We start from the raw sequence: 144,179 nt of genomic DNA on the forward strand, positions 1-144,179 counted from the left end.
ACCTACTAATCCAGATTTACCATGTTCCAGGTACTTCTTTAAGTACTGGGGGCACAGCACTAAATAAAAAGCAAGAAATCCCTAGTTTGTCATGAAGTGTAGTCCTTTGAGGAGAGACAGACTGCAAAGAAGAAAACACATAAATAGAATATGATATAGCAAAAATACTAGGAAGAGAACATGGTAGTGTGGTAGATCTTAGGGGCTATATACTGGCTCATCAGATTGGGCTTTAGTGAGGAATTGACACTTAACAGAGACCCAAATAGTCCGTAAAACATCTGGATTAAGAGCCTTTTAGGCAGAAGGAACATCTAGTAGAAAGGTAAGGGTTATTGGTTTGGTACTACCTCAGGCAAATGCTAGAGAGAGACAGTGTATGTGAGCATGTGTGTATATGTGTGTATTACATAAAGAAACTATCAGAATATATGTGGGGCCCTTACAGATTTCTTATTCCTATTTGAAAGCCAGTTGATTTTTTGTGCTTTTCTTAGTGTTTGGAGAAAGTACTGTAGAATTAGGATGTTTTTCTTTCCATAAGTAGTTACCTTCTGCAGGTTTTCTGATTGGAGCTCATGGATAATACTGAGATAGTTTGGCTTGGAAAACAGAGAGGAAAGAAGGAAATCCTATCACAGAACCTATAGGCCTCATTCCTTATGATAGGTGTAACTGTTAGCTTTTGCTGTGTAACAAACCACTCCAAAATAGATGGGTGAAAAATACCATAGACATTTATTTAGCCTGTGAATCTGCAGATGGGCTCATATGAGTACTTCTTTTTATCTTGATCAGGTGCATTTGTACATCTATGGTCAGCTAGTTTAGCAGGGCAACTCCCTCTGGAGATTGGCTAATTTTTAGCTGAGGCAATGGGGTAAACTGGCCTATGTGTGTTTCTTGCCATCCCGAGGTTTATTCACAAGGTTGGGATCCAAAAGAGCAAGCAAAAGTGTGCAAGGGCTCTTGAAGCCTAGGCTTAGAATGGGTACAGTATCCCTTCTCCAGCATTCTGTGAGTTAAAACAACTCGCAAAACCAGCCCAGACTTAGTGAGTAGTGAAATGGGTTCCAGTCTCATCACAGAAAGCTGCAGCACATTGAACAGGAGATAGAGTTAGGGAGGGCTTAAGAACTGGCCATATTTTTACAATGCAGCCACTCTGGAAAACTGTGTGGAGGTTCCTCAAAGAGTTAAAAATAGACCTGCTCTGCGACCCAGCAATTGCACTTCTGGGGATTTACCCCAAAGATACAGATGCAATGAAACGCCGGGACACCTGCACCCCGATGTTTATAGCAGCAATGTCCACAATAGCCAAACTGTGGAAGGATCTCGGTGTCCATCGAAAGATGAATGGATAAAGAAGATGTGGTCTATGTATACAATGGAATATTCCTCAGCTATTAGAAACGACAAATACCCACCATTTGCTTCAACATGGATGGAACGGGAGGGTATGATGCTGAGTGAAATAAGTCAATCGGAGAAGGACAAACATTATATGTTCTCATTCATTTGGGGAATATAAATAATAGTGAAAGGGAATAGAAGGGAAGGGAGAAGAAATGGGTAGGAAATATCAGAAAGGGAGACAGAACATGAAGACTCCTAACTCTGGGAAATGAACTAGGGGTGGTGGAAGGGGAGGTGGGTGGGGGTGGGGGTGACTGGGTGACGGGCACTGAGGGGGGCACTTGATGGGATGAGCACTGGGTGTTATTCTGTATGTTGGCAAATTGAACACCAATAAAAAATAAATTTATTATTAAATAAAATAAAATAAAATAAAATAAAATCCATTCACCACAGTAGGCAAATGCTAACACAAGAGCCTAGAAATGTCTGTATTACCTGGGTTGGCAAACATTTGTAAAGGACCAGATAGTAAACATCATCTCATTTTAGGTCGTACAGTTTCTGACACAACTATTCTGTCGTGCAGCACAAAAGTAAATGAATGAGCACAGCTGTGTTCAGTGAAACTTGGCCCATGGATGTGTAGTTTGCTGACCCCTTGTCTATAAATTTTGCTACAAAAGCCTTACCTTTCAAACAAATAGGCTGGAATATAATGTGGCCTCTAATGGCTTTCATTAGACACTAACTCTGGGAGTCAAACAAAGTTGACTCACACATTAGACCACAGGCCAATATGTGGATGAGTTTTCATTCTCATAGTGGGGGGAGGGTGTTCCATCAGCTTTTAATACAGCACTTATTTACGGAACCACTTACATAAACTAAGATATTTATCATTGGTAGTAGTTGGTTGCTCCCTGGATGTAATAATTGCTTATTTCCTTTTGTTTATTGTGGTTAGTTCACTTTCAAGGAAGAAAGACAAAAATTTCTAAGTAGAGCAAATGCTAAGAGGCAGGAGAAGGGAAATAGTAAAGCAATTAGAGAGCTCCTCAAGGGCAGGGATGGGGCCTGGTCCAGGAAGCCAAATTCTCCAGTTGGAAGTGATCCCAGGCCTCCACATGCTTATTCTCACCCTTGAGTGCACCTTAGAGTCACCTGGAGAGGTTTGCAAAATCCTGATGCCCAGGCCACACCCTAAGGCAATTAAATCAGACTCACTAGGGGCAGGAGCTAAGCATCATACTTTCTAAGCCTTTGCATATAGTCCAGTATGCAGCCAGGTTTGAGACCTGAGAGTCAGGGTTATAATCTTGGCACCTCTCAGTGACTCTTTCTGTGGTTAAGATGATCCCGCGCATGCACGTCCCCCGCTCACCTGAACTAACCACCTGAGAATTCCTCGGCTCCAGGCCTATCCTTTCGAGGAGCTCAATAATATGTAATTATGTGATAATCTCTATGAATTGTGTCATATTCCTGTCCTGGAACTTCAATATTTGTCAACTTTAAAGTTCATTTCCTCTTTTCAAAACCTCATTTCTGTTTTCAGCATTTAGCTCTCTGTTTATCATCTCTGCTTAGAGTACTCTACTTTGGAAAATCAATACTGTTTTCAACTGAAGTATTCCTTCTGTTCAGGATAAAAAAATGAATAGCCAGAACTATCTTAAGGGAGACTTCACAATATATTCAATTCTCTAATAGATAGAATAACTTATAATTAAATATCCTCTGGATATGCTACTAGAGTCAGAATTTTATTTCTACTTTATATTGCTTACAGCAGCATGGTAGACAGACTTAGAAACTCTAATGGGTCAGTCATGTTCTGCTGTTACTTTGCTCAGGTGATGGGTAGAGATTTAAGCTACAAAGAAGTCTAGAGATCATCTGGTCTGATGCCACCTTCCCCTTTCATAAGTATACTAATGGCCCCAAAGTGACTTTCTCAGTGAAGGAGGAAAAATATTTCTCATGATGTGCAGTTTAGAGAGGCAGGCAGCCTCTCAGATGGAAGGCTCTGCAGTGCTCCCAGGAAACAGTTTGCAGACTGTACAAGTGATGTCCTCTGTTCTGTCCTCATAGCACCCTTCCTTTTGCTGTGCCCACTTCAGGGACTGTGACTCCTCTTCAGAAGTGACTCACTCCAGGCATCTCCTCAAATCCATCCTCATGGAATCCTACTTTTCCAGTTTAGTCCCTACCTGTCTCCTTTGCCCAGCTCATTATTGACTCTCATCTGCTTGTCTTGGGACACAGAATGTCCAGACCTTAACTTTCTCCTGGAGCTAGCACACTGGGGAGAAGGCAACCAAGAGATCTCTTACGTAGCAGGAAGCCCTGCTGCTGGAAACGAGGAGCTGTTTCTTACTAAATTTTCCGTGGCCAAGTCTTCTCCCTCTCCCATGATATTCCTCTAAAGCCCTTCAAGTAAAGTCATCAGTATCTGAGGGACCAGCATTGAGACAGTAAAGCTACCCATCTGTCCTGAGGCTGATCCTACACCTAGAAAGGTGTCAGCACCCAGATTTTTACAGCCACTTGGAGTTTAGAGACAGAAAACTTTGAGCTGGAACCTCTCCATTCTTGCTGCTCCTGAAGGATAAGAAACCACAACTTCTGGAATGCTGGCTGCAAATAACACCTTTTTTGAGAAAGGAACTTTGAGGGTTTGTTTCTAGCATTTGCCACTTTCATGCTACAAATGAACTCTGCTCGTCCCATACTCGGGGAAAAGAGCAGCTGTAAAGCAAGCCCATCCAGATTGTAATCAAAGGTATGCAGTACCTCCGAGAGAGAGAGAGAGAGAGCGAGAGAGAGAGCGCAGAGACTAACTATTAAGCCTAGGCTAGTTAACAAGTTCAGAATCACATTAACCAGTAGTCTTATAACCAACAATAAATAGTGACTTTAATACATAATTATTTTAATGAGTATTTAAAAATAGGACTAGATCATCAAATCCATGTTTAGTAGACTATTGCTCTTCTTATTTGCTATTTAATTTTGAAACATTTTAAGTATACAGAAAAGTAAAGAGGATAATATAGTGAGAACTTAAGCACTCATCACCTTGATTTAATACTTTTTAATATTTTGTCATCTTTTTTTCTATAGTAAGAGAAATTCACAGATATGTTTCCCACCCATCCCCCAAACTCAGTATGCATCTCTAAAATAAGTACATTTTTCTGCATATACTCAATAAAAGTAATAATTTCTTAGCACTATCTCATATACCAGTCCATTTCTCTAGTTGTTCTCATAATATTTTGGGGACTTGTTCGTTCAAATCCAGATTCAGTCAAGGAAAGCATGTCTTGGATTGGGATGTTACAAATGGATGAGTATCCAATCCTTTGTTGGTCTGTGGGGGGAAGAAGTTGTGAGGCACCACATCGGTCAAGGAAGACTGTATAGAAGACACATATCTGGAAGGGAAATAAAGGACAGTATTTAGGCAAGGTAGGAAGCATAGATAATTAGGGAAAACTTTTCAGGAAGAGATAGCAAGAAGGATAATATATGGGCAAGGAGAATGCAGTGAATCAGTGTCTAGAAATACTGATATCAATTATTTACTCATGCATGCTGGGCAGAGAAAGTGGTCACCTAGCCAGCTCCTGGATAATTCATGGTTTGGTAAGGAAAGGACACAGAAAGAAAGGAAGAGTATTAGAAACCAGGCTGGAAAATTACAACACAATAGTTCTAGAAAGCCCAGGGAATACTGAGCCCCAGTGTGTCTCTGAGTTGAAAGCTGCAGAGAGAAGGAGACCAGAAGTCTGCCCAAACTGTGTTGCTTATTAGAAGTGCAGATCTTGAGCCAGCCCTAGACCAACTATATCAGAATCCCCAGGAATGAGGGCCTGGGAGTCTATATTTTAATGTGTTTCCCAGAGATTCTTTATATACATTCAAATTTAAGAAGAACTGGTTTAGATCTTGTCAATCTCTGGCCTTAGCACATGCCCTGCTTCTGCAAAAGCACATTCAGTCTTTACTCTTACTTTCTGTCTATAGCACATATTTTCCCTATTCTTAAAAAGAAAGGAAAGCAAGGAAGAAAGACACACGTATCAATCAAACTAGGGGTAAAACGTGCCTCATGTTTTCTGCCTTAATAGTTTTTCCTTTAATGTCTGAAGTTATGTGTAACCTACAGCCTACCCTCCATTGACTCACAAAATGTACTATATAAGAATCTGAAGTCCATCTTGTGCAGAACCCTACTCCACAGCCTCAAGCAGCAGCATACTCTAAAATGACCAAATGCCCTACTAATCCATAATTCTCCATCCTTATTCATGACCATTGGCAGCATTGAGATTTAATTCTTCGAGCTTCTTAGTAAAACAATGTGATACCATTTAAGTTCTCAAGTCCTACTCGTAGAGGTTCCCATTCCACCCCCACCCCTAAACAAGTGCATTTCCCCAGATTCAATCCCCAGCATTTTCTCTCTCTTTTTCTATTCTCTCTCCAATAGAGACAACATCAGTGTTTCTATTTCAGTACCTGGTAAATGAGCATGGTTATGCAGGGACTGCCAGGCTCTAGTCACACCTGTCAGCTCACCAGTTGGACAGTACAGGTTAGATGTGCTTCTGTCACCTGATATCCATGTATTTTCTCCAAATCCTCAGTCTTCCCAACTAGTTCTTTTCCAATTTCCTTTTGTCTGTCAATAGAATCCCACAACTCAAACCTCAAACCTCATATTACCTCAGCCTACATTGCTCTATCATATTTCCTGATTTACCAAACCATGGATCTTTTATCTATACATCTGTTTCTTTCCTAGCTTGCTTCTGTGGTTCTTGCCCCAGTCCCATTATACACATTAAACATCTAGTTATGATAATACTTTTCAATGGACTTGAAGAAAATATATAAGAAAAGTTCTAATCAGTCTACCTCTCCAAGGCACAGTTTCCTGGCCTGTAAAATTATGGTTTTGAGAACTGCTTACTTTATGGGCTGCTGTGAAGAATACAGACTTAATATAGCACATTCAGCTTACAGTTATTATTATTCTCTATCTTCTCCCTTCCCTAAATGACTTTTTTTAAAGATTTTATTTATTTACTATGAAAGACACACAGAGGCAGAAACATAGGCAGAGGGAGAAGCAGGATCCCTGTGGGGAGCCTGATGTGGGACTCGATCCCAGGACCCTGGCATCATGCCCTGAGCCAAAGGCAGATGCTCAACCACTGAGTCACCCAGGCGTCCCCCTAAATGACTCTTGATTCTCCTTTCACATCAAGATAAGAAAAATCAGGGTTGACGTCTAAGTAGGAGTATAAAATAAATGAAGTCAAGTTCCCCATCTTATTGATCTCATTGGAGTATCCCTGTCAAACCCATGGTTTCATGAAGGTCTTAATACTGGCTGTCTAAATGGTCGTAGCAACATAGGATTTTAAACATAGGTTTTGTGTGTGCGTGCACACACACGGGAGTATCCCTCTGGAGAGTAGCTTTGGGGAACAATCACCTTTCACAGTATCTTTGTAGTCTCTCTCCCACTTCTAATGAGGTAGCCTCAAAGGACTTGAGAACAAGAACAGAGCAAGTCGGAGTCAGGATTTCCTACCGCCTCACGCCACCCACAGGCACTATCCCTCTCTTCTGGAATGAACAGTCAGAAGCCAGAACAGGCTGTTCTTGCATGATTCACCATTTATGCCTCAGGATCATTTTGAAGCTGAATGGCTCAAGTCCTTAGATTGGACAGAGTAAGGTTTTATACTACCTATTCATTAATCGTTTTAATGCTATCAGATCCCTTAAGAAACTCATTATTCCAAATGTGTTAATAATCCTTTAGAATTTAGATATGTTGTAACAGCAAAAGGGAAAAACCAAAAGGGAAAAACAAGCACCTTGAATGGTAGTACAATGACATATGAAGTTTTAACCCATTTAAGGTATAACACCTAGAACTGGGAATATTCACACATTAAAAATGAAATAGGGAGAATTCAGAAGCTCATGCTCCCTCTCGCTTGCTCGCTCTCTTTTTGATTTGGTTTTTGTGGAAGCAAAAATGAGAATGTGATTTTGTGTAGTAGTGTAATGGAAAAATTGTGCTTTGTTTATCTGGGACAGTAAAGTTTATCTTTTCACAGCAGGTGGGAAGAGGATCTAACACTTATTGGGCCACAGAGAGCTTTATACAAATTTTAAAATTTAATCCCCATAAAGATCATGATAATATTGAATTATCACCATTGTGCACATGAAGAAATTGGGACTCAGAAAAATAAAGAATGTTGTTCAAATCCAAACAGTAGAACTGGGTTTGAACTCAGATTTTAGAGTTCTATCTCCTTTTCTTAAAACCCTTTTACTGAAGCATAATACACCAAAAAATATGCAAGTCCTACCTGTAAAGAGCTGAAATCTTCATAAACACTTTTTGTGTAAGCAGCTCCCAGATGAAGAAACTGAGCATTACCAGTACCCCAAAAGCCCCTTGTGTTCCCTCCGATTCCCCCCCCCATACATAGATAATCACTGTATTTACTTCCAGTGCCAGAGATTACTTTTGCCTGATTTTGAACTTACAAATAAGTGGAATCACATAGCAAGTACTCTTTTGACTTCTTTTGCCCAATCTTAGATTTGTGGAATTTATTTTATCATTATAAATAGTTGTAAACCATTGATTCTCACTGCTGTGTAATAATCCATCATAAGAACAGACAATGATATGTTTACCCATTTTATGCTGACTGGGACATGAGAGATATTTCCTCTTTGGTGGTACTACAAATACTCCTGCTGTGAATATTCTTGGTGAACTTATTTAACATTTATGTTTGTATCTAGGACTGGAATCACTGGGTCATGGAATATGTGTATCATCAGCTTTACTGAAAAATGCCAGTTACCCAAAGTCATTGTACCATTATGCCTTTTCATCAATTATTCTCCATCTTTGCCAACATTTGTAATTGTCTTTTTTTTAATTTTAAGATTTTATTTATTTATTCATGAGAGACACACACAGAGAGAGAGAGGCAGAGACACAGGCAGAGGGAGAAGCAGGCTCCATGCAGGGAGCCCGATGTAGGACTCGATCCAGGACTCTGGGATCACACCCTGAGCCAAAGGCAGACGCTCAACAGCTGAGCTACCCAGACATCCCAAGTAATTGTCTTTTTCATTCAGCACATTTTAGCAGTGTATTGGTATCTCATTGAGATTTTAATTCATATCAAAATTCAGTACTTTCTTCACTTTCTTCTTCCACCCGTCTCCATTGTACTTGATGTCTTGCATTTTGGAGGTAGCCAACCAGAGGCCCTAAATGCATGCTGTGGATCCCAGATATATCTAGCCAGGAAAAGAAGTAAGCCCATGAACAACAAAATGGACTCTTTAGGTGAGAACAAATATACTGATAATTGTTTCAAAAAAGAACAGATAAGAACCAGTTAGTAGGAGTGTGACAGATTACAGAATAACCCCCAATCTCCACCCTATATCCATGCCCTTTTGGCAAGGTGCCCTTGCTGCTCCTCCAATCAAGAGGTAGAGTGTGTTCCCCCAGCCTTTAAATATAGACTGGCCTTTCAGTTTGATCAGTACAATGCAACAGAACTAACAGGATGCCAGGTTGGCTTAGGTCTCAAGATGTTTTGAGTCTTTCATTTATTTTCTTGGAATTCCACTAAACCACCAAGGCTAACCTGCAGGAGGATGAGGGACACATGGCCCAGATCAGAGTTGCCCAGCTGAAACCATTCTGGTGGCCTGGAAGAAGACTCATGAGAAATTTCCTTGAGAATCAACTAAGCCTGGGCCAGGTGAGCAGACCACTGGTCAGCTGCACATGGCTGCTGTTTTGATCCCTAAATACTGACAGGTTGACAAAGTGTCCTGTGTTACACATTTCTCCAAACATAGGCCCCTGCTTCAGTCTGATACTGAATTTTTTCTGCCCCATATCATCTCATCTTCCTGGGAAAGAAACTAGTTTTGAATTGGTTGTGTTCCCTACAAGCCAAGTGATAGTTGCTCCTTCTCTTCCTTAGTTTAACTACTAGTTTGAAGACCCTTTTGAAGATTTTTTGGAGGAATCCTTCAATAAAAACAGGCTGCAAGGAGAGAAGGCCCTGCTGTATAATCTAATTGACTTCTGGCGATGGTTGCACATCAGCTCCCAAGTGCAGCCCAGAAAAGCCAGGACTGCCTGTGTCAGCACATGTAGCTCCCCTGAACTCTGATGTGCTGCCAAGTAGTCCTACTCCCAGAGCAATCAAACCATCCCTTTGCCAGTGATGAAAATGACTGCCTTTGATGTCTCACCAGGTCTGTGCTGAAGCATTTCCAATAAAGAAAATGACTCTGCAAAAAAATCCTTCCTTGGTAGAGAGGCAGTGTATGGCAGAGAGGGCCCAAACCGTGCACTAAGAGGCACAGGAATCACCTGGCATTTTGTTAAAATTAAGACTCTTGTCAAATAGGTCAGCAGTGGGGCTTCAGATGCAGCATATTTTAGTAGCTTCTAAGTGATGCAGATGCTTCTGGTCCATGGGCCATGCTTTCAGTAGCAAGGATCTGGAGCACAGGTTTTGGACAAATAGGTCTGTGATCCAGTGGCTTATCATCTCTGCTTTCTCATCTGCTAATTGGGTTGGTATAACATTTATATGAGACTGCATGTAAAGGACTAATCCCAGCCCCTAGCACATAGGACATGTGGAGGATATAGAATTTGTTTTATGCAGAGAATGGAGAGTTGTCCAGTATTTAATATGAAGTCTCTTACAAAATGGATCTTGACCATTCTCAGAATTTTCATGGGCCTAGTGCCAGGCAGCTGTCAGTGTTTTTGAGCCCCATGTTCATGTTTTGGCAGCCTTGGAGGCAGTCCTAAAGAGGAGGTAAAGTACAGGTTATGGAACTTAGGTATTGCTGAGGGAGTCTTATTTATGATGGAAAAGGTAGGGAGTCTTATTTATGATGAAAAAGGTTCAAGTGGGGATCATAGAGGGGTTACAGTGAGTCAGTATCCCCTGATTTAAAACCTATGCTGTCTACCCTCTTCTGTAGTTTTCGTTCATGTCCAGGACCTATGCAGCTTTTAGTTCTGTGCATTTACCCTAATATTGTAAGGTTAAGTTGAAAGCAGAATGAATCTGCCCCTAGTAAAAATTCTCAGCAGTTTTCCAAACTCATTAACCCATGCAAATAAAGTAGCAAAAAAAAAAAAAGTCCATTTTTTTTTTTAATGAGACTTTTCCATTAGATATGCTCACTAAACCCTCACTGCTCAAAAGTACGTTTCAGGGACCAACAGCACTGACATCATATGGGAATTCAGTACAAATAGAGAATCACAAGTGCCCCACCAGACCTTACTACATCAAGATCTCTGGGATGGGGCCCAGGGATCTGTGTTTTAACAATCTTTCCAGGGGATTCAGAGGCATGTTAAAGTTTGCATGGCTTTAGGGTCTTGGACCAATAGCATCAATTTATTCGTTTTTCTTTGTTAGAATATAAGATCCCAGGCCTTAACCAACAAGCTACACTTAAAATTTGTATTTTAACAAGATTTTCAGAATATTAGTATGCTCACTAAAGTTTGGGAAACAATTCTTAAGCCTAGAGCATACCTGAGGCCCAGTCTGCCCTCTGGGGAAGTGATTAGATAGGTTGTAGAATCAGACAAAATACAAATAAATTATTGGAAAAATAGAAAAGTCCAAATAGTGCTGTCTTTGCATTATATTGAAACAAAGAAAAAAGAATAAAAGCTTCAGGCTTTAATGTTCTGCCATTTACAGGGTTGCTTAACCAAGATCTGGGATGTACTGGACTGAAGTGTGTTACAGACTGTGTTCCTGCTGGAAGACAATTAGAACAATTACCATATTGGCAATAGGGAAGAAAAGAAAAAAAGAGTCCTGGATTTCCTGCTCCCTTTCTGTTCAACTCAGATCATAAGCCAGCAGAAGGGAGGAAGTGGTTTTGTTCTTTGGGTGTTGGTGAGGCATTCTTTCCCCAATTTTTATTCAGTGCCCTAGGTTTAAAAATGACTGCCTCCCATAGTTCTGATTTCCTTGAGTCCCTAGGTATAGAAAGAAACTTCAATGGTGATGATGATGATGATGATGATGATGATAATGATAAAACCTTCTGGACACGATATTTCAGTGGAACACATCACTGTTTATCTTGCCCATTATTTGTACTGCAAAGGGCTGTCCCATCAGTCCAGGCCAGCCACCATGCCTAGGCTCATCTTAGATTTTTTAGGAATAAATATGGGGAAAGCTGGTATCTGACCAAGATCTAGTACTGGAACAATTATCAGAGGGTCTAACAATTTTAAAATTCATTTTTGGTTTCAATGTTATTTACAAACACATATATAGCAGCTGCTGACTTAAGCATCTAAAACCCTTTGCTTCCTTGTCCAAGTCCTCGCATACTTGGATACCAAGATGCAATTAACTATGTAAAGATATTAAAGGAAATGCCTGAGAGAAAATGAGGAGTGAGCCAGGGAAGGCTGGAGAGTTGTCTGACCATGATGCAGGTCTTCCTTATATGGAGAAGAAGAGGGAGAAAGGAAGATTGGGAGGAAGCATCCAAGACCACTTTGCAGTCTAGGGAAGGGGGGTCAGTAAGGTTATCACAGGAGCCTCATTTTCCCCAAAAGTGGCCTATCTTAATATTCATACCATGTTCAGTCACTGACTAGGAGCAGCTTTGATGCCAAGAAGGCAGCGAGTGTCTGTAGTAGGTGAGAGCCTCCATCAAGGTCTCAAAGCCATATCTTTTCTTCTTTCACCTCATCAAAAATGCTCAGTGGTGCCTAGTATTTAGCCATATGCCAGTCCATTCAGCATCTCATGGAGGGTTTTATAAATATGAAATACAGCCAATCTGCATCCTCAGTTCAGACTTTCCATGCTATTAGAACAGTCTCAACTCTGTATTTGCATGAAGGTTTTATGCTCTCTTTGGAGAATAAGAATTTTGTAAAACTTGAGCAATGGAATTGTCATTCTTGACTAAAGTGTTGAGTGTTGTTGGATAGCCTTCAGGAAGGCAAGAAGACCAATGTGATAGAGACAATGTGAAGCGTTGTCATGTCAACAGACTGTTGGCAGTTAGGATTTTTTGAGCAGCTCTCTGAGGTTTCTTTCAGTAAACTCTGACATAGTCCTAGAGGAGATTGTTGCACATTTTTCAATAAAAGGTATTTTAAAAGACATGCTGTGTATATATTACTAAAGATGTCCAATTTCAATTTTGAGAAAACCCTAAAGATCCTAGGACTGGGAAGCAGAAGAACTGAGTTTAAATTTTGTAACCTTGCTGTATGACCTTAAACCAGTCACTTAACCTTCCTTCAAGGCTGTAATTTTCTCTCTTGTGAAATGGTGATAATAGTAGTTGATTGCAGTTCACTTGATAGACTACTTTTACTTGTTGAAGACATTGAAAAATTTGAAATGTCATTCAAAGTAAAGGTGATTGTATGAATCGGATTTAAGCTCTGTAGGGAAAATAATTTAAGGGCACAAATGGATTAGATTTAAAAACAGAAAGACACTCCCACACCCCAAAACAGAGTAGAACCAGAGGTTGGCTATTATGTCTCTTCCAGTTTTACCTTTCACGGTCTTCAGATTGACAGAACTCTGTCTTTTCATACCTCCCAGTTTAAATTCTGGCCCATTGTGGAAGATCACCCCTTACAGAAGACACGTCTGTCAAGAGGAGCCCAGAGCTGTTTCCTTTGGAAGTAGTTTTGGACCAGGGCATTTTGGTAAGAAAGGAGAAATTGGGCATGATTGGCCCCTAGACAAATCCAACAGATGTAGCAACCCAGGTGGCTCAGCGGTTTAATGCCGCCTTCAGCCCAGGGTGTGATCCTGGAGTCCCGGGTTCGAGTCCCACGTCAGGCTCCCTGCATGGAGCCTGCTTCTCCCTCTGCCTATGTCTCTGCCTCTCTCTGTATGTCTCTCATGAATAAATAAATAAAACCTTAAAAAAAATCCAACGGATGCAGATATATAAACTGGGAAGGTGACATCATTGAAATCAGACTGTTGAACAAAAATCTCAAAGCATGACCTAATCCTTTTCTCTGTGGTCCACATGACCTGGTAAAAATCATAAAACTGCTATAAGCCCCAGTTTTCTTCCTGGGGATAAAAAATGGGTTAATAGGGGAGTGCCTGAGTGGCTCAGTGGGTTCAGTGTCCTACCTAAGCTCAGGTCTTGATTTCAGGGTTGTGAATTCAAGCACTGCATTGAGCTTTATGCCAAGAGTGGAGTCTACTTAAAAAAAAAAAAAAAAAAGGAAATCCAAATCAGATAATTAACATGAAAATATGTTACGAACTCAGAGATGGAAAGAATGATCACTGGACCTTAAAAAGAAGTAAGCAAGCAAACTTAGTCACTAATATGCTAGGGAAGTAATAACACTCTTGTGAAGAAGTTCACTCAGTGAGTAGAAAACATGCCGCATTCAAGAAGGCTTTTTTTATTATAGCATGTGAAATTTTTGACAAATTATAAAGTTATAATAATGATTGAATAAGCAGCCCTATGAGTGAACTGAAAGCCTATCCACTAATCATTTCATAAAAGGTTAGTGACAAAATTGGGATTCCTTTTAACAAAAGAGTGAGCCTTTAAAAATAAAAATAAATAAAAAAAACATAAATTCAGAAGCACTGGTCTCTGTAAATGTAATCTCCTTTTTAAAAGCTGTGTTCTCAACATCTTGCTGGTTGGCAGACAAGCAAAACTCAGAGCACATTCATGAAAGAACAGACTGAGCACTTGAAGACCAGAGGCCTGTGTCCTGTGTTGCTCCTCTCTGGCTGCCTGATGCAAAGTTATTTATTTCCTTCGGCTAGGCCTCCAGTTCCCCAACTGTAATACTGTCTGTAGCTCAGGACTAGTGCTAACATCCTTTCCTTCTCTAGCATACGCATTCCAAGGAACTTAATGTGATCATGGCCTCAAAAGCTATTTCTCTCTTCAGAAATGGTAAGTAACATTAAAAAATGTTAAACATGATAACGTTGGTATAGCATGATCTGTTGTCATGACACTGTTGTAATAAATCGCCCCCCAAACTTGGTGCTTAAAACAACCACTGTTTATTTTTCTTCTACAAGTCTGTAAGTGGCCTGGGTCACTTGGCTGACATGGCCTGGGCTTGGTTCATTGCACCTGTTCTCACTCACATTTCTGAAGTGTGCTGGTGTATATAGCTGGTGGTGGCTGGTCTGTGTTGCCAACAGCTAGGACGGGTAGAAGGGCCCAGGGCTTCTCTCCGGTGGGCTGGGGTCTCTGATCTTCCTTAGTCCAGGCTTATTCACATGGCAGTGGAAGTTCCCAAGAAAGACAATGGGAGCAGGTAAGACTTCTTGACTCTTGGCTCAGAACTGACACATTGTCACTTCCATGGCATTTTTCTGACTAACATAAACCATAAGGTTAGTGCACATTTACAGGTGAGGAAGTAGACTTCACTTCTTGATGTGAAGAGCTACAAAATATTGCAGAATCCATGGAAACAGGTAATAATGCGGAATTGGGGAAATTTTGGCCACTAAATGGTAGCTAGATAGGCCGATATGATTCTTTCTGAAACATTTTGCAACATATATTTTCAAGTTAGGCAGTTTAAAGTTTCTTAAAGTCAGGAGAGTCATAGTAGTAGACTGTTCATCTTTCTAGAAAATCCTCAGAACAAACATAACAGAGACATGCCATTTGCCTAAGGAATAGCAGATTATTGGCTTATTTATATCTTTTCAAAAGAAGTGTTAGCTTCCCTGGTGACCCTAAAGGCTCTTTGCTTCTTTCCACAGTTTATAAATGACAACCAGAGCTTTTTTTCTAACGCTGTCTTCCCTGGAAACTGCGACAGATGCAACTAACTATATCAGAACAGGAGCTGCAAAACTGCCACTATGCCAGCTATCCAAACAAAAGCCCTGAAGCTCCTGTTTCATGTTAAACCTTAGTGGTCAGTATCCCCTAGTGTTGAAGGCCTCTCTCTTCTCTACTTGCCCTCTTCCAGCTAGTAATACTAACCCCATTCCAGGGCTCAGTGGGCATGAGTGCCCATTGAACAGTGGAGATATAGAACACCTCTGCTGTTGGAGAAGGTTAGGTCTAAAGCTACCTGACCTGGAGAGAGAGGGCCAGTTCAGGTGGGACGCTGGCCAACTCCAGACACCTGAGAGAAAGATGATTGTCCAGAATGGACATTGTGACTCATGTAGTGTGGCCCTCTTCTCCCAAGTACAAATTCACTCAGTGACATTAGGCAACTTATTTCTTTGAGCACTAGTTGATTCTTGAGGAGAATGAGAGTTAGATCAGGCCCCTGAAACTCTTGTGCATGAATCATCTGGAGATCTTGTGAAAATATAAATTCTGGTACAGTAGATGGTTGAGGCCTGAGATGCTACATATGTAACCAGCTCTCAGGTGATGCCAATGATACTGATGCTTCTGGTCCATGGACCTCTCTGACTAGGAAAGAATTCAGGCACAGAGTCATTGAATACTGCCTGCCACGGAAAGGACCCTTCCAAATTCCTTATTGCAATCTTGTCTCTAAGGTCTTGTCTAAGAGCTCCTAGAATCCCTGAGGTTGGAGAAAAGCCCCATTCCCATTAGCAAAGGGGCCCTAGTGCCCAAGGCTCTATAAAAATTTAATAGTCTTTTGAATTGTTGTATAAAACAACAAAATGACTTAAGAGTAACTTCACAGTTTCCTTGTAAGGAAAGGTTTGCTTCTTGTCTAATGGCCTATATGAAGTGAAGAGCTCTTACAGTTCCTATATTCCACTCAGTAGAGACTGACTAATCTTTACATTTACTTTAAATGACCTCCCAAGGCCACTCTCTTCAAATGTTAATTGTACAGTAAAATATGGGTACTCCTAATACCATGGCTATTCTTTTTTTTTAATTTTAATTTTTATTATTTTTTAATAATAAATTTATTTTTTATTGGTGTTCAATTTGCCAACATACAGAATAACACCCATGGCTATTCTTACTTAAAATTGGCAAGTGAACAGAGAAGCAGCACAAAATCATATACCAGTGAGACTGCCCCAGTAGCTGGATGACTCTAGATTTCTCCATGTAGTTAAGAACAGTGGCTAGTAGGAAAGTACACTACATATGTATACTGTATATGTATGTGTGTGTGTATAACATATACTGTAATACCAATGTAGTGTACTTCCACCAAGTCTCACAGTGTGCTCTCTAGTCCATAGATCATTAGTCTTGAATCTAAGACCTGCTGCTTTCTCATGAACCAAGTGATGGGTGCTTTTAGTGAGCAGTACTACCAGATGTGGTGCTATCGCCTCTTTAATGTGGGCCATTCATTTTGTCCTAAATGGGTGGGCAGGTTTTCTGCATTTGCAACTTGGATTTCAAGGCTGGGAATAGTAATGCTAAGGAAGCCAGAGTACAAAAGAAAAGAATAAAAGGGCAAAGGACTAAAACCAACAGGGAAAGGCAATTTACAAGGTGTATTAATGTATACTACCCAGAAGGAGGGATTTATTACACTTTCAAGGTTGTGTTTTGTTTTTGTGTTTTCTTTTTTTTTTTCAAGAAAGGTAAGGGGGAAAGAACTGATATTTGTCAGTCTGAATTGGATAAGTTCAATTGCAAAGAATAAAGGGAGCTTTTAGAAAGTGGGCAGCTGCGGCAGAGCCTGAAGCCATGGTACTTGATACTGCAATATACTCTCAGTGATTCTGGGCAGCTTTTGAGAACAGCAGGCGAGGCATTCAGGGCAGAGAACAATGGCAAATGTCAAGAATGAGAAAGAATACAGAGTTTAAAAAGACTGTTGATTGACAAGTAGGACAGATCAAAGAGAGAAATTCATATCAAGTATTTATAATTCTAATTCTAATAGAACTCAGCAACCATAAAAGAAGGAAACTAACAACAAGAAAGCTGATGGCTTTCAATCTTAAAAACAGGAGAAACTGGTCTGTGACTCAAACTTCATCATTTCATCCATTCTGATTTTTTCCCACTGTCTATTTTGTTATTCAACTAATCATTGAAAAGGAAGCTTAAATGTGCTTGAATGTCTGCCTTAAAAATTATATTTCTTTGCCTTAAAAAAGTGGAAGTATTTTTGGGGAAGCACAAGATGGGGTTCATGTACAATCCACTACAAATCAGGCATCAGAGACCATGTCTAAGCATGAGCTTTTATGATCTGCGGAGTGTGTTTTGGGAGAAGTGGTGTTCTGAAAATGCATCACCTGTGCCCACTGGGCTTGCTTTCACTTCCTTCCATTCTCTTCTCCACAGAGGTATTGATATGCAGAACTTCCTCATGGTAGATTGGAAGGTAGGACTGAAGGAAGAACCCTGTTTTTGGAAACTTGCTCGGGCTTGCTCAGGACCAGGGTGGTTTAGAAGCCCAGAGAGAAATGTTGAAATCAGTCATTGCAAAAGAGCTGTTGCAATAAGTAATGAATAAAAACTGAAAGAAAATCTCTTTCCTCCCCAAAGTAAAAACCTACCATAGAACTTGTCTAAACAGCTCCTTATAACAGAACTTTTGAAAGACAGCATAAACTCAAGTGCTTCCCACAGCCAAGGCCAGAACCTCTGGCCATTATCAATTGATTCATTCATTCAGGAAGTATCTATCAAGACACAGTATGTGGCAAGCACAGCCATGGACAGGTCTAAGGAACAAGAACATGATGACTCCCTTCAGAGTCCTCAGACATCAATTCACATGTCACCTCCTCAGAGAGTCATTGTCTGACAGTTCAGACTTACCTCTTCCTACCTCTGTCATTCTCTGTCCTGGTTATTTCCATCATAGCCCTTGATAGACTTGAATTGTGTCATTTTCTTAATAATACCCATTACTGTGAAAGACCGTCTGAATTATTCACTGTTGTATCCCCAGTCTTTAGAACAATGCCCGTATATAATAGCATCTCAAGAAAATGTTTATTAAGGAAATGAAGATAGGACAAACCATCCTACTGCCTTCCTGTTCAGATACAATATCATAAACAAAAAGAAAACTGTAAAACAGTAAGTGAAAGATGTGTAAGAAAAATCATTAGATTACTATAGGAATTAAATTTTTAAAAGATCACTTTAGAATAAGACCATTGGAGAATACTCTCCCCAATTCCTAAAACTTTCCAGTATTTTTTTGGATTCAAATCAATGTTTTGTGAAAGAACTCAAATAATTGTGAAAGCAATAGCTAACTCTTTAATCAAAATGATATTCTGGCAATAACATGTTGTAGTCAATAGAAAATGATAGAGTCTAGAAATTATCCAAAATACATGTGAGAATTGAATATGTCTCAAAGGAGGCATTTTAAGGCAGTGAAGAAGTGTTAGACTATTTAATAAAAAGTAATAAAAAGTACCATGAAAATTTTATCTTTCTTAAAATAAAGTTTATCTCTTTCTTACTCTTTATCCCAATTCAAGTTACACATTATATTACTTTTAATTAAAATTAAATTCTACAAGAGAACATTGGTAATTTATAATGTAATTTGTGCTGGGATACTTACAGTATTTTCTTAACAAGATTTCAATATCTAAAGAACAAAGTCAGAAGAGATAATCAGCAGGGAAAATATTTGTAATATGTATTATAGAGAGATAAATTCCTCAGTATATAAAGAAGTTTTATTAATAAGAAACATAAATGAATAGAAAAGTGAAGCAAGGAGCTAAACAGGGAAAGAAATACAAAGAGTTTACAATAAATGAAGTTCAATATTATATGTAAGTAATTGAAAAATGCAAAATAGCAATACGATCTCTTACCTTAAAAATGACAGGAAAAAATTGGAGGTTTTCATTATGTGATGTTTGATGAGGCTATGGGAAAAATATACATTCAAGCATTAAGTATAAAAATGAATTTCTATGATTTTTTTGGGGTAATTTGGCAACATCTATGAAAATCAAAGCAGGTTTCCTTAGTCCCACTAAACTGCTGTACAGTATCTCTTATGTATACTTCCATGTATACAAAAGCATGATAATGGTGAGACAGAGAGAGGAAGAGAAGAAAGGGTGAAAGAGGAGGAGGAGAAAGGACATAAAGGAGAAGAGGAAGCAGCAGCAGCTTCTAACTGTTCATTTATAGAGACTGTTTATCTACACAGTTGAATGATACACAACAGTCAAAGGAAGTAGCTTTGTGGATGTTGACATAGAAAGATATCTGGAATATCAGAAAAAGGTAAGATAGGAACTGTGTTAAAAACCGTATTAAAAAGAAAATATCCACATATTCTGGACAAATAGATAAGAAATTTTACTGGTTATTATTTGATTGTCATTTAGCTAGAAACCCATCCTGCTATACTCTGCTCTGATCATGGAGCTGGGATACTTCAAAACATACAAAACGGCTCTCCTTTGCCGTTTGGCTCCCTGTTAAATTCTGGTGATAGATCACTCATCATGGTTCTCTTTGGGAAATAAGACTGGAGCCTATGATGGTAGAGATAATGCTTCCTTTAAAACAGAAGTCACACCAGCAGAAGTTCAGAATGCTGGACTTCTAATAGATGTGTGTGCAACAATCATCTTCCCAGTTCCCAAACCCAGGAAGTATCCATGGCATCGTCTTTTTAGGGACATTCCTTAACTTTCTCCAGATTTGATATCAGCATAGGCAGGCATACCAGTTGGATAAAGTTATAAATAGGCTGGACTAGTGAAAGAACAAACTTCCAGTTACAAAAAGGAGTTAATTTAAGAATACCAGTCAAATATTTTAGCCATTAAAAGACAAATAACAGGTATTAAGGCAGTGCTTTTCAAATATTTTTAACCCACAGGGAAAATACATATTTTTCGTTATAACTATGAACATACAAAGAGAAACAAAAGTTTTATCAAACAACACCTTAACCTTATTACATAAATTCACTTTGATATATTCCATTCCATTATAATTGGAAAAATAACCCCCTAACTTTATTTCACAGTCTATAATGGCATGAAACCTACAATTTGAACAACACTAGCATAAAATAATACATATAGACTCTCTTATCAGATTGACCTCAGTCCTAAATGCAGGCTGACCCACTTAAGATTGAGTTAATTCTCTAAATTTTGCCTCATCTGTAAAATGGGCCATTTAAACCTTAAATGATTGAAGAATGAACTTGTACAATGTGTGTAAAGTGTGTAATGTGCTTGGCCCATGGTTGACATCAGTGGTTGACTTTTTTATTTATTAAAGATTCGCTGAAGGAAGTAGATGTAGTTCTACTTGCCTGCTACACTCATGTAGCTTGCCTTCATGTAGCTTCTCACTGTGCATTCAGTAAGCTGAAAACTGACTTGTTCATGCCATCAGGCCATAGAGAGGGGCAAATTCACCATTGCTTCTAACAGTTTGTCAAAGAGACTGAGGAGCCTGTTAGCACAAAGGCAGTAGAGAGGAAGGTATGTAAACACGAGAACCCATTTGTTACGGAGCCTGATTCTCTTATGGCAGTGGTTCTCAACCACGGATGATTGTGTCCTCTAGGGAATAGTTTTGGTTAGGGATGCTACTAGCACCTAGTGGGTAGAGGCCAGGGATGCCACTAAACATCCTACAATGCACAGGATAGACCCCTACAACCAAAAATTATCTGTCCCTAAGTTTCTTATAGAGCCCAGTTTGAGAAATCCTGTGTTATGGGAACTGAACCACTTTGATTACTGGTGATTTGAGGTGTCTTAAGAGTCTTGATGAGGGAGTCATTCTCACATGCTTGGGCAAGTCTCCAAAGCTCCCAGTTTCAGTTTTCTCATTTGCAAAATGGGTATAATAATATCTGCCCACCTCTATAATTGGTCGAGACGTGCAAATCAATCCAAAGATGAAAAGCTTCAAGAATTAGAACTAGGTGGCTAATTTCAATAGGTACTTTGTTATTATTATTATTATTAGCCTTTTCACAAAATAAAAATTGCCAGCAAACATCAAAGATTTTGTTACTTAAAAGAGATATATCAAAAATACAACATTGGTATAATTATGGCACCAGCACCCAATTTTCATTACTGAGAATATATGGCTCATTTGGAGGGTTTGCATTATAACATCACGGTTTCAGAAGGGAATCAAAATTAAATTAGTGTCTTAATAGTGCCAACATTCCAAATACCTGATGTAAAAATAAACAAAGAATATATTATGGTTACACATTATTCATTCTGTTTATAGATACTTCCCTTTTCAATACTGTCCTGGACCCAGGGAGCCAATAAAGCAAACCATGCCAAGAATTACAAATTGTGTCTTGCTCAGTACTTGACAATTTCTCTGAAATTATCAGGGTTAATTTAAAACCCAACTTGCCAGTAGCTGTTACAGAACATTGTGAGCATAAGTTGTTGGTTTCTTTTTCTTCTGTATGCTCACACCTTGGTCTTGGTGCCTCTTTTAGAGAACAATTTGTTTTGTAGCTTCATGAATTATGAACTATTCATAATGAATTCATTATGTTCATTCATTCATCATGAACTGTTCATAATTCAGAATATTCAGCTATTCTGTTCATCTCCTGTGTAAGCCCAGCACATACTCTGATTGTGAGTCCAGAGAGAAGAAGATCTTGCCTTAAAGCTCCAAGTTGTAGCTTTGCAAAGAGCGTGCCATGTAACCAGGTGAACTAAATTCTGTGAGCATTTCTCAAGAGAGCTCTCCTCATCACTTTCAGTCTTTCCTTGCTTTCTGCCATCTGTGCAGAGATAATTGGTGAACACTTCTGGAAGGAAATGAATATGGCCCCTGCCCTTATGTAACTTATACTCTCAGTGCCACCAGTAATTTGAAAACTGCTGCTGGATTATGCCATCAGGTCATAATCAAAGCCACATTTACCATAGATCTCTGTACTTTTTTGAAGTCTGAGGACCCCATTAGCCTTTTCAGTGGAATGTCACAGGATCAGAGCAAACCTCACAGTGCAGAGTAAAAAGTAAGAGTGATTTCCTCAGTCTCTGCTGTGGGAGGAAAAAGGCTGTGTGTTAGGGAGTGTGGAGCTTGAACAATCAATGTGGGTGAGGATGGCAGTAGGACCAAATTTAAGAGCTGATAGATTATTGACCTTTAGAATTTATTTAAGCCAAAGGACTTTCTTTGAGCTAAGCCATTCTTTGAGACTCTTTCCAAAAATCTGATTATAACATAAACAAGGACAATCTTGATAAGTACAACCAAGACTTAAGTCAGTGTTTAATTAAGCACTAAATCCAGTAATCTAGTGGATTCTGGGATTATAGGGATGAAAAAACTTGGCTTCTATCCTCAAAAAAAATTCATGAGGATTCAAGGATGTCTATAGATAATGACCTAAAGTGGGATAAGTGCTAGTACAGGGAAATGAGAGCATGGACTGTGTCTGGAAGTATCATAGAATTGATGATGTTTGAAAGTAGATTTAGGACAAGGAATAACCAGCACAAGGGCACGTGGTCATGAATTGCAGAAACAGAGAAGCATGACTCCTATCAGGGGTTGATGATGGAGATGTTGGCAGGGTTAGAGCTTGAAGAACCATATATTCCGGGGTATGACATTTTGCTTTCATAGAATGTGTCAGTAGTTCCAAACTTTGACATTTTATGTGCTGATATATTGTCCCAAATTAAGTGGGGTGCTCACATAGGGTGTCTTTTCTTTCTTTTGTCATTTCATGGATTAGGAAATTAATTTGCCATCCACCATGATAATATGTAATAAAAATTCCTACTGAATATCTCATATCTTGTTCTTAATTACCTGAACACACTTAAAACTACACTTGCAGCCTCCTTTAATTTAGATCAGGCTGTGTATCTTATTCTGGCCAATAATCTGGATTACAGGCCACTTCACGGCTGAGACAGAAAATAGTTCTAGTGTATCTTGCAACTCTCTCCACAGTGACCCTGACTGGCCACATGTTTTAGGTGGCATTGCTACAATATTTAAGTAAGTACAAGTGTATCTTGGAGATATTGTGAGTTTGATTCCAGGGTGTCACAATAAAACAAACATTGCAGTAAAGTAAATCAAATGATTTTTTTGGGTTTCCCAGTGCATATAAAAGGTATGTGTAGTCAAATGTGTTAATACCATTTTATATAAAAAAGTGTACATACCTCAATTAAAAAATACTTTATTGCTGAAAAAAATGCTAACCATCATCTAGAGGTTAGTGAATTGTAATCTTTTTGCTGGTGGAGGGTCTTGCCTTGTTATTGATGGCTGCTGACTGACCAAGGTGATGGTTGTTGAAGGCTGAGGTGGCTGTGGCAATTCCTTAAATAAGACATTGGTGAAGTTTGCCACATTGACTGACTCTTCCTTTTATAAAGGATTTCTCTGTAGCATCTGGTGCTGTTTGGTAGCATTTTATCCATGGCACAACTTCTTTCAAAATTGGAGTCCGTTCTCTCAAACTCTGCTGCTTTATCAACTAAGTTTATGTAAGATTCTAAACCCGTTGTCATTTCAGCAATTTTCATGGTGTCTTCACCAGGAGTAGGTTCCATCTCAAAATCATTTTCTTTGTTCATCTTAAGGAGTGACTCCTCATCCATTAAAGTTTTATTGTGAGATTGTAACAATTTAGTCATCTTTAGGCTCCACTTCTAGTTCTCTTGCTATTTCCACGTCTGCAGTTACTTTCTCCACTGAAGTCTTGAACCCCTCAAAGTCATCCATGAGGGCTGGAATCAGCTTCTTCCAGACTTCTGCTCATGTTGATATTTTGATCTCTTCCCATGAATCACAAATATTCTTGATGGAATTTAGGGTGAATCCCCTCCAGAAGGTTTTCAATTTATGTTGCCTAGATCCAGCAGAGGAATCACTGTCTATGGAAGCTATAGCCTTACAAAATATGTTTCCAAACAATAAGACTTGAAAGTTAGAATTACTGCTTGATCCATGGGCTGCAGAAGGATATTGTGTTAGTAGGCATGAAAACAACAATAATCTTCTTGAACATTGCCATCAGAGCTCTTGGATGACCAGCTGCATTGTCAATAAGCAGTAATGTTTTGAAAGGAATCTTTTTCTCGGCAGTAGATCGCAACAGTGGGCTTCAGGTATTCAGTAAACCATGTTGTATACAGATAGGCTGTCATCCAGGCTTTGTTGTTCCATTTATAGAGCACAGAGTAGACTTAGCATAATTTTTAAAGGCCCTAGGATTTTCTTAATGGTAAATGATCAGTGGCTTAACTTCAAGTCCCCCCTGCACTGGTCCCTAACAAGAGGGTCAGCCTGGTCTTTTGAAGCTTTGAAGCCAGGCATTGACTTCTCATCTCTAGCTATGAAAGTCCTAGATGGCATCTTCTTCTAATATAAGGCTATTTCATCTACACTGAAAATCTCTTGCTTAGTGTAGTCACCTTTATTAATTAACTAACTAGATCTTCTGGACGACTTGCTGCAGCTTCTCTGACAGCTCTCACTGTTTTACTTGAACTTTTATGTTATGGAGATGCTTTTTTACTTAAACCTCATGCACCAATCTTTGCTAGCTTCAGTCTTTTCTTCTGCAGCCTTCGTAGAATTAAAGAGAGTTAGAGCCTTCCTTTGGTTTACGCTTTTGCTTGAGGGAATGTTGTGGCTGGTTTGATCTTCTCTCCAGACTACTCAATTTCTCTGTATCAGCAATAAGGCTATTTTGCTTTTTTATTATTCATATGTTTACTGGAGTAGCACTTTTAATATCCTCCATGAATTTTTTTCTTTGCATTCACAACTTGGAAAACTGACATAGAGCCTTGCTTCCAGCCTATCTCTACTTATGACATGGCTTCCTCATTAAGCTTAATAATTTCTAGCTTTTGATTTTAATTGAAATATATATGACTTTTGCCTTTACTTGAACACTTAGAGGCATTGTAGGGTGATTAACTGACTTCATTTCCATATCATTGTGTCTCAGAGAATAGGCCTGAGGAGAGGGAGAGACACAAGGAAAATGCCAGTTGGTGGAGCAGTCCGAACATGTACATTTATCAATTAAGTTTGCCATCTTATATAGGTGTGGTTCATGGTATTCCTGAATGATTACAATAATAGCATCAAAGATCACTGATCACAGAGAACCATAACAAATATAATAATAATGGGAAAGTTTCAAATACTTTAAGATTTATCGAAATGTAATACAGAGACAAAAAATGAGCAAATGCTATTAGAAAAATGACACCAATAGACATGTTGGATGCAAGATACCACAAACTTTCAATATGTAAAAAAGAAAAAAAATGTAAAAAAGATAGTATCGATGAAGTACAACAAAACAATGTATGCCAATAATCTAAAGTCCTACATCACTGCTTGGAAATATGGATCTTGGGAATGCCCACTAGGTCAGCAGCAAACTTTTTGTAAGAGATCAACTTTCATGTTAAGCCTTTACAATTTGGGAGTTTGTTACTACACCTGAGCAAGCCTCTCCCGACTAATACACAGTAGTTTTATAAAGAGAAATTGCAAATTTTTTAAACCAGAAAAAAATAATCCTATAATAATGGGTAATCCTTTGAATTCAATAAGTTTAATACAATAAAGAAGTCCATATGTCTTATATTTTTTCATTTGATTTCAAATTAAGCTAAGGTCAACATTATTCATTAAACTAGAATATAGATGGAAATAGGGGCAATGAAGGGCTTCTAGTGGGAGTTGATTGTACCACGATTAGTTTTATATTTAGAAAGACCAATCTACTGCTTGTCAAGAGTGAGTTGAAGATACCACTGAGAAAAGATGATGTCAAAGTTGTTTTAGAGGAGCCATGGATGCGATCAACGTAGTGTGTAGAAAGAGAAAACGTGACTTACTGCCAGGAAGGATTGGCTCCAAATCTAGCCATAATGGCATCTCTCCAGAAGATGCCATTTTTTTTTAAAAAAATGCCAGTTTTTGTGTGCTGCCACTACTGTCTATTCTCATTGGACATCTACTTAACTCATTACATCAGTTGGACCCTCTGTCATCCTAAGCTCCAGTGCTATCAAGAGAACTACCTAACTTGCTATACAGCATGAATTATTCTAAATCAAAAAGCTTAATGTGGAAGTATTCTAAGAGGAATGTCTAGTCTGTGTTTTATCTGTTGATTACAAATGTTGGCTCTCCTATCTAGACAGTGTAGTTTTGAAAAATGTTTTGAAAACATACATATAAACATACAGGATTGTAATCACAGAGTTTTATTTTAATAAAATACAAATATTATTCTCCAAGTAGCAAAGGACTTGTAATTTAGTGTCTTAGGAGAGTAGTGCTTTCCAGTGGATATCAAATAGCAACTGTGTTACTGGATATGGGCTCTGGATTCTTAACTCTAGATTTTGAAGCGTTTGGGCGAAAAGGTGTGAATACCAATAGGAAACCATATTTAATTGGCCATAAACAGATTGCCTTCTACCCATAGTACTCTTACCTTTCTAGCTGAGTCCAGGAGAGAAGCAAAATGCCTTCTGGACATTTTGAACTGTACGTTTTCTCTTGCCACCTTGACAGCCAAAATTCTGTATAGGTTGGGGATGTGGATGGGAAATCCTAACTGTCATACCAGTTCTAGTTTTATTATTTCATTTGAAGGAAGCATGGCCAGTATTGTGTCAGCACTGACAAGAGATCTTAATTCTTAATCTCATTGTGAAAATAGGAAACTGTTTTCAGTTGGAAATTTTATCAGTTGGAAATGATAAAAGAGCAAAATGGTTTGTTTTGTTTTTTTGTGGTTTGTGTGTGTGTGTGTGTGTGTGTGTGTGTGTGTGTGTTGTTTTGTTTTGAGAGAGAGAACATGCACGGGAGTGGGGAGGAGAGAGAATCTTAAACGGGCTCCATGCTCAGCACAGAGCCTAATGTGGGGGCTTGATCTCTCAACCCTGAGATTATGACCTGTGCCATAATCAAGAGTTGGATGCTAATCAACTGAGCCACCCAGGCACCTTGGAAATTTGGTTTTAATGCATCCTTATCACCTAATTTCTCTTGCATCCTTTCATATATACTTTGCTCTTGCTAAATGGTCATTCTCTCAGCTTAGAAGGTCTTTTCCATCTGTGTATCTTTGTGTGTATGTTTGTACACATACACACTAAATATGGCACTCCACCCCACTATCCTTGCTATTTCACACTCATTGGTTCATCTTCCAACTGTTTGCACCTACCTCTGTTTGTCTGAGGGATTTCTCTGGCCAGAAGCCTGTTCTAACTTTTCACAAGCAGGCAGAAAGTGCCAGAGAATTCATACTATCTCCCTCAGGGGCAAGCTAAGCCTATTGGCATGAATGGGGTACAAAAAACAACAGCTTTTTCATCCTTTGGGGAGAATTTGTCTAAGGCACTTTTTCAGCATGCTTTCCAGGGCTTCTCACTGGGATATAAGTTGCCCCAGGTGCTCTTATTATTTATCCTTTATTGACTAACTTCCCTTCCTATCTTCTGTACTTTTCTACTGGTGTTTCCTCTACCTCCTAAATAAATTACTTGCACTTGACTACTTATATGTATCAAGGTTACTTCTGGAGGAACCCAAACTAACATACATGCACAGTTTAATTAGAGCTTCTGAGAGGAAGCTTCTTCTGATGACTCCTGAAGAAAAAAATTTCTTCACCATTTTAATTCCCAGAGCACACAGTGTGTGCTAGGGCTCCCTACTTGGAATCAGCCAGTGGGTTTAAATCTTTCGCTCTGGCCATGATTTAGATGCCTCACCTTGGTCAAGTCAATTTAACTTTCAAAGTCTCAACTCCCTTATCTGTGAAATGGTGATACCAATACCCACTTCAGAGATAGTGAATGAATTTTCGTGAAGAGTAAATAAGATTATACATAGAACGTATGTAGTATAGCACTGGGCATATACTATAATATCAATGGATGTCACTGCTATTATTAGAATAATTTCTATTATGTGTCACTAGATTATGTACATATACACAGAAGAGTCATGCCAACCTAAAAATAATCCACATCTAAAAATACTTACCTTTAGGATGATGTCTATACCACCAACCTGGGAGTCTTTGCTGGCAGATATTTAGGCTGTGTATTTAAAGTCAGTATCATGGAAACAATGAGCAGTTCTACATAAGTCATGTGAACCAAATGTAAATGACAATGTTTAGCTTGAAATATATAGCTTATTTTGCTTCCTGGAGCCATTTTTATTTACCATGTGAGGGAAGGATAGAAACAAGATGGGAAAAAAAAAACTCTACTTCTCTCCACCAAGTAGAATTTAACTTATTCCTTGAGTCTAGTGATCAAAGTAATTGGAAAACTGGAATAGTAAATTTGTGAAGCAATATTAAGTATAAAAATATTTTTGAATAAAGCATTTAAAAAGTCATAATAATTTTTTATAAATTTATTTTTTATTGGTGTTCAATTTGCCAACAAGTCATAATAATTTTATTAAAACCATGTTGCTTAGAGAAAAAAGAATCTCTGATATTATGAAAATACCATCACTCTGTTGTGTCTGTTGGTTATTACATCTCTGACATATTGTCTTTGGAGCCATCTAAGAAGCAATGACAAGGTGGTAAGAACCTTCTATTAAATGCACTTTTTTGCAGATCAGGATGCAAATCCAGGCCGACTAAGTTATCTCTGGTTCTTAGGAAATATCAGAGGCAGAATTAAGAAAAAGCCCCCAATTCATTGTCTAGTGCTCTTCTCCCTAAAACTTAAGCCTACTCTTTTTCCTCAGTCATGGTCCATCTGGCAAAGATGTTAAATTATCTGTAGCATTCTTAAATTCTGCAGTGAAGACCATCCCCCCCAATATCGCTAATGGATTAAAAAATTGGTCTAATTATTTTTATTTTTTAATTATTTAAACTATTTTTGTTCTGATATCTTTGTTCTATATCCTGTTAGTGAGTCCAGTGATCATGCCACTTAAATGTCAAGCAATACTAGATTTCTTAAGCTTGCTTTCAGTTCCCACATTTATCTCACATAGTCCAATAGAAGTTGTGTGTGTGTGTGTGTATTTTTTTAAGTTAGTGAATGTCTAAAAGTTGGATATCATTCTAATACAAGTATAGTGTGTTCTACAGTGGTTTTCTTCTTCAAATATCTATAAGTATATCTGATTTATTGTGTTTGGAGATAGTCATAAGAATCTCCTTAGAAAATGTTTTTAATCTCCTATATAGTGAATAGCACCTAAGATGTCCCCTGATGACTCTCAACTACTGACATTCAGGCCCTGTACAAATCCTCTCTTCAAGAGTGTGGGTTGGACTTATTAACTCACTTCTAAGGGTTAGAATACATTAGAAACCATGAGATATCATTTATTAGATTGCTATAAATTAAGTTTGATTTTACTTTTCTCTCTCTTTCTCTTACCTTCCTCTTTACTTCCTTCCTTCAGATCGTTGTGCTTTTGGGGCAGTAGTTGACAGTAGTCCTACTGTCAGGTACTGAGTAGTTGAGTAGTCCTACATATAGACCCACATGACAAGCAACTGATTGATATATCTGACCAACAGCCAGTGAGGAATTCTTACCTGCTCTCATGAGAGTGAGGTTGGTAGCAAATCCTTTTTTTTTTTTTTTTTTAAGATTTTTATTTGTTTCTTCATGAGAAACACAGAGAGAGAGAGAGAGGCAGAGACACAGGCAGATGGAGAAGCAGGCTCCATGCAGGGAGCTCGATGTGGGACTCGATCCTGGGTCTCTAGGATCACGCCCTGGGCTGAAGGCAGGCGCTGAACTGCTGAGCCACCCAGGCTACCCAGCAAATCCTTATCCAGTAGAGCCTTGAGGTGACAGCGGTCCTAGTCAACACCCTGATTTTGGCCTTATGAGAGACTGTGAGTCAGGGGCATCTAGCTTAAGCCATGCCTGGTCCTCTGACTTAGAGAAACTGTGAGATAATAAAGGCTTCTTGTTTTATGCCACTGAATTTCAAGGTTATTTGTTACATAGCAATAGATAACTAATAGACTCTGCTATGAGCATAGCCAGGCAAAGCTCTAATCAGCATCAACAATTAGTGTAAATACATGTACTTTCTTTTTAGCTGCATAGGTGAAATTCAGTAGAACAAATATGAAGTCTTATTCACATAGAAAGTGCATAGTGGATACTCTTCAAGAGTAATGTACCCATACCCGAGATGTTGAGAACTAATACATACTGGTGGCTCATAGCTTTCCTCCTCGTAAGAATTTCCCTCAGGGAACAAACTACCCTTGCCGAGAGCATGACAAATTAATTCAGGAACACAAAAGTCTGGCTCCCTTGCCTCAATTAAGACATTTTAGAAGACCATGCCAGTCCCAGAGCTACTCATGGGGTCAGCTGAGGCCTCTGTTGTTCACTGTATTAAGGGATCATATTTCCTCTCTGCCCAATCTTCCTTACTTTCTTACACATATATCTCCCATTGTGTTTCTGGTTGAATTCTTTGTGCAGGGTATCATGTGCTAAAATCTTTCTAAGTAAGTAGATATATTTATCACAGAAAGCTCAATGGGTTTATTATTTCTTCAGGATAAAACCCAACTCAACCTTCTTTATTACTGTCAGCACGACCCTCACCCCTACCAACATGCTTATATCTTCAGCTTGTCACTCACACTGGTTAACTTTACCCAGAACTGGGGAAATGAAGTAGACTGGTAGATTTGGTGGCTGAGAATCACTGAGCCACTGGCTGCTTTATCAGTCTTTAGAGTGGTTCTCACAGTTCTCGCCATGTCTGGAAGAGAATATAAAGCCATTCCTGACTCCATGTTTGGCTGGCCAAAGAAGCCCCCCCACCAAACTGAACATTATAGACAGGACTTATGTTGGACCCCCCCCCAAAAAAAAAGTTGTAGACAAGCTGTCACTCGCTCCTGAGCCTCTTGCTGTTTAAGTCAGCTGGCCTCTACCTCCATCTTAAGCAAATGGCCTTGTTTTCTCAGATTTTGTGAGAAACAATGTGAGATCATCTCTCACTTTTTTGACTAAGAATAAAGCAGAGGTTGGAAGGGATAAATACCTTAGAATACTAACCCACTAAATGCTTATAATACTCTAAGGATTTCTAAAAATGACCCCATTCAACAAATGAGGAAATTAAACTGAGAAAACGAGTAACTTGGATAAGTCCTACAAACTAGTCATGATCTAAGAGAAAGTATCCCAAACTTGGAGATAATACAAAAGATCGCTATGTATCCTTTCAAAGTCCTGTGAGACTATTCTCTAAGAGGCCCACCCAGGATTATTTAATTCTTTAAGACAGGGGTTGATAAACTATGGCCTGCCAGCCAAATCTGACCCATAGCATGTTTTTATAGATAAAGTTTTATTGGAACATACCCTGTTCATTTGTTTATATGTTGTTTATGATTACTTTTGTGCTACAGTGGTATAGAGATGAGTAGTTGCAACAGATACCTATGTGGCCCACAAAGTCTCAAGTATTTACTAACTGGCAGTTTAGAGAAAAGGTTTATTGACCTCTGAATTACTATGTGCTCCTAATTAGGGATCAGACTTGAAGTTACTTGTTAACTCATAGTTTTATCTGATAGAGATATAAATGACTTGTGTGGTTAAAAAGATAATAATAACCCCACAGGTTTCAGTCTTTATACTTGGGGAACAATAGCTGGTTTTGCACCTAACCTAGCAATTTTATTTCTAGTGTCTTTATTTCTTTCAGTGTCTGTATACATTTGGTCTCTCAAGTTATCTTTGAACCAGCTTTATTATCTTGATGATTTCTTCATTACTGAATCAAATAAATTTCTGACTCATGCTCACTATATATTTGTATCAGATTAGTGTTCTTAAGTTTGTGAAAATTATACTTTGACACAAGCAGAACTGTGATTTGAAAAAAAGGTATCTTATTTTAAAATCCATTTTTTCTGCTACCTCCTCATCTATGAAAATTAAAAAATATACATGTTGATGAACCCTCTGATTATGATGTTAAAATGGTAGGGCCAGAGATTGTCAAGATTGTTTCCCCTTCACTTCAGTTTGAGTTCTTTGGGCAAGAGCTCTTATGTAAGTCTAATAAACACATCTTAACAAATAGCTTCATTCAGTGATGATGAAAAAATAAGCAAGTTTCCTTTCAAGCCTCAGCAAGCAGAAATTGATTTGGAAGACAAATCGAATAGCTCAGCTTTTTGTTGTTTTACTTTCCTTTTTTTTTTTTTTTGTTTTACTTTCCATACTCAACATTACTATGTTCTACAATCCTTCCAATCTCCAGGATTTACCTCATGAGGAAAAGAAAAAAAATAAGATCCTCTTGAAAAAGCCTTTTGCTAGAAGATGGCTTTTGTGCAAGCCACTTGTCATTGAACAATGTAAGGAGTTTGGGGAGGAGCAGATCAGACAGTCTCATAGCCAAGGTTCTTCTTTAATCTACCTTTGGCATCAAGTGAGATAGAAATATTCTCTTCAATAAGATCAGGATTATAATCCTTACATTGCAGACTTGTGAGGAATTGAACAATATATTCAAATTTCCCACAGTAGGTATTCAATAAATGTAATTACTACAGATTCTTCTCCCATTTAATTGGGTACTGTCATGTACATACATATATACCACCTTGATATATACCATCAGGGTGGGAGAGCAAACATAAGTTTTGTAGGACTCCTAAAATATCCTGGAACAGAGGGGCCTTTGGTGCAGCCAGTGGTGCCTCCTATTCTTCTAGGAAGGTCTCTTAGGCTGTTGTAGTCTTATTCTATTTTAAGAGATTATTCATGCCTTAGCGTTACTGATGCCGAGCATCATCATTTCTGTATCTGTGTTCCTGGCAGACTGAAGTCTTAAGATGGATCTTGAAAACTCTTCCATTGTCCCTTTTTATCTGTGAAGTTTTATGTCCTCCGTTGGCAAGTATACAACTGTCAGATTCCTTGTTCCCAAATGATCCATGTAATAAGAATGATCCCAGATCACCCACAGACTCTCAGCACAGGCTCATTTGTCTATTCCTGAAATGAGAAAGTCTCCTAGAAAACTTCATTTCTTCTTCCTGGTATATTTTCCCTGTGTATCTACTTGACTCTTCAGTTACTGAAAGGACTCCTAGTTTTTGCTTTACAGAAACCTGGCAGCCAGCACAACAGGCAGCTATTTATTTGTGGTTCCAATCATCTATTTCAGCTTCTCTGTTAAATGCCCTATATGGGTGTGCAGCTCACCCTAGAGAATGGTCTCTGCCCCACTCAGCCGGAGACCACCAGTCTCAGAGATGTCTTCCTTGGTGTACACTGTGAGAGGCAGTGCTGCCTATGATGCCCAGAATGCATATTCTCATTGAGTGGGTGGTTTTTACCTTCCAGAGGCTCTTGACCTTTGTATCCCTAGGATTTATAAAATCCATATTCCAGAAAGAATGCTTCTTAAGTCCTGCTTGAAATTGCTCCTCAGTGAGGAAAGGCAGTAAACTTTTCTTGGTTATATGCCAGTTGTTGTTCTCTCATTATGTCCATACCCAACCCTGTGAGATAAGTTACTATTATCTCCACTTTGTGGGTGAAAAACAACCTCAGAGGGCTTAAAGAACTTAGCCTGGGTCCTGGCTAGTATGAGGCAGAGCTGGTGTTCAAATCTAGATTGGAGTCCACAGTCCACATTTTTACTGCATTTTAGGACATCACTTTGCAAATTTTAGCATAAAAATCACCCTTGAGAGCTTGTTAGAATTCATATTACTGGGTCTCAACCCCAGAGTTTCTGCTTCAGCAGGTCTAGAGTGAGCCCCAAGTATTTGCTCCCCAGTATGTTGATGTTACTGGTCTGTGGATCACATTTTGGGAAGCACTGAACTAAATCATGTTGCTTTATTTAACAAATACACTTTCAACAGTCTGATAGCTGGCTTCCAGACCTCTTCAGAGCTGAATCCTTTTTAAACTTTTATACTTGATTATAAACTCAGTAGGGTGAATGTCCATTAAGGGATATGAATGATGTCTAGTCCCTTGATGTAATTTTAATAACAGTATTCTAGAGTTTGAAGGGACCTTAGAGATTATCTCATTCAACCTCTTCATATTACAAAAGAGCAAGCTTGTTTTGCCCAAATTTATGGGAGAAATAAATTTTCTGAGTCAATAAACTTGTCAGAAACACAATTCATAGTTGCTCAGCGTATCTATTTCTGGCCAACTTTATTCTTTCAAGACCAGAGCAGGTTGATTTGGGCCAGTTTGTGATTAGAGCTCACCTTCCTATAGTTTCAGCAAACAGATGTTTAAGAATCCAGCCTTTTTATTCATATACCAATCAGACAATGTATATGGCCTGGGATGGTGGTTCTTCGAGAAATTGGTCATGGAATCCCTCTGATTGGTATGTGTGGGAAGAGGTATGTGCATCCATACAAGTTATGAGGAGTTTTATTTTGTTTTTCCTGAACCTGATCCAGAGATTCTGACTCAGAAAGAATTTCCCAGCCCTGGTTGCTTTTAAAGTAAATCTGCCCTAGACCTAATTTTTCACTCCTCCTTAGTTGTTCTGTACTTTCTCTCACCTGGACTTTGTAAATTATATCCAGTCAGCTCAAGAAAACCTCATATCAATGGTTTATTTTATCTTATTGTCAGACACTCCAGAATATGCATATTATTATCTTTATTTTACAGTTCAGTAATGTATCCCAGAGAAGTAAAAAATAATGCCCAAAGTCACAGAGCCATTAAGTCTTAGCCCCAGGATTCAAGCCCAGCAGTTTGGTTCCAGAACATGTAATCTTTCAAAAGGTAACAGTCCTCTTAACGTAGGCCAGAACACAAATGACCTCAGCACTTCATAAAGGACACTTATAAATGAACTCAGGAGTCAGAGAATATGGCCTTCCCCTATTCAGATAATTTGACTTTCCAGGCTGAAACTTGTTTGGGGGTGGCGGTGGTGTGTGTATATGCATGCATGCACACGTGTGTGTGTGTGACTTTGTTCTGCTTTTGGTCACAGTGTAGAAAGGCAGGATATCCCATTACTTTGTTATCATCAAATATGTCTTCTTTTCTCAAAATTGACTTTGCCAGCTCTTTTTACAAAAATAAATCAGTGTACATAGGGCATTCACATATTTCTTTTCTGAGTTAGTGCTATTTTATGCTTGGATTTCTATTTAACTTTGGATGTCTGTTGAACTCATGGGTTAGTATCAGGGAAAAATCTTTTATTTTATTTTATTTTATTTTATTTTATTTTATTTTATTTTATTTTATTTTATTTTATTTTTTTGGAAAAATCTTTAAAACTCAATTGTAATGCAAGTGATAGGATTTATGCAGAATAAAGTGTGGACTACTTTTGTTACATATGCTTTCAAACCCATGTACTGCCACTCTAAAAAGAAAAAAAAATTGGTTTATTTAGCAACTGGAGATCCATTATGTGAAAGCTCTTAACATCTCAAGAAGTGTCTTCATTATGAACCAAGACCAAACAATGGACAATGGACCATAGACAAAAGTTGTTTTTGAGACTAAAGAATCCCCCTTGATTTTACTTTTCTTGTTGTGTTTTCATTTGAGAAAATATTGTTGTCAGATCAATGGGATAAAGTTATTCAGTAACTTCTGTGGAAACATGTTCAAAGGAAGCTAACTTAGTAACCAGTTTTCCAGACTTAGGGGAAGGGGAGGTCATAATACAGCTGAGGGAGGGATTTGTCTCAGGAGAGAAAATATTTGAGATTTAGAGTCTGATACTCTCTTAGGCCAAACAGAGGAAGGATTTTTAGAGACCCCAGAGTTGTCACTTGTTTGGAAGGATTTTGTAATTATGGAAAAGAGGCTCATCTATCAGGCTCGTTGAACTTGACAAGCTTCTATATTTAATACATATTTTACATGACATAATTCGCCATTGCTCATAAACTGTTGATGTTCCCTGGAGTGTCCACTCTTTTATATAACCTGATTCCCAGAGTCTTTTCCATTAGGCTTAATGATCTATAGGGACATATTAATTGACCCTGTTGACAGGTCTAAGTCATCCAGTGGTTCCAGTATTGTTGACACCATTAAGTAAAGTCCCTGTTTCTACTAATACACTGATCTTTGCCTTTATAATTTTGGTGCTCTACTTGCTTTCTTAAAAGTTGGTTAGTTTTCAGCTCATTTGGAATAGCACTGAAAGATAGCAAGGTATACCTTATGTCTCATTTATGGTTATGCCTGATGAAAATAAAGAGACTAACCAAATTTTTGAACATGCTGTCATTTTTTAAAGGACTTCCATGGAATTTGGCTTTGAAATTGAAGTTGTAGAACCAAATGGCCATGTTGCACATAATATTTACATGCAGTTACCTTGGTAACCTATGGCCTATGTTGCTGGGTGTGATATTTGAGGGAAAAAGCCTCATGTCCCAGGGATTCTTGGTCTAACACTATTAACCTGCTCTTATAGACTTTAGTAAGCACAGATCTTTCTTGGATGTGGTGATGGTGGCCAGAAATAGCTCTTCTCAGCCATAGACTGTGCCTCTGTCTCTTCCTCATTCTACTCAACTGCCAAACAACACTGGAGATTTCCATGACTTTCCTGACATGCAGATTGAGTCAAGGAACACTTCCTCCATTTCTCCCATGGCATCTATCTTTTTGTTCCAGATTCTACCCTAAATGGACAAACACAGACTCATGTACATATACTTGTAGGCACATGTTCCATCACCCATTAATAGGTAATGATTTTTTTTAAAGATTTTATTTATTTATTTATTTATTTATTTATTTATTTATTTATAGGGCTTTTTATTTTTTAAAAATATTTATTTATTTATTTATGAGAGAGCGAGAGAGAGAGAGAGAGAGAGAGAGGCAGAGACACAGGCAGAGGGAGAAGCAGGCTCCTTACAGGGAGCCCGATGTGGGACTCGATCCTGGATTCCAGGATCATGACCTGAGCTGAAGGCAGGCACCCAACCGCTGAGCCACCCAGGCATCCCGGTAATGATTTTTTTAAATCACATTCTGTTGTTTGACATTTACTATTTTTAGGGTCAACAACATTTTAATACTTTCTTAGCCATTGTTTAACAGCAACAACAACATTCATCATTTTTTTAGAGATACCATGAGGTAGGCCTGGAAACACATGCTTTAGATAAAATATCTTATTTAATTTTTATGCAGACATTGAACATTAGCTGTTATGCAGACATTGAACATTAGCTCTGTTTTATGTAAGTAGTTCAGAGAGGACTTTGTCTCAGAGGACATAGCTAAACTGACAGAACCAGGACTGCCCACTTCCAAATCCTTGATCACTTGTACTTAATAACAATTTAGCTTCTCTCCACACTGGTCTTTAAACTTTGAAAACTGAATTCCCAAAGTGATCAGAAGTTGTCCAGAAGGAATGGAGGCCCAGATACTTCTGATCATTGGTAACCTCTATCAGACTCTCCATCATTAGATCCACTGTTCCCTTAGACCTTTCTCCATCAGCCCTACTTTCCCACCTCCACATCTCCCTCTATTTTTCTTCCCTGCCCCCAAACATCTGTAATTTTTCCATCAATCTCCTTCCTTCCATCACCCCCTTTTTTTTCTCTTTCCCTTTTCTCCATCTTCTCTCATCCCCCCTCCCTCCATTGCTCCTCCTTCCTTGAGGACCCCCATATCCTTAATTCTTCATCCAACACTATCCTCATGCTGCATATTTGATTTAAAGAGGATTTGAAATGTGACAAGTAGCCTTCTATGTTTACTATGTGGATAAATTTATTTCATTGTCACAGCACATTTTGCTATATTATGTGTGTGAAAATGTACTTTCAAAGAGATTAGCTAACAAACTCAAAGCAGTACCATGTGTAAGTGCTGGAATTTGAACCTCAGCAGTTTGATTCTTGATCTCTCATCTGACACTGTGATACCTTCATTTTACTAGGTCGAAATAAAATAAATGCAGATTAAAGCAATCCGATATTACCCAAATTATAGTACTTGACACTAATGAACGTGCAGTGATGCAGAGATCCTTATATTATGGGGAGTACAGCTTGCATAGTCACTTTGGAAAACAATTTCATATTCTGTCAAAAACACTTTAAAACTCCATATGGTCTGACCATGTCCCCCTTCTTCCAGGAATTTATTCTAACCAGTAAAAAATGCCTACACAAATATTTGTCTCTTGAAACCCTATTTTGGGCAGGAAAAACAGAAGGCAATAGAAATGTTTAGCAATGCAGTAAATCATTAAATACAATAAATCCAACTCTTAAAATGTAGTATATCCATTAAAATAGTTCTAACCTTTTTGTCATGATATGTAGCTACTTTTATAGAAGAGTCTACAATAAAGTACAATTTAATGAATAGACTGTAAAGAAAATATCTGTGTATCTATTTTGTAGATTTCAAAATGGACCAACATTCTTTCTAGACTTCTGTCACCTACATTCCTGATTTCTGTTTCTTTCCTGACCTTTTTTTTTTTTTTCCCCCATCATCCCCTTGCTGTCTGACTGGGGAAGATAGTTTATTTTTTCTTGTTTTTGAGCTCTAATAAATGGAATTTAACTTGTAGGTATTCTATTGTATCTGGTGTTTTTTGTTTTGTTTTCAGTCACTATCCATTCTACTGATGATGCAATTTGGGTTATTTCAAAGTTTCAGGCTACTAAAAACAAAATAATTCTTCTATAAAATTCATGAACTTCTGTCCTGGTGCACATGAGCACACAATTTTGTTATCTGCATAGCTGCCTCTGTCTAAGGCATTACTTGGTCATAGGGTCCATAGATCTTCAGCTAGGCTCTGTCCTGACAGGCTGCTTTCCAAAGTGACTGCAATAATTTATTCTACTACTAGCAGGTTTGAAAGTTCCTGCTGCTTAATACTTTCACCAGATATGCATACCATTATTAAGGATCTATTTAAATCTTTCAGTTTCTTGGGTTGGCTTTCTTTTATTAATTTATAGATATTCTTTATATATTCTCAAGGCAAGTCATTTTGGCTGTGTGTGCTTACACATCCTCTCCCAGGTATGATTTGCCTTTCCACTCTTTTAATGGTGACATTTGATTAAACATAGTTGTTTAGTTGACATTTGATTAAACATAGTTGTTCATAGTACAATATATCTTTTTTATGTTAAAAAATCTTTCTCTTCCCCATTTTCCTTTATTGTCCTCTAAAATCCTATTTATTTACCTATTTATGAATGACTATACTGTAGTTTAAATTGATCTTTAAGAATAATATGAAGTAGGGCTTCCAAATTATTTTTTCCCATGTACCTATCCACTTGTCCCATGACTTCTATTGAAAAAATACTTCCTTACTATTCTTTAGTATCACCCTTTATAAAAACCAGTTACATTTCCAATTTTGCATCATTGATCTATTCATCTATCCTAATCTTAATCCAAATCCTATCTTTAATTTTACTGTAAACTCAGTGTGATGCCAAACATTAAACCTAGTCCTAACTGTAGCTCTACCCCTAACCCAACACTAATCCTCTACTCCTAACCCTAAAGCCAACACTAACCCCAAAGCTAGCAAACTAATAAAGTCTAACACTAATCCTAAACCAAATTCGAACTTTACATCTAAAGCTAGCCTTCAACTTAAAGATAAGCATAAAGCATTCCAGCCTAAATCTTTTACCTTAACCCCAAATGTAAGCAATAAACTTAACCGTACCTTTCTGAAATAACTGAAACTTTCTTTGTGGTACTGTAGAAGGTAAATTTTTATAAATTCTCCATGTAGATTGAGAAGAATGTGTACTCTGCAATTATTGGGTACTGTATTCTACATATGGTCAAGTTTGTTCAATTGTTCACTTCTCTTTTAATTTTATTCGTGTTTTTTTCTATCTGAGAATGTTTTTTCTATCTATCTGAGGTGTTTTTTCTATCTGAGATGTAGTAAAATTGTCTATGCATGAGTTTTAGCATATCAGTATCATTTAACTTATTTTTGGTAAAATTTTCCATATTCAACCCTCTCTAATTTTCAATCCATGTGTGAGGATGGAGATCAGGTTGGCGGGAAGGCACTTCAGTAAAGGAAGGAAGAGTTATTTTCTTGAAATCATCAGCCACCTTGTGAACAAGTGTGGCTTGCCAAATTAATGATGAGATGTAGTGGAAGAAAACTTTGCTATACATGACCACCCAGCCACTAGCCAACCACCAAATAGAAGAGAGGCCAACTGATATCAGCAGAATTCTTTGTGACGTATAGTTGACTGCACATGTATGAGGAAGCCCAGGTGAAGTCAGCCCAAATTGATAATTCAATTATGAACAATGATGAAAGCTTGTTTTTAGCCACAGAATTTTAGAATGGTTTGTGATGCAGGAGTAGTTAAACAATATTCATATCTCAACAGGATTTTATAGTATTTTAACATAGAATTCACAAATTTCATGAATGGGTGGGATCCTCACAAATGTATTTAGATGTTCACATCTTCCTGCCTAACAGTGTGTGCATCAAAGTTTGGACTTACACTAATTTCACCCTGAAAATTTAAAGCCACTTGACCACCCACTGTAGAAAACAACCACCCAATAAGTTAGGTCACTCTGAAAATACTAACCTATCTGAAGGTGGAGGAATTGAAGGATACTTCCCACAGATTTCAAAATTCTTGAACACAATTTCAAAAATCAGATTTCACCTGTGTCATATTTTGATATTGCATGTTTTTTGGAGACTGATTTCCTTCCTTTAATAAAATACTCCCACAAATCAGGAGCCATATGTGTTATTGTGGTAGTAACATTTTAAAATATATGTTAATAAAAAAACACTAAGAAAAAAAGAAACTCAGTTAAATATTTAATGTCATTTCTTACAGTTGTTTCCATTTCTTGGAAGAACTCCTAGTATAATAAATGAAGCAAACATTTCCATCATAAATACATTTATTATTTCCACATGGCGTATATATGTGTAGTATGTGCAATTAAGTTTGCTTTCAAATTAGAAATGCTTTAAATCTCACACAAAGAGTCATTTCTATTTCATCAAGGGGGCCTGCCAGCCTGAATTTTCTCATGGAAACTGGAGAGACCCAAAGCAACTCTACATTTGTGCTCCTTGGAGAATTAAAGTCATGTCTTTGGTACTTTCATAGCTTCTTTTATTTCTTTAAACCATAAAGGAATATATGTGTCTGATTCAATGGGTCTTTGCTCATCCATCTTTTTTTCTATTTCACATGTTGCCTTAATCCTTCAGCACTTTTCTTGGTCCTATGGTGCTTACTCACCTAGACCCTATTTGTGCCTTACACAGAGCATTGGTGGGCCTTACCAGGATAAATGGCATTGTCTCATGTCCCTACCTGTCAGTGAGTATGTATATCTAAGGATTATTACTCTGTAACCACACTCTTGAGTTCAGAAACACTAGTTTTGAATTACTTAAGATGTTCAGATACTTGCTTGTGATCATGGAGTTTAGTTCCTCAATTTCCTTATCTGTCAAGGGAGATGATAATGCCTGCATGGCAAAAGCAGTGAGAGGATGAAAAATAATATTTTTAAACTAATGGTAGAGCTTAATAAAAGGTCATTGTTTTTATTAGCATTTGTAGTGTTAATGTAGGGAAAACTCTTTTACGTAAAATTTCAAAAATACATAAATTGCCTAGGCTACACGTTGAAATCTATTGCTTTACTCGGTTATCTAATACTGCAGCTAGGGAAAAAACGTGCACTGTAATGATGACAGTACACCTGGGGTTCTGGAAAAAAATTTACCATTCTGGAGACTCTCTCTTTAACTTCTTTGCAAGACTTTTACAAGAGATGCCTGTCCTCCCCACTAGTGCTCTTTTTGCTGTTTATTTATTCTACAGTCACATGCTTCCATTGCTCTACCTAACTTGCCAATATCATGAAAGTTATCCTAATTGCCAAGCCCACTGGATATGTTCTATTTTCATACCTAAGCTTGCCATAATGAACAGTTATAGTACTTGTTACAGGTTTGGTTTTTGTTTGTTTGTTTGTTTGTTTTATTTAAAGTCTGTTTAATTTGTTAAAAGTATAGCTACTCCTGTTCTTCTTTGGTTTGCATGGAATATTCTTTTCCATCTCTTTACTTTTAGCCAATGCAATAAAGTTGAATGAGTCTCCTGTGGATAGCATATAGTGATCTTGTTCTTATCCATTTAGCCACTCTGTCTCTTGGTTGGAGAATGTAGTCCATTCACATTTAATTTGCCAGTGCTATCTTACTGTTTTCTGGCTGTTTTGTACTTCATTTGTTCCTTCCTCTTTTACTGTCTTGCTTTGTGAATTGATGATTTTCTGTAGTGGTATGCTTTGATTCTCTTTATCTTTTAGGTATATGTTGTAAGTTTTTGCTTTGTGGTTACCATAAGGCTTATATAAGACATAGTTACACACTTGTCTTTTAACTTTTGCACTAGAGTTAATTCACTAATAAACCGCATTCTAATATATAGTATTCTGAATTTGACTATATACTTACCTTTAGCAACGCATTTTGTATTGTCACATGGCTTTATATTTATGTTTCACTTCAGCTTGAAGAACTCCCTTTTAGCATTTCTTTTAAGGCAAGACTAGAGGTAGTGAAATTCCTCAGCTTTTGTTTATCTTTTAAAATCTTTATCTCTCTCATTTCTGAAGGACACAGTTTTTCAAATAAAGTATTCTTATTTGGCAGTTTTTGTTCTTTGAGTTCTTTAAATATATAATCCCACTTTCCCCTGTACTGCAAGATTGTTACTGAGAAATCTACTGATAGACTTATGGCAGTTTCCTTTTATGTGAGGATTTTTTTTCTCTTTCTGCTTTTGAGATTCTCTCTATGCTTTTGATTTTAGACAGTTTTATTAGAATGTATATCGGAAAAATCTTTTTGGATTAAATCCTTTGGGGGACTTCTGAGCTTTGTGAACTTAGATTTCCAAATCTTTCTTCAAATTTGGGAAATTTGTAGCCATTATTTCCTTAAATAGGCTTTCTGTTGCTTTCTCTCTTTCTGGGACTCCAGTAATGCATAACTTGTTTTCTGAATAGTATCCTATAATTAAAATAGGCTTTCTTTACTCTGTTTCATTCTTTTTCTTTTCTGGATTGGAAAATGGCAGGCCAAATAAAATGAGTTTAATGTGACCTGTTCAATGGTTGGCCTCATCATTTATTAAGGAATCTGCTCAAATTTGAGACATTGGAGTCACTCTTGATTCCTTTCTTTCTCATACTCAACATTTAATATCAAGTAAGCCTACTGGATTTATCTCAAATACAGATTAAAAACATAGTCACTTTTCACCTTGGCCTTTTCTACCACTCTGATTCAAGGCCCTGTCATCTCTCATCTAGGTTACTAAGACAATATCTTAGATGGTTGATTTGCTTCTATTATTGTCTACTCTCAATACAGTAGCCAGAGTAGACCTTTTAAAACATGATGTTACTCTGTTCAAAACCCTCTAATAGATATATGTTTTTTATGTGGACCAAAAGTCAAAGGCCTTAACTTGCTTTGTCCACTATCACACTATAATTATCCCTCTGACCGTATCTGTTACTGCGTTCTCTCACTCTTTCTATCCTTGTCACACTGGCCTTTCTGTTATTGGAAAAAAGAGACATGTCCCCTGCCTTAGGGTTTTGGTACTAAATGTTCATTCCACTAGAAGTGCTTTTCCCCATATATCTTCACGGCTAACTCCCTCCCCTCCTTCATGCTTCTGCTTCAAATTAGCTGCTCAATGAGATCTACTATTTAAAGTTGTAGTCTGCGCCTTCCCAGATGTCCTCTCCAACTCTTAGTCATTGTTTTCTTCCATAATACCACATTCTGACATCTTATGCTGGAACTACCCAATATGTGGTCTTCTGACCAACATCAGCATCACCTAAGAACCTGTTAGAAACTCCAATTTTCAGGGTCCTCTTTACACTTGCTGAATTACTAGGGCAGGGTGCAGGGATATATGTTTTCATAAACTCTCTAGATTCTTATGTATGGTAAAGTCTAAAAAGCATTGTTTTGTTTTATATTCCTAACTTACTTGCCACACTTAGTATTAAACTACATCTCCTGATAGAATATAAGTTCCAAAAAGCCAAAGTTTTCTGTTTATTTTTGTTCACTATTTCAGCATTTAGAATATGTCTGGCACATTGTAGGCATTCAGTAAACAGTTTTTAAATAAATAAATTAGTACTTCAGAGAAAATAATTCACTGTTAGTATTTTTAAGGTTAAGTTTTGAGTATAATTTACATAAGTAAAATTCATGATTTTAGAGAATAGTTCTGTGAGTTTTTATAAATGCTTGAAGTTGTATAACTACTAACACAATTAAGACATGGGAGAGCCTATTATCACCAAAATTCCTTTGGAGCCCTTTGGAGCCACATACTGCTCACACACATGCAGTTCCTGGGAATCACTGATGTTTCCTGTTTCTATACTTTTACCTTTTTCAAAATGTTATATAGATGGAATCATATAGTATAGCTCTTTGGGTCTGGCTTTCTTAACTTACCATATGGCACCTTTGATTCTCCATGTTGTTGTAGATATTAATAGTTCCTTCCTGTTGTGTAGTATTCCATTGTAGAGATATAATACAACTTGTTTAAACCTTCACCACTTGAAAAACATTTTGTTATTCTAGTTTTAGTGACTGAATGGAGGCACTATAAACGTTTACATACAGACATTTGCATGAAAACTTTTATTTCTCGGTAAATACCTAGGGGTCAGATTGTTGGTCATATGATAAATACATGTTGAACATTAAAAAAAACAATACCAGAGTACTTTCCATTTTGCATCCCCACAAACAGTTTATAAGAATCCCAATTGTTCTGGATTCTTGCCAGCATCTTTCATTCTCAATTGATGATGATGACGTGATGGTAATGATGATAACAAAGACAGTGATATTAGCTATTCTAACAGTTGTGTTGTGGTCTCTTTTTATAGTTTTAATTTACATCTCTATAATAGCTAATGAAGCTGACAGTCTTTTTGTGGTTTAAGGAATATCTTTTTATTGAGATTTATGTTCAGATCTTTTGTCCATTTTTTAAAACTATGTTTTTTCAGTTGTTAAGTTCTGAGAGTTCATTTTCCATTCTGGCTACAAGTACTGTATCAGATACATGATTTGCAAATGTTTTCTCCAAGTCTGTGGCCTATTTTTATATTTCCTTAAAAGCATTTTTCAAAGAGCAGAAGTTTTAAATTTTTATTAAGTCTAATTTATTATTTATTCTTTTCTGGATTGTGCTTTTGTGAGACATTTAAAATCTTTGCCTAAATCAAGGTCACAAAGAATGTTTTCTAATTTTTCTTTTTTTTTCCTTCATCATGATAATGTACTCTTAAATACCCTTTATCTATTTCACCCATCCCTCTCCCACCTCCCTTCTGGTAACCATCAGTTTGTTCCTTGTGTAGTTAAGAGTCTGTTTCTTGGCTTCTCTCTCTCTCTTTTTTTCTTTGCTCATTTGTTTTGTTTCTTAACATCTACTTACAAGTGAAATTATATAGTATTTGTCTTTTCTGACTGACTTGTTTCACTTAACATTATATTCTCTAGCTCCATCCATGTTGTTGGACATAGCAAGATTTCATGCCATTTTATGGCTGGATAATATTCTTTTATATATATTTACCACATCTTCTTTATATATTCATCAGTCAGTGGATACTTGGGCTGCTTCTTTATCTTGGCTATTGTAAATTATGCTGTTATAAACATAAGGGTGCACGTAACCCTTTGATTCGTGCTTTTGTGTGTGGGTAAACATCCAATAGTGCAATTGCTGAACTGTAGGGTAGTTCTACAGTTCTATTTTTGACTTTTTGAGGACTCTCCATACTGTTTTCCAGAGTGGCTACACCAGTTTGCATTCCCACTGACAGTGCATGAGTGTTCCTTTTTCTCCACATCCTCCACCAACACTTGTTTCTTGTGTTGTTGATTTTAATCATTCTGACAGGTGTGAGGTGATATCTCATTGTAGTTTTGATTTTGCATTTCCCTGATGATAAGGGATGATGAACATCTTTTCATGTGTCTGGTGGCCATCTCTATGTCTTCTTTGGAGAAATTCCTGTTCATGTCTTCTACCCATTTTTAATATGATTATTTGTTTTTTTGGGGTATTGAGTTTCCTAAGTTCTTTATATATTTTTGATACTAACCCTTTATCAGACATATTATTTGCAAAAATCTTATCCCATTCAGTAGATTGCCTTTTAGTTTTGTTGATTGCTTCCTTTGCTGTGTGGAAGTTGTTTATTTTTATTTTATTTTATTTTATTTTTTTTATGATAGTCACACACACACACACACAGAGGCAGAGACACAGGCAGAGGGAGAAACAGGCTCCACGCACCGGGAGCCCAACGTGGGACTCGATCCCGGGTCTCCAGGACCGCGCCCTGGGCCAAAAGCAGGCGCTAAACCACTGTGCCACCCAGGGATCCCCAAAGTTTTTTATTTTGATGTAATCCCAGTAGTTTATTTTTACTTTTGTTTCTCTTGCCTCAGGAGACATCTAGAAAAATGTGCCATGGCTGATATAAAAGAAATTACTGCCTCTATTCTCCTCTAAGATTTTTTATGGTTTTAGTTCTCCCGTTTATGTCTTTAATCCATTATGAATCTATTTTTGTTTATGTTGTAAGAAAGTGGTCCAGTTTCTTTCTTTTTTACGTTGCTGTCAAGTTTTCCCATCACCATTTGTTGAAGAGGCTCTCTCATTGGATATACTTTCCTGCTTTGTCAAAGATTAATTAACCATACATTCTGAGTGTTCTATTCCATTGGTATATGTGTCTGCTTTTGTGCCAATACTATACTATTTTGATTACTACCACTTTGTAATACAACTTAAAGTCTGGAATTGTTATACCTCCAGTTTTGTTTTTCTTTTTCAAGATTTCTTTGGTTATTTGAGGTCTTTTGTGGTTCCATACAAATTTGAGAATTGTTTGTTCTGGTTCTGTGAAAAATTCTTTTGGTATTTTGATAGGGGTTGCATTAAATCTGTAGATTGCTCTGGGCGGTACAGACATTTTGACAATTTTTGTTCCTCCAACTCATGAGCATGGAATGTCATTCCATTTTTTTTTTTTTTTGCATTGTCTTGAATTTCTTTCATCAGTGTTTTATAGTTCTCAGAGTACAGGTCTTTCACGTCTTTGGTTAAGTTTATTCTTTGATATTTTCTTGGTTTTGGTGCAATAGTAAATAGGATTGTTTTCCGAATTTCACTTTCTGTTGCTTCATTATTAGTGTATAGAAGTGCAATAGATTTCTGGATATTGATTTTGTATCATGTGACTTTACTGAATTCTTTGATCAGTTCTAGTAGTTTTTTGATGGAGTCTTGAGGGATTTTTATAAATAGTATCATGTCATCTGCACATAGTGAGTTTTATTTCCTACCAATTTGGATGCCTTTTATTTTTTATGTTTCCTAATTGCTGTAGCTAAGATTTTGAATACTGTGTTGAATAAAAGTGTTGAGAGTGGACATCCTTGTCTTGTTTGTGACTTTAGGGGAAAAGCTCTCAGGTTTTCACCATTGAGTATGATGTTTGCTATAGGTTTTTCATACAAGGCCTTTATTAAGTTGAGGTATGTTTTCTCTAGATCTGTTTTGCAGAGGGCTTTTATCATGACAGGATATTATACTTTGTCAAATGCTTTTTCTGCATCTATTGAAATGATCATACAGTTTTTAATCTTATTGTTGTGAGAAATCATGTTGAATGTTTTGTGAATATTGAACTACCTTTGCATTCTGGGAGTAAATGCTACTCGATCATGGTGTGTGTGTGTGTTTTTAATGCATTGTTGGATTCAGTTTGCTAATATTTTGTTTAGGTTTTTTACATCTATATTCATGAAAGATGTTGGCCTGTAGTTCTCTTTTTGTATGGTGTCTTTATCAGGTTTTGGTGTCAGAGTGATACTGACCTCATAGAATGAATTTGGAAGTTTTCCTTCCTTTTGTAAGTTTTGGAATAGTTGGAGAATAGGTATTAACTCTTCCTTGAATGTTTGGTAGAATTCATCTTTGAAGCCACCTGGTCCTGGACTTGTTTTTGGGGATTTTTTTTCATTACTGGTTCAATTTCATTGCTGGTAGTTGGTCTTCTCAAATTTTCTATTCTTGATTTAGTTTTGGTAGATCATGTGTTTCTTGGAATTTATCTCTTTCTTCTAGTTTGTATAGTTTGTTGGCATATCATTTTTCACAATATTGTTATAATTGTATTTTTCTGGTTTTGATTTTTATTTCTTCTCTTTCATTAGTTATTTTGTTTATTTGGGTTCTCTCTTTTTATTGAGTCTGACTAGAAGTTTATCAATTTTGTTGAACTTTTCAAAGAACTTGTTCCTGGTTTCATTGATCTGTCTTATTCTGTTTTTTAAATTTCTGTATTCTTTATTTCTACTCTAATCTTTATTGTTTCCTTCCTTTTGCTGGGTGCAGGTTTTGTTTTTTTTTTTTTTTTTTTCTATCGCCTTTAGGTGTAAGGTTAGGTGGTTCATTTGAGATGATTTTTCCCTTGAGGTAGGTCTCTATTACTCAAAACTTCCCTCTTAGAACCACTTTGCTGCATCCCAAAAGTTTTAGACTGTTGTGTTTTCATTTTTATTTGTTTCTATATAATTTTTAAATTTCTTCTTTGATTTCTTGGTTGACCCATTATTGTTTAGCAGCGTGCTATTTAATCTCCATATATTCATGTTCTCTTCAGATTTTTTTCTTGTAGCTGATTTCTAGTTCCATAGCATTGTGGTCAGAAAAGATGCATGATATGACTTCAATCTTGAATTTGTTGAGGCTCATTTTGTGGGCTAATATGTGATATGTTCTGGAGAATGTTCCATTGTATGCTTGAAAAGAGTGTGTATTCTGCTCTTTTAGGATTTTAGGATAGAATGTTCTGAATATATTAAATCCATCTGTTCTAGTGTGTCATTCAAAGCATTGTTTCCTTGTTGGTTTTCTATTTAGTTGATATGTCCATTGATATAAGTGGAGGTGTTAAAGTCCCCTATTATTATTGTATTGCTATCAGTTATTTCCTTTCTGTTCACTGTTAGCTGTTTTATGTATTTGGTGCTCCCATGTTATATCCTCTTGTTGGAATGTCCTCTTTAGGGTTATATATTATCCTTTGTCTATTGTTACAGTCTTTGTTTTAAAATCTATTTTGTCTAAGTATTTTTACCTTGGCTTTCTTTTGATATCCATTTGTATGATATATGTTTCTTCATCCCCCCACTTCCAATCTACAGGTGTTTTTCAGTATTAAGTTAGTCTCTTATAGGCAGCATACAGTTGTGTTTTTTTTTTTTTGTATCCACTCTGTCACCCTGTGTCTTTTGATTAGATCATTTAGTCCAATTACCATTTAATTTTTTATAGATATGTATTTAATGTCATTTTGTTACCTTTTTGTGGTTGTTTATATAGATTTTCTGTTTTCTTCTCTCTTTCATGGTTTGTTAGCTTTCTTTAGATATACTTGGATTCCTTTCCCTTTATTCTAAGCACATCTATTACTGGCTTTGACTTATGGTTATCATTAGGTTTGTATGTAACATCTATATTAGCAGTTTGTATTAAGTTGATGGCTTTTTAAGTTTGAACCCATTCTTTACTCCTCCCTGCCCCTTCCCCCCGTTTTGGATATATAGTGTCATATTTTACATCCTTTTATCTTATGAATCCCTTGAGTAATTTTTATAGAAATATTTATTTTTACTGTTTTTGTGATTTTTTACTTTTCATACTCTCACTAATGATCTATCCATTCAAAGTATTTCTTGTAGGGCTGGTTTAGTGGTCGTGAACTCCTCTAGTTTTTGTTTGTCTGAGAAACACTTTATTACTTCTATTCTGAATGGTAGTCTTGCTGGATAGAATATCTTGGCTGCAGATTTTTCCCTTGGATTATATCATGCTATTCTCTTCTGGCCTGCAAATTTTCTTCTGAAAAATATGCTGATAACCTGATGGGATTTCCCTTATATGTAACTGTTTTCTTTTCTCTTCTTTCTTTTGAAAGTTTTTCTTCATACTGATTTTTGCCATTTTAATTTTTATATATCTTGCTGTGGACCTCCTTGGGTTGAATATTGTTGGGGTGGTGGAAATCTCTGTGTCTCCTGGATCTGGATATCTCTTTCCTTCCCCAGATTAGGGAATTTTTCAGCTATTATTCCTTCAAAGAACTTTTCTGCCCCACTTTCTCTCTCTTTTTTCCTCTGAGATCCCTATAATGACAGTGTTATTACACTTGACAAGTCACTGAGTTCCCTAGGACTATTCTTAGTTTGCATATTGTCTTTCCTCACCTTTACTCATCTTGGTTACTTTCTGTTACTCTGTCTTCCAGGTTGTTAGTTCATTCCTCTGCTTCATCTAGCCTGCTATTTATTCCATCAAGGGTATTTTTAATTTCATTTATTGTGTTCTTCATCTCTGATTTGTTTTCGTCTCTGTGTTAATTGTCTCAATGATGTCCTCCAATTTTTTCTCACATCCAGTGAATACATTTATGATCATTACTTTAAATTCTCTATCATTTATATCCTTTTTGCTTAGCTCTCTTGCTGTAGTTTGGTTCTGTTCTTTAATTTGGGTCATATTTTTCTGTCTCCTCATTTTGTCTGACTCTCTGTTTTGTTTTGTTTTTTTCCTGTGTTGAGAAAGTCAGCTACTTCTCTTGCTCTTAATGATAATAGCCTTATGAAGAAGAGGTCCTGTAGTGCCCTGCAGTGCAGTGTTCCCTGTTCCCTGGGGCCTGGTGTTTCAGGGTATATCTTCTGTGTAAGTTGCATGTGTTCTGCTATTAGTCTCAGCCTCTTTTTCCTTTAGTCCAATTGTCTGCAAAGACTCTTTTTGCCTATTGTAGGCACTATTTGGTCTCCAGCAAGAATGGGGCATATTTTAACATGGTGTGCAGTGGTCTGCTTGCAAAATGAGACCTTCCCCCGCTGCTGCTAGAACTGAGGTCTCATAAAACATGCAGGTCAGGAAATGTGGTTTTGGCAGGTTTTGAGCTGGTCTTCAGGGGAAGCAGGCCCATAGTACCAGGACTAAGGTGATGGTGCCTGGGAAGGGTGACCACCAAAGTGTGGTGAGCAGGGTTTGGTTCAGGCAAGTTAGTAAGGAGTATTGGTGCTGTGCTCATTCCCACAGGTGGCCATTTATGCTGAGGGACATGGGAGGGAACTAGTACCTGCCAGCTCCTTTATTCCTGGAGGGGTTTCCCTGTGATCCCTGTCTCCCATGCCATGCTCTAAGATGAGCAAATCACTCGTCCTCCTTTCTGCCCCTGGCATTTTTCAAACTGCTAGTTATACGCTTTATCTGCATGAGCTGTTTGTCATGCTGTCTCTTTAAGGGCATGACTCTAATTCCAAATGCCCTCTCAGCCACTGATTTTTTAAATTCCAGACTAAGTCCTCCTGGTTCTAAGAACTCATGAAATTTGTCTCCTCTTACTTTCAGAGGCAAGTCTTATGAGGATTCATCCTCCCTGTTTTGAGGCTCCCGAGTGTGAAAGGCTATTTTCACCCTCCTCTGGGCCACCAGCTACCCCACTGTGGAAGTCAGGATCCATTTCACTCCCAGACCATGTTTTAATTCTTTCTACCTTCTTCAGTATAGCTTCCTCTCTATCTTTAGTTATGGAGTTTGTTCTGCCAGTCTTTGGATCATTTTCTGGGTTATTTTTGATGATGTGAGTGCTATCTATTTGTATTTGTAGGATGAGTCAAGCTTAGGGTCCTCCTACTCCACCATCTTTCCTCTGACCTCTTCTGTTTTCTTCTAGAATTTCATAGTTTTAGGTTCTAAATTTTAAGTTAATTTCTGAATATGGTGAAATTCTTTTTTTGTTGTATGTAGATAGATGTTCAATTATTCCAGCATAATTTTCTGAAAATACTATTAGTAATTTGAAACTCAGATGCTATGTATTATTTCAAAAAGTTTATATGAACTTCTTTAATAGACCCATAAAACAAAATTTAATTTCTTTGATGACATATCAAGTAAAGTATATGTATGACTTAATGTCTCAATCCTGAATGAAGGACCTGACAAGACTTATAATTATGAGTAAGAAGCTTTTAAGAAAAGAACAAATTCTGGAGAATAATTCATGAAGAATTATAAAACTAAAATTCTTAAAAGTTAATCCTGAGAATTTTAGAAATAAAGCATTTTATTGGACCAAAGGCTCTTGGTGGCAAGCAAAAGAATGTTACTTTTTTAACTCAAGTAGGAAAAAAATATAATGTATTCTCAGAAAAGACAGGAATTCTGGAAAGTAGACTTATTTAGCCATCAAGAGGAGCAAAGCCTAGCCAAGACCCAACTCCAGGAAAGGCAACTTTTATCATGGCTGCCTTGTACTTCACCTCTGGATAGCACACCCGCACCTGCCCCACTGCTCTGTCACTGCTGCTCTATATACTTGCTTCTGTGCTGCAAAGCCCACTGACCCCTTGCTATGTCCTTAAACTTGCTACATCACATCCCCGTTGCCACGGTGGCCATAATGGCTTTGTGAGCCTGTACCTTTCCATCACATTCTGAAGATTCACAGTCCCCACTGGAAGTCAGTCTCCTGTTTACCACATTTTAATCCCCAAGCACAATCCCTAGAAGACATAAAGTGATGAAAAGGAATATGCATATACCCTTGGCATATGTATTAGTGATATTCCTTCTGAACATGAAAGGTTTATGGGTGAGGAGTTACCTTTTTTGTGTTTGTGAACTCTCATATGTATATCATTAAAATCTGGCTTTTCTCTGAAGGGAGGGAAAGAAATTGGGATGGTGGGGGAGGAAGAGGGAGATGTGAAACCAAAGCCAGAAATGTCCACCATGATAATTTTGGCAAATACTTTAATTTTACAAGTATGGAAATTACATTAAAAACTAGTTTCATTGGGGTGCTACCAGAAGAGAAGCTTTACCTAAAGTAACCTTACTTGAACTAAAGTATAGGCACCGGGCCCAATTCCCATTAAGCATAATTCTGGAAAGAGACTGGATTGGTGTTTAACCAAAGTATTTCCAGTTGATCAAATTGGCACCCAGACAGATCTATCTTGTATGGCAACCTGTGAGGTATTAGAAGGACCAGAGGCCAGATTTTTCAAGAAGAGTTATATGAAAACATCCCTTGAAGTGTAATAGTCTTGTGTCTATAAAAATTTGTTCTAGCATTGGCTGCAGGGAGCATGCGCAGATGTCTTATGGTGAATACAACTACCCTGCTTCGTAGGAGGTAATTGTAGTCTTTGGCCAAAGTCTGATAGAAAAAAAAAATTCCCAAATATAAATATTTTCTTTCCAATTGAATATGCCTATAAAAGGAGAAAACTAAAACCATGTCTGGTGTTATGTCAGTTGTTGTATGATTTAGTTTTTGTTTAAGACCGTAGCTCAAGGCCATGTGTCTCATTAATTCTGATCCGCCTGTCCCCGCCCCTCCCTCTCCCCTGCCCTGCAATCTTTGGATATGGTGGTTGATGGTGAAACCTTCCCTGTTTCTACAGGCAAGATTAGGCAGTTGTAACTTATTAGATAGTGACTCTGCTATGATAAAGACTATGTTTGCCAATGGAGGTGATTTTTCTTTCTTGGAAGTAATCCTGAACCAGGGTAGCTTTCAGCTTCATTTAACAAAGAAGGAATACACTTCAAGAGAGCCAGATTTTTTTTAGTAAAGCAAAATTTGTTCCCATTTTGCAGATGAGGTGACTGAGGTTTAGAAAATTGAGCTATCTTGGCCAGTGTCCCTAATCAAATAAGTGATAGAAGATGATTCTTTAAAGCTAGAAATACACACCACCACCACCACCACACACACACACACACACACCCCATTCACATGGCTTTTATCAGTCAGAGGAAGCTAAGTTATATTGTAGTAATAACCCCAAATCTTAGTCACTTACATCAATAAAGGTTTTCTGTTTCTTATCCATGCTACCTCATTTCTTCTGCAGACTGTAGATTTGTTCCACGTGTCTTTATTCCCACATGCAGGCTGACTGAGACACATCTGCCTAGATCATTGCTGATCTTATTGTAGAAGGAAAAAAAGTCATGGACGCTCATATATTACCTCTTAAAGCCTCTACTAGAAAAAAACATATCATTTTTGCCCATTTAATGACCAAAACATATATGGCCAAGCCTGACATCAAAGAGGTGGGGAAAGTATCAACCATCTCAGAGTTAAGCAACACAGTTTGGGTAATAATAGAATTTTCCACTTTTTTTGAAGTGTGGTCTGTAGATCAATCAGTATCACTCTAGAACCTTATGTGAAATGCATGCTCTCAGACCTTACCCAAACCTAATCAGAATCTGCATTTTAACAGGATGCTTAGGTGATTCATATGCTGTTAGAGAAGCACTGGCTTAACACACTACTCAAATGTTAGTTACTTATCCTGAAACTTTGATACTTCTTTTGCTAATTTCTTACTTTTATTCCTTCTCTAATATTTTTTTTTCATGAATTGAAAGGAAGACTGAGATACAGGACAGGATCCCCAGCTTCATCTATAAACTTATGTTAAGCCCTTGATTTAAAGTTTAGGACAAAGTATAAATGTTCTTTTCCTTAAGTATTAACCAAAAGGTGAATACTAATTCACCTTTTGGTTAATACTAATGTAGCCACACAGATCTACCAGGCATCTAATGTAGCCACACAGATCTACCACCTGAGTGGTAAATTCGAAGCTTTACAAACCCCATAGGGCATGCCTAGGGTAGTTTTTGCTAGAGATATTTTGTTAGGTCTCTGTTTTGTTCAGCAAAAATGTATAGACTTCAAGGTGACTGCTGCTCTAACACCAGTGACCTGCAAAGAAAAAAAAAAAAAAAGGACATTCTACGTCACAAATCTCTAAACCTACATTCCATCCTTTTGCTACACCAAAATACTTGGCAAAAGCAAAGGCCAAAAATCTACAGCTTTGGAGAATTCTCTGAAAACATACATAAAACTATGAGCTGGAACTGTTGAATGAAATAACATGCCATATTGAACAAAAAGTCTTGGAGAAGAGAAAGAACTCTTACAAACATTAATTCATAGTGTTTATAGGCTCAAAGAAGACAAGCAGAAAAACTCAGGACATCCCTCAGCCTATCGTTTTATTTGAGTTGATGGTGGAGAGGCTGTAGGAAAAGAAGGAAGAGTATGGCTTAAAAAGAAGAGTATGGTTTTGGTATCCAGAAAAGAATTCTGGCCTTGAATCTACCTTGGCTAGCCATATGACCATGAACAAACAACTCACTTTTCTGTTGACCTGAAGCCTGTGTGTTCCACAAGGTTAAGTTACTGATATAAACCTAGTGAATTTCAAGAATTCCTCATTTTCTATCCGTTTTATCAGTTTGGCTTGTGTTTAAGAATTCCTTAAAAAAAATATTCTGCAGCTTGACAAAAACAGGATCTCCATGGTACCTTCTTACTGTAACATGCTTTGCTATCAGCACAAAGGACACTGTGGTGGTAATGGTTGAGATGAAGAAGTTTTCATCTGCTATACCAAATGGGAGAAAATGTAAATTAGCCTAATAATCAAAGGTATTGTTTATTTCCAAAAGTGTAAAGATTCACTTTTTACAGATACTTAGCTTCCACAGAGGGTGAGAACAGCAAAGAATCAAGCCCTTATATATAAGGTTATATATATACATATATATATATAACCACATATATAAACACCATATAACATGAATGGTATTTAATGTGTGGGCTTTAGGCTATCTTAGCCCTGGTTCATACTGAATAGTGACCCTAGCTAATCCCATCATATTTGTATTAGCAATTTAATTTCAAATATGATATGAATATATTTGTGCCTAACTTTGTAAGACTGTTGTGAAGACCAAATGAGGCGCTGCACACAAATCATTTAATAAAGTTCCTGGAACATAGTATATTGTCAATAAATGCTGTTGTGATTATTATTGTCACAATAATAATTAAATTATAACCTTGCTACAAGTTTAGTTACTATATTTTGTAGATTGAATTCTGTCCCTAACTTCTACTACATGTATAAATGAAGAAAAATGCCATTTTCCAATGAAAGAAGGTTTATAAAGAGGGCTTTGGAAAACACAAAATACTATAGAGATTAAAATATTTATCTGATTATCAATATTTAGTCTGTAATAGTCACCCATGAATAGCTTACATAGAAGAAGAAGGAAGAAGAATGGATTTAATTAGACTCTAAGAAAACCTGACTAGGCCTTGAAATGATTATGGATTTCATGATTGTGGTAGACTGTTACAGTAGCAACCCCCAGTGAATCATGCCTCCCTGAGTCTACACCCTTATGTAGTCTCTTTCCATTTTGATCCTGGGATTGCTCAGGCGACTAGTTTTGGCCGAGGGAAGACAGCAAACATGATGCAGGGAGAAGTTTGCTCCTGGGGCTTACAGTCTTAGAATGCTGCCGTCATGTGAAGAAGCCCAAATTGACTACTAATGATGGATAGCCCAACCAGCAGCCAGTCCCAAGCACCAGACCTGTGAGTTGAGGCCATTTTAGTCTCTGTAGCCCAGGTGATCTGTCAGGCAACTGCAGCCATTAATAGTGACTTCAGCGGAGACTGGCAAAAGAAGTGCCCAGCAGAGCCAAGCCCTAATTGCTGACCTGCAGAATCCTATGCAAATAAAATGGTGGTGGTTTTAAGCCACTGTTTTTGGTATGGTCTGTTATGCAGCAATTGATAAATGATACACAGGGAGGAAAAAAAGGAAATAAAATTCACCTATGTATCCTTCAACCTTCTGAGCACTATTAAATTTATGACTGAGTGTCAAGGGATATTCTTCTGTTTCTAGTGGATGAGGGACCTAAGCTAAGTTGAAGCAGCTCTACATCTAGAGTAGCACAAAGTGGGCATCAGTGCCAAATTTAGTGACTCTCATCTCACCTTCCTTATTTTTGCAACGGGTTAATAAAATATTTGTGTTTATAAAATATTTACATGTACTGTTTTATTTAATACCCCAAATCTCCCAATAAACTTAAATATCCATTTTCTTCCTTATGATGAAAATAAAAAAAAAAAAAAGACTGTAGAGAAATCTGGTGACTTGCCCAAAAGATTAGGGTTAATAAGGTTGAAAGAAATCCAGATCATTTCCCCCAATACTCTGTTTCATGGCTACCCAGTTAACCTATTTGGTGAATCCCTACTGAGGTTGAAAAAGGAAAAAAATAAAAATAAATTGATCTGCTGATGGGGTACAAGTGTGAAGGCCAACCTCAAACAGTAACATGAATGTTATATACTTTATTCAACCGTTAATAATTTGAATATTTTCCAATTATTTCTACAAATTATGTCCTTGATTTTCCCCATAGTTTAAAGTCAAACAATGTGGAAAGTTGCTAAAAATGGGAACTGATGTTTGCTTACATAATTACATCATTTGCTACTTGATGATCTCAGCTTTGAAATCCAATTTTATAGAAAAAAGGAGCAGTTAGAAAATGAAGTCATGTCCTCATTTTCAGAGAGGTTTTAAAGTCCCTTTTGAGGCTCTAAAATATGATGAGCTTTAAACCCTGAATGGTCAAACTGGTATTTGGATATCTCTGAATAATGTCCTTCTTAGTATGTATACTACAACTTTCCTCATTTTGCAGCATAAAATGCTCAAGTGGGTGTCAGTAGGTGTAACTTGTCACCATTTTTAAGCCTTAGTGACTTCATATATAAAGTAAATGTTTTTTTAAAAGATTTTATTTATTTATTCATGAGAAACAGAGAGAGGCAGAGACAGAAGTAGAGGGAGAAGCAGGCTCCATGCAGGGAGCCTGATGCAGTACTCGATCCTGGGACCGCGGGATCATGCCCAGAACGGAAGGCAGATGCTCAAACCACTGCGCCACCCAGGCATCCTAAAGTAAATATTAACTACTATCCTGTCATGGAATAGCCACATGTGTAATGTATCCAGTAGAGTACCTGTCTTATAGAAAGCTCCCAATAAACAGTGATTGCTTTCATTATTACCACCCACCTTGTAAGGTAGGTGCAGCAGATATTAAATTTCTCATCTGTCCATAATGGGCAATAAAGCTGAGCAGAGTTAATACATCTGATTTAGTCTTGCACAGGAAATTAGTGTCTATGAGTCAGAGCTAGAGCTATAGTCTCATCTTCTGTCTGTACCATATTCCTGCCAGATCACATGGTTATAGTCATGTAATGATAAAACACAAAACTCTCTCAATTAATACAGCATTTACATATCTAATATTTATGGAGTGCCTCTATTTTGAAAAGTATCATGCTAGGAACTGTGAAAGCTGTACAAATGGTATTGCATAATGGACAGATGCATGGCATTTAGAGACAGTAAGACTGGGCTCTAACTCTTCACTCTCATTAATTCTCTGAATTTGAAAAAATTAACTTTCTCAAGACTGGATTTCCTCATATTTAAAATAATAATAATTAGATTTATTTCTCATCACAACTCTGTGCAGAAGATTAATACAAAGGGTGTAAAGTCCTAGCAAGACTCATAAATCATATCTGTTAATTGTATGTTATGCTTGCCATTTATCCTGATCTTAAAGAGCTTATAATCTGGTAGGGGATATAGGACATTAACATTAAATATATAGTAAGGAAAAAAATAAGTGAATGCCTGCGGACAGAATAGATTAAGTATCGTGGGATGTGAAGGGGAGGACATCTTACTTCTAGCTGTGGAATCTGACAAGGTTTTTTTGGAAGAAATATTATTTGAACTGGGCCCTAAAATACAGATGGATTTGGTGCATGTAAAGACTTTTAATAGGCTCCGTTTTCTTTCTTTCTTTTTTTTTTTTTTTAAGGTTTTACTTATTTATTCATGAGAGACACAGGCAGAGGGAGAAAGCAGGCTTTATGCAGGAAACCTGACATGTGACTCGATCCTGGGTCTCCAGGATCAGACCCTGGGCCAAAGGCAGCGCTAAACCACTGAGCCATCCAGGCTGCCCATTAGACTCCGTTTTCATAAAGAGTTATATTTCATACTGGGCATGGGTATTGTATATAATATTTTTGGTAAAGAAATGTTTGCATATTATTGAACTGAACCATCAGGAAGCAAGGAAATTGTTTGTGGTTATAGAGAAGAAATCTCAGTTGTCCTTTTGTGTCCTGTTTTCTGACCCACTTTCTTTACGAAGCATTGATCCCAAAGAAGTATCTGTTGACAGAAGGAGTAATTCAATACTACTTTTCCCTATTAGAGTATAATCCCTATCAAGATTATAATCTTGAAAGATTATAAAATCCTACATGCTTAGAATCAGGTTCTGCCATCTACTGTTGTGGAATCAAACATGCTGTATAAGTAAAGAGTGATATTTTCCTGAGTGGCCAATGTAATTACTTTTGTTCCAGAAGCCAGCAGGGTGGGACCTGGATCACCCTTCACATTCCAGCAAAACCCCTACTAACAAGTGAAACTAAATTGCTTCTCTCCCCTCTATGCATCTGGGTCCATTTGTGCAGGCCAAATAGATTAGCCTCTGATATCTTGAAACAGATGTTTGCTATTGGAATTGTCATATGTGTGCAACATGTTCCACAAGTTGGTGGGGATATTCTGGGCTTCAGGGTGTGTAGAGACATCATTCTGGGTGGGGTTTTCCAAACAATCAGTGTGGGTGAGAGTGTTGCTGGCAAGGTTTTGCTCTCCTTAGCTCTTTCCTCAGTAGGAGAGCTGCATGGAGGAAAGTGCCAGGTGTTTATGAGAAGGATGAATGTGTTTGGACCCTAATGTGTACATTAGTTAAGACCTGGTCAAGAAAACCAAAGACACACCAGCTGTTTTAACACAAAGTATTTAACGTAGGAGATATAGTGAGTAGGAAAAGGCAAAACTGGAAAACTAATATAACAAGTAATTGCAGGAAGAACTATGACCCTGGGATTTGAGGAGAAAAGAGAAGACATTGGGCATTACTAAAATGGAGAAAGCTTGCAAAAAAAAAAAAAAAAAAAGTCTTGCAGTGGTGACCCTGACTTCTAAGATGAGGAAGCTTCCAAACTGAGGCTGATATCCCAGAAACACAAGAGAGTGACCCTGCAGAGCTGGTAATTAGAACCATGACTGGCTGGCTGTTACTGGAGGCTGGAAGAGTTTGCAGTGAGCTATTGCTGGGAATTCAAGGAAACTGGAAACTGGAACCAACTGACTGTCTTGAGTTTGCATGCCTATGCCCCATTCTTTACCCACTGACTCAAAATCTTAGAGTAGGCATGGGCATGTATAATTTTTAACAATCTTTCCAACTGCTAGTTGACATTGTCAACACATGTGGGACTACTCTACCTTTGCCCTCTTTGCCAAAGTGTTCTAAGATGTTCTCAACTGATTTAATATGTCTATGGATTGTCTTTGGCTGTCCTGTCCTTTCCAGCAATGGGTGGTATGGATACATGAGCTGTCACCAGCCATAACTTTCTAATTGGGTATCAGATAGTCAGTTACTAGATCTGTCTAGGTCATATTGCCAATACTTTATTCCCAGTGCTTGCATCAACCTGGCGAATTAGCCACAGGGCAACTAATTATTCATTCACTTAGTGCTTATTATATGCCAAAAAATACGTGAGGAGCAAACATCCAACTTAAGTAAAAACCAACATAGTCTTGGCCCCTATGTAGCTTTCATCTACTAGAAGTGAGGCATTTACAAATAAACACATTAATCAGTATGTGGTTGCAAATCTAGGTAAATTTTCTAAAGAAGCAGAAGAATAGAATATTACAAAAGAGTATTATGGTAGATTGGTTGCAAAAATGGCCCTAATTAATCTACTTACTCTACCTGTACAATCTGCAACATGACCCTGGAGTTCTTCCCAGTAAGAGGTAAAGTCTGTTTCCTTACCTCTTTGAATCTGAGCTGGCCTCTGTGACTTGCTTTAGCCAATAGAATGTTGTGGTAGTGACACTATGTCTTTTCCAAGACTGAGTAATACCTGATAGTGTCATGTGAACAATATCAAGCTATTGTGCTAAAGGATAACTGACCATGTGATCTGGGATGACTTGTCTCATGTGAGTTAGACCTCACAGAGCAGAGATGGATTATCCCAGCTAAAACCATTCCAACCAAGATCCCTGAGCAGCTGACACTGGATGAGCTGTGCAGTTGAGCTCAAATCACCTACCTGAGACATCCAGAGCAAAAAAAAGTGTTTGATTTTAAACCATTGGGTTTTAAGTGTTTTTTTATGCAACAAAAGAAATTGATAGTTGTAATCAAAGTAGGGAAAAATCTGTACTTTAGAATTAAGTATCCTTCTGAGTTTTCTGATTCTGATTCTGCATGGGGACATTCTGGGTCTCTCATTGCTTTAAGCTGTTTTTAATTCTCTATGCTGTACAGAACTGATGTCAGTGCAAATGATTCCTATCTGTAGATATGCAAATGAATTGTATTTATGGAGGAACAACCCTCTTCCCTGTGGAAAAGCCAGTTTTGAACCCATTGCAACTTCATTCCAATATTCTTTTTTAAATTATTTTAAAATTTTTATTTATTTGAGAGAGAGAGCACAAGCATGGAGAAAAAGAAGAAGCAGGGTCCCAGCTGAACAAGGAGCCTGATGTGGGACTCGATTCTAAGACCTTAGGATCATGACCTGAGCTGAAGGCAGACACTTAATCAGCGGGGCCACCCAGGCACACCTCAATATTCTTGATCTATAAAGGTGTTAGTTTCAATTTGCATACTCTTTATTACAACTTTATTATATTTATACAGCATATATGTTTATAACTTATATTGCATAAAGTTCATCCATTTTCAACTCAGTGAATATACAGCTCAGTTTTTAATATGTTTATGGAGTTGTGTAGTCATCAGCAAAATCTAATTTTAGAACATTTTCATTACCTTAAAAAGAATCCTTGTATCAATTAGCAGTCATTTGCTGACCACCCTCTTGTCCTCCCACCCTCCAAGGGCAATTGGTCAGTGTTAATCTGTTTTCTGTTTCTACAGATATACTTATTCTAGACAATTTATATAAAGGAAGTCATACAGTATATATTTTTTTCTGATTGTCTTCCTGAATTTAGGATAATATTTTTGAGATTTATACATGTTGTATCATGTGCCAATACTCAGTTACTTTATAATATTATACTTTATACTATTATAAATAATATTCCATCATATGGATAAACTACAATTTGTTTATCCATTCATCAGTTAATGGTCATGTGGGTTATTTCCACTTTTTGGCTATTATGAATAATGGCATTGTGAACAGAAGTGTACAAAATTTTGTGTGGATATATGTTCTCATTTCTCTTGGGTATATACTTAGGAATAGAATAGCTAGGCCAAATGGTAAATGTATATTTGGCATTTGAAGGAACTTACAATGACTGTCTTTTCATTTCTTGATAATGTAGTTTAAAGCACAAAAGTTTTAAATTTTGATGAAACCCAATTTATTTTTTCTTTTATCAGTTACACTTTTGGTATAATGTTAGAAATAATTGCCTAACATAAGCTCACAAAGATGTGTTATTCTAATAGTTTTAGCTTACATTTAAGTTTACAATCGTTTGAGATATTTTTGTGTATGATGTAAAATAAAGGTTCCAATTCTTTCTTTTGTATGTAAATATCCATTTATCTCAGCACTTTGTTGAGAAAACTGTTCTTTCTTCATTGAACTATCTGTGTTTTGTTGAAAATTGACTATAAATGTTAGAGTTTACATTGACAATGGGATTCTCAATCCCATCCCTTTGATCCTTGTGTCTATCCTCATGCTAGTCTTGATTCCACATCGTCTTGATTGCTATAGCTTTGTACTAAGATTTGAAATTACAAAATATGTCTTTCAATTTTTTTTTCTTTTTCAAGATTGTTTTGACTCTTCTAGACCTCTTACATTTCTTTTCTTTTCTTTTTTCTTTCTTTTTTTGTTTTTGCCTCTTGCATTTTGATATGAATTTAGGATTAGCTTGTCAATTTTAGCAACAGCACCAGCTGAGATTGTGACAGGGATTGTATTGAATCTGTAAATCAAAATGAGGATTGAACCAAGTTGTCAGATCTGTCTGTTTCAATAATTCAAAATTAATTAAGAAGTCTTTAAATATGCACATTTTAAATGTTTATGACAGTGATGCTTTATATTTTCATAAAAATTATTTTTAACAGCAGATACTAAATTGTGGAGTATCACATGTCTCAGCCTTAGCCTTTCAGCATTCCTTACTCTACACTCTTTTTCCTAAGCAATGTCATTCACACCCACAGCCTCAATTAGCCTCAGTCAGTGCCTCCCAGAGTTTTTTTTTTTTTTCTCTCTCTCTCTAAAACCTCATTGTCTAAGCTCCAGACATAGGCTCTTAATTCTATCTGCCTACTCAATATCTCCACTTACATATCTCAAAGATACTTCAAACTCAATAGGATTGAGCTTGAATTCATTTCTTTACCTCCCTGGCCTATGTTCTGTTCAACCATTGATCTCTATGTCATTAAATGAGAAAATCTGCTATTAGGTTGTACAAGCCAGATACCTGAGAATCAGTTTACCTTCCCTCTTCTCTGCTTCCTTTCCTACCAGATTCTCCTTAGAAGTATTCATGAACCTAGGGAGGGAAGGAAAGGGAGGAGAGGAGAGGAAGAAAGAAAGAAATGACATCTTTTGGAGTAATGTAATTGAAAAATTTAGAGGTTCATGTCCAAGTTCCAAGTAAGTCAGGAGTCAGGCACACGACTGGTGTTTTCTCCTCATCTCTTGGCTCAGCTTTCTTCAAGTACTTCATCTTCAGTGAATTTCCTGCCATGTTTCAGAAAGATGGCTTGAAAAATTCTAGGCTTAAGTTCTACCACCTGCTCTAACCAAAGATGTTTCTCTTTGCTAATTGTTCCAGGGAAAGCCCCCAGTCTGATTCTCAATGACACATATTGGATCACATCCACTCCTCAACAGACTACCGGGGCCAGGGATGCTTGATTGCTTCCAGAGCCAAATGATGGGATCAGGCTTACTCAAGCCATATGAGCAGGAATTTAGGAAAAGGCACTCCCCAAAGGAAGAAGAGGAAGAAGAAGGGAAATAAATGCTGAATAGAAAAAGCATCAGAAATTCTTCAGTACCTAGCACATAACTAGCATATAACTCTTGCCCAGTGAATACTAGTAGAACAAATGAAGTAAATCAGGACAGTTGATGTCAGGAGAGGGAGTGATGAAATAGGATGGTTGGAGTAGGTTGGATGAATGAATAAATCTGGCCTTGAATCCTATTTCCATCAGTTACTACCTTGGTAACCATAGGCAAATTACTGAAACACCTTTATCTTCAGTTTTTTCATCTGTTGAACTATGATGATAATCCCTAATAACCAGGGGTTTTGTAAGACAGATGTACTAGTAAACATAAAGTGCTTATCAGTGTCATCTTTTCCCTCTTTGTTCTTTGTTTTTTGGTTTTTTATTTTAAATTTTATTTCATTTAAATTTTTTATAATAAATTTATTTTTTATTGGTGTTCAATTTGCCAACTTACAGAATAATACCCAGTGCACATCCCGTCAAGTGCCCCCCTCAGTGCCCGTCACCCATTCACCCACACCCCGTGCCCTCCTCCCTTTCCACCACCCCTAGTTCGTTGTTTCTCTTTGTTCTTTGAAGTGGAGGCCACAGTCTGGATCTGGAGTACTATTTTCCCATTTTTTTTCTTTTTTTCTAATGAATACAAAGCATCTGCCAGTCATGCAGGAAAAAAAGAGAAAGGAGAGAGGACTAAACTTAAGAAAAAATTGAAATGATGGTTGAGTCAGATGAAGTTGACAGATACACCACAAGCCCTCTTTTCTACACCAACCAATAGAACCTTGAGCCGATAATATCCTTTCTATTCAATTCACATCTGGTTCTCAGGGAGCTGTAGCTCCGAATTAGCACAATGAACTTGGCTGTATTGTTCTGTGCTATTTCCTCCTGTCCGTGCCTGAAACCACACTTCAATCAGTTGCTAATGTCAGCGTGGGAGTTATAATCCTGCTTTAGCACTGCTGCAAGTTACCACATCTCCATGGGTCAGGCAAGGGAGTTTGTCTAAGGGAGTATACCTGAAAGCCAGACAAAGCTTTCTGTTTTCTCCCAGACAGTGAACAATATAGTGAGATCCAAACCAGTCAATCTCATAAAATATCTTCCTTCTTGCCAGGGAAGCAGTTAACTCTACAGGTAGAACTCCAGCAAGGTTGTGAACCTCTGGAAATTAATGTACCCCCAGTTCTGTCTAACTTGTCTTTACAGACTAGAGGAATATTGCCTAATATCCACAGCCTATAGGGAGACATAGCTAAAATTGAATGACTTTTTTTGTGCGAGTCTTCAGGTGTGCCAAGCATAAAACACTTCTACACCATGTTATCAGATACATCACCATGAGAATAGTGGTATAATAAAGAGCTCAGAGAAGAGACATCCACAGTGTTTGGAGGTGGGACAAGCAATGACCTGATTCCCCAGTGACATGGGATTACCATCCCTCTGAGATATGTCATAGTGCCTCAGCCTAGTCAGTGTAGCATCATGTGTTTGTCAGTTAGCTTCAGCTTTAACTCAAGTGTCAGTCCTCTTCATCAAAAATGCACAATCTGGGCAGCCAATTGGTATTACTTAGAGAATGCCATAGTATAGGAACACCTATCATGAACTCATCTCTTATTCCTCCCTTGATCATGGTTTTTCTAGTTAGTATACTCAATGTGACAAATTTCACAAATGGTGAAACTGAGTGGCTTGTTGAGAAGTGTAATGAATATCAGAAATGGGCAAAATTAAAGGCTACAATTTTTTTAGAGATATTCCCAATGAAACATAAAAAGGGAATTAGGATTCAATTAGTGCAAATACGTCTTAACCAGTTCCTAAGTGATGCTGTCTAGTTTTTTATTTTAGGGGATAGATGATTACCTGAGCCCAACTCCAAAAGGAATGCTGTGTCCACCTTAAGTGAACTATCATGCAAGGAGTAGTCAAGGCACTTATATAGACTGCTATACCATCATTAAATTTACAGTCAGGTTTTTTGCTAAATTAACGTCCATATATGTGGTGGACTTTGGCTTGAGACTTGAATTTGTTAACCTTGTAGTGAAGTTGGGGGAAACTAACTCACTTACCTCAAACTCTTTAGTGGCTGTGCCATGATCTACCAAAAGAACCTAAAGTAGAGCATAATTAGTTTAGTTTGGTTAAGAACACATAATTTTTAAGAATGTTTATCTTTTGTCACTCTTCATCAGATTGTATCAGCCATTCCTGAGTTTAAAATATTATTCCAGTTTATTCCAGTAATATATGGATGGCCTGGACATGGTAATTATTAGGATGATAATTATAATTTGATAGGCAATTGACATTTGTACAAAGCTTTGTAGATCACATATATACTTTGTCACAAGAAAGGTGATGTCATTTAATAATGGACATATTTATTCCCCCACAGCACATAGTGTTCAAGTGTTAAAACAGCGGGATGTGGGTATCAGATGGGAGAGGTGCGAGGATGAGCAAGGCCAAGTGTGTGGTGTTTTTTCAAGCCTCTGCTGGTGTCACATTTTCTAACATCTCATTGGCCAGAGTAAGTCACATGGTTGAATCAAGAGTCAGAGTGAGAAAGTTCTACAAAGTCCTATTTGCTGGATTGGGGGATGCCAAGGTAACCTCACAATCATAGAAGGTATGGCCCCAACATGGAAAGTCTGGACCCTGAGTTAGCAGGGTGAGGAAAGGCAGCCAGGGATATCCCCCCTAAACTTCATCAGGTTATGAAGCAAGCAAGAAGTTACCTGTTATTGTAGTAAGCCTCTGAAAGTTCTTTTTTAGGATTGTGGTTGGATATTTATAAACCTCGCCTAGCCAGACTGATTCTGACATATAGAGAAATCCTAACATTTCTCCCTTTAATATCTCTTTTAGATGGCTTCATGGTATACACTCTGGTCTTTAATTCTGTGTATTTGTTTAGAGTTACACTTTTGCTCAATCCACATCTTATAGGAAAATTGTAAGACTAATAATCAGAAAATGTGTGCTAGAGTTGTAGGTCTACTACTTAAATAAGCTATATAATATAAGCTATTTGGCTTTTCTAAGAAATTTCTTCTTCTAGAAGTTTGAGGCAGTAGCATCTACTTTGTGTGGTTGCTGTGAGGCCATGAGAAGCATATGTGATAAATACCTATGAATTTTTCTCTTAGACTATGAAGTATGCAAATACTGATTGAATTAGTATTTATTTTGGAACTTGCCAAATCAAATGAAAAATAAATACTGTGTTGTTATAATTCTGGAGACACATCCCTTATAATTTTCCTAATTCAAACTTACTGGACTTGAATAACAGTTTTGTGTCCAAGATTCTGGGTTCTTTAGGTTCATAGACAGAGAGAAATTCCTACATTAAGTGATCATCCCCTACAGGCAAAGTCCAAAGATCTCCTTCATGGGGTTTATAGGTTCTTTCATATGGAGGTTGCTTTTCTACCTTGTCCCCAACCACCCTATCACCGGCTTCCTCTGTATTCCTGCCATCCTGAACTTCCCAGGGTTTACAGGTCTGTGTCTCTGCACAGCTTCCCCTAGGACTTGAATCTTCCCATTTCCTTGCCAGGCCACCTGCACTTCCCAATGCCAGGGAGGCAAGCCACTCCCCAACACCAAAGTCTAGCTTCCAACTTTGTGTTTTTGGGAAAGCCTCTGTTGCCTCTCCTACCCTCCAGGCAGAGTTAGTCATTCTCTTCCTGAGCTGGAACAGGGCCTCATACATTCTTCTTATAATACTTCATTTATTTTGTTTACATGTCTGTCTCTCCAACAAGGTGGTGCTGAGTTCTTGGGAACAGGTCTGTGTTATTCATCTCTACCCCTAGTACCTAGCCTAGTGCCTGGAACATTAACAAGGGCATTTGGGTCCCCAGAGAGAGTCCTCTGAATTTTCTATGCTGTATTCAGAGAATTGGTAGATTAGATTTACTGAATATAACCTCTTTCTTCCTTGAGGGTTTTGGTGAACATTTGAAAATCTAGGATAACAGTAATACAAAGGACATATATTTCCCCTAAATAGTTTCCCCTTCCAGATTGGTGGTAATTCCCAACATTGAGCCAATGGTTATTAAACTGTAGGCGCATCTAGAAGGTGAAACCCAGATACTGTATTTCCAGAAACTTCCCCAAGTGATTCTGATGCATATCAATTTTTAGAACCAGTGCACTAGGCTGATCTGACTTACAAATCGCTGGTTCCAATTGCTTCAAATGTTTCCTGTTGTCAAAAGGAACAGAAACAAAAACGCCCATTCAGAGGGTTTGATGCTGTCTCCCCTGCTGGCCACAGGTGCCCAGGCTTTCCCTGGAGAAGCACTGTCGCCTTTCTTATCGTTTAGCCGCCTTTGATCAGGAGCTTCTTCATTCTGGCTCATTCTTTACTTCAAAGCTGGAAACCTGATCGGCTCTACTTTCTTCCCTTCACCCAGGGCCCAGGCAGCCCCACAGGTGAGCTGGTCACTTGGGAAGTCTAAGTCACAGCCAGCCTTCAGCATTCTGTTAGAGGCCAGAGGCCAGTCTTTTGTGTAGCACTCCTCTCTGCTTCTCCCCCTACACAACTGGTGCCAAAGAGAAACCAGGAGAGGAAATGTGACCTTGTTCTAAGTTTACCTCTCTCAGTGTGGAAAAACCACATATAGGGCACAGTTTTAGGAATAGTTTTGCAGTGTTCCATCTCCTAATCCCTGAGTTAAGTCTTCCTAAGTTAAAGAGCAAAAGTTCTTTTAGAAAAGAATCTCTTGGAGCCTCCAGAATAAATCTCCTTTTATCTAAGCAATGAAAATTAGCTCCTAAGTGAAACTTTATATAGGGAAAGATGATAGATGATTTGGCTTTGGGAGTTTAGAGGAGGAGCAGTGTTAGTTCAGTTTCCTTGGTAAATTCCTTAATATTAGAAGAGTTGCATGTACTAGTTAGTGTAAGATTCTGTTTTCAACCCAGACTTTCAATCCATGGCCCCCAAAATCCCCCCTTTTCCAAGTACCCAAAGAACAAAACAAACCTTACTTTTAAATAAGTACACATAAATCATAAGGTCATTTAACAAAAACAGTTTTGTTGAGATACATTTCACATATCATAAAATCTATCTATCTATCTATCTATCTATTTATTTATTTATTTATTTAATATTTTATTTATTTATTCATAGAGACGGAGAGAGAGAGGCAGAGACACAGGCAGAGGGAGAAGCAGGCATCATACAGAGAGCCTGACAGTGGGACTCGATTCAGGGTCTCCAGGATCACGCCCTGGGCTGTAGGCGGCGCTAAACCGCTGCACCACCAGGGCTTCCCAAAATCTATTTATTTAAAGTATGCCTCAAAAGTTTTTAGTGTATTCACTGAGTTATGTAATGATCACTACAATCTAAGTTTAGAACATTCTCATCACCTAAAAATCTTATACCCACCAGCAGTCATTCCACATCTTCCTCTTCCAGCATAGCCCTGGGCAGCTCTATTATAATTTCTGCCTCAGTGGATTTGCCTATTTGGGACATTTTTTATAAATGGAATCATACAAAATGTGGTCTTTGGTTATTGGCTTCTTAGGATAATGTTTTCAAGGCTCACCTATGTTGGAGCATTTATCAGTGCTTCATTCCTTTTGAAAGCTGAATGATACTCTATTGAATGGATATTCCACACTTGTTGATCCTTCATTCATTGAGGAATATTTGCATTGTTTCTACTTTTTTACTATTATGAATGATGCTATTTTAAATTTTCATGTCCAACTCTTCATGTGTACCAAAGGTTAAATTTCATTTCTAGGAATGGAATTACTATGTCATATAGTAATCCTATTATTAATATCTTGAGAAACCCTATAATTAATATTTCTCCAAATTTTCCAAAGTGGCTGTACTGTTTTGTATTCTCACCAGCATTGTATAGAGGGTTCCATTTTCTTTGTATCCACACTAAAAGTTATTGTTGTCTTTTTTATTATAACCCTCCTAATGGATGTACATCGGTATTGCATGGTAGTTTTGACTTGTATTTCACTAATAACTAATGATGTTGAGTATCCTTTCATGTCTTTATTATTTGTAGATCTGTGAAGAAATGTCTATTCAAATCTTTTGCCCATTTTTAAGTTGGATTACTTGCCCTTTCACTATTGTTAGGTTTTTTAAAAATATTTTTTATATATAAAACCCTTATCAAAGATATCATTTTCAAATATTTTCTCCAAGACTGTGGATTCCTTTCCTTTCTTGATGGTATCATTTGAGCACAAAAGTTTTTAGTTTTAATAAAGTCCAGTTTATCTATTTTTGCTTTTGCATTTTTGCTGTTGTATTTCAGAAACCATTTCCTATTCAAGGTCACAGAAATTTATTTTTATATTTTCTTCTAGGAGTGTAAAAAATTTTAACCCTGAAATTTAAATCTATGATCCATTTTAAGGTTTTTTATTTATTTATTTTTTGGTATGGTGTGAGGTAGGAGTCCAAATTAACTCTTTTCCATGTTATCCCAACTGTATTTGCTTGAAAATTGCTCCTTCCTCATTTTCTTGACACCCTTTTCAAAAATCAATTGACCATAAGCTTTTGGACTGTTAAGTCTATTTTATTTATCTATAAGTTTATACCTGTGCTAGTACTCTTTGGTCCTTATTATTCAACTGTGTACTAAGATTTGAAATTGGAAAGTGTGAGTCTTACTTGTTTTTCTTTCAAGATTATTATTGCTATTCCAGATACTTTACATTCCTATATGAAATTTATGTTCAGTTTGGCAAAAATCTTTTTCATTAAAATACCAGTTGGGATACTGATAGAATTTGCATTAAATTTGTAACAAATTTGAGGACCATTGTCATTTGAATAATATTAAGTCTTCCAGTCCTTGAACAGCGAATATCTTTCCATTTATTTAGATATTCCTTAATTTCTTTCAACAGTGTTTTATGATTTTCAGTGTACAAGTCATGCACTTTTGCTTAATTCTAGGTATTTTGTGCTATTTTAAATGGAATTATTTTATTTTTGTAATTTAATTTTTAAATTGTTCATTGGTATTCCATAGAGTTATAGTTTTTTTAAAAAATATTAATCCTGTATCATAAAGCCTTGCTAAACTCAGTTAGCAATCACAATAATTTTTGGTAGATTCCTTAGAATTTTCTCTATATAAGATCATGTAATATGAAAGTAGAGTTAATTTTACTTCCTTTCCAATTTGGATGTCTTTTTATTTCCTTGCCTAGTTGCCCTGGCTAGATATCCAGTAAAATGTTGAATAGAAGTGGTGAGAGCAGGGTCACCTGGGCGACTCAGTCAAACATCTGCCTTTGGCTCAAGTCATGATCCCAGGGATTGAGTGCCACATTGGGCTCCTTGCTCAGAGGGATGTTTGCTTCTCTACTCCTCTCCCTACTTGTGATCTTTCTCTTTCTCAAATAAATAAAGTCTTAAAAAAAAAATAATGAGAGCAGACATCCTTATCTTATTCCTGATCTTAAGGAGAAAGCATTAAATCTTTTGCAATTTAACATCATGTTAGCTGTGTGTTGTTCAGAGATGCCTTTTTATCAGATTGAGAAAGTTCCCTTCTATTCCTAATTTGTTGAGTCTTTTTATCATGACAGAGTGGTAGATATCATCACATGTTTTTTTCTCCATCTACTGAAATGATCATGTGGTTTTTTGCTCTTTATTTTATAAAATTGTGTCAAATTGTTTGATTTTTAAAAATATTAAATCAGACATATTCCTGGCATAAATCTAGTTTGTCATGATACAATTCTTTTTATTTGTTGCTGGTTTTAGCTTGCTCCTAAGTTGATGGAAGTTTTTATGTCTATCTTCATAAGAGATGTTGGTCTGTAGTAGTCTTGTATTGTTTTTGTCTGGTTTGGGTATATGGGTAATGGTGATGTTAAAGAATGAGCTGGGAACTGTTACCCTCTTCTACTTTTTGCAAGAGTTTGTGTAGGATTAGTGTTAATTCTTTAAGTTTGATAGAATTCACCAGTGAAGTTATCTATATCTAAGCTTTTCTTTGTGAGAAGTTTTAGATTACTATTTTAGGCTTGTTACTTGTGGGTATATACAGATTATTGATTTCTTCTGAAGTAAATTATTGTAGTGTGTGTCTTTCTAGGGAACTGTTCATTTCATCTGCATACAATTTGTTGGCATACAATTGTTCATAGTATTTTCTTATAATCCTTATTATTTCTGTAAGGTCTGTAGTGATGTCCCCTCTTCTATTCTGATTTTGGTAATTTGAGTCTTCTTTCTTTACTTCTTGGTCAGCCTAGCTAAAGTATTATGAATTTTGTTGACTTTTAAAAAGCAAAAGAACTTTTGCTTCTATTGATTTTTTTCTATATTTTTTCTATTTTATTTAGCTCTCTATCTTTATTATTTTCTTCCTTCTGCCAACCTTGAATAAGTTTGCCCTCCCTTCTTTTTTCAGTTTTAAGGCAGAAGTTTACATTGATTTGAGATATTCTATTAATTAATTAATTAATTAAAGATTTTATTTATTTATTCATGAGAGACACACAGAGAGAGGCAGAGACATAGACAGAGGAAGATGCAGGCTCCCTGCAGGGAGCCCAGTGTGAGACTCAATCCCAGGACCCCAGGATCACAACCTGAGCCAAAGGCAGAGACGCTCAACCACTGAGCAGCCCAGGTGCTCCAAGATATTTTGTTTTAAATGTAGATTTTTACAGTTATAAATTTTCCTCTCTGTACTACTTTAGTTGTATCTTACATATTTCAGTATGTTTTTTAAAATTTCATTCATCTCAGAGTATTTTCTAATTTTGCTTATGATTTCTTTTTTGAAACATTGATTATTTAGGACTATTTTGTTTAATTTCTACATATTTGTGAACTTCTCAAATTTCTTTTGTTACTGATTTCTAATTTCATTCCATTTTAGTCAGGAAACATACTTTGTGTGATTTCAATTCTTTTAAATATATTGATATTGTTTTATGGCCTAATATATGGTCTGTTCTGGTGAGTGTTCATGTACACTTAAAAGGAATGTGTATTGTTGCTCCATTCTAGACATAATGAATCAGAATATCTGGGAGTTGCAGGAATCTTTGTTTAACAATCCCTCTAGGTTATTCTGATTCATGCTCCAATTTGAGAACCACTGATTTTGACTCAGTGATTGTCTGCCTTGCTCATCTTTTTCTGAGATGTAATCGATCAGAAGATTCCCATGTAGATTTTCTGGAATTCATTGCAATTTTCTGACTCTGGTGTCAAATGAGTCCTCCAACTGCATATTCCTGGTTCTGTGGTGTTGGCTCAATTTGGATCCTTAAGCTTGAACTTTATTTGCCACCTAGCACTCTGTACCCCTGCTGGTCCAGGAGGCCTGTCAGCTACGTTCCTTGGGCAGGGTTCTGATGCAATGCTTAGTTTCTTTTTAAGCCCTTCCTTACAGCCCTGGGATCTACTCCTTTTATTCCCACATAATAGCTGGGCCTAGATCTGAATAGAGTAATTGCTTGGAATCTTGGCACTGGTTCCCTTTACCCTTTCTTGAATCACTCACTACCTTCAGACTTTAATAAACTATTCCCATTTCCCGGGACTTCTGCTCTGTTGGTTTAACCTGACTCATAATAATAATGGATCTTAGTTTTTGTCACTCATCCAAATCAATCTCCATTGCACTGTGCCTCTCTTTTCACAGTTCTTCAAACTGTTTATCTAGGACTATGGTCAGACTCAGCAGATGCCCTCCATATCTGCATCCATATCCTCCTGCAGAGTCCCTATCTGATCTTGGGTTCTGTTCCTTATGACTCAACAAGAGAGGTCAAGTTTCAGTGTCACCTTATTCTGTCATATTGTATTTTAATAAGAACTGCGCCAGTGGAGACTTTAAGGACACTAAGACACATTGCAATCAGGTGATTTAACCAATACTTCAGTGAGGGGACTGGAAAAGCATATAAAGAATATAGAAATTTAGAGTTTGCTTCTTTTCTGACCATCCATAGACTCACTTAGTCCAGCTTATTTTGTATTTTTTTATCTTGACATTTCCACACATAAACCCACAGTTACCCATTAGAAGAACCAATAGTATCATCAATAGGAGAACCCATTATCTTAAGGAAATACAGTACTCAAACATATTTTTCTGAGGGAGAAATAGGGAAAGTGTCCCTTAGTAGATTATTTTAGAACCCCATTTAATGAAAACCAGAGTTTGTTCTGTGAGCCTCTAAGACATAGGGAATTTCTTTACTCTTATGGTGACCCTGGTTAATTGCTATGTTCTCTAAATCCTTCTGTTTTCCAGGTGCTGGTCAGGACAAAGAGATATCTTTTCCACCATAAGGAGAGATAAAACAGGACAGACAATAATAGAAGGTGGCTTTTGTGTTGAGCTAGATTTTGCCTGTGAACTATGATGCATGACAGATGCAGTTTCATGATGAAAACTGGGTTGAATGCTCCAAGCTCAGTTATCCATCTGAATACCTATAATTATAGAACTTTAGGTACTTAATGTCCTGGGAATTGGTGAGTTTACAAAATTCAATTGAGTATATTTAAAAATAATTCAGTAGTATTAAGAAATGATTTCACAGTTATTCAAAATAATTCACTACTTCATATTGACATTATAGTTCTTAACTTTTCAATTTAAATAACAAAATTTCTTGAAATTTGGAATTTCCAGATATTTCCAAAGGGCTGATAGACAGTGTTCTTCCTATTAGGCTAGGCATTAGCCATCCACATTGTCAGAGACAAACCTATTCTGTATATCCAAACATTAGAAAATTTTATAAAGCATAATTTTTTCTTTGAAATAACAAAACACTTCCAAAATCGAATTAAATTTAGTTCCAGGACTGTTTTCTAGCACTCCAGCTTTATAATTAACACATTTTGAATAATCATTAAAGATAGGCATGAAATCACAAAAATATAGTAAGATTGAAAGATGTGATTTAGGTAGTAGTGAAACTCTAGAAAGTGGTTGAGGTAGAATTACAGAATGAATCTTTGGAGATCTAAAGTGCTTATTACTCCACATAATGCCAGATATTCTGTAATCTAATTCCAAGTTGAGTCTAGAGACTCCCAGAATTTGATGGAGCTTAGCTTAACCAAATTCAGTTAAAGATGCTTTGGTGAAGGCAACTCTGCCCCTCTCTTCTTTCTGAAATCAACATCAAAGTGATAATGATGATGATTATTTTTATTGTTATCATTATTATTAAACTACATTTACAAAGAAATTAGAAGGCAAGAAAATTCCAGACCACAACCTATGAAAAGGGTTGAATGCAAGGAAAAATGCAAGGTAAAGGAAATCTAGCTGAGGGATAAAGCCAAGAGTTGACAAACAACTCTGACAAACATGTTTACCCAAAAGTAGTGCTTATAAACAGAAAGACCAGAGATATCTCCACTGTAAGGACATTTGAGTACATCCTGAGCCACATCTATTACTGTGAATAGGCAGAAAAGGTGTATAGGAGTGAAGAGACATACCATACAGATACAAATTACAATTATTCTACCAATAGTAACTAGGCAGTTGCATGACAAGATGAAGAGAAAGAGTGGGTGACCAAGAGCTCTGAAAATGATATTGAAAAAGATATTTCTTAAGGCATACCCCCTTCCATACACACAAAGAATTATAATTTAAAGTGGTTATGAGTACTTAATGTACCCAGGCACTGGACAAGTAAATATAAATATTTCCTCAAAGAATTTCCACAGAAAAATTTCCAACACTTACTGGTTCTCTTTCTTTTTTCTCACACACACCCTCATAATGTACCAGCAGAAACAAGATATAAGAGATAGAAAGAAAAAAAATGCAAAATCAAACCTACACGGAAGGCAGATATTGATTTACCAAATATAAAATAATAATTCAAAATATTTGCATTTAAAGAAATAAATCAAATTTGAAACGCTTAAAAAGTAAGAGCTTATATAAAATAACCAGAAAATTTTGAAAATAAAGCAAACAGAATTTTAAAAAATCTCTAGACTCTTCAAAGTACATCTGCAGAATACAACAAAAACTATTCTAGACTCAAGTCAGCTTAATATCAAACCATAAATAGAGAATATCTTTCCTTGCTTATAACCTGGCTCTTCTGATTCTGTTTCTCTCATGGACTTTTTCATAGCATATAAATAGTAGTTCATGGAAACAAATAGGCATGCAAAGAAGTTTTAATATTAGAAATCTATTAGTATAATTTAACATGTTATTTAAGACTGGAGAAAAGAAAGAAATCTTCTCAAAAACTGCTAACAGGAATTTTGGTAGGTTTTAAATCCATTTTTAATAAAAACAGTAAACTAGGAAGTAGAATGTTTCTTCAACCTGATTAAAAATCTAAATCTAAATCATGGAGCCAGTTCAATACATAACCATGAAACAGCAGGGCCTTCTGATTAAAATCAAGAACAACAGCAGCAGAGGGTGGCTGCTCTTATTTTTCTGTTAGTGTTCAAGGAGGCTTTTTTGGCTTTTCAGTTCTCCTCCACAGGCTTGACTCTTTGAAGCTCAACATGTATTCACTAATTCTTTATTTTCTATTTTGGATATTTGTGAGAATAGAACATTTGTTCTGTTAAATGTTACTTGAGAGTCAGTTACACCAAGAAATTAGTAAAACTTTGTCAGAAAGATAAGTTTCACATTATAAATGAGATGTAAAATCTTTATAAGCTCTCATGAGAAGTTTTGGTCTAAAAATTGTGCTGTCCTACATTTAATGTTATTACTAAAAAAGAAAGAGATGGAGAGAAGAAAGAGAGGAAAAGAGATAGAGGAGGGAGATAGAGACAGACTTGTCCAGTAAACCTAAGGTAAAAATCCAATTTTACCCCATATACAAGCAAACAAGTTATCCTGCCACAGTTTCTTGAATCTCATGAAAAATTGTAGGCTCCTGGGTCAGAGATGAAGGATAGATTTTTACCCACAGCAATAGCAGTAGCCAGAATATTGATATTTTTGCACCATTTTTCTGAGCCCCAATTCCCATAGAATGATGCAGAGAGAGCCAGATGACCTCTGTTAACGCAAAGCATTGCATTATGGAAGAAACCCTGAGCTTAGTGAACCTGAGTCTTTTATAATGGACATACTTGCTTGCCCTTTTATCCAGGAGATGTCTTTATTATACTGGACAGTAAATATGCCTGTGCTATGCCATAGAGGGAGATACCATCTCTATCTTCCAAAGCTATTAACTGTACACGCAACCTTAAATGACAATTCAGAAAAAAAAGGGCATTGGTGCTCTTGCTCACAAGACACATAGAAATACAAGAAACCCATGAAGAATTGCCTCCCCACAGTAATCATCTCTCCATTGTAATTATATAGGTATAAGCATGACATTTATTGTCAAGCTCCCATATTATATCCTTATTTCCATGAGATTGTGGACTGTGTTCATTTTGTTCACTACTACATACATGATGTATGACTCAGTGATAAGTGGATAAAACTTCACTGAGTCAAGAAAGTTTCCAGCAAATAAAAATTCTAGTGATTTTGCTTATGTCAGTACTTTTCCAGATATGTGTGTGTATACATATGGATGTGTATTTCATATAATCAAAACTAAAGTATACCTCTGTACATTTGATTCAAACCCAATAAATGAGAAGTATAAAATGAATTTTGGTTATAATATACATAAACTCGGGATTCATTTTTACCTAAGGCACAAATCTAGTAAATGCAAAGATAATTTTATACCCTTTTATCAAACATACAGTCATTTAACCACTGTTATATTGATTCTATGCAACTTTTATAATATAAACCTAGAATAATTTCGTGAATACTTGGTCACACTAGTGGGATTCTACTCTTTAACATGTAATCCACAAAGCAAGAAGTTTTAGATGGATTACTATAGTCACCAGTTCACCAGGATTCATTTAATTTGCCAAGAATCATCTTGTTTGCTTTCTCCAAGTCACTGATTACTTTCAGAAAGCAGATCCCTGATGGTTCTATATTTTTAAAAGCTGTGCTTCTCAAACTTCAGTGTATATCAGAATCATCCGGAAGACTTATTAAAACATAGACTCTAGAGACCCATCTCAAAGATTCTAATCAGTAGATCTGAGGTGGGGCCCAAGACTCTGCATTTCTAACAAATTCTAATGCTGTTAGTGACTCAAAGAACTTTAATTTTTGGAGTATTTATTGATGATCACAACAATAACAGGAAGGATAAAAGGACATGGTCATTTATCAGTGTAGCTCAATTTCAGCCACAGTGATTTACCACCCTCTGATTCATCCCTAGTGAAATTATTTATCACACTTGGAAACTGATAACTTCTGCCCAGATCTTGATATTCTTTAGAATTACCATACTCACTAGGGCATCTGAAATTTTGATTTCTCATCTCTAAATGCAAAACACTTATGTCAGTAATAATTTTTGCTCTTACATGCTAAAAACAATGAGTGTGACTGTTTCATTGGTGATAAGCATTCATTCAGCCTGCTCTTCCCTAGTCCTAATCCCATAGCAGCATCCTTCTTAATGAATATAAAACATTTTCCTTTTCCCATCCAAGGGACATGATATTGCAACTCATGGCTCAGGGTTAATTCAATGTAGTCTTGCAATTTTACAGAATTCTGAAGAGAATTGCTCACTGAGTGCAACTCCTTTTGCAGTTCTAATGAGTATTAGAGTATTATCTGCACTTCCTTATCGTATTGGGTTAACTCTGATACTGTAACTGATTCTCAGCTAGCACACATGATGCAAAACTGCTGTTAAAGGATAGCTGGTGTCTGTAAGATAAGATGGTCACTTTTTTACCAGGTGCCTTGGATGTACTCTCAAAAGTGTAGTACTTCATTCTCTTGAATGCCAAGTGGCTTATATGTGGAAGAAACATGCTGTCCTAAGAGTGAGTGTGACAATTGCTGTGGCAATAATGTAAATACAAGCATTTCATAATATTTTTCATAATATTTTGATTTTTGCATTTAGCTTTGAGGAAAATCTTCTTTATGCTCAAAGTTGACAAATTATTCTTTCTCTGTGATTCCCCTGTTCTGCATTATGCTCTGCAATAATACCCTCTTCATATGTCCCCCAGCCAGCTGAATCTGCTGCAGTACCACTGACTATAGTCAGCTTAGTCCCCTCCTCTCAAATTCAGTAGCACTTTCCACTTTCTGCCTTATAAGAATAATTTAATAAACAAAAACTAACAATGATAACTAAAAAATTATCAGATGTTGAATGTATGCAAAGCATTATTTGCAGGCATAATGCATTTTGCTTTTTTCATGGTACCTTGGATAGAGACATTTAACCCTATTTTGAATGAAAGCCTTAAATGATACCCAAGAGAATCAATGGACAAATATCAGGATATAGATTAACATTCAAAAATCAATAGTTTCCATATACATAGATAAGAACCAGTTAGTGGATACAGCATAGAAGTCCTCATTTACAATAGGCAACTAAAAAGTTAATATACCTAGACATAAATGAATTTAAAAATGTTGAAAATTTAATGAGAGAAAAGTAAAAAGACATATTTTATCCTTTAATAGGAACTCTCAATATCATTTAAATGTCACTTAAACAAATTTATAAAATTAACATAAAAAAGCAATGATTTTTTTCTGGAGGGGTTGACAAAGTGAAGAGAAAGTTTATATTAAACAATAAAGATAACCAGAAACATGCTACAACAAATGTACAGTGTAGGGAGTTTAGACATAGATATTAAATAAAACAAATCATAAGTCTTACATAATTAATAGTCTGACTTGAAAGATGGAAAGACAAAAGGAAGAGGGCTCTTGGCTGGCTCAGTGGGTAAAGTATGCAAACTTGATCTCAGGGTCATGAGTTCAAGCCCCATGTTGGGCATGGAGCCTACTTAAAATAAAAAATAAAAATAAAAATAAAAACATTTTGAAAAACAAAAGGAACATAATAGAACTTTCAGAAATAGACCCAAATAGATATGAAACAGAAAATATGAAAAAGATTGTGATTTAAATCAATTGAGAGGAAATTAAGTTTTTTAAAAAATGGTATTGAGGGATGTATGGGTAGCTTAGTTGGTTAAGTGTCTGCTTTTAGCTCAAATAGTGTGGGGCTGGGCCCCTGGGTGGCTCAGTCGGTGAAGAGTCTGCCTTCAGCTCAGGTCATGATCTCAGGGTCCGGGGATCGAGACCCACATCGGGCTCTCTGCTCAGTAGGGAGTCTGCTTCTCCCTCTCTTCCCTCTGTGTTCTCACACTCTAGTTCTCACTTCCTCTCAAATATATAAATAAAATCTTTAAAAAAAAAATAGTGTGGGGCTCCCTACTCAGCAGGAAGCCTATGTCCCCCTCTCCCCCTGCCCCTCCAACTTGTGCTCTAATTCTCATTCTTTCTCTCTCTCTCTCTCTTCTTAAATAAATAAAGAAATAGATAAATAAATAAATAAATAAATAAACTCTTTAAAAATAAATAAAAATTAAAAAATGGTATTGACAAAACTGGCTAGCCATTAAAATAAGATAAAATTCAATTCACTTGCCATACCATAATCCACAGTAAATGCCTTATGATTCAAGATCTGAGCATAAAAAGCGAAATCCTTTGTAACTCAATGGTGAGAAAATCTTTCTAATTTTAACAAAATCTAGAAGTAACATATAAAATATGATATATTTAACTATAGCTTAAAAATTATATTTACACTATTGACTATTAAAAGAAAAAAAACCTTATGAGAAATAAAATGAAAATGACAAACGGGGAAAAAGGCAGTTTATACCATGACCAAGAGCTAATACATCTTCAACCTACAAAAGCACTGTCTTCTAGAAGGCTTAGAAGACAAACAATAGCAGTGTGCATACTTAGTGCCCTGATGGCAGGTCCTAAATATCATTCACTACTGAAAGAACCAGGGTCCTTGGATAAATGGTGTTTCTGGGAGTAGGGCATAACACAAAAAAATAATGCTGGGGCCTGTTCTGTCAGAAAACAAGGAAGAGATTAGAGACCACGTATGGTATCTCAAAGGGATATAGATACCAATAAGATTATTGAGACAGTTGGAATAACAAAATGTTGAATACAATTTATTGAAACACACATAAAAGCTGTGTGTGTATATTTTTTAAATACTCAAAAAAGAGAAAGAAAAAGCCACCTTCTCCACATCCACATTCCTCCTCTTTTCCCCCCACATTCCTGGCAAAAGCAAGCAATGTATTATATACTACTGTAGGTCATTAGATCACTAATTCTTTACTCAGAAAATAGCAATTAGGAAAGTATTTACCCTTATATTCATGGTAGCCAAATATTCCTAGTTGATAAGGAAATAGTATTTATATGAGAAATCCAGTTGTTGAAATATGGGAAGAAAAGAATTAGAAAAATCACCATTTTCAATTCCTATTGAAATAATTGATCAGGAACAATCATCACTGTTGGATGAAAGGGTGATACAAATGTTTACAATGGACAGGTCAGATCATTAGTGACCTGAACCTAATGATAATGATTCTGCTTAGCATCCCTAGATGAGTCACAACTGATGAATGTCCCTTCTTGTGTGCTTTGTATTGATGAAGCACACTGCACCAACAAACGATAGTTTGAAAAAAAGAAATCTAAATCTAATCATACCTTGAATACACAGGAAATGCAGGAGACAGAGAAACAAGTTAGATATCCATGAGGAAGCAGACAGTTCTGGATGTGGTATGACCTGCAGGGGGGCAGCAGCCCTAGTGTCCATAAGCCAATGGTGTAACAGACAAAATAGAAGAATAGAAAGTACTGCTCTATTCCACAAATGAATGAGACCAATGAGTCTCATATATGAGATATATAATGTTTGTCCTTCTCCGATTGACTTACTTCACTCAGCATAATACCCTCCAGTTCCATCCACGTTGAAGCAAATGGTGGGTATTTGTCATTTCTAATGGCTGAGTAATATTCCATTGTATATATAGACCACATTTTCTTTATCCATTCGTCTTTCGGTGAACACCGAGGCTCCTTCCACAGTTTAGCTATTGTGGACATTGCTGCTATAAACTTCGGGGTCCAGGTGTCCCGGGGTTTCACTGCATCTGTATCTTTGGTATAAAGCCCCAGCAGTGCAATTTCTGGGTCATAGGGCAGATCTATTTTTAACTCTTTGAGGAACCTCCACACAGTTTTCCAGAGTGGCTGTACCAGTTCACATTCCCACCAACAGTGCAAGAGGGTTCCCCTTTCTCCACATCCTTGCCAACATTTGTTGTATCCAAATTGAACTCCAATAAAAAACATACAATAAATAAATAAATAAATAAATAAATAAATAAATAAATAAATAAATAAAAATAAAGTACTGCTCTAGATTGAGAGAATAGCAACCAAAAAACATGTATGAACCTATAGACTGTACTTGGATCCCGATTTAATCACATAGACTGCAAAATGACATTTTGAGACTATGAGGAATAAGTGATTGTGGGCTGGGTATTAGATAATGCCAAGAAATTGCTGGTAATTTTATTAGGTTTAGTAATTGCACAGTGGCGATGCTTAAAAAAGAAAGTCCACAATTTTTAGGGAAATATGGTGAAATATGTAAGAGAGGAATGCAAGATGAATAAAAATTTATTTAAAATCATTTTTTATGATAAATACAATAAATGTACCAAACTCCTAATAAATTTTGAATCTGGATAATGGATATATGAAATTTCATTGTACTACCTTGTCTAATTTTGCATATGAAAGATTTTAAAATGTATATTAAAAAAAAACCTTCAAAGTACATTAAAGCCATTGATAAAATTAAAGGCTATATCAGTGGCTTATGGGAACCTCAGAATGGCTCATGGCATTACCCTGTAGGAGGATTATTGTGAAAGCTGTTCCCAGCCAGCTGTCCATCACCTTACCATTCCCACACTTCAGGGGGAGCGTGAGATCTGTTGCCTCAGCAGAGCCCCTTTATTTGACTATTTGTGTTGGAGATGGGAACAAACTCTTATCAAGTACAAAGTATGTGACAGTTGAGGGAAGGTGACATTCTGTCTCACTAGAGAAGTGTTTATCTGAGTCCAAAGCTAGTGAGTTACAGGGACTATATGAAAGAAAGCACAGCCTGAGACCTATCCAGGTCTGCAGAGTAAGAGGTTGGAGTATGGATAATCAATAAACAAAATAAAACTGAGTCTTATCATTGTGTGATAGGTCAAGGCCACAAGTGGAAAGCAGTTAATTATAATCTGAGAGAAACATATTCCCAGAATAGCACCAGTGTCTTCACAGTGAATGCTATTTTGGATCAAGATACGGAGATTCAAGAGGTACTCTAGGAACAGCCATTGGCCCAGAAATAGAAAAGAGAAATTGTACAGATTGACATGGCACTAAATAAAGTCAATAGATCAAATGTGAAAAGAGCTCATTTATATAACTGAAAAGTGATATGACTGTACTTTTTGTAATAAAAAATGCAGAGTTGATACAGGTCCATACAGGTAGCCCTTTAAAACAGGTTTGCTTAGAACCTCTGCTCCCATTACAAAAAAATTATCACTGCTTAAGACTTTTTAATTAATCACTCCTTTACCTGCTATAGAGGATACCTGGCAATACTTTAAGGATTATATTATTACTATTACTATTATTATTATTACTACTATAATTTTTGTTTGTTTGAAATAAAGTTTGTCAAGTATAAACTATATACAATTAGAATATACAGATTTTTAAACTGATGACCAGTGTGACCACCACCTCAGTAAAGATAAGAAATAGTTTCATTACCTTCCAAAGCTTTCCTCATGTCCTTTTCCATTTGGTTCACATTCTCCAGTAACCACTGATGTATTTTCTGTCAACATATGCCATAGGCAGCAACCACTTGACCTCTTCTAAAGCTTCATTATAAACAGAATAATTTTTCATAAATTCCTATGTGAGGCTTTTCACTCAACATGTTTTTTAGATTTGACCATGCTGTGGCATATGTGAGTAGTTGGTTCAATTTTATACCATTATTTAATACTTTTGAAATCTACATGGTATTATTTTGTTTCCTAAGTTTTACAGAAATGCTACAATACTATATTTTTATAACTTTTTGAGGTATCTCATTTGTTCATTTGAATTGCTGTATACAACATTACATTGTAGGAATATGCCACAATTGTTTATCATTATAATTTCTGATACTATTATTATTTTTAAATATGAGACATTTTAATCATCATCATCAATATCATTATGCAGTCTATATGTGCAGTATTCAATTTGATAATAGATGACCAATTATCAGTTCCTTATAAGTTGATATGCAATCTACAAAACTAATAAAAAGATTAAGAGCTGAATAGATTTGTTCACCAACTTTGTAAGTATTAATTGATGTACACTTTTTTAAGTTTTCATTTTAATTCTAGTTAGTTAACATACAGTGTTCTATTAGTGTCAGGTGTACAACATAATGATTGAGTTATTCCCTATATCATCCAATGCTCGTCATGACAAGTGCAGCCCGTAATCTCCATTACCTATTTCCCATATCCCCCCACCCATCTCCCCTCTGGTAACCATCAGTTTGTTCTCCATTGTTGAGTCTGTTTTTTTTTTAATTTATCCTCCTCTTATCATTTGCTTTGTTTCTTAAATTCCACACATGAATGAAATCATATAGTATTTGTCTTTCTCTGACTTATTTCGCTTATCATTATACTTTCTACTTCCATCCATGTTGTTATAAATGGCAAGATTATATTTTTTATTACAGCTGAATTATATTCCACTGTATGTATGTATGTATGTATATATACACACATACACACTATCTTTGTATTCCACTGTATGTATATATACACATGTACACACTATCTTGATAATTTGCTTCCATAATTTAGCTATTATAAATAATGCTGCTATAAGCATAGGGGTGCATGTATCCCTTTGAATTAGTGTTTTTGTATTCTTGGGTAAGTACCTAGTAGTGTGATTGTGGGATTCTAGGGTAGTTCAGTTTTTAACTTTTTGAAGAACTTCCATACTGTTCCACAATGGCTTCACTAGTTTGCATTCCCACCAACAGTGCATGAGTGTTCTCCTTTCTCCACATCCTCATCAACATCTATTAATTTTATCCATTCTAACAGATGTGAGATGATATCTCATTGTAGTTTTGATTTACATTTCCTTGATGATAAGTGATGATGAACATCTTTTCATGTGTCTGTTGGTCATCTGTATTTATTCTTTGGAGCAGTGTCTGTTCATGTGTTCTGCCCATTTTTAATTAGATTATTTGTTTTTTTGGTGTTCAGTTTCATAAGTTCTTTATATATTTTGGATATTAACCCTTTACCAGATATGTCATTTGTAAATATCTTAGCCCATTCGGTAGGTTGCCTTTGTGGATTATTTCCTTTGCTGTGTAGAAGCTATTTAATTTGATACAGTCCTAATAGTTTATTTTTGCTTTTGTTTCCCTTGCCTCAGGAGACATATCTGGAAGAAAGGTGCTATGGCCAATGTCAGAGGTTACTACTTATGTTCTCCTCTAGGATTTTGATGGATTCCTGTCTTTAATCCATTTTGAGTTTGTCTTTGTGTATGGTATAAGAGAATGGTCCAATTTCATTCTTTTGCATGTAGCTGTCCAGTTTTTCCAAAACCACTTGTTGCAGAGACTGTCTTTTTCCTGTTGGATATTCTTTCCTGCTTTGTGGAAGATTAATTAACCATAGGTTGTGGGTTTATTTCTGGGTTTTCTGTTCTGGTCCATTGATCTGTGTGTCTGTTTTGTAATATAACTTCAAGTCTGGAATTCTGTTGCCTCTAGCTTTGTTTTTCTTTTTCAAGTTTGCTTTGGGTTTTCGAGGTCTTTTGTAGTTCAATACAAATTTGAGAATTGTTTGTTCTAGTTCTATGAAAAATAGTATTGGTATTTTAATAGCGATTGCACTAAATTTATCAATTGCTTTCGTCAGTACAGATATTTTAACAATATTTGTTCCTCCAACCCATGAGCATGGAATGTCTTTCCATTTCGTTGCATCATCTTAAATTTCTTTCATCAATGTTTTATAATTTTCAGAGTACAGCTCTTTCACGTCTTTGGTTAGTTTATTCCTCGATATTTTATTGTTTTGGAGCACTTGGAAACGGGGTTGTTTTCTGAATTTCACTTTCTGCTGCTTCATTATTAGTACCGCAACAAATTTCTATGCATTGATTTTGTATCATGCGACTTTACTGAATTCCTTTATCCAGTTGTAGTAGTTTTTTGGTGGAGTCTTTATGAGTTTTTATATGTAGTATCATGTCACCTGTAAATAGAGTTTTACTTTTTTCTTACTAACTTGGATGCTTTTATTTCTTTATGTTGTCTAATTGCCATGGCTAGAACCTCCAGTACTATGTTGAATAAAAGGGGTGAGAGCTGACATCCTAGTCTTGTTTGTGACCTTCGGAGGAAAGCTCTCAATTTTTCACCATTGAGTTTGATGTTCACTGTGGGTTTTTCACAGAAGGCCTTTGTTATGTTAAGGTATGTTCCCTCTAAATCTACTTTATTGAGGCTTTTTATCATGAATGAATTTTGTACTTTGTCAAATGCCTTTTTTTGCATCTGTTGAAATGATCATATAGCTTTTAATCTTTTATTGATGTGATGTATTATGTTGATCACTTTGTGAATATTGAACTCCACCCTTCCATCCCAGGAACAAATCCCACTTGATCATGCTAAATAATTTTTTAACATATTCTTGGAATAGGTTTGCTAATATATATATATATATATATATATATATAAAGATTTTATTTATTTATTTGACAGAGCACAAGTAGGCAGAGTGGCAAGCAGAGGGAGAGGAAGAATCAGGCACCTCACTGAGCAGAGAGCCCTATGCAGGGCTTGATCCCAGGACCCTGGGATGCTGACCTGAGCCAAAGGCAGATGCCTAATTGACTGAGTAACCCAGGCACCCCAGTTTGCTCATATTTTATTTGTGGTTTTTCCATCGATATTCACATAGTTCTCTTTTTTTGTGGTGTCTTTATCTGGTTTTAGTATCAGGTAATACTGGCCTCATCAATGAATTTGGAAGTTTTCCTTCCTTTTCTATTTTTTGGAATAGTTTGAGAAGAATAGATATTAACTAACCCTTCTTTAAAAATTTGGTAGAATTCCCGATGTTTATAGCAGCAATGGCCACGATAGCCAAACTGTGGAAGGAGCCTCGGTGTCCAACGAAAGATGAATGGATAAAGAAGATGTGGTTTATGTATACAATGGAATATTACTCAGCTATTAGAAATGACAAATACCCACCATTTGCTTCAACGTGGATGGAACTGGAGGGTATTATGCTGAGTGAAGTAAGTCAGTCGGAGAAGGACAAACATTATATGTTCTCATTCATTTGGGGAATATAAATAATAGTGAAAGGGAATATAAGGGAAGGGAGAAGAAATGTGTGGGAAATATCAGAAAGGGAGACAGAACGTAAAGACTGCTAACTCTGGGAAACGAACTAGGGGTGGTAGAAGGGGAGGAGGGCAGGGGGTGGGAGTGAATGGGTGACGGGCACTGGGTGTTATTCTGTATGTTAGTAAATTGAACACCAATAAAAAATAAATTAAAAAAAATTTGGTAGAATTCACCTGTGAAGCCTTTCAGTCCTGGACTTTTGTTTCTTGGAAGTTTTTAAATTACTGATTCAGTTTCAGTGCTGGTAATTGGTCTGTTCAAATTTTGTTTCTTCCTTTTGCAGTTTTGCTAGTTTATATGTTTCTAGGAATTTATCCATTTCTTCCAGGTTGTCCAATTTGTTGGCATATAGTTTTTCATATTATCATGATTATATTTCCATGATGCTTGTTGTTATTTCTCTTCTCTTCTCTCATTTGTCATTTTACTTATTTGAGTCCTTTCTCTTTCTTTCTTGATGAGCCTGGCTGGAGGTTTATCAATTTTAATGATTTTTTTTTTGTTTCTGTGTTATTCATGCCCTTTATTTCCTTTATTATTTCCTTCCTTCTGCTGGTTTTAGGTTTTCATTGCTGTCCTTTTTCTTGCTTCTTTAGGTGTAAGCTTAGGTTGTTCATTTGAGATGATTCTTGCCACTTGAGCTAGGCCTATAAACTGTCCTCTTAGAACCACTGTTGCTACATCCCAAAGGTTTTGGACAATTGTGTTTTCATTTTCATTTGTTTCCATGTACTTTTTTTATTTCTTTTTTAATTTCTTGGTTGACCCATCCATTGTTTGGTAGCATGTTAGTTAGCCTCCATGTATTTTTGGTCTTTCCAGATTATTGCTTATGGTTGATTTCTATGTTCATAGCATTGAGGTCAGAAAATATTCATGGTATGACTTCACTTTTATATTTGTTGAGGTTCATTTTGTGGGCTAATATGTGATTTGTTCTGGAATGTACCCTTGTGCATTAAAAAATAATGTATATTCTGCTATTTTATGATGGAATGTTCTGAACATCTGTTAAATCCATCTGTTCCAGTTTATCATTCAAAGTCATGGTTTCCTGGTTTAATTTTCTGTTTAGATGATGTGTCCATTGATGTAATTGGGAGTGTTAAAATCCCCTGCTATTATGATATTGCTTTTGATTATTTCCTTTATATTTGTTATTAACTTTTTTTTTTTGTATTTGGGTGCTCCCATGTGGGATCTATAAATATTTGCATTAATTACATCCTCTTATTGGATTGCCCCTTTTATTATATAGTGTTCTTCTTTGTCTCTTGTCGTAGTCTTTGCATTAAAATCTATTTTGTCCAATATAAGAATTGCTACTCTGGCTTTCTTTTGACATCCATTTGATTGCTAGATGTTTCTCCACCCTCTCACTTTCAACCTGCAGGTGCCTTTAGGTCATAATGCTCTTGTGGGCAGCAGATAGATGGGCCTTTTTTTTTTTTTTTTTTTTTGATGGGCCTTTTTTTTTTTATCCTTTCTGTCACTCTGTCTATTGACTAAAGCGTTTAGTCCATTTACATTCAAAATAATTATTGATTTATATGTTTATTGTCATTGTATTATTTGTTTTGTGTTTTTTTCTGAAGATTTTCTCTGATCCTTTCTTGTCTTTCTCCCATGTTTGCTGATTTTCTTTAGCGATATATTTGGATTTTTTTCTTTTTATTCTCTGCATATTTATTGTGGGTTTTGATGCATGGTTATCACTAGATTTGTATATAACCTCTTCTGCATATAGCAGTCTATATTAAGTTGATGGTAGTTTGTTTGAACTCTTTCTTTACTCCTCTTCTCCCCACATTTTAGCTATATGTAGTCATATTTTACATCCTTCTGTTTTGTGAGTTCCTTGACTGATTGTTTACAGAAATACTCATTTTTACTGCTCTTGTGTTTTCTGCCTTTATACTGTCACTTTTGGTCTCTCCACTCAAAAAGGCCCCTTTAATATTTCTTTCAGGGGTGGTTTAGTGATCATGAACTCCTTTAGTTTTTGTTTTGGGAAACTCTTTATCTTTATTCTGAATGATAGCCTTCCTATGTAGAGTACATTTGCCTGAAGATTTTCCCCAGTCAGTACTTTGAATATATCACACCATTCTCTTCTGATTTGGAAAGTTTCTGCTGAAAACTCCCTTGCTAGCCTATGGGTTTTCCTTTGTAAGTTACTGGCTTCTTCTGTCTTACTGCATTTAAATTTTTATTCCTAGTAACTTCCACTGCAGTGGAAGAAGTGGGGTGAGATCTAGTAAATGTTTTCAGAAGTTTCATCACTTTCTTCTATTTTGCCAATGTCCTCTTCACTCCAGGCTCAGAAGCATCTAATGTTGCAGGTTTCTGAGGCTTTTTATGACCACATGAACTATCAGTTTGGTTCTGTGTTTTCAGAGAACCAACAACAAAATATTCAGCTTTCTTGGATCTGCTAAGTTAGAGTTACTTCTCAAAATTGCATAGCTCCTGTCTCTTCTGCTGTTCTCTCCATTCTTATGGATATGTCTTTTATGTTAAATCCATTTTTGTACTTTCCATAGGGTTTTTGAGGGAAGCAAAGTTAGCTGACTATGGTAAGTCCTCCATGGTATTCTAGGAATTAAGCCATCTTTATTTATAAATTCAGTTATATTATATACCGTGGTCATTTGTTTTATTAATTAGATTTGTCTCTGAATGGATTTGAGTTGTTCGCTAAATATCAAATTTATTTTAGTTTCCACCATTAAAGATATTCAAATATGTGACTTAAATATACTACTAGAATCTCCCAAAGTCTTCAGTGAATGTTTCAGCGCATGGCAACACCACTGGGAAAAACTCTTAAGATACTAGATAGGAAGGGGAAAATTGTCATATAGGTACATCTGTTGGTATAGTCAGTCTTGTTAGTCTATATTTATAATTGCATTAAATTAGACATTAGAGATGCAAGAAAGGGTATCATAAGCTTTGAATTAGCATAGAAAAGCTTAATCAAGAAGGTGAATTTTGAACTTTTAAGGAAATTGATAGAACTTGTTTAAAATACAATCAGAAATAATTTGAATAAAACAATAGTTTATATAGATTCATATATAATAGATATTTCTGTTGCAGTCTTTCCCTTTTTTGTTTTTTCACTCTCTATTGTATACCAGAAATGTAGGTACAAGTGTCTCATTGTCTCTTTCCCATCTGTGTGATGCTTCAGCACTGTCTTCATATATGGCAGCATTAAGTAGTGAAAAGTCTACTTTGCTACTTCCTGTTGATTCAGTCTAATTCTCCATTAGTAAGATCTACAATTATGAACAACATTAAGGCATAGACATTTCTCTGTATACATTCTGCTAAACACACATATTCTCTAAAGTTCTGTCCAGGCACTCTTCAAACACATGGTTGCCATCACATTGAAAATAGAGAAACCCCGTTGAGGATTCAGTAACAATATGATATCTCTGGTTTGAGCACTCTCCCTCTCTCTGGTGAGACTAGAGTACTAGCTGCTCTGCCATTACTCTCCATTCCCACACACCCCTTTCACAGGTGCCTTACATCTTCCTCTACCCTTCAAAACTGCTCTTGCTCTTTATTTTACTTGCTTTTACTTGAATAGTGGGGCAAGAATAAATGTTACCCATCTTCTGCCTTAATCTATTTTTAAGAAAGACCTGGGAATAAGAATTTGGCTGGATTCCTATTGGGTTGAACAACACGTAGGATTTTAAAAACCAGTCATTTCACACTGATCATTACAGTTTTTGAAGCAGCCCCCAAACATTCTTAGCAATGTGATTGTGGCTTCTAAGTAGTATCTGCTCTCAAAAGCTCAGATCAGTAGCCTACAAATATGAGAATACTTTTCTCAGCAATTTAGTATGGCCATCATGTTTTGATGCTTTTTATAGTCCTCAAACTCACTTATTCTCTTTATACATGATTTTTCTTTATTATTAGAGGAAAACTTTTATTCCCTTCATTTCATGTGATAGTTGATAAACTTTTATTCCCTCCATTTCATGTGATAGTTGATAAAACTTTTATTCCCTTCATTTCATGTGATAGTTAATAGAGCATCATACAAATTTTATTCAGGCCAAATGCAGTCAATGAAATAATAGTACAATCACATTTGTTCTTCTGTAGAAAGTGAAAAATACTTTTCTTCTAAGGGATTATGTAGAAAATATTCAGTAGAAGCAAATATTCTAGCAGTTCTATCAAATGGCTTGTTTCAGAATTCCAGAATGTTTCCCACTTAATAGGTTGGTTAAGAAAGATATAATAGTTTGTGAGCAGTGCAAAGGAAGCCTATTAGTAAGACATGTTATCTCAGAACAAGAATGTATTTCTAAAAAAAGATAAAGTAGATCAGAGTTACTTTGGGAGATATTATTTTTCATGTGCATAGTAGAAAAGAAAAGACTCTAAACTCCCAGAATGGTTTGAGTTTGAGGATAATAATTTGGTCTGTGACTGATGCACTTGGTATTGTGGTATCTTAGCAATTTTCTAATTTCAAAACTAGTTCACAGATTTCCTTGCCCTCCAAATGAATGGCCATATCAGATAAAGAGAAATTACTAATAAACCAGTCATCTATAGCTAAATAATTTTAAATATATCTTATTATTTTAATTATAAAACATATCTTAGAATTTTTCCCAAATGACACCTTCTTTGATATCTATCTATTGTATGTCTTTATATTGCTGAAAATGCTCCTAAAACATCAAAGTAGGAGGAAAAATGCATATGCCTTTATCAACATGATATATGTTAATGCTAGATTTAAATAATCGTCAATTCCCAAAACTCAATGAACTAGAAATCATACATAACCTAGATCTGGTTTTTCTTCTTCATAAGAATTTCTTAGAATTGCAGACTCTTCCTTCATAAATAGAATCTCACTGGAAAAAAGGGCCATCATGAGTAGGAAATGACCTCTACAAGTTGTCCTTATATGCCTGTAACAGAGATCTAGCTTTGGAAATTTTATCTAACCTATTCATGTATTTCATATGTTGGAGGATTTATATATCATCTCATCCTTTTAAACTTACTTCATTTTCTGTCTTGGTTCTGCACAGTGCTGTGGATCTCCATGATTCAGATGGGTTCTAGGGAAACACCTGAAGCCCTCCCTTGGGTCTCCCTAAAAAACACTAAAAGATAAAACAATCAACAAGAAGATAAATACCAAGTTGCTTATTTTTGTTTTTCAAATGGAATATCATAAAATGCATACCTTGGTCTATATAAACCTCAAATGAAATGGAAGCATGCATTCTGAGGAAGTATGTATTTGTTGTACAATAAAGATTTGATTGTGATCTTACCTTTCCCTGACTTCTAATAGGGAAGGATATTATCAAGTATTTGAATAAAGGTTTTAAATAATAAATACTTGACAATCCCCTGAAACATCATGCATTCATCCGTAATTTATATTAGACCTTATGCCCCATTCTGAACAGTATTCCTTATTCTAAAAGAATAAGATGCCTATGTTTGCCATTTTAGAAGTGGAAACTGATGAAATGTTAGGATGACATAATTCAGCAACTTTTTACCTTTCCTTCTCCTATAAAAACTTGAAAGAATATTAAAAGTTCAAAGGTAATTTGAAGTTTATAATTTTCATTGAATCAAAGATACTAAAGAAATGTTATAATGATCTCAATTTTTCATATGAAACAACTTCTGTCATTTCCCAGATACAAAACATAGTAAAGAAAAAATTCACATTTTGAAATATAACCAGAGTGCCCAAAATTGCCAATTCAAGATAGTACCTTTTTCTGCCCGAGCACTTGTCACTTATCATTCTCCATCAAGTTCAGGATTAATAGTGCCTGTGGGCAATTTTGGCAGAGGCTAGAACCTCAACCTCTGTGGTTTGGGGACAGTACTTTTGTCAAAGGAACTTCTGTGGCATTAATTACATCAGTTGTTAACTACAGTTGTTGTCGTAGAGGTTTCCCTACTCTACAGCCAAGCAGCAGGGGCCCTCTGGAATTCTTATGTCTAGATTCAATGATAGACTGGAATTCAAGACCCCAAGCCTTTCTCCCATCTCCCTGCTACAGAAAGTTTATCACTCTGTAATATAATTAGTTGTTTGATTATGTCTCTTGAGTAGATAGCATGCTTTTTTAAAGCAAGAATTCAATCTTATTTCACCTATTGCATTGAAAGTGTTCGATTAATATGCTTGAATGAACAAATGGAAGAAACACAGTGATGCATTAAACCAAGAATTATATACTGTTTTGAAGTTTTACAAACCATTTACAATATGTATTTTCATTTAAAATTTGAACTGACCCTTAGAGAAAGATGTTATCTCCTTTTGCTGATGAAGAAACAAAAGGTTAGGGAGTTTCAGTTACACATTAAAAGAGGCATGATAGCAAACTGGTTAAGAGCATGAACTATGGAATCACCCTGCCTGGACTTGAATCCTATACTGCTACTTCTAGTTATGCAACCATAGGCAAGTTTCTTAGCTTTCCTGTGCCTTAGTTTCCTCATCTATAAACAGTAACTTCCTCATAATATTACTCTGAAGCCTTAAAACAATGTCTGGCACATAGGAATTACTATAAAGTTTGTGGGTATGGCTTCTCTGAATATAAAGCCAGTGCTCTCTGTACTAAACTACAACTGGATCTTAATGACTACTTCTAAAAGTGCCCCGAGAGAAAAGCATATTTTGAGTTTCAACCAACCATTTAGAAAGATCTTTTGAAACAGGTTATGGACAGTTAAAATGGTATGATATCCTGTATCCCTTTGTTTTGTATCATTGTGAGAAAGGCTGCTGGGGGAAATGATCCTGACATAATAAGCTGAAACAGAGACACAGAATGCTTCAAATGGAGCCACAGAACTCCCTGCCCTTGATGGACTTATATACAAGAACAGGTATGGTGGCTAGTCTCCAAGGATGACTTCCAAAAGAACCCTACTTCCCAGTATTCATATCCTGTGTAGTTCTCTTTCCTTCAGTCTGGGAAAACTTGTGACTGACTTTATTTTGCTTTTTTACTCTGAAATTCACATAACATAAAATTAATCATTTAAGAGTGATTAATTTAGTAGCATATAGTGCAGTGTTCTACAGTTACTGCTTCTATCTAGTTCCAAAACACTGTAATCATCCCTAAACCAAACATCCTACCCAATAAGCAGTTACTTCTATCCTTCATTCCCTTAGCCCCCAATAATTACCAATTTACTTTGCCAAAAGGTAGAGACCAGGTAAGAGTGATGAGTACCCTGAGACTGGAAACTCAGCTAGCCACATGGAGGAGTAGCATGAAAAGAGAAATACCCAACCAGCCTTACTAATTCAGCCATGCCAGTTGAGGTGTCAGAGATGTGAGCAAAGCAACCTTCTGGAACATTCTGGCCCCAGAAGACACCTGTAGAGAAGGAAGAACCTGATTGACAGAACTAAGACTCAGGACATGGCCCCAAGGAAGCCATGCTGCCATCTGCAGTTATTGAAGTGACTCCAACTCAGGCGCCAGCAATAATAAAAAAAATGGATGGATGGATAGATGGATGGATAGGTAATAGTATGTTACAAAGTGACAAAGTGGTAGGAAAGCAAACAAGGGCAGAGTATCAGGAATGCTGTGTTGTGGGTGGGGGGCAAATTGCAGTGCTAATTATGCTGATCTGAGGAGCCTCACATTTCTAACTGAGAAGCCATAAGAATTTTTGAGGCAGAAAGTTGTATGATTTAATTAATCTTTAAGAAACACTTCCCTATTATAGGGATAAAGGAAAGGAGTGGGGTTAATGGCCTACTCTTACCTAAGCACTTGTCTTTAAAATGAAGGTGAAAAGGCTGATGTTAGCAAGAGAAAATCTGCAGAATGGGGCCAAGCAAGCATTTCAGTGCAGTGCAGAAATGCTGTCCTCAATGATGGGTTCAGTTGTTCCAATCTCTACAAACAGTTTCTGGAATTTCACATTGCGTGGATCTGGGAAGTCTTAAACAAATAATTGGTTCTGGAACAAAATTAAATTATCAGTTAATGAAAGGAGAAAGTAGTGGAGAATAGAGAAGGAAACATTTTCCTTGGAAATCTCTAAATCATCATTTTGCAAGCTTGCTTGAAGTGGAAAAAACTTTTCTTCCCACAAAATATCAGTCTCCACTTTGGCATTCTCTACTTCCTCCCAACAACCCTCATTGCCCATCGTCCCTGAAGGTCCCAGATCCCTGAGGCTGGGACCCAAGATCAAATCGACATGTAGGAGAAAATTATCTTCATAGAGCTCTACCTAGGTCCTTCAGATATTAGGATTATATGTGAAAAAATCACCTGGCAAAGTTGCTGCACATTCAGAACTTCAAAGGAAAGACAATTGAAAACCAATACAAATGAGAAGAAAAATCTAAGAACAAATCTAAATCCAAACAATAGCAATAAGCACCAGAATCTAAAGTCTAAGAGTGTAAATGATGTCTAAAACCAACAGAAAAATTAGCTTTTATTGTTGTGCACAAGATGTGCCGGTTAAAAATATATATATATATATGTTTATGTATATGTATGTGTATATATATAGCATATATATACTTATATTATGTATATGTGTATATATATAGTATATGGTATAAATAAATATATGGTATATATAAATACATGGTATATATATACAAACATATCAATATATATTAATATCCCACTTTATCCCTAAATAGTTGATTATTCTCTATAAAAGTTTGCTGTAGAGGGGCACCTGAGTAGCTCATTCATTTGAGTGTCCAACTCTTGATTTCAGCTCAGGTCACAATCTCAGGATTGTGAGATCATGCCCCTGTCAGGCTTCATGCTGGGCATGGAACCTCCTTGGGATTCTCTCCCTTTCTCTTCCTCTATCCTCCACCCCCCATTCCCACTCAAGCACATTCTCTCTCTCTCTCCTTCTGTGTCTCTCAAAAGAAAAAAAAAAAAAAACAACACAAAAACAGTTGACTATTAAAAAGCTATGGATATCCATTAAATAGCCATCTCCTTTGCTATATCAATGATTATTTAATTTGCAAGCATTTAATCACAATAATTTGGGGAATTATCCCGAAAAATCCCTTCATCAGGCCCCAGTCATGGTATGACTAACATTTTATTTTTTTATGACTAACATTTTAAAAATATAATTGTATACCTAATTTTTTGAAGAGTTTGTTTGCTTATAGAGCTTATAATTGCTCCATAGAGATAAGGAGAACGAGTCTCCAGGATAGGAATGGCAATTACAATGACAACAAAAGTAGAAAATATAAAGGAAAAAAATGAAATCAGTTTTATCCTTTCTGCCTTTTTGCAACTCACCTGAAAATGTCCTAGCAATTTCATAATTAATTTTTAAAAATGTTGTAGCAAAAAATGGACAATTTGGTTTATGATACTATACATTTATGGACTCAGTCCCAGGCAACTTGAGTGGCTATAAATTATCTTGATGGAGCTTGAACCCTCTCCATGTTCCAGTGGCATTTTACCTTCTTCATTAGAGCATGTAAGGCAAATGTGGACTGGAGCATAATTGGATAAGAATCACCTGGATGTTTGTTGGAAATTCATACTTAAGGCCCCATTGCAAGTCCCAGGAATCTGTAAAGCAACAGAGTGTCTGGGCTGGTAGAATACTGGGATGCACTCTCGTTGCCTCCTGATGGATAGGATGCCTGGGGCCTAGACGCACTGGGCCAGTCAGGATGGAACTAACCAGCTACTGTGTGATTGAGGGAAGCCCGTAGACTTCTCTGGATTTTATTTTCTTATAGCTCTCCCAAGACAAGACCCCGAACTCCTTGTAATACTGAGAAAGCTATGATTATATAGATATAATTATATATTTAATATATATTCCATTAATTGTGCTCAAAATCCTAAAATCAGACAAAATGAAAGGAGAAATATTTTATTATGGCATAACTCAATCTAAAATGGATATCAATAGGTTAAGGTTAATTGCACAGGACTTGCCTGTGTAAAGTATATATTTTTTTTTCTGAACTTTTGAATGTATAAGACAACACGTTCTATTAATCATAGCGTATTCTTTCATTGGAGGATGCCAGTAGTCCTTCAGAATATCCCCCACTGTGTGTCAGCAGCATGACCACCAGTTTTCCATTGTGTGGGTAGACAGAAAGAAATCTACTTTAAATGCCTGTTTGGATTCTGATACCAGGGCAGTTTGCCCAGCATTGTTGATACTTTTATTCCCCTCTGCAAACATATTTGGTGTAGAAACGAATGTATTTGTGTTATAATAGAGACCACTGTACACAAATCTGTGCTGATAGGAGAGGGTCATTTTTGTGGCCCTCTCAGGTGAAGAAAGTGTCCCTAGAGCTGGTTTTATTTTCTTTGTCACTAGATGTCACTGCATACACAGCGTGCTTACTGTGGCAGAGGGTAATGGGAGCCCTGAGAGCAGGGGAAAGAGGCAAAATAGATTCTGGATGCCTTCCCTCTGATCTACTTGGAAGATATCTGGGCTTTGGATCTCATTGAGGCATTCCCACAACCTCGTTTAATTAGGCTAATCCCCTTAATGCTCTGTCATTTTATAGATTGTGTGAAATGTAATTTAAATGTGTGCAAATCTTTTGTCATTCAAAGGACCTTTGTGTGTGTGTGGGGGGGGGTCATATGTGGTAAATGTATCTTATTCAGAGTTTCTTTTGGTGTGGAATTATGGGCAGGATGCAAATTGGCTACTTATATGCTGCTTCTAATTCAGGGTTATATCCTGTTAAAAAGCCAATTTGTTCTCAATCAGAGTGAAACATTTAATAGATGTTCAAAATTGGCTCCAAACAGCCTATTTGCTAGCTGGTGACATTGTGCATCTGCTTCAAGTTAAGAAACTTTAATTAAAATTACAATTCATCTATCCAGTGTCCTTTCAAATTTCAGGTTGATATTTGCATCTTTGGGGGCCAAAGGCATGCTCGGTTAGGCCCCAGTCCAGTGATTTCTCCTCACTTAAGAGATTAATTCAAGTTGCTATTGCAGCCTTCTAGGGAGACAGTAATTGACATCTTCTCTTCTTATTCCCAACCCCCAAAGGTTTTGTGACATTCTTATGGGGAAGACCCTGCTGAGTCATTAGTGGAATTTCACCTTCATATTTTTATTCACTGAGATCCCACGGCAGGCAGAAATTTTACCCAAGGCATCTAGTATTTAGAATTCCCCCTCTCCTTAGCAGCAGAACCAGATGTGAACAGATATCTTACTGGAACTTGGACAAGCAGGTCCTTAAGTTAAAGCCCTACACCCCTGCCTGTGATCTGGTTTAATTAAATAAGCACATATAAGATATTAACATATAACCCAGGTTATGATCCTGACTCTCTTTATTTGGTTGTGAGAAATCCGGGCCTGAGTTTTCTCATCAAAAAAGGGAACTAAGAAAACCTACCTTTGTCTACCTTACAATGTTGTTGGGAGAATCAAACAGGATAATAGATTTGAAAAAAGTCAAAACTGCTACATAGATTCATGGCATTTTCTTCCTATTTCTGATAATTTAAATGGTGACACATGTTTTAAATAAAATTAGAACAGCAATCAGTTTATATCACTTTCAAAAGTTATCTGTAGTTTTTTTCTTCTCTTTTTTTTTAAAGTTTATGTAATATTTTAGCCAATAACTAAATGTGATCAGGAACTTTGTGACCAGAGATATTCATTTTCCTATGCTCAGCCAACAGGCAGTATCTGACAAATTAAAATAGAAGATGACATCACAGAACATGGTGGCATGTTCCTGGCCACCCATGTAGATTATATTCAGGTGACAGCACCGATCATCTTTATTTCAGTGCAGACCTTGAGATGCCAGGGCTGGATTTGGGGAGTGTGGAAAGGAGATGCATTCAGGGGATAGTTGCCACAGCTGAAGTCATGTCAAGTCTCAGAACAGGCAAACCTGTTAATTGAGGACTTCATCAGTTTCTATTTCTAAAAAATATACCCCAAGAGACCCAAGAGAAAGTTATGTAAATCTTGTTGGATATGAAATTCTTCTCACAAAATAGCATTTTGATGAGTCTAAGGTAAACAGATCAGATCCATACTGATTAAATTTCCATTAAAACACACATGATTTTAAGAATGGAGTGATGAGGAGGGGGGGTTGTGAAAATGAAAATGATTTTATTTTATTATTTTTTAAAGATTTTATTTATTTATTCATGAGACACACACACACACACACACACACACACACACACACACACACACAGAGGCAGAGACACAGGCAGAGGGAGAAGCAGGCCCTAAACCACTGAGCCACCCAGGCTGCCCATTAATTAAATCTTAAATGTGGTCAGGTCTTGTCCCAAATCTGCTCTTGAGATAGCCTTCTGACTTTCCTTAAAAAATGGTGTGTCCCATGAAATAAGAGAATTTTGGTAATGACAGCACATTTGGTAGATAGATGGTGGTCTTCAGAATTCCAGCAGCTCTCTCCATAGACATCACAGGGATGAAAGGGACCCTCTCATTCTGGGTGGGATTAGCACTCAACAGCCCCTGTGTTGTTCTTCGTGGCTTTCAGCCTTCGTGGTTTCTTGCTTCCTTATGGTCACTGTGGCCACCTAGAAATTCTTTTCAGGACTATAATAACCAGATCAGCTGCTGCAGGCTGGACCTAGGTGGAATAAAGGGAGGCGGAGGGCACTCCAGCAGACCCTGTCTGTTCCCAGGTCCCAGCGCACACCCCAGGGTCACAGCACACAAAACCACTGTCCAGCTCCATTTGATAAGGCGCCATCCCACACGACCCATTGCCCCTACTTAAGGTCTGGGGGGATACACTCCAATAGCATGCACCCTTCGCCCACAGAAATACTAGAAAAAAATACACACCCAGGTCTTGCAGTAAGCAGGAAGGCTTTTCTTGTTAATTTTCCCCCTTCAGATACTTCTCCGTGGAAATCTTTAAGGTAGATTTGGGGAATTTATTTCTTAAAGGTTGTTTTTAATATTAATCTTTTGATAGAGATCATTTTAACCTATGAATAACAATTAATGGGGGGAAAGGAGGCTAGTAGGAGTTTATTTTATTTTGAAATAAAGCAGGGCATCTCCTCACTCCTTGCTTTGTTCATCAGTTGCCTGATGCTGCAGGGTAGACAAGTTTTCCCTAAGTAGCATCTGGTCCCTCTTGAAGGATTCCACAGGCGTTTTGTCTCTCTCAGGTTTTAAATAGTGGCCTCTGGGGTGAGAGACCATCTGGCAAGGCGTCACTTGGCCAGTTGGTCCTGCCTGACTGCACACCACCCTGCATTCCCCTGCATCAGATGGCCCCAGTACCCATCGGGGTCCTGGCTGAGGGCTGGACAGCAGGCGGTGGGATTTGGTCTTGGGCAAGGGGCCAGGGTTAGTAATAGGATCTCTAATGAAGAAGACGGCAAGACTACATGGTTTTAGGATGTGGGCTCATGGTCAGCAAAATGGCTTTCAGTTTTGGTTCACTTACCTCCTAGCCCAGAAGCCACAGGCAGCTTCTCTCAGCTTCTTACATCTGGAAAAGGAGGAACATCCGTAACAACTGGGTTGTTGCAAGGTATTAGTGAAATTACTCCCACTGTAAAGGTATATCTTATATCAGGAAACAGGGTACATTGTTATGGTTATAGAGGATTGTGTAATAAGGGGACTATTTGCAAACTTGCAGACAGGGTTTAGGAAAAGCAAGAGGGAATCTGTGCAATATTGCAAGGCTTGTGACATCCCAGAGCTGTTATCTGCTAGGGCTGAAGGGCTAAAACCAGGAAGCAGTTACAGGAAAGCAGGGAGGGAGCTTCAGGGAGAAGGTACATCCTTTCACAAGCTGTGTACTTTTTCAGAGGGGCAGCAGCCAATGTGTGACTAGAAGAGGGGGTAGACACTGAGGTGAGGGGATGATAATACTCTAAGAATAATCTTTGGCCCTCACTCTCCTTGTACTCTTCTGCAGGTCCCACCCATTACCCAAACTAAATAGTAGTGCTGACGACACCCTCTTGGTGCTCAGGTATGTGTGGAAGGCTTTTTATTCTTGAGACATTCAGCCTGAAGGTTTTGTTTTTTTGTTTTTTTCCTAGCAGGGGAGCATGCATGGCACATTCCCACAGCAAACATGCTGGAAAGCTGATGCACACAAAAGCAGCCCTAAACCCATCACTGATGGGAGTTAGTGAATAAATGCCTAGCTTCCTCACCCTTTGCTGTCTTCTGGAGTAACCCCAGGCTCTACCACCAGTTGTCTACAATGGGAACTTTTCTCATGGTGTGTGTGTGTGTGTGTGTGTGTGTGTGTGTTCACGCACAATACACACAATACATCTTAACGAATAGAGTTGTTCCATTGGACCGAACAAGTCACATGGGCAAGTCTATTGTCAGTACAGGATGGAGCTACAAAGGGGCCTCATATAAGAAAGCATGAACAACTTGGAACCAGTACTCTAATCAAGCATCTGCATCATTTCTCTCTCCTATTATAGTGGAGAAGATGTCCCTCCTCCCTCTTGTGCTCTGAGTACCATCTTCCTGCTCTTCATCTTGAAAGGCAGGGTGGATTTTATCCTGCTAGAGATTGGATAGATTCCTGTCAGAATTCCTTGGAGTGTTTGAATAAGTGATTTTCTGGGAACCGACCTGGATCCCCTAAAGCAGAACTTCTGTAGGAAGAACCTTAACATCTACATTTTAGTTATGTGTATGCAAGGGACAGAATAGGTATGTGTGTTTCATAGGTTTCCATTTCAACACAGCAATAAGACCCAGTGGTTGAGGTTGACACTGAGTGCTCCCATTGATCTGATCATACTCTTTTGTTAACTGATATACGTGTATTGTAATGGAGAATATGTTTGGCAACTTACTGTAATCCCCATCATTGTTGCCTATGGGGTAACCATGGTTTTACTTATTTTGAAGGGTAGTGAAGGGGGTTGAGGAAAGTTGCTGTTTTATGTGAACAGAGGCAAAGATCACATTTCAATCATATATTTATGATTGCATAGTGCATAATAGGTAGGAGAAAAGAGTTTGTGTTTTGAATTAAATTGAATTCCTTTATTACATTAAAAATATTTGAACTCTTCAAGTCACATAGAATTTAGGACACCTCAGTTAAATCCCCAATATTTTATTTAATTGAAGACACTGAGTGTGTGAATCTTAAGAAATGGGCTGATGTCATTTTTCAGCATGGCCCAAGTCCCTAGAATTCCTGTTGGCAACTTCAAGGGCTGCCCCAGCTGTAGGGAGAAGTGAGTTGGCAGTTCTGTTCCATGTCTGATCTGAAATTAATTGCTTAAATGTGTTAATTGGATAGAATATTAAGGTATGCAAACATAAGCAAAAACAATAAAGAGAACATTGTAGTCTCCACTAAGGCCAACTATCTATCTTCATTGGTTCTCTGAAGACAAAAACTGTAAAGAACCTTTCTTCTGATGTTAAGCTTTCATTCATTCCTTGGGAGATATAATCAACCTTTATACAAAAATTTTAAGGATACATATTTTGTGAGAATGTCCCTAATTGTGTCTACTATCCAAGAAGGAACGGTTACATATTTTATTTATTTATTTGTTTAGTTAGTTATTATTTTATGCAGGTGAGTTTCAGTTAGAAAATGAATTTTAGGGATCCCTGGGTGGCTCAGCGGTTTAGCGCCTGCCTTTGGCCCAGGGCGCGATCCTGGAGACTCGGGATCGAATCCCACATCGGGCTCCCGGTGCATGGAGCCTACTTCTCCCTCTGCCTGTGTCTCTGCCTCTCTCGCTCTCTCTGTGTGACTATCATAAATAAATAAAAATTAAAAAAAAAAAAAAAAAAAGAAAATGAATTTTAAACCACCAATCTGGGATCCCTGGGTGGCGCAGCGGTTTGGCGCCTGCCTTTGACCCAGGGCGCGATCCTGGGGACCCGGGATCGAATCCCATGTCGGGCTCCCAGTGCATGGAGCCTGCTTCTCCCTCTGCCTATGTCTCTGCCTCTCTCTCTCTCTCTCTCTCTCTCTCTGTGACTATCATAAATAAAAATTAAAAAAAAATAAACCACCAATCAGATGGAATTTATTATTGAAACATATAGGATAGAATGTGGTAAGGGTCCAGAATCAAACATAAAGTGAGTCATAACATAAATTCCACTGAGTTTGAAAGATAACAATGACTAAGAATCATTTATTTTTAAATACTCTTTTCTTAATGTTGCTTACAAATGGGGCTTTATTCTAAGAGCCCTTTGATGGTAATATGCCCGAGACTCAAACAGATCACTTATATATACAGGGACCATATAATTTATTATCCAAACTCAGAGAAATGGGGTGGTATTTATAATTAAGCTATAATGATAGGTAAAAACTGGGACTATCTTTGGACAACTGGACGCATGCGTTACTCTACCTGTATACTTTATTCATAGGAGTGTTAAGTTCCCCTCTATGTTTTGTGTAGAGTTATTATGCTAGCTGTTTTGTGACTTAAAAGAAATTAGGCCTCCCTCAAAAAGAATCTAAACCCTCAGGAGATAAAATTAGTAAAACTTTAAAAATAAGTAAAAATAAATTTCAAAGGAAAGTAATGTACTGTTAAATGCTTGATGGATGAATAATGATACTTATTTATTGATTGTGTCCTGTATGTCAAGTATTGCACTGTTTTCTTCACTTCACCTCTTTTATGCAGGTGAAAAAGAGCTCTCTACAAATAGATATATCCATGTAGCATTATAATAAGTGTAGAAGTCAATATTTAAAACCAAGTAATTTGGCTTAATCACCAAGTTCTCAATTCTTTGACAGCCTCAGTGGAGCAAGAGGAAGAAGAAGGGAGAGTAATTAATTCATATATGACTCCTAGGGTTTTGAGCCTTAATGACATAATACTGACAGACAGAGGGAAGTTGGGAGTAAAAGTCACCAATGATTGAGAAGCAGAGATGAATTAAATTTTGATGCAAAACCAAAAGCAAGGTAATTACAAAGAGGTATTAGTTAGGAACTGTCTGTGTCCAAAGCCTTCTCAAAGGAGCATCTAAGTCCCAAAAAGGCTAAAAGTTATGAAATGCATTAGTGGTGGGTTGGAGACTAGTCCTCTCATTTCCTGCCTGAAACTCCTTCTTTGAACAGTACCAGGCCTGCCAACCGAAAGGGCCCAGGAGCCAACTGGGGAAATGGGATGGAAACTTGATAGGGAGATGACAGATGCATGGGATGCAAGGAAAAGCACATGGAATGCCCTTCCTGAAGAAAGACCAGCCTTGAAGCTATGAAAGTGAGGAAGTGCTATCAAAATGGAGTGGAGAAAAGAGATGTAATAAAGTAGGTCATATGAGGTCATGTCTCTGCAGGGCAAGGACTGAAGGGAGGACACACAGTCAGCAAAGCATACAAGCTACAAGTGGCCAGAGGGGTAGGAAGGAAGACAAGATGAGGTAGAGTTTCAGAAGCTGAAGGAGGAGGGGACTCCAAGAAGGATATATGACTATGAAATGCTAGAGAGACTCAAGGTTTGATTTCTATCATGTGCTGGGTCAGTTATTAATGCTGCATATCTTAGCTTATTTGCTTTCATAATAGCACTGTGTGGCAGGTGTTATGGTTTCTATTCTACAGATGTCAATCAGGAGACAGGGAAGTGACCAAACAGAGCAACATCAGGAAGTTGCTTTTACCCTAAGGCTAGTGGGACAATGGGGACATGGTACTTTTGCCAGAGACTAAGAACCTCAAATCTTTGAATACCCAACAGGAGCGAAATTCATAGTAGGATCTTATTTGATGGACCAGGAGCCATGGAGGAGACATGACTGCTGAAAGAATTGGGGTAAAATAGGGGGATTATGGGGAAAGAAATACTGATCCTGGCTTCCCCTTCCCTCCCACACTTCATCTTTCATCTGGCTTCTCCCATTGGCTGGAAGCATCTAGAACACAGAAGACAAGGGAACTTGGGAAATGAGTCCTGTAATACATACCAGAAAAGGAGAAAGGCAGTAGATACATCTACTGGAGTAGACAGGAAGCTGACTTGCATTTCCACACATAGGAGATCATTCATACATTTGTTTTACACATATCTTACAGGCCAAAATTCAGTCATGTGCCACCACCCACCCCTTATCTGTAAGGGAGGCTGCATGCCCAAGAAGAAGAAGGTAGTATAGAAAATAGTGGCCATGGCAGTCTCTACCATAGGCAACTACATTACAGACAGTACCATAGTGGCCATTGTAAGAAATACAAAAGTGAATAAACTGTCACTTCAGCTAATGTGGGCAACTGACATAGTCACAACATAGACTATAAAAAGTGGAGTAATAGAGGCACAGTGTGTGGCTGGAATGCTTGCAAGAGATTCAATCTGATTAGAGTACTAAACTGGAAGAATTTTTGGAGGTTATAGAATTTGAAAGGATTTTAACAAGCAGGACTATGGGGGGAAAGCCATTCTAGACTTAGCGAAGAGCTGCATGCCAGGCACAGAAATAGGAGAACTGTGTGTATTTAGGGGATTGGGAGTAGACTAGGGTCCCAAATATGTGTGGGTTAGGGTGCAATGAATAACTGGAAAGAAAGATAGTTAAAAGAGAATTAAGCTTGGGGTAGTTCTGAATATTAGATTTGCATAATAGTGAAACTGTAGGGGTGAGGGTGGACTGCAATGGAACTTTATTCTTACATACATTTCAGAAACACAGAAAGATTTTGAATAAGTAGAGCTCAAATAATCATAGCTGTGTTTTAGGAATATAACAACAGGAACATGAATGGGTGTTATGGGCTGAATTGTGTTCTTCCAAATACATATGTTGAAGTCCTAACCCCCAGTATCTCAGAATGTGACTGTATTTGGAGATCCCATCTTTAAGGAGGTCATTAAGTTCAAATGAGGTCAACAGAGTATGACTGGTGTCCTTATAAGAAGAAGAGATTAGGACACCAACACAAACAGAAGAAGCACCATGTGAAGACACAGGGAGAAGACCTATATCTTCCGACCAAGAAAAGAGGACTCATAGGAAACCCAGCCTGTTGACATCTTGATCTTGTATTTCTAGCCTTCAGAATTATGAGAAAATGAATTTATGCTGTTGAAGCTACCCAGTCTATGATACTTTGTACTTTGCTACTCTAGCAAACTAATGCAGTGGCACTGATTGCATCTAGATTTGATTACCTGCAGGATAGTGGTAAAATTTCCTCTTAATGAATTCTTGTAACATACTTTAAGACCTTAAATTTCTCCAATTTTGGAAGGGCCTTTAAGCTGCAGTGTTTTAAGAGGACTCAGTATTCAGAAATATAGTCTCCTAAAACACATATGGCATGAGTTCTCTTACTGTAAAAAGGTCAGTCCATATAGTTGAGTTAAAATGCACAAAGGTAGTATGTCAGTTATGCACTGCCAACAACAAAAAACTGCAAATATTAGTGACCCAAAACAACAATTTTTTGTTTTTGTTTTCATGGAGCTACAGATCAGTCGAGAAGTTCTGTTAATTTGGACGAAAGTTGGCTGCTTTCTGCTGGATGTATTCATTTGTCTGTGGTCAGCTGGCAGGTGGGTTGGGGTCTGATAGCTCTAGGACGGCTTCCACTTGGTTGACTCAGCTCTGCTGCACATGGTGGTCACTCACTAGCAAGCTAGCCTGTGTTTCCCATCACAGAAAGCAAAGGAGTAAAAAGAGAGCCAGAGAGTGTATGGTCTCTTGAGGCCCAGACCCTACACTGGCACAGGATCACTTTTGCAACATGCTGTTGGCTAAAGCAAACCACGTGTCCAAACCTACATTTGAAAGTGAGGAAAGACACCCCACCCTTTATGGGAGTATCAGAAAAGTCACATTGCAAAGAGCAGGGATACAGAGAGCAGTAAAAAAATGTGGGACTGTTTTCACACTCAAAGATAGATTATTCCCAATGGTAGAAGTGTAAGCCATAGTATTACTGAGTTACCTTAAAAGGGAACACCCAATGGAATCCCTCATTCAGTGCAGGCAGGAATTCCCCCAAATTAAACAGAAAAAGACAGAACCTAAATAAATAAATAAATAAATAAATAAATAAATAAATAAATAAATAAATAAATAAATAATCTCAAAGATGATTCCCACCACCTGCATTTGACCTAACTTTTCTCACTAGGCCAAAAAAAAAAAAAAAAAAAAAAAGGAAAAAACACTGTAGCTCTCTCCCACTCCTGCCATCATTCAGGGTTGAGTTTGAGTTTATCTGGCTTCAGCTGTGAGTCACAGCTGACTGAGGGGTGGGGGCGGGTCATGAGTCATGGCCTGAAACAAAGATAGAATGTGATGGGGGTGGACCAGAAGGCGGTACAGAAGACACTACAAGTTTAGGCATTATCTCAGCATTTATGGTGATTTCTCCTTTCCTGCAGCTGGGGAAGCTGGGCTGCATGCCCCCTTCTGAAATCTCAAAGGGGAGATACCACATGGGCTCTATGTTGCTGGATAGGGGACTTACACCTTTGTGTTTCTTTCTTTTTTTTTTTTTTTAATTCTTTTTTTTAATAATAAATTTATTTTTTATTGGTGTTCAATTTGCCAACATACAGAATAACACCCAGTGCTCATCCCTTCAAGTGCCCCCCCCAGTGCCCGCCACCCAGTCATCCCCACCCCGCGCCCTCCTCCCCTTCCACCACCCCCAGTTCGTTTCCCAGAGTCAGGAGTCTTCCATGTTCTGTCTCCCTTTCTGATATTTCCTACCCATTTCTTCTCCCTTCTAGAGTAGCTGATTTCAGAAGTGTTAGTATCACTGCCCTAACTGCACTACAGCTAAACTAACTCCCTTCCATCCCTGTGTGCCTGTTCAATAGACCATTCCATCCTGGCATCCCCAGGAGTGAGTTACCTGGTCAGTTTGAGAAGTTAATATTTAGAGAATCTAGTAGTTGCATATGGTTTCCTGCATGAAAGAAATAATAAACCCATGTTATCTATTGACCCACTCCCACATCTATTTGCATTTGACAACTAAAAAAATTCTTTGGCTCAATGACAGTTTACCTCAAGTCACTAAGGTAGGAATTATTTTCAGCTATTACTCTCTGTTTTAATTTTGGCTGCACAGTAACCTGAGTAAAGTACACAAATATTTGTGCATCTGGCCTCAAGCAGTTAACATGTCTTCTACACTGGGGTAAAGATTAAATGAAAATCCTGTCACCCCAGAATAATTCTGGAAACAGAACTGCTGAATGTTTGCCAAATAAGGTGATCACTAGCCTTAAGATGCTGAACTTTGAAATGACATATAAACAAAGGCAAAGCATGGCTGGCTCCCATTCAACCTGGTCAACAACATCCTTCATTACAGGACATGGCATCATTTTGATTCATAGCAGAATAAAAAGAATCTATTTGTATATTTGGAAGTTTGAATGAGGATTTCCTGAGGTCCTGATGATGTCATTTCTGCTTTACAGCAACCTTGCTTTAACCGCTGGAGTTAAAACCAGGTCATCATTTCCATGCAAGTGTGTGCACATGCGTACACACACACACATTTCAGAGTCTAATTAAAACTCAGTCATACATCATTTTCACCCAGATTAATGCTGGCATCAGATAAAAATTTCAGCTCTGAAGGAAAATGCTTTAAGCTAATCATACTGTATTTGCATTGCCTGCCAATGAGTGAGTGCTGTTTGTTAAATCCTGTAGAACACATGTACCCTGGACACACTATTTAATGAGGACAGAAACAAAAATGTTGGTTGCTAGTATCCAGGAAAGATGCCGCTGGCCTCATAAGCTTCTTCCCTAAGGAAATACTCGCAAATAGAAAATAATCTATAAACTGTTGCTTTTCCATGATTGAGTTCCCCAAAGAGCCACTTAGGGTATTACCACTGACCCGTGATCAGTTCACTGTAAGTTTTCATCACTGCTAATACCATCAGCCCTGCAGAAACTATGAATTCCGCAAAAGATGACCCATAGATTTAGACACAAGAGGATGTACTCCCTCCCAGCACTACCAGGCATAGAAACTGGACTTGGGGAGGCCAGGATGAACATGAGTCTGGTTGCAAAATCCCCAAGGGGTGCCACTATGTGTAGCTTCCAAGAATGGCTTAGTCCTGAGGAGTGCTTAGAGTATATTGTGCATATCCCATCCACACCTCTTACCCTTACTCCTTCAGGGCATAGAATCCCAACTTCCTCTTTGCCTAAGGGCCTCCTCTGGCCCCCACAGCCAGCAGCTCAGACATAACATTAACAGCAGTTTAGGCTGGAAGTGAAGGGGAATGAATACTTCCTAGGAGCAGCGCTCAGTGAATGACACACAGGACTTGGTACATACATACCTCCGCCATGCCCTTGCTGCCACTCAGGTGAGATACAAGAGAGCCATAGATTCACACCATTTCCCAGTGGTCTCCAGTAGGACTAAGTCTCACAGCAGATTCGTAGACGAATCTATTTGCCATTGAATTATTATCTCGGGGATTGCCTTTGGGGAACCCATTCTAAGAGAGGAGCAAACTCAGTTAAGACCCTCTGTTTTATGTAACTTGGGGGAACTGGTAGAACATCTTGACATTCTACTCTGACTGGGAGTACATCCCATGGTATGTTTGGGTCCTGCCTTTGAGGAGACAGAACTCACCACAACACAGCTGGCTGTTTCCTCATCACAGGAGATACATCCTCCTCACTGTCCTGTTTTGCCTTTACACACATGCCAGCCTGTCCATCATACAGAGCAGTCCCAGAAGGAAGTCAGCATTCTGTGGGGTTCTGATCTTTCCAAGGAGAAGACGACCCCACTTACTTCTTTTAGCCATAAGGCCTAATTCTGCTTTCCTGATAGAGTATAGCCCCAGATTTCCCTCTGGTTTTCGTATACAATGCATCCTATTGCTTTGCTTATATTCTCATTGCCAAAGTCAAAACAGTCCTCCTGAGATGTAGGTCAGATCATGTCACTCGATGTAGAAGTGATCATGTCCGTTCAACCTGGCATAAGCTCCCTTGGCCCTAAGAATATAGCTGTCAAATTTTGACCATGGTCTGCAAGGTTTCATGGTGACTTGATTCCTAGAGACCACTCCAACATCACTTCCTCTCACTCTTTTTCACTCCTGGCTCTTAGAAAATGGCAACATATTCCACTTGCAGGATTTAGCACTAGCTCTTCCCTGGGCCTGGAGCACTTTTCCCTGGGCCTGGAGCACTCTTCTGCAGATGTGCCTGAGTCTCTGCCTCAATTTATTCAAGTCTGTGCAAATGTCACAGGCCTTTGCCAGCCAGTCCAACACCCCTTTAATTTTTATTGCCTACCTTACTGAATTTTCTTTTTTTTTTTTAAGATTTTATTTATTTATTCATGAGAGACACAGAGAGAGAAAGAGAGAGAGGCCGAGACACAGGCAGAGGGAGAAGCGGGCTTCATGCAAGGAGCCCATTGTAGGACTCGATTCCGGGACTCCAGGATCATGCCCTGGGCCAAAGGCCAGTGCTAAACCTTTGAGCAACCCGGGATCCCCTGGTTTTTCTTTATAGCAGTCAGCACCACTTGACATCACATGTACTACTTTGGTGGTTTTTTGTTGGTCTTCCCACTACTATGTAAACTCCACCATTACTTCACTGTCATCATGTGCCTGGCACACAGAAGATGCTCAATTAGTAACTGTTTGGCTGGCTGAATATATGATATTAACTTTAAAAAGATCTCAGAGTGATCTATCAATATTTTCACCAGAATAATAATTAATATGTAGTCCAGATGTGTTTTATATTGTTTATTTCTATATTTGGATTCTTATCTTTTTAAAGGATTGACCCCTTACTCTCCAAAGATACATATTCCCTGTTTTACAGTTATTGTTGTTGTTTTCCTTTGGTATTCAGTCCCAAGTGAATGTCTAAAACTGGAGATGGACTGATTGAAAAAGTGGCAAAGAACAATGTGCACCCCAAAGTGAACTACTAGCATCTGTGTCCATTCATCCATTCAGCAGACATAAACTTAACATTGTATGCCAGGCATTGTGGTACATGCGAGGGATCAATTGGAAAACACGTAGCCAAATATCTCTAACCTAATGGAGCTTATATTTTGAAGGGGGAAACAGAAGAAAATATAAACATAATAAATAAGGAAATTATTTAGTATGTTTGAAGGACACACTAGAGTAGTCATAGAAGGCCTCATTGAGAAGCTGACTTCTGGGCAAAAGTTGAATGACTGAGTGTGAAGCCATGTTCATATATGTGGGAAGAGCATTCCAGGGCATGCTCATGCAATAGCCAGGGCAGAAGTCTGAGACAGGAAGGAGCATGCCAACTGTGCACGGACATAGGAAGTCAGAGGCCACTGAACAAGGAGGAGCAAGGAGGAAGAGTGATAGGAGATGATACCTAGAAGAAACACAATGTAGGTCACACAGTTCCCTGGAGGCATTAAAAGAACTTTGATTTTCACACAGGCCAATAATTTTTAGAAGGCGATAAAATAGTAGCTGTTGCCAATCCATTCAACTAAATCGTATTTCCTGATTGTTCCATATAAAAGGCTATTCCATGAAAACACAGTATGTCAGCACTATTTTTGATAATTATTATATTGTTACTTAAGATGATTGTTACCATAATTTTAATTACACAATAGTAAAGTATTACTATTGACAATACAAAAAGGAAAAAATAAAAAAAATTTGAGGCTTAAAGATTGGCTCTTAACTTTAATTTTTAAATAATAGCTTTATTGAGATCTAGTTCACAGACCGTTCAGTTCTTCCAGTTAAAGTGCACAATGCAGTGGTTTTTAGTATATTCACAGAGTTGTGCAACCATAATCATGATCAATTTTAGAACCTTTCCACCACCCCAAAAAGAAACCCTATACCCACTAATAATCAGTCCTTATCTCCCATGTTGGCTTTTTTCCCCTCTGTCAGATTTAAAAATAAGAATCATTTACTTTACCAGCAAAAATGGGTTTATTTGGGAATAGAAAATTGCAGTTCAGGAAATGCAAGCTATGGCAAAACCATAGGCAAGGACAACAAAGGAGAGAAATGTTATTTTACGGTGAAAAAGAATGGAGTTGAGAGGAGTTGTTTTGAACTAAAATCCAATAGGGGAAAAACACCAGTTCAGGGTGATGTTGGTTTCTCATTGGCTGAGTTGTAGGGGTAGTCAGTTTCTTATAGGAGGTACATTGTACATCTTTCCCTTTGGAGGGCTTATAATTAATGATTCATTCTTATTGAGATTCTTCTTTTAAGTCTGTAACAATTCTTCCTCTAATTGACATTGAGTGGTAGGGCTCCCACTTTCAGCCTCTGGACTCTAGTGAGGTGTCCCTTTACTAATTTGCACATCCCTTGACCTCTCTTATCAACCCTTAGGCAACCACTAATTTACCATCTGCCTCTTTAGATTTGTCTATTCTAGACACCATATAAATAGAATATGTGGTGTTTGAGTCTGGCTTTGCCTACATAATGCTTTCAAGGTTCATCTGTGCTATATAGCATATCAGTATTTCATTGCCTTTCATATCTGAATAATATTCCATTTATAGATATACCCCATTTTCATTATCTTTTCATCAGTTGGTAGATGTCTGGGGGTTTTGCACCTTTTGGCTATTATGAATGATGCTGTTGTGATTATTTACGTGCAGGTTTTTATGTGAACATATGTTTCATTCCTCTTCAGTGTATATGTAGGAGTAGAATACAGTGGCTCTTCAAATCCATCGTAAGGGACTAAGACTGCTCAGATTAATTGATTTCTTTTATATCTGGCTTGATCAAGAACTATTAATGAAGTATTTAGGAAAAAATCAGTTTTAGATTAGGAGAGACCCTCAAAATCGATCTACATATCAAAACAAGTAGATCAGCTAATAATACTTTTCAGGAGTAGATAGGTTTTATGTAAAAAAAATCACATATATATGTATATGGAATATGTTCCACCATAGAACTAAAGCAAATAGAGAAAAGGGGTTATATTGGCCACTAAAGCTTTTTGTTTTGTCAAGTGAGTTTGCAGAAGACAAGATATAATTTGTGGTGGGGAGGTGAGCTGGCAGCACTGACCAAAGCTGTCATATTGCCAGGCAGGTAATGGCCATTTCTAGAGGGGTCAAGAGTTGAAACGACAGCCCTCCTTGGGGAAACATTCATCAAATCATAAGTACCCCAGGTGCCCCTTATGACTGGCACTGGAAAAAGCATAAAATAAGGAGGCTTTGAGTACTCAAAATCTAGTTGGAAAACAAAATTATAAAATTATAAGAGATCAAAGCCCTCTTCGAATGTAAAGAATTGTTTGTAAATTCTGAAAAAAATTTTCATCTGATGGTATGGTGCTAGCTTGGTCTCTGTTTTTTTATTTTTTATTTATTTATTTTTTTTTAAGTAGGCTCCATACCCAGCATGGAATCCCAGTGCCAGCTTGCTCTTAAAAGCATAAATCACTTTGCCCTAAACTGCTTTTTTCTCCTGCAATCCTCCCAGGGCCCTGAGGTTTCTCACCACCAGGAATGCTCATAGGATGGGTGGACTGACACCCAGGGAGTTTGGGAACTGAGGAGGTGAAGGGATCTTAGCCGCAGAAGTCTGACTGTCCTGCTTTTGTGGTCTTGAGTCAGACTTCAGTGTGCGTGTGGTGAGGGTGCTGTGGTCTAATAGGTCATACCCTCCAGCTTGTCTGACTCAGGGTGATGAGTGTCCCCTGCTTTGCTCAGTGGCAGTGGGAGCCTAGCTCCCACTCACCAAAGTGGAGGCAGAGGCAGAGGTGGCTGCTGGCCTCAGAGCAAGAAGTTGGGGGCAGTGGAGGACTCCACAAATGAGCTGGGGATGGCCAGAGCTGACCAGTTCCAAAGGGTCTGTTTACCCAACAAGATCTGAGGCCCCATATCTCCTGTCTGCCACTCCTACCCCTCCCCACTGGGGTGTATTTCCAGAGACCAGCTATCTGTAAAGTGGACAAAGCAGCCTATTTCTGGTACCTGCTCCAGGACAGCCTGTAACATTCCTTTAAAATTATCCAGGTACATGAAGGGTCCAAGTTTTTTCTTCACATGACCTGTAACAAAATCAGAAGCTGTGAAGTACAGGTCTCAATCTCCCTATGAAAACTGTTTCTCATTGCATTAAATTCTCTCCTTTTAAGGAAGAGCTCTACTCATACTGGACACACTTCTCTGAAATTGTCCTGGCCACCAAAGATTTATTAAGAATGGAGGAGATAAAATGGAGCGTCTTCCAGAGCTGTTTCTTCCTCTTTTTTCCTTTTTCTTCTGTGAACTGAACACCATCAGGTTTGAGAACTAAGTTAGATATTACATATAATCTCATATAATCTTCTCATTTTCTGGGTAAAATTGAGGCCCAGGAGAGTCTAAGTGACTAGAACAGGGTCAGAGATATGGTAGGCAATGGAGCTGAGCTTGAAAGTCTCATCCCCTTCACCCGTACCCACGATTCCCTCTTCTCTCCACACACCACAGTCAGCCAGGAAAACAGATCAGTCACAGAATCCTCAGAAAATATTTGCCCCGGGTTTCTAAGGTTGCCTCATCCTTGCTCTCCTTTTCTCATTCTACCCCTTGCCAGAGCATGAGGTAGCTAAGAATGACATTGACCACATTCTGTAGTTAATTCTGATGGTTTGTTCTAAAGTTTATTGACTCACCAGTATATTGTTGAAAAAGAAAACTTTTCCTTGGAGGAATACTGAAAGCTATAGGCAACTTCCTATTATCATAACAAAATATTATAACACGGCAAAAGTAGTCAGGGGATGTCATTCTAAACAAGTACAAACACAGCAGTGCCTTCTAGGTACTGATGGAGTCACTCATTGTATGCTGGCCCTGTTGTAGTCACTTAGACTTTCCACTCTGGCCAACCTCAGTGAGCCAGTGTGGTGTCACTGTACTCATGTGGGGAAGAGATGTGCAGCAGCACACCACTGTAGTATTTCTACCATACAATCAACGTCAATAAGCCCAAGAACACAAATAATAAATTAATTAGGTTTGAGTATGTATTACTTTTGTATCCAATGTAACTTGTTGCACAGTAAATTGATAAGCTTAATTTTTAATACGAATTGTATATAAAAACTGGCTTAAAAATGCTGAAAATTGAATGAATGACTCTCACCAACAGGTATAGACTGGCTTCAGCACGCCACCGGGAATCATCTGCTCCAGACTTTGTTGATTTAATTAAGTGACCTGCAGTGCAGCCCTCATGGGAATATGTAAACACAAACCACATATAAGCTGAGGACTCTTGGCCTCTTGGTTTTTATTCATAAAGTTACTGGCCCTTATTAAAATTTTTCTTCCCTAAAAAACGATGCAATAAACAATAGATAGAAGTTAAAACTGTGGTTGTAGACAGTCCATCTCATTCCTTCCATCCAGTTTTGTGATTTACATGCCACACCTCAGCTCTAAGTGTGATAATAACAAGGAGTAGATGGGATCTCTTCTCTTGTGACTAATCTTACCAATGAGTGAAAGCATAGGCGCTATGCTAAATACTAAAAGCTTCATATGTTCTCATTTAGTTCTGACGACAGTTTATTCCCATTATAAAGAAGAGGAGTTTGAAGTTTTGCAAGTTTAATTACCAAGATTGCAGCTGTTAAAAAGCAAAGCTAGAATTTAAACTCAGGGAAATTTGATTTAGATTAAAGTGTGATTAAAGAGACTGAGGCCAAATAAAGGCCTAACACAATTCTTACAAGGACTGAGGTCAAAGACATTGTGAAAATTGCTGTTCATGAGTTGGACTTACAGTCATTATGCAGTCAAAGCTGTCATTAAAGTGGAATAATAGTCCAATGAAGCGATAGTATGGCTGGAGAGAAATGAGAGAGAGTATTAGTTATCTCTTGTCACAGCTGCTGTAATAAACAGCCATAGAACCACAGTAGCATACAACAGTAACTATGTTCAAGTGTCTTGAGTCAACAGCAAGCAGATTAATCTCTAATCTTTGCTGGGGATTGTTCCCATGTGTGAGGTTGGGTGGCTGTTGCTCCATTGGCTGGAGTGACTTGGCTGTGCTTTATATTTTCCTTATCTTCCAGCAGACTAACCAGAGCCTGTTCTCATGATGACAACACAGGCACAGAGCATGAGCAGACACAAGACCTCTTGAGCCTTGGCTTAGATCTGGCATATTATCTCTTCTAATTAATATACTTCTATTAACTAAAGCAAATCACAAGGACAGCTATATTCAAAGATCAGTAAAAAACAGACTCCATCTCTATAGTGAAAGGAACTGCAAAGTCACATGGTAAAGGACATGGGAATAGAGAGAGGTAAAGAATTGGCACCGTTAAAAAAAAAAGGATTGGCACCATTAAGGCCATGTATCAATCAAGAGGTAAGTAGAGTCATCCGTGGAGAATGTGGTTATCATCTCCTGGTAGTCATACACTGCCATGCTTCATGAACTTTTTTCCCTGGTACTTACTTTTAATCAGGCTATGACTAGTCCTGGGCCATCAGCATGGCACCTTGCAAGGAGTCATGAACTTTGAATTTTGGTCTAGATCAATGATCTAGTGCTGAAGCTATGAATTTCACCCATCTGCAACTGCATCATGAGGGCTTTGCTGCTCAAAGCATGTATTTATTCCTCCCTCACTGAAAACTCCAAATTGTGAATATGTGAAAGGGGGTTGGAGTAGGACTACATGCCTGAATTTTCTATTCTGGTCAGTCAATAACCCTCTTTTCCCTCTTTCCCACTTCCATGTATTTTGTCTGCCCTTCCACATCTTTTCTGCCCCTTTGTTAGCCAGCTCCCTGCCCATTGCAGCTAACATACATGGACTATGTCCAAAGGCTTCAATATCCACTGGCTTCCAGCTGGGATGACTAAAAAAGAAGGCCCAGGAGACCTAAGAGGAGGTAGAAAATTAGGTCAGGATATTTATGTTCCTGAGTCTCTCTTTGTGAGATCACCTTGGCTTTCTGAGCCTTTTGAACTGACCTAAATGACTCATTCTTGCTCTCCTTCCAGATCCTAGAAACCATTTGCTCCCTTCATTCTTCTGAGCCTACGGATGACAACAGCCCCAAGTTTCTGCACCATCCCTACTATTCCCTCAACACATTACCTACCTCTTTAGAACTAATTCCTTTATCAATAAACTTACTTAAATTTTCCTAAGTTGAGATTTGCCTTGTTTCCTGTAGGAATCCCTCTTGATACTCTCACATATAGAAAATACTCAATGATTCCCCAAGAGAAATTATCTAAGATTCCATCTGTCATGTATCCTGCTCAAAATACAGAATATCCATATGATACACAACTGTTTGTGTCCAAATATAGTTTTTCTTAGTCCAGAATCTTGTGAACTAAATGTATTTTCTACTTGCCCCCATTATATAATGGTACAAAAGAAATAAAATTAACCACAATAAATAGGAATAATGGAAGACACATAACAGCCATTTGTCTCCTCTCTCTGGGGACACTTTTAAGGATCTGGACTTGAAGAATATTACTTGATTAGACACTCATTCTGTTCTCTGGGAGACTCCTTGCCCATTGTTCTCCAAGATGCTTGGATCTCTTTCCAGGATATTCTTATTTGTCCGTTATATTCCTTGGCCACATTTAATGGGCACTGGGGAATATACTGCCCTTTGAGCTTGCACAATTTTTTTCAGCCTGCTTCCCGACCATGAATGATTGGGAGACCAAGAGTTGTTTTAAACTTCAGGATTTATAAGTCTTTGGCAGCAAAATTTTCTAAAAAATTCAGTATGCCTCTAATTCACTTGCTTCCAATAAGTTCTACATATCAGTAATCATACAGTTCTTTTAAATGCCATCTAAAATGTCTACTTCCTCACCTTCTCAGCATGTCTTTAGCTTTTAATTTACTGAGGCTATTGGCTCTAGTTAGAAGATTACACATTAAAAAAAAATAAATAAATAAATAAAAAACAAAACTTTAGCTTTGCAGAGTGGCAGTATCAAAGCCGATGAGGTTTGTCCGAGGCACGATTATTGCTAATTAAACAACAACAACAACAACAACAAGATAAGAAAACAAAGCTTTGCTTTGAAAGATCTTACAGATAAAACTGGCAATAAAAACCCTTCTAAATCCCAACCCCTATGTTGAGGGGGTTTCAAAGCCAACTCTTCCCACAGTTCAGGGCCCCAGATTTCTGCATTAGTTCTCTATCATTCAGTTCTGTATGTGCACCTCTGTGGTTCTCTCTGAAATCGCCCCTTTTAAATCTTTGACCCTTTGCCAAATCTGGACACAGAAAAGTAATAGCAAAATTAAGATCCAGGTTTTCAATGTCTTTCCTGAGTATCTGGCTTAGAACCCAAATGGCCTGGTACCAAGTAGGCTTCCTCAGATGACAGTTTTACCAATATTTTGTTCCTGAGAAACACAGATTGCCATGTTTGTTGCCTCTGATGCATTTCTTTCTTTTTTTTTTTTAAGATTTTATTTATTTATTCATGAGACACACACACACAAACACACAGGCAGAGACATAGAGGTAGAAGCAGGCTCCATGCAAAAAGCCTGATGTGAGACCGATCCTGGGATCCCAGTATCACACTCTGAGCCAAAGGCAGACACTCAACAGCTGAGCCACCCAGGCGTCCTGCCTCTGATATGTTTCATCACTATATACCACCAGTCACTAAACCAAAACTACACATTTTAGATTTTGATGTATATCTTAGTCAGTTGGGGCTGCTGTAACAGAATGCCATGGACTAGGTTGCTTATAAATGAGGAAATTTATTTCTCACAGCTCTGGAAGTTCAAGATTAGGGCTTGGTCAGGTTCTGGTGAGAACTCTCTTCTGGACCACAGACTTCTGACTGCTCCATATTCTTACATGGCAGAGTGCACAGAGAGGAAGCAAGTGTTCTCCTGATGCATAATTATAAGGTCACTAATCTCATGAATGAGGACTCGACTCTCATGACCTCATCTAATCCTGATTACTTCCCAAAGGTCCTACCTCCTAATATCACTTTGGAGGGTAAAGTTCTGAAGTATGAATTGGGAGGACACAAGCATTCAGTCCATAAGAGCAAGCAATCCTCCACTTCTGTTAACAATTCTGACATTAGGGTAGTGCTAGCTTGTGTTGTTACAAATTAATCCTTAAAACCCAGTTTATTAACATAGAAGAGCTTTATTACTCATGCTACATGTCCAGCAAAGGAGTTCATGACACACCATCCCATGGTGGTGGAAAATGGAGGAGGAAAGTACATGGAACACTCAGTAGCTCTTAATACTTGGCTGGAGTGATAGTCATCACTTCTACATATGTATCATCAGTCAAAACAGCTCAGGTATGGGCTAGTCAATGTGGGAAAGTGTGTGGGAATCCCATGAGCACCTCCACTTTTGTCACATTTGTATAAGGTGCATCCACATCTTTTAAGTGGCATAGGACTTAGTTTACACCCTTCTGTAACACAGCAATTACATAGAAATAATATATATATAAATATAATATGTATATACCAGTACTAATTGCTTATTAAATATCAATTAGATGATACTGAAAATTTTACACAAGAGTATCACTAATAAGGAGAACAGAGAACTGTAGCAGTTTTCTCTGTGAAGTAGATGTCTGATGTTCAGGGAGTAGTGAACTAACCAGCAGGGCTTATTTTTGATTCTTTACCGACATTTACAGCCTGTGTTGACACTTCCCACATCATCTCCCACACCATTGACAGGGAGGATGATATTCAAAATAATAACCAGTTTGGCATAGAGAGGGACTAGGCAGTCGAACAGAACAGGCCCTCTCAGGATGGCTGCTCGCTGTAAATGACTGCTGTGTTTGTGCCAGTGTGTGCCAGGAGACCCCATTCTGGCTGTCTTCCAAGCACTGGCAGCATTCTTCAACCTGTCAAACTTCAGCACGTCCACCTTGCTTTTGCACAAATGGTGCCCCAGCCTGTAATTCTATTCTATATCTGGAGAAACTTCTCAGGTCCTCTTTCATGTCTGAGTTCCAGTAGGATTTTTCTGGGGAGGATTCACAGTTGCCTTCTCCCAGCTCTTTATTTCCTCCTCCTGTCTTTTTCAGAGTGCTACATCCATTCTGTTACATTAATTATTACACTGTACTAGCATTAATAATATTTACATCTTGTCACTCCTACTAAACTTTGAGCCCCTCTAAAAAAAATAATAGGCGCCTGGTTGGCTCAGTCACAGAGCATGTGACTCTTGATCTTGAGGTCACCGGTTCAAGCCCCATGTTGGGTGTAGAGATTGCTAAAAATAAATAAATTTTAAAAATAATAACTAGAGAGGCACCTGGGTGGTGCAGTTGGCTGAGCGTCTGACTCTTGATTTTGGCTCAGGTCATGATCTCAGGGTTGTGAAAGCAAGTCCTGCATCAGGCTCTGAGCTCAGCGTGGAGTCTGTTTGAGATTCTCTCGCCCTATGCCCTCCCCCCACACACTCACTCTTTCTCTCTCTCTCCCTGTCTCCATCTCTCTCTAAAATAAATAAATATTAAAAAATAGTGATTATACTTATTGAGGATGTACCATGTACAAGGTACTATTCTAAGTGCTTTATATGCAGTAACAAATTTAGTCCTGAATAGAGCTCTCTTACTGTCTCCGTTTTACAGATGAGGAAACTAAACTACAATGAAGTCAGTTTAATTGTCCAAGGTTAATTTTGTCATCCTTAGCACCTGACACAGCCTCACACACATGTGGCTATTGAATAAATAGATTCATACTGCCTTTATATTTTTACTGTCTTTTACCCAGTTTATTGTATTAGCTCTCTCTATCCCATTATCGTGTCTCCTCCTCTGCCTGGGACCACTCCTAACAACTGTGACCCACCCATATCTGCCTACTTCAGAAGCTCCTGCTACAAGTTACATCCTATTATTCAATTTAAGTTTAAGTCTTGTTATCTGGCTTTCTCAGTGAAGCTCCATTAATACAGAAACCATGTCTTCTATATATTTTGACTACTGCGTATCAAAGAACTCACCAGAAACCAGGAATTCCAAACAGTGCTTATTAACTGAGCAGTTAGTGAGGAGTGATTTGAACTTCTGCCATTTTTGTTTGGGGTAGCACCAATATTAAATACCTAATCCCTGTGCAGAACTCAGGGTCACAGTGGAATTTCGTACAAGCTGGAAACCATAAGGTAATTGGTTTTGTACCTCCTTGCACCTCCCATCCCTCTGACAGTAATATTGGGAATGAGTCCCTGGGCCTCAAGCAGGGCAGTAGCAGATATATCCCCATAATACTTCTGGATATGCTACAGGAAGATTCTGGAAAACTTGATAATCATGTGAATTTCAAAGGGGCATGCAGGGTATGGATGCATAAAGTAAGATTAGTACAATTTGTAAAAACCCAAGCCTAATAAACAGTGGCTTAAAAACATAGGATATATGTATATGTATTTGTGTATATATATGTGTATATTTTTCTTCAACATTTATAAATTTTGTACATTAGTAAGTCCTTATAGTATGATGCTCCATCATGTCAGAGACTCAAGAGTTTTCTGGTTTTTTCCTCTGTTATATATGGACGCCATTTGCACAATCATAATGGGAACTGTGGGAGCTTCCATTTTTCCTGTCATATTCCAGCTGGCATGCTGAAAGGCAGGTCAAAAGGTACTGCTGTAATGGGCACATACTACTTCCAGTTACATCTCATGGGCAGAGCTGAGTCACATGGTCACTTAGCCACAAGGAAGGCTGGGAAATGTAGTCTTTATCCAAGAAATCATTTGCCTAGCTAAAATGGGGTTTCTCTTATTGAGGAAGAAGGTGAAAACAGTAAGGGGAAATTGGTAGAATTTGATTCAGCAGGAAAAGGCATCTCTTTTTGCCCAAGACTTTGTGTCTGCCGTCTGAAATGTGGATGTCTCATACAAATGTAATTAAGGGGAACAGAGCTGTATCTCAAGCCTCTTTCTTAATCATCATATGGCTTCACTCATACAGGGAATATGAGAAATAGTGAAAGGGATTATAAGGGAAAGTAGGGAAAATGAGTGGGAAAATTAGAAAGGGAGACAGACCATGAGAGACTCTAACTCTGGGAAATGAACAAAGGGTTGTGGAAGGGAAGGTGGGTAAGGGGATGGGGGTAACTGGGTGATGGGCACTGAGGAGGGCACTTGATGGGATGAACACTGGGATTATACTATATGTTGGCAAGTCGAACTTCAATTAAAAAAAAAAACTTTGCCATTCAAGCTGTCATAAATATGTTGTTGATCTTTGCTTCATTTTATTGCAAAATACATTAGAAATATGCTATTTAAGTGAACTACTTAAAAATCAAATTCAAAGTAGATTGATTTATTACATAATTGATGAAGGATTAATCTGAATTAACACCCTAGTTTTTTGACCATTAGAATGCATTCTGCCCTGCTGCCCACTCACATAATTTGAATATTTTTTTAAACCGGGACCAGTAAATGTACATACTCTCCTGAGTTCCACAGTGAAGACTGGTGTTATTATGCTGAACTGTGAGGATTATTATTATTTTCCATATGTTACAGACTCAATAAGTGTTTTTAATAAGGTCTCCAATGCAAATCTTCTTTTCTTTCCAAAGCAAAAATTAGCACTCAAATGCCACTACATATGTCCTCTTAAATGCCCATAGGGACAGCATATCCAGACTCAGACAGACCCAATTGTTGACTTGCAAGGAACACATACATAAAATTTTATCAATCACTTCTCCATCCCAGCAGAACAGATGGCTTTTACCACCATTCACTCAATGGGCCTTGAAGCAGCAGCGGGGGAAGGTCTCTGGGTTTTTTTATACAGAGGAGTGGCAAATATATCCTCACAATAGAAACTGGTCAGCTGATCTCCTCCTATAAGCTACCAGGAAGATTCAGAGTACACACATGCACTACCAGAGTCCTGAGAATATATCAGAGATGAATTCCAGAAGATTTCATAAGTATCTTTATTAGGTCCCTACTTCTAAAGAAACAGTTGTTTACTAGGTACTGTGCTAAATGGCTAACATACATTATCTTATTACAGCAATCTTAAAAGAGAGGCATTGTTACTGTCTTTTACAGTTGAAGAAATGATGACTCAGAAAGGCAAAGCAGATTTCCTACCTTACACAGATAGTAAAGAATGGAATCAAGATCTGAAAGCCTGTTCAACCCTGTCCTATACATGTCCTATGGATTTTTGCATCCAGAAAATATAAACAAGGAAAACATTTGACCTTGCAACTTAATAGATTATATAACAGTACTTTTCAGTAATAACAATCCACAATTTCTTTTGCACAATGACCTGTCATTACACGTTAAATTATTATCATTCACTATCTTTCATGGGACTTACCAGCCATTTATTACCAGTTATGTAAACAGCACTTCTTAGGACCATTATATATATCATTATATATATGGAATGAGTCCCTGGGCCTGGTTTTTTTTGCTCTGTTATATATAGAGAGCAATAAATATATATTATATTTATATATAAATATAATATTATTTGCTTTTTAAAAATAAGATATGTCAATGGAAAGAAATATGTGGCCCTGAAACTTAGAACATGATGTTAAAAAAGAAGAACATGATGTTAATGTATTTGAAAGAACAAAGAACGTATTTAGCAATACATTAATAATGAAGAAAGGATGAACTAGAGATGGTGGGGAATACACTTTTCTAGTTTCTATATGTTCCATGGTAAGCAAGTATTAAGTTAATAAGTGAAGAGAATGAAATGAATCATTTATGAAAGGTGAGGACCTAGACATAAATTTATCAGATATCTAAGCATTAACAAAAGCTTTCAGAATTTCATGGCATCACAAAATAATTGTGTGGAATCTCAGTCATTATCTAGCAGGCTCTTTACCCATCAGTTTGATAGTTTTTCTGATCATTTCTTTACTTCCAGTGGATCCAAGGTCTTGCCTATTCTGTTGAATAGAATGTAGAAGAAAATAGTGAAACCCAAGAAGCTAGGACTTCGGGGTGTACCTGAAAAGCCACCTCACCCAGGAAAACAGGCAGAAAGCAGATGAAATGAGAATTATCAGTTTCATTTTCAGAGAATTACAGAGAATGAATCCTGGATCCAAGAACCAGGGTGGGGGGAGTCTGGGGTCTGGGAATTCCAGATGATCCTTGTAAGGAATCCTAGCAAAAAAAAAAAAAAATTCCATTTTATGGATTGGGAGCCCTTGCTTAGGGAAATTGAAACAGAGTGGAATGCACTAGCCTGTTTTCCTGTGAGCTCACTCAGGTAGTTTGTGTTCTTTCCTGGACCTCTGTATGAGATGGGATTAGTTCACAGACTTACGTGACATTGGACAAACCACTTCACCTTTTGTGTCTCTTCCCATATTTTGAAAATGATCAGCCAGATCCATCTACAAGATCCTTTCCAAACACATTCATTAGCTCGCTGTCTCATTGGCAGAAGCTGCTTTCCCACGTATCACGCTGAGGAATGCCTTTTGCTGGGAAAGCATTTACTCTTTGCTGGAGAAACCCCCAATGTAACATCACTCATTCTGACCAAGCTAAGTCCCCTCTGTTCAATTTTAAAGTGTAAGCACCATCAAATGAAATTATAGATGCTTGAGCACACAATCCTCAAAATACTGAATTTCTGAAGAATACTGACCTTGTGTAATTTCCCCACTTTAGCTGGTGTGGTCAGTGACAACTCTGGTAACGGTAGCTGAGTGCTTCCGACAAAAGGTGGTTGGTTGGGTTCTACATCGCAGAGGAGACTATCTGAGAATCCGGGGGTGGGGGGGGTGGGGGGGGGTGGAGGGACCGACTGTTCCCAGGACAATGCTTCACCGCTTTTCTCAGTGGCTCACATAGTGAAAGGAAGCCTCTAGCATTTCATAGGATAAGACGGGGCGATGATTATGTGACTAAAATAGCACCAGGCTGAGCTGACAATTTGGAAGATGGTGCCCATTCAAAGTGAAAGAGAGGTAAAAGACACTGGCCAAAAAGGGTAGGGAGGCAGTTTCCTTGAAAGACCTGAAAATGAGCAGCAGGGAAGATAAAAGGATAGGAGTTGTGCACAATAGCATATTCTTCTCCTAACCACCTAATTCTCCCGCTCTGTATTCATCACTGTCAGGCTCTGCAGAGCCCTCAAAAGGGCTTTATGTTGAGCCTCATTATCGGCTCAGAGATAGAGGGCACGCCATGCAAATGAAGCCAAACCCAAGATAGGCTGTTAAAATACTGCAATTTGTCAGCATTTAGATAAACAAATGAAGGGCATACTGTGTGTGGGAGGTGGGCTCCCTCCACCCCCAGAGCTTTCAGGGTATTTTGACACTTGTTGTGAGAAATATCTCCAAGTTCCCCACACTGGCTCCCTCCTTATCATTTAAAGAGAGGAAAAAGAGTTGCTAATTTACTTATGACTAAGATTGTGGGGAGACTGGGGGAGTCTCTGCTTTCATCCATTGGTACTTAGGTTGTTGATTAATGTCCTTCTCATTAGGCTGCGCTTTCCTTTCTGTTTGCTGCTTGCACAGCCTCTAGGAAGAGCGAACTGTTAAGCTTCTAAGAGTAGTTTTGAAGAGTGGGGAGAAACACACCCCACACACCCATACCAGCTAGCACACTTCCCTGAAGTGAACCTTTGGGCTAACTGGAGCAACGCTGAAGTATTCTTCTCACGCCAAGAAGGTGGTGTAGAAGAGTTTAAACTCCTGTCTTCCAAAGAGTGTTGCCTTGCTTCTCCTAGTAACCTGGTCTTGATTAAAGAAAAACAAAATGATCCGTGTTAATTGTTTAGAGCTTACAGGCTGTGCCCCTTCTGTCAGCTGGAAGGGAAAGCGCCTCAAAGCAAGGCCGAGAGGAGGGGACAAAGCTGCCTTTGGTGATCTAGTCTATTCTCTAGTTTCTTAAAGGACTTTTAATGATGCTTTGATGACAGCACCTTAGAAATCAGATCGAATCCATTGTAGCAAATTTTCAAAAGCAAGATTATGTGACAATGGGGTCGCCAGCCCCTCTGTAAGCAGGCCTGGCCGCAAGGCTGCCTGCCTAAGCTTATCCACAGCTGTTGCCCAGCCTAAAGCTGTCAAGGAGCATCCCCACCCACCCCACCCCGGAGCTGAACCTTGGTGGCATGAGCCCCCCCATCCATCTCAATCCCTCCCACAAAATGAGAGTCACTAAAATCTCATTTGGGCCTCTTTGCCACTCGAGCCTCCGTGCAAACCTTTCTGTTCTTTGGAGGAGAATGATGTGGACTTAATTAAGTGTGGTAACTTATGTGTAAGGCTGTATTGATGGAGGAAATGTGGTACAGATGTGGTGTGAAATGATGGTGAATTACTCTTGTGAAGAATACAAATCAGGGTGAGTGCCCATTATCTGAGGCCAAAAGAAGTTACTGGGCACTCAATTATCACCCTCTTTGTTACTGCAGTACACCAGATGGTTACAACACTGAAGAGTTTTCTATTATCATAACATTTTCCTAGAGTGCCTTTTCTTCTTCTCCAATTCACCATAAGATGATTACCTTCTTATGGGCAGTTGATTGTTGGGAAGGGTGCTGGGGGGTCACGTACAGATTCAGTGGGGAGTATCATAAAAGGAGGCAGCAGGCTCTGTCTTTAGCACAAGAGCCTGTTGATAGACTCTGCTGTGATTTGGGCCACCCCATAATAGCTCATGTGAAATAACTGCTTGGTCTCCTCCCCTATCTAAATCCACCACTCCCCTTCTGCCCCCAAATCCAGAAGACAGTGTTCAAGTGTGACCGGCTGCTCTGCCTTCTGTCAAAGCATTTCCAGCCAAGTGAGCAGTTTTTCTTTTAAGGAACTGAGTGGTCCTCAATAAAATTAATTCCCACTCATTGGCAGCATTGAGGTGTCAGGTGAGAACAAAAGTAAATGAGCTTGTGAATATAGGGCTAGCCATTAACTTGGGGCACTCAGGTCTGTCATCTGCCCATCCCTCCTGGGCTTTAGAGTGGGGGTGACAACAACTCCATGGTAAATAAATAAATCAAACTCCACACTATGAAGATCTCTGAAGCAGAAAGCCCAAGCTTGAGGCTTGCAGAACTTGAGACAAATGGAATGATCCTGGGCCCTGAAGAATCTTCCTTACAAAAGAAAGATAAAATGGTGGCATGTCAAAAGCACAGGTTGCTATTTTGTTCATTGCTGGTCACCATTTTGAAAAAATGAATGTCTGGAGAAGTCCAAATGATGCTTCTAAACATGTGTTCTAGGTCAGTTGACTCCAGAACTGAGCTCATAGGAGGACGGGAAACTATGTCGTCCTTTCTTCCTCTACCAGCCTGGCCCTGGGATCCTACCGTCTCTCTTCCCGTCCTTGAAAAACATAGAGGGATCACATTTTCTAAAAGGGCCAAGGACCCTGCAGACCTCTTTGAAGTTAACTGTTGTTATGGTTGCATCTGTTTGCTAAACACAATGATGGTGCTATGAGTAGTGATGCCTTTATGACTTTCCTGCTTAAGACAAAAGCACAATCCTAGTGGTGTCTGCTTGAAACCTGATCATGTGGTTTTCAAGGCTGGCACCCACATCCTACTTTGGGGTTAGCCAAATAAAACTATATTTTGGTTTAGTGCTGCTAGCACTGAGGAAATGATGGGTATGATCTCTGGTTCAGAGTTTATGTTTACTTAAGCTGTGGCCACCGTGAAACACATGTCCATTTTTTTGTGTGACTGAGCAAAGCCTCCCCTTCTTTGCTCCTCCCCTACTGCTTCCAAAGGGAACATTTGCTTCTCCTCCCATAAATGTTTCCCTATTTAAAGCTAAAAACTTCGTGATGCCGTTGGCTCATCAAAGGAGAAATCCAAATGATATCAAGTTTATAGCTTAGAACATCAGCCCTGAACACTGAAGTCTGTTTATTATTCACAAACACATAAAGTCACTGACATGGATTGCATAGATCCAATTTTTAACTTTGTCTTTAATGAATAAAACAAGAGATATGAGCAAATGAATAATCAAATGGTGTTAATGTCTGGTTTTATAAGCATGCACCCAAAAGATCTATTTTTCTGTAACAACCACCACCATCAAAAGAGCCCTCAGAAATACCCCAAACCTGATTTTGGCTGCAACTAAAAAAGAATGTGTATCTTCTTATGCCCAGTTACCGAAGTTCCATGATCAGATGCTTCCTTCACTTAATTTCAAAGAAGAGTCTAGATATTTTGAATATCTTTTGTGCAAATACCCATTTACCCTACATAATCTACCAAAGAATGAGAGAACTTAGTCTAAAAAAAGGTACAAATTAAAGGTGATTATAGATTGCATTGACTACTATTGCTAGATAAATTCTTGAGATTGCAGCCTGAGATGTATGTAATTCTGTAACTATGGTAGCTATACTCTTTATTGTTATATAAGAGATTTTCTAAATTTACAATGAGAAAAGTATGTTCTATGCCATTGGACAAGCCCATGATTTCCACTTTTAAATGGACAGTTGTTATCTTGGTTATCATCCCTTTGCTTTATTTTCTAAATTCAGTGATGGGCAGCACAAGAGAACTGTTTGCTCGTAAGACATGCTTCAAGCAGAGATCCAGTGATCTAGAGATCCAGTCAGGGATCAAAGATATGATATAGCAGTAGATCAGTGGAGTGTTCAGCACTGGCTGCATGCTGAAAAGACCACAAAAACTATTGTGAAGTCAACTAAGAATTCTTAGAACATATTCCCTATATCTTATATTGTAAGCTATTTATCACTCAAGAAAAAAAGATACAAATATCTTTTATGATAGATTAGATTATTATTCCAAAACAGCTGTCTCCCTTCATTTCCATAGGAATAAAAGAACTCTTTGCTCCATTGATGTTGGTTTAGCCATGTGATTTACTTTGGCCAATAGGATGTTAAAAAAATGGCAGAGCAAAGGTTCAAAATGAGCATACACGTTTCCCTTGCGTACTTATACCTCAGCCAGCATCATGAGAAAAGCACATCCAAGCTTGTTTGCTAGTCCTTTGAGGAGGAGAAGAGCTGTGTGAAACAGCTGAGTTGTGCCAACCAAATCCAGCCTAAATCGGTGAACTACCAGCCACCCCCTGTTGTGTGAACAATCCAACCTGATATCTGTAGAGCTGCCCTGATGAGCTCAGTCAACCTGCAGACACATAAGCAATAATACATGATTGTTTCTGTAGGTCGCTATTATTGTGGTTGTTTGTTACACAGATTATTTTAGCAATAGCTGACTGATAACACCTTCTTAGAAATGCTCGTATTGTTAGACTGAATAATTTAGTGCTATAGTTCTCAATCATAACAGATTCTGATTTCATTAATTTAATTGATCTAATTAGGGACCAGATATCGGTATTTTTAAAAGCCCTCAAGTGATTCTAATGTAGAACCAGAGTTAAGAATCACTGAAACATATGAAGAAGCAATCATATACAGGGGATCATTGACAGATGGTTATGAAAATAAAGGCAGACCCTATGACTCTGACAGGTTAATAGGAGGAACAAGATAATCTATCTCACTTGCCTGGAATGGATTGCAGCCTTGGCTGTACATTCATTTATGTGGAGAACTTTACAAGATATTGAATACTGGGCCTTCCTTCAGAGATTCTGACTTAACTGGTCTGTACTGTAACTTGAGTGATTCTAATATGCAGCTAAGGTTGAGAACTGCTGTCATGGGTGGAACACATTGTTTTCAGGAATATTCAAATAGTGGATACACACTCATGGGGGCTGGACTTTCAAGGCAAGAGTCTAGTCCTAGGGCAACCAAAACATGAATGTTCACAGTCCAAAAGAAGTAGTATTCATGGTGGTAAACAGAGCTAGAAGAGAGTTTGAGTCTGGATTAAAATTACTCCTAAGGGTGTTATAGGTAAGGGTTGGAAACTCATCTGCCTACAGAGATCAATTTGGTAGTCCAAATAAGTCAGTGGATGGCATGGTGGGGACTGAAGTATCCTTGGAGGGGCACATACCTAGTGAAATGCACAACCCAACCCAAGTTCTTACCAGAATAATTTTTATTATTTATTATTTTTATTTTTTTTAAAGATTTTTACTTATTTATTAATGAGAGACAGAGAGAGAGAGAGAGAGGCAGAGACATAGAGGGAAAATCAGGCTCCTCACAGGGAGCCCAATGTGGGACTCAATACTGGCACCCCAGGATCATGCCCTGGGCCGAAGGCAGGCACTCAACTGCTGAGCCACCCGGGCATCCCAAGCCACTCAGGTGTCCCTTACCAGGATAATTATTAAAAAGAGGCTGAAAATCTGGAATTTTATGTTAAATCACTTAGTCTTTAAATACTGGTAGCTAAAAAGGCACTTTATTTTTTTTATTTTTTTATTTTTGAAATAAAAAGGCACTTTATAAATATTGGACCAGTTATATAAAAAATGACCTTGAAATAAATTTGGGCTACCATCTACCACTTTATGAACTTAAGGTTACATGTTCCAGCTGTTCAGTGTAATTTTTATTTCAACCATGCCCTTTTATCAGGGTGATTCAAGTGGGTCAAAAGCAAAAACACTAAGTGAAGGGGCATTTACTGAGACTAGTGCTAGAGCTTAAATGAGTCTTTGGTCCTATCAGAATCCATATAGTATCAGATAGAACTTCTGTGAAAAGCTTTCAAGATGTGTAGTCCTACCGTAGAGAAGGATTGTATTCTGAGTTTTAGCCCTAGCTTAAGGTTCCACACCTCTCTACATGTTAAAAATGTCTTCTGGGTACTGACATGCTCCTATTTTGACACATTGGACTGCTTTCAATTTGTTATGGTTAAGATTAACAGTACTGCTGTTTATCTAAAATTGGAAAATGCAGTGCATATGTAATGACTTTATATTTTGAGCCAAAAATCTAAACACATAATCGGCCAGAGGTTTCTTATATCACTTCTGAATGTGAGAAATACTCTGGGAGAGCCCATCTGAATGCCAGTGATTTTGGAAATTCTGGGATGGTTTTACAGGAACAGCAGAATCCAGAATCATGGTGGCTGTGTGTATATGTGCTCACAGAGAGTTTATACATTAGATACTAAAGATTTCAGGGGAACTATTTCTCATATTTCCCTTTGTGAAATGCTGTTTTTCTTCCAGTTTTTGGATACAGGAATGAGTTTTCCTTACAAAGTTTCCCTTTCTCTATCCTTTCCTTTTTCCATCCATACCACCAACCTATATGTTTCCTGCTTTAAAATTATAATCATTGCTGTCAGAAGAAGAGTTTTTCATAAGAGAACATGTTTTATCCTACCTGGAAGATGAGGGTTATTTGTTCCTGATAAAGAAGAAGGTGGAGGCCATTTTGCAGTGTCCTTCTTCAGTTCCCTTGCCTTCTGAAGCTTCATTCCTTTCTCATCTGGAGTCTGCTGATTGGAGCTCCAGAGCATCTTCAAATTGGGAAATTAGAGCCACTAACTCCAGGCTGCAACCATTACCTAGTTTTCTTTCTTTCTTTTGTTTTTAAAGGACCCAAAGATATACACACACCTCAAATCTGACCTTTACAAGTAGCTCAGAGGTAAATACCACTTTGCATTTCCTTTTATTCCTTCACTCAACAAATATTAATGATATGCTTGTCACTTGACAGGCACTTTGCTAAGCTGCAAACATACAATGGTGGCCAAACTAGATGTGGCTCCTACCTTTATGAACTTGCAGCTATGAGGACAGTAAACATGAATAATAAGTGAGAAACAATACAAATAATTAATAGCCTAAGTAAATATAAAATTGCATTTGATTTAAGTGCTAAAAGGAAAGGGACTAAGATTTGATCTGGTCAGGAAAATGAGGGAAAATTTCATTGAGGATGTAGCCAGTGAATGGAGATCTAAGGGGTACAAGTCAACTAAGTAAAATGGAGAAAACCCTTCTGGGAGGATAGACCACCACATGGAAGACCTTGTGTTGAGAGGGAGCCCTAGGGAACAGGAAAAGAGATCTCTAGGTATGGCTGGCCCATATGGAGCACTATAAGCCTGAGGGGTGGGTGGAGACCAGGGAGAGAAGGGCTCTGTGGGCTGTTAATATGTTCCACTTGCTAAGAAACCAATGGGAAGCCACATAAGAGTTTGAAGCTACTGGTGATGGGCCTCTTCTGTACTACTCTAAAGAGGGTACATTGCGGGGGGAGGGGGGCAGTGTAGTTAGAATGGGTACAGAGGGATTTTCAGTTTTCTAGAGAAAATAGTACCTTAGAGAAATGGTTAGAATTTTGAAAAGAAACGAACAAAATTGAGATTTATTAGCACACAAAATTGGAGTTGGATTGGAGAGGGGATAAAGGAAAGAGCAGGCTCAGGGATGATTTGCATAATGGGATGAATGCTAGTATCTTGATCTGGGAAGTAAAGCCCAGAGGAAGATCAGATTATGAGATCATGAGCTTAGTTTTGGGCCAGTTGAATTTAGGATATCTTTGAGACATTGAGGAGAGAAAGTGAGTGGTTATTTACAAGTTTAAAAGTTTAAGGATGTGGGTTGGCTATTAGACTCTAGTTCACAGAGTGGGTGATTAAAGCAAGGCGTATAGGTGAGACCCTCTAAGAATATTATGGAATAAAAGAAGAGAGCTAGGACTATGTCCTGTAATAACCACTTAGTGAATAGGTAGAACAGCTTCCCATACTGAAGGTACAGAAAAGGTTCCACGATGGCAAGAGGAAAACTAGAATATTGTGCCTTGGAAGCCACAGGCAGATAGGATGCCAAAAAGGAAAAAGGGGTCATTAGTGTCAAATAATGCTGAAACGAGAAGAAAGATGAAGATTTGGGAATATTCTTTGGATTTAGTGAGGAGGTCTTTAGTCACCCTGACACGAACTATTTTGGTGCAATCGTAGGGCCAAACACATACTGAAATGAATTGGCAATTATCTCTGGATATTTTCCAGTCCCTCTCCTTTTTTCATGCAAATACAAGGGGAGTCATTTGAAGCAAATGTATCTAGTTTGGTTCTTTAGTAAATAGAGATTGTAACCAAAGATCAATATCATTTGACACAGGGTGTCCACAAGCCAGTAGTCAAATGTTTGCTTAATTCCAGCTACCCAGTGATTCCCTTCTTCCTACCACCACCTCTCTGCAGTGTGTTAGAATGCAATATTCATTTTTAAAAATTACTTTTACATGGAAGATAAAGTGAAGGGGATAATACACTTGTTTATCTTTTCACATAGCCTAATGGTCAAGTAACTTGGAATGTTAGCTGTAGCCAGTGCCAGGGGACAAATATTTCTTCCTAGTTTGTTAATGAGGTTTTAAAAAAAATACCTCAGTTATAAAAGAGAAGAAAAAATAACTGGAATTTGTGTTAAAGGTGCTCCAGTGAATGGGTAAAATAAATGACACAAATTTTTTAAGTGTCAGTATTAGACACTGGTGAGTTGTCACAGATAGGAAGCTGATCCAATGCCCAAAGCTGTTATTTTCCAAATAATAACCAGAGACTACAAATTTCTCCCTCTTCTTTTGGATCTATTTATCTAGGAAAGGAAATATTATTCAATCCATGTACACTTAAACCATCAAATTAATTGAACAAAGATCTTTTGATGGCCCAAGTATATTTTAAACAGCTTAGAGAAAAATATTTTTTTTTGTTTATATATGGGAAACATCATTTTGACAAAAGTAGCTGAATAAAAATGGCAAAATTTAAGATTAAAAAGAAGTATGTTTAAAAGATTTCCAGTGGACTACAGGTTTGGAGTATTAGTAAGGATGTTTGGAGAGATCCAGCCAGCGTCTCTAACCTAAAGTGCATCTTGCCTTAATGTAAAAGTCATGTCATTTATTCACTCAGCACATATTTGGAGCATCTAAATATTTCCACACACTGTGCTAGGTGTTAGACAACAGCAACAGTAGTGAATTTATGGACAAATCCCTGCCCTCATTGAGTTTATATTCTAGTGGAGAAGACAATAAATAAATGTATAGTGTCAGTAAAAGGCAGTGAGAAGTTTTATGGAGAAAACTAGAGACAGTGGGAGAAAGAAGAGTAATGGTGGGTGTTAATGCAGTTAAGCTGGTAAAAGAAGCTCTCTGTGAAGAGGTTATGTGGAGATTTGAAAAACTTGAAGGAGCAAGTTTTTATAATTATGAGACTAAAAGAGCATTTTATAAAAGGCCCTGGAGCATGCATGTTGTGTGCTCCACAAAGCAGAGCCTTGCCAGCTCCATATTCCCCTCAAACCTTGAGGACACAGAGAATGGGTTTACTCCAGTGCCTCCCTGAAGATGCTCTCATTAGCTATGGCATCCAAAGAAGAAAAATCTGCTTTCTATTAGTGTCTCATCTTGGTGAGTTTAGTTTGCAAATTTTCTGTGGTTTCATTAAACTGAACCAGAAGGAGTCTTTGAATAGATCTATTGCTTTGGAAAACTGAATTAGAAGCCAGCTTGAAGCCTGGCTCCTTGGGGCACAGCCAACCTCCCCAGCTCACCTCTGGCAAAACTGATTCTGTTTGCTTCCCTTACTGAAGACAGACCCAGGCACCTCCCACTTCCAGAGGCACATTGTGGTGGTTCAACCCAGGGTACACAGGTAGTCTGTCCAGGACCAAGGTGCATGTACTCTCATAAGCTTCAAAGGCTTCAATGAAAACCATAACATGCAGAGCAGGGCCAAGGCAAGATTTTTGGCATATTGACATCTGCACCTGAGGGATGGTTCGCTTCTTCCTCCACTGATTTATGTAGACTGATGATAAAGCTACAGGGGCTTTTCTCTGTATTTTAAACTTTGGAGAAGGAACCTCACATTTGATTAAGCTGACGTGGATCCCCAGTGTGGTGGCATTCTTTTAGTGTAGCTCTATATTCCTTGTTCTGGACACCCAATTGGCTTCCCCAAAGCCACATTCTACCCAATGTGATACTGTGTATGGCCCTCACATTATTTAAAAGAAAAAAGCCCAACTACTCATAATTGCAAGATTGAGGGAATTCAGTTCAAACCTGGATTTCTGCATGCTCTCAGAAAAGCTCTGGCAGTTATACCACCACATTCCATCATGGCAACAATTGGCTGGGCCTTGACATGATTTCTTTACATGGAGCACATGCCCCCTGTTGTGCCCAACCCTCCCCCGCCCCCCCACCATCCCTTGTTACGTCTCATTTAGTCACCTTACTTAGTCTCATTTCCTGTTTGGCCTCTGTAGGCATTGATTCTTATGATTGCTCCTTTAAATCATTATCTTGTTCTTGTCACCCAGTTTCTTTTCCCCCAGTATTGAGAATAACAAAAGGAGTGATGTCATCATGATGGATACATCCAGTGACCACTACAGTCTGGTCCATAGTGCTGAAAGTAAGGCAAAGGCTTCTTTGTTTCTCCATCATAATATTGTAGTAATTTGATGGAATGATGATAGGCATAAAAGCCATTAGTTCATAATGACAGAAGTGTCAGAGTGTGGGTCTTCGATGGGGAGATAAACTATCCTGAAGAGAAGGGCAGATGGGGCTTTCTCAATATTTGAGGGTCTAAAAGCAGGATCCCAGTTTCATGTCTGCTTTTGACAATAAACTTTCAAACTATCTTGGCAAGTAAGTTTCGTACAAATGGTTCAACCACCTGTGTCCTCCTTGGACTGTAAGCTCTTGAGGGCAATGGCCAGATGTTGTTTTTCTACTAGTGTTTGGCAAGTGGTAAGGCCATGGTACATGGGAAGCCCTCAGTAGAGATGTTCCTGGAAGCGTGAAAGCCACAGTACCATCATGTGTGAGCTTTCCTTACAACATATATCCCTAGCCAGGTCAGCTTCAAGGACTCCCAGACAACCGAGTCAGAATCACACCTCACAAATTTTTGAGTGGGTACAGAAATTCCATTGGAGTGAAGCTGATCAATATGGTTATGGCACACAGAGAGGAAGAAAGATTTTACAATGGAGGCCAACTACTTATGCATCAAAACACCATTCCCCTCTTGTTCAGCTCTGAAACATCTTCCCTTAATTAATTATTCTTGCATTTATTTCCTAAGGCTGATGAACAGCTGGCTTGTACTTGACGTTACACAAAGAGCTGGGTTTAGGAGTAAATTTTAGTATCCACAACTTCATCTAATAGCTCTGGGGCATATTTCAAACATCTTGTTATTGAGCCTGCCTATATTATTACCGTCTGTGACCTTCCCTTTGGTAGCTGCCAATGCTGATTGGAATGCATCTGCCTCTTTCTGAGCAGAGTTATGGGAGGAAGGAAGCTAAAGAGATGTGAACAAGATCTAGATCTAGTACACACTTTGAAGAATACCCAAAATTTCTTTGAAAACAATTAAGCCATGGCAAGATAATTTGGGATAGAAATTGTGATCTTTTTTTCTTCCTATATTTCTTCGTTCCCACACTGTAAGCAGGTAGCTGTGCTGTGTAGTTGCATGCCTCAAGAGTTTTTGCCAGGCTGACAGCAACATTTAGAGGAAGATCATGATTCTTCCTCTCTTGAGCTTGCGTATCCTGGGGTGGAGGGGGGGCAACCAGTAATACAGGCCTTTGATGATGACAAGGCTCAAAAGTGGCACAATGACACTTTCACTATGTTCTGTTTGTAAGAATGGATCCCAAGGCCAGCCCAGATTCAACAGGTATTAAAGTAGACCATGCCTCTTAAGAGAAGCAAGCTACAAAGTGATATTGCATATGGCATGCATACAGCGTGGCCTGGAAGATGGGGGCCATTTTTGCAATCAGTTATCCATGTAATACATGGAGGCTTTGCAGATTTGTTGAGGCCAGAACTCCTGTATTGGATTGACCACAGGTGCCCCTTGCTTTGAACTTATGTCCAAGTTAAACACAAATACCTGGAGGACAAGAGCTTTTTTTTATTCCTGCACCATTTGCAGAAGTAAGTATCATACTAATCATAATTCTTTTTCTACGATTAGAGGTGAAAAAGTGATGCCCACAAAACTGGGACATTATGTATCTAGTTACTATTTATCTGGGTTTACTTACAGTTAAGAAATATGTTCCTGGGCTTAAGAAACCATGAACTTATGTAGAAATTTTGATGTGTAAAACTCAGCAGTACATTTCTTTATAATTTTCTTTAAAACAGTCTTAATCCTTGTATCCCTATCCTGTTGAGCTGTTGAAATTATTTCAGAGCCATTTTTGGGGTTCTGGTACCCTCCTGGGGGAATTCAGGTATCTGTGGAAAGTTAAGGAAAGGTCTCTGGGCTCTATTTTGTCCCCGTTCAAGCCCATGTGGTTTCTTGGAGTTGCACAGAGTTTAGCTGCTGAACCTGATATGGGGAGTGGCTATCTTCAAGAGGTCCCGTCCACTGGTACTCTCTTGGAACTATTCCACCACCATGAGCACAGGCCTGAGCTAGGCTGCCAGAGGATGAGACAGCACATGGCACAGAGCTGTGTCTTCTCTACTCGGCCACCCCACACCAGCTGGTACCCAGCCCACTTCCTGCTGACCTTCATCATCTGTAGGAGCTCTGCTGGCATCAGCCAAGCCTAGTCCAAACCAGCAGAATTTCCCAGGCCACCACAGACTTTGGAAAATAATAAGTGGTGGTGGTTTTAAGCTACTGACTGAGTTTTATGGTAATCCGTTCTACAAGGTCAGTATATCAGTAGGTAATACAGGAGAAGAGTCAATGTATCAGGTTCTTGCAGGAGGAGGGGCTTCAAAAATTTAGTTAAGAAGGGAAGACTGGGTCATCATTCCAGGCAGGGGAAGGAGATTTTCCTGATTTGGTTTCAGCCTTTCCAGTTGATCAATCACAGTCCCAGTTTTCGTAGATAGATCTCATCCTCTCTCTTTGGCGCCTTTTCTCATGCCATCCAGCCTCCTGGTTTCTGAGGAAGTCAGAGCGGCTATAAGCACCGGATCCCAGAGTCCACAAGAACCCTAAGCCTCCTGGGCCAACCTCAGTGGTTTCCATTCCCTTCATCTAAACTCAGGGGACAGGAACACTTGGACCTTTTTGGCAGATTTATATAGTGCTCACCAGACCTAGGAATCTCCTTGAGTGCCCAATAAAACAAGGTATTTTTTGCTGTTGTTTAATTCCCAGGACCTAGACTTTCATTACCAAATACAATTTAGAAATAAAAATAAAGTTTCCTTCACTCCTGGGGCTTCCACCCTCTTTGCCTATGAGCCCCTCTGCCCTCCTGGTTCTCAGGCTCTTGGACTGTGACTCTCAGGATTTCCAACTTCCTGCCTCTTTCCCAAACTGATGCCACTTTCCCAGGCACTGGGAGTGAAGTCTGAAAGGGTCAGTCCCCGGAATTCCTTGTGGTAACAGTGGGGAGACAACCGCTCCTGTCTGTTAATTGGCACAGGAAATGAGCAGAGTTGAATGTAGTTCTCCTGTGATTAGAAACCTTTTTAAAACAACAAGCATGGCCGAATCTTTCCTTAAAAGAGGGTTCAGAGTGGATTGAGAAACCTGAGAACTATCTAGGTGAGTTAATGAAAAAATTAAATTGGAGTCTTTTCATTTTGCAAAGTAAAAAAGTAAAACAAAAACAAGAGGTGAAAACATTCCTAAATGTTAGAGACTCAGAGGTCTCCCTCAAAATTTGTCTCTCTGGTCTTGCTAAAATAAATGCTAAAGAACACATCCCAGTTAGTTTTTCTTTCCCATTCATCCCTCTTCCCCTGATGTCTTCAGAGCAGGCCTTTTAAGGATCTGAGAGCCTTTGTAAGTGCTGCCTCCTCCCGCTTTTGCTCTCTGACAGATGTTGATTTTAATGATTCCTCCTTCTTGGGTTTCAAAACCATCAGGGTGTTTGTTCTTGTAACTAAAAATTAAAACAACCAATCCACAGTAAAACTTTTTTTGGTTTTGTTTTGTTTCAGAGAGATCTAAGGAGGAGGTGAGAAGCCCCACCTCCAGTGTTATTAAGGTGTGAAGAAAATACTATTTGCACAGAGGCATATACACCCCCCACCTTTGACCTCCTTCAATAGAATCCACTCACACTTTTGCTTATACAGCCATACACTTATATTTTCTTTTTGTTCCCCTAAGTGCTTAACTCAGTCCTGAGCACAGAGTAAGCACTTAATACACTTTTGCTGATGTGAATTGAAGGCCTGGGGTATTTCCTACAGATTAAGCAATTTTGACACCATAATCCCTAAATAATTCCCAGGAAGTGCCTCGCACAATGGTTTCTATTGCAGGCACATTAGGGCTCTTGATTCCTGTCTTTTGCTGTTTGTTTCTGGTTCATGTGTCAAGCCACTCACTCACTACCTCTTGGTTCAGTTCTTTAGACAGTCAGAGGAAAATGAGTGATAACTCCAGGGCAGGACATTTTTATTCTGTCTCGGAAACTAGGCTCCAAAGCAGAGAAATTATTTTTCCTCTGTGCTGAGTAATAGAATGATTATGACCTGCAAATATTTGGAGAGGGGTGGTCAAATGCAGCAAGAAGAGCTGAAGGTGCTTTCAATAGAAATGAAACCGTTCCAATTCCGAGGCCCCCTCTGAGCACAGGGAAATGTGGGTGAAACATTATAGCAGCAACAGGAATGGTTATTGAACTGTGAAAAGCATTTGCTACATAAAGAGGGCCTTAATTCCTTTGATGTTATCAGGGAGGGATGTATTAGGTTCTGCAAAGCAAGTGGCAATGATCAGCAAATGCATTTTTAAAATGTTCTTCTCCTTTAATATCAGATGACTATAACTCAATCTCCAGTTTGTGGGTTATTCTTCTTATCCCTCCCCTGCCCCCCAAAGAGGGTGTGGTCAGGGCAATTAAGAAGACCAATTAAGAGGGACATTTTAATTTCTGGAAGGAGTCACCATCTCACTTCTACTTTTCTGTTGCTTTTGTATTTGTGAGAAACAAAAATTAAGACGTTGGGATTTCTGAACTAATGAAGAATTTATGGAAAAATTACAATTCCGTTAATTGAAATAGAAATGATACTTGATAATCATATACAGAAATGTCCCACTTGGTGTTTTTTTTTTACTTTCTAGAGAACTTAGAAAGAACTTTCTATAGAACCAAGTTGGAAATCTTTTAAGAAATTTCGTTACTAAATAAAGGCATGGGAAATGAGCACATTTGATTTGGAATGAGCAAAAACTTTTTTAAGTAAAAATTTATTCCATTTTTGGTACTTTAATTTGGGCTAAAGATAGAGTCAATGAAAAAAGAATCGAACATTTTGCTTATTCTAAGTTGTTTCAGTTGGTAAAATTCAAAGGTGCTTAGTGTGGCAGCTAAAAGGGAAATTGATTTAATAGGTTAAAATTACAAGTTGGACAGAACTTGTAACATGAGCAACATAGAAAGATCATGACAATACCAAGATAGCTAGTTATAGACTGTAGATTTGTTCTTAAAAAGAGCATCTGACCTGTATTTACACCTTGGTAGGTGGGTGCTAGAGGGATGCCAGGAATGTGCTTTCGCTGGAATGCTAACCAGGGGATTTAGAGGAGAAAGCAATTCCTATTTCTGTACCTTTCTTTTGCAACTGTTTACAAATACCTTGGAGCTGTGATGTCTACACGTCTTATTGATGTGGCTGTAGGACCAGATTGTGTTCATAAATCCACCCCCCCTCTGCTCTCTAAGCCACGTACTTTGCTTTAGGTCAGAGCCTGACTCTTGTCCAGTCTATCGTGGACTCGGGTTGGAAATTGACACCGAAAATATCCCAATCATAGGCATTTGTCTGGAATCACCTTAATATCATAAATTATATCTGCTTACATTCGGGCTTAGCATCATCTCCTGTTAATTTCCGTTGGAAGTTTCAACTCCCCCTGATTCTGACCCATCCCTGCTAATGATCCTCCTACCCCAAAGCCTGGGAGAATGAGGAAAGACAGGCATTTGATAAAAGCCCATTACCATTAAAGAGAGGGGGAGAAGAGAGAAAGAACAGAGCTGGAGCCACCCCATCCCAGGACCAGCGGTTGTTGAGTTTAAAATTTCATGTTGGCCTCTTTCTTATTAGACAGCCGAACCTGGCATCAAGGGGCTATCGACTGTCCAAACAGCAGCCAGAGAAACAATCGACAAAGCCATCCCTTGAGAATGTTGAGTAAACTGGGGAAAATAGTGTCAAAGGAGTTAATGTGCAAGCTGGCACCCAATGCCAGCCCCAGCGTGAGAACCACTTACGCAGTAATTGTCCCTCCTGGCGTCCCCCAGCTCTGTCAAACACTGCCCCAGGTTTGCCTTTCAGCACAGGAACTGATCTCTTTATGACAAACTGAAATACATACCCACCCTCAAACCCTACCAGCTGAGGGTGGGGAACCCAGGTGGGAAAGCAAGTAGTTCTTTAGCAACCGCCAGGGGTTCGGTTTCGCCAGACTCCCCTAGGGTCGGGCAAGCTGGGCCAACTGTTTCTTGGGAATGCCTGGGTAATGTTTATGTGCAGCCCAGGACTCAAGGGGAGATAAAGCCAGACATCAGCTGAGTCTCACTAACCCCTCACACCCAATCCAGCTGCAGTCGGAGGTCCTCAGTACCAAAGTCCCACACCCTGCTTCGTGGCATTTAGAATATGCACGGATAGAGGAGAAGGGGGGATCCTGTGGTCAGAACCAAAGAGGGTGCATTGCAGCGCCGCAGCACCAACTCAAAAGGCCTGGTGGCAGTGCTTGCTGAAACAGTGTGAAATACTTTAAGTAATAGAGGGGAAAAAAAGGATATCCTTGTAATGACAATGGTCAGAAATAGGCGATTTGAAATAATAGGATTGAATAGGAAAATAGTAATTCCAAGAGGGGTTTTGTTTGTTTGTTTGTTTTGACATCAAGAGAGACACCTGTCACAAATTTGAGCTGAGGCCTAGACTGCAGAATCCCTTAACATTCTGTAAATCATTTGGAAGAGTTTACTACTCTCCCAAATTCTCCAATCATCCAAAAGAATGAGCAATTAGGATTTATAAATATGAATATATAAAACTCATTGTGGAAAAAAATCCACCTGGAAGTAATTTTGAACAAATAGCATATATGTAAACAAAAAAGTAACTAAGATACCCCAAAATAAGATAAATAAAAGTTATAAATAGACCAATCCAAAAAAGTGTATAAATATCTCATACATGTGGATAATTAATTTAGTCATTACTAATTTAAAACACTAAAGAAAAAGAGCAGTACCATTTTTTTCCCTAATTGGCAAATTTAGAGAATGATAATACCAAATACAATTCATAAAATAAGGCTAATGGAAATATATATTGCTGCAAACCATCTGAGAAGCAATTTGATGGTAGAAATCAAAAATATTTATATACTTGTACCTAGTAATTCTACTATGAAGAAGGGTCTCACCTTCAGCCCCCTGCCTTTGAGCAGTGTGGAACCAGGTGTACAGGGATGTTGAACACTGTGACTGGACCACTCACAACTTTGACTTCCCATTTTCCAGTCAAAAGACACTGGCACATAATTCAGGTGCACCTGCTTCTAGATTTTGTATGGGGTGGGGGCTGGTATGCGGCTTCTATTCTCCATGTTCTTCAAGTATCATTCTACTAGCCTTTCTGTTGTTCATTTTTCTTCATTTTGGGTTGTTAAGAACTCTTGACATCACTGGCAGTGCAGATTCCTTTTTCATTTCTTTTTCTTTTCTTTTCTTTTTTTTTCATTTATGTACGTGATAACCAAGAGCTCTTAGAGAGAAAAATGCCTTTATTTTATCAAAAATATTTTCACATTGTTCTTCTATTTTAGATTTTCTAAATTTTCAACCCAGATCATTATTTTTCCACTAGGAAAAGAAATCCAATTTAGATTATTTTACAATATGAATAAATTTACAATTTACACTTAGGGTAAAAATTAAGGTTGTAGTTATATACATTTTATATCTTTCCCAAATAACAATTGAAAAAGAAACTAATTTTAGTAAGATGTGGGCTATATCTATCAATGCTTTGATAATTAAAGTTATTTTAAAACTTCAGTG

The 144,179-nt window shown here is 37.8% G+C and overlaps 2 long non-coding RNA genes and 1 pseudogene across 7 annotated transcripts; 2 read left to right on the forward strand and 1 right to left on the reverse strand.

Moving 5' to 3' along the window:
- Positions 1-14,642: 14,642 nt before the first annotated feature.
- Positions 14,643-116,509, forward strand: LOC140618073 (uncharacterized). Of its 2 annotated transcripts, XR_012018254.1 has the most exons (4): positions 14,645-14,773; positions 102,107-102,163; positions 115,312-115,459; positions 116,313-116,509. It is a non-coding gene; the product is annotated as an uncharacterized lncRNA (long non-coding RNA). The 2 variants fall into 2 exon arrangements; XR_012018253.1 differs by lacking the exon at positions 102,107-102,163 and having other exon boundaries at positions 14,643-14,773.
- Positions 62,842-96,918, reverse strand: LOC140618072 (uncharacterized). Of its 5 annotated transcripts, none has more exons than XR_012018251.1 (5): positions 96,866-96,913; positions 93,169-93,270; positions 66,682-66,723; positions 64,076-64,131; positions 62,842-63,549 (listed from the first exon to the last, which is right to left on the reverse strand). It is a non-coding gene; the product is annotated as an uncharacterized lncRNA (long non-coding RNA). The 5 variants fall into 5 exon arrangements; XR_012018250.1 differs by having other exon boundaries at positions 64,060-64,131; XR_012018249.1 differs by lacking the exons at positions 62,842-63,549; positions 64,076-64,131 and adding exons at positions 64,332-65,251; positions 95,930-96,127 and having other exon boundaries at positions 96,866-96,918.
- Positions 116,510-119,132: 2,623 nt separating the features above from the next.
- On the forward strand, positions 119,133-119,259 carry LOC140618884 (U4 spliceosomal RNA; annotated as a pseudogene).
- The last annotated feature ends 24,920 nt before the right edge of the window (positions 119,260-144,179 follow it).

The sequence above is a fragment of the Canis lupus genome, chromosome 26 (genome assembly GCF_048164855.1).
Source record: "Canis lupus baileyi chromosome 26, mCanLup2.hap1, whole genome shotgun sequence".
In the NCBI taxonomy this organism is placed as follows: Eukaryota; Metazoa; Chordata; class Mammalia; order Carnivora; family Canidae; genus Canis; species Canis lupus.